The sequence below is a fragment of the Equus quagga genome, chromosome 15 (assembly GCF_021613505.1).
Source record: "Equus quagga isolate Etosha38 chromosome 15, UCLA_HA_Equagga_1.0, whole genome shotgun sequence".
NCBI classification, from domain to species: domain Eukaryota; kingdom Metazoa; phylum Chordata; class Mammalia; order Perissodactyla; family Equidae; genus Equus; species Equus quagga.
In genome coordinates, this window is record NC_060281.1 from 27,725,923 (window position 1) to 27,867,895 (window position 141,973).

The 141,973-nt window shown below is 47.7% G+C and overlaps 4 protein-coding genes across 7 annotated transcripts in view; 3 read left to right on the top strand and 1 right to left on the bottom strand.

Moving 5' to 3' along the window:
- The first annotated feature begins 8,463 nt into the window (after positions 1-8,463).
- PXT1 (peroxisomal testis enriched protein 1) lies at positions 8,464-34,226 on the top strand. Its single transcript, XM_046639848.1, has 3 exons — positions 8,464-8,635; positions 23,024-23,154; positions 34,122-34,226. The coding sequence occupies exons 1-3, from the start codon at positions 8,464-8,466 to the stop codon at positions 34,224-34,226; spliced, it is 408 nt and encodes a 135-aa protein (XP_046495804.1).
- A 2,611-nt stretch (positions 34,227-36,837) lies between these two features.
- On the top strand, positions 36,838-72,139 carry ETV7 (ETS variant transcription factor 7). 4 transcript variants are annotated; one of them, XR_006885201.1, is made up of 9 exons: positions 36,838-37,386; positions 39,173-39,308; positions 50,028-50,192; positions 50,610-50,735; positions 52,627-52,857; positions 54,226-54,368; positions 55,994-56,094; positions 58,330-58,437; positions 72,128-72,139. XR_006885201.1 is itself a non-coding variant. In XM_046638935.1 (8 exons), exons 1-8 carry the CDS (start codon positions 37,381-37,383, stop codon positions 56,325-56,327), a joined length of 1,026 nt encoding a protein of 341 aa, XP_046494891.1. In that variant the 5' UTR covers positions 36,838-37,380; the 3' UTR covers positions 56,328-57,406. The 4 variants fall into 4 exon arrangements, 3 of the variants coding, with proteins under 3 accessions (XP_046494891.1, XP_046494893.1, XP_046494892.1); XM_046638935.1 differs by lacking the exons at positions 58,330-58,437; positions 72,128-72,139 and adding an exon at positions 56,210-57,406; XM_046638937.1 differs by lacking the exons at positions 52,627-52,857; positions 58,330-58,437; positions 72,128-72,139 and adding an exon at positions 56,210-57,406.
- Positions 72,140-88,976: 16,837 nt separating this feature from the next.
- On the top strand, positions 88,977-100,891 carry BNIP5 (BCL2 interacting protein 5). The gene is made up of 11 exons (XM_046639849.1): positions 88,977-89,595; positions 90,560-90,679; positions 92,194-92,258; positions 92,488-92,728; positions 93,775-93,906; positions 94,994-95,055; positions 95,357-95,597; positions 96,474-96,605; positions 97,517-97,581; positions 98,972-99,229; positions 100,856-100,891. The coding sequence occupies exons 1-11, from the start codon at positions 88,977-88,979 to the stop codon at positions 100,889-100,891; spliced, it is 1,971 nt and encodes a 656-aa protein (XP_046495805.1).
- Positions 100,892-106,888: 5,997 nt separating this feature from the next.
- Positions 106,889-141,973, bottom strand: part of PNPLA1 (patatin like phospholipase domain containing 1) — a 41,016-nt gene continuing 5,931 nt past the window's right edge. The window contains 9 exon segments of the mRNA XM_046640362.1: positions 106,889-107,429; positions 107,432-107,478; positions 110,548-110,673; positions 111,820-111,898; positions 114,275-114,844; positions 122,459-122,519; positions 123,464-123,673; positions 124,897-124,962; positions 126,446-126,678. Coding sequence (XP_046496318.1) covers positions 107,149-107,429; positions 107,432-107,478; positions 110,548-110,673; positions 111,820-111,898; positions 114,275-114,844; positions 122,459-122,519; positions 123,464-123,673; positions 124,897-124,962; positions 126,446-126,678 — 1,673 coding nt within the window. The 3' untranslated portion in view covers positions 106,889-107,148.

A 141,973-nucleotide genomic window follows, 5' to 3' on the forward strand; every position in this document is an offset into this window, starting at 1 on the left:
GGACCTACAACTAGAATATACAACTATGTACTGGGGGGCTTTGGAGAGAAGAAGAAGGAAAAGTTACGCTTGGTTATTTGGGTAACAAATGGGAGATCAAAGAAAGTGAATCTACATGAAAGTATTCCACTGTTAAGTAAAAAACAAATGACAAAATATCCCAATTTTGCAACCCCCTGTGAATAGATACAGGCACTATGTATCAACAGCTCCTAAGATCATAAAGAGAGAGAGAACTAGACATTATGTGCCTCCTAAGAGAAGACCACACCACCACCTAAAATGCCGCTAAAGGGATCCAACCGAAGTCTGATCTAGACTCAGGATCCAGCTGCCCAGTGTAGGAAATACAGGGCAAACAGGAGCCTGCTGAACTGCACCATGATCATGCAATCTGCAAAGACCTGCCTTTGGGAGACTTTACAGGTCGAAAGTCCTCTGTTCTTTGAGAGATAAGTTGTAAAGTTAAAAAAAAAAAACTTAACAGATATATCGAATTAAAAAAAAAAATAAGTGTGTTGGGGCCGGCCCGGTGGCATAGTGGTTAAGTTTGTGCACTCTGCTTTGGCAACCTGGGGTTCGCCAGTTTGGATCCTGAGCACAGACCTAGCACCACTGGTCAAGCCGTGCCGAGGCGATGTCGCACATAAGAAGAAGTAGAAGGACAAACAACTAGGGTATTGAACTATGTACTGGGGCTTTGGGGAGGAAAAAAAAAAGGAAGATGTGCAACAGATGTTAGCTCAAGGGCAATCTTCTTCACCCCCCAAAAAAAATTCGAGTAATAAAAAAAGTGTATGTGTGTGGGAGGGAGACTATACTGCCTAGGGGTGAACATTTGGGTGGTAAAACCATTAAAGAAAAAAGGAGGTGAGGGGCCGGCCCCATGGCTGAGTGGTTGAGTTCGTGTGCTCCGGTTTCACCGGTTTGGATCCTGGGCATGGACATGGCACCACTCATCAAGCCATGCTGAGGCGGTGTCCCATATGCCACAACTAGAAGGACCCACAACTAAAAATATACATCTATGTACCGAGGGGCTTTGGGGAGAAAAAGGAAAAATAAAACCTTTAAAAAAAAGAAAAAAGAAACAAGGAGGTGAAAGAGATTTCTAGAAAAGTCAGAATAATGGTTACTTATTAGGTGGGAGTGGGGGTGGGGAAATGGGTGTGATCCAGAGGGACACATGGAAGGTGCTTCTAAGGGTGGGCATCGAAGGTCTGTTTCTTGACCTGGTGGTGGTTATGAGGGTGTTTGCCTTAGAATAATTCGTTAAGGCAAACATTTCCTTTGTGTTGTCTTCTGTTTCTGTTTTATGTCATGATAAAAAAATTTTAAAATAAAAAGTTTGGAAGGAGAGGCCAGTCGTACCCAAGAACAGAATATATTTTCTCCACACTGAGCCGTTTGCAAATGTATCCATTTGGGTTCCTGGGACAATTAAGGTTAAATTACTTTTAAAAGAAAAATAAATGCTTAAAAGAAAAACCACCCTGAAATCCTTTGAAAGATATTCCACATTGCAATACAATTTTAGAATTTTATTTCGATATTCTCTTTTTTTAGAACGTGATGGACAAGTAGGTAGTAGAGTGGATTTTGAGCGTTAGAGAAAAGATAAAATAGAATGATGAAAGATGAGGAGGCTAGAACAATTTCTTGAAGCTTAATGGTCAAATTCCAATAATGGCCAGAAAAGCTATCTGTAAACATTTCCCATGGGGCTGGCCCATTGGCGTAGTGATTAAGTTTGCATGCTCCACTTCGGTGGCCCAGGGTTCACCAGTTTGGATGCCTGGCACAGACCTACACACCACTCATCAAGCCGTGCTGTGACAGCATCCCACATACAAAATAGAGGAAGATTGGCACAGATGTTAGCTCAGGGACAATCTTCCTTACCAAAAACAAACAAACAAACAAACAAAACCCAACATTTCCCACTGGGATTTTGATGAGGGCATGAGCTCCCTCCATTTCCCACCCACATGCCAGATCAATTCATCTCAGAACTGTAGGACTTTTTAAAAGTACATAGAATGCTCAGCTTGAGATTCAAGAATCAGAGAAACCTCTTTAAAGAGAAGTCCCGTGGGGGGTCAGCATGGGTGAGCCAGAAAATGCAGAAGTGTTACCTCGGGCTTTGGCAGAGGCTGGGTGCAAACTGATATTATGTTTATCTCTCATTACTCCTGTGACTCCTGTTTACAAACAGCCTCTGACCTCCCAATTCCATGTCCCAGCTCTGAAGCTCACACTGCCTGTTTGTGAACACCCAAGCCTCATTGTGAACCCAAGACTGAGAATGCTGCGAAGATTTATTTTTTAACTTTATATGAGTTTAAAATAAACTGCATCTGAAAAAGAAAACAAATAAATAAGCCCCAAAATATACATTCTTCAAACTAGGATTTGAACCAATGAACTTTAGGCTTACAAAATAGTCTCCAGTCACCCCCTGAGCCACCACAGAAGAAAGCATGAGGTTCCTTTACCTTGCTCACATCACACCTCCTCTCTCTCTCTCTCTCTTTTTTTTTTTTTGGTGAAGAAGATTGTCCCTGAGCTAACATCTGTGCCAATCTTCCTCTATTTTGTATGTGGGATGCCATGACAGCATGACTTGATGAGTGGTGTGTAGGTCCATGCCTGGAATCCAAACCTGTGAACCCCGGGCCACCAAAGCAGAGTGTGTGAATTTTACCACGATGCCACCAGGCCAGCCTCCACTCCTCTTTCCCCCAACTTTCAATAACTGAAAAAAGGCAAAATCTTTTTACCAAAGCATGTGTCCTGGCCCCTTACCTCCACTTTCTGAGAAACTTTATAATGAAAAACATCCAGATAAACAATAAGATAAACAATGGGAACTAGGCAAATTCCGCAAGCCTTCTGCTTGTTAACCAGAAGCCCAAACAGTGTTCTCCTTGCTTATTTGGACTTGTGACACCTACTTGGAAATGTCAGTGTCGTGAACATACAAAGTACGTCAAAAAGGAAGTGTAAGAGCTTGAAGTGATGTCAGATTCAGAAAGCAGTATGATGTGGTGAAAAAACATTGGAAAAAGAGGCAGATGACCTCCGTCTGAGGCCATCCCACCACTTACTGACCCAGCAAGTCATGCATAAGCTTCGGTTTCCTAATCTGTAAGATGATAACTGAACTGCCTTTTACCATGAAGTTGTTAGGAGGAAGAAAACATAATCAAAATATATGATAAAGTTTTATTTTTTTAAAGATTTTATTTTTCCTTTTTCTCCCCACAGCCCCCCAGTACATAGCTGTGTATTTTTAGTTGTGGGTCCTTCTAGTTGTGGCATGTAGGACGCCGCCTCAGCATGGCTTGATGAGTGGTGCCATGTCCGCGACCAGGAACCAAACCAGCGAAACCCTGGGCCACCAAAGCGGAGCTCGCCAACTTAACCACTCGGCCACAGGGTGGGCCTCTGCAAAAGTATTTTATAACCTCAAAACACTAGAGAAATTTAAGGTAGCATTAGGATTAATGTTATACATACACTCCATCCAAACTGGTATTATCTTTGAAAGGAACACCCAAAGACTCTCTTGTGGGATAAAATTGCCCTCCTTAATGTCAACCGTAAACTGTTTGTATATCAAAATATACTGGTTTCCTTAACATTTATTATGCAATTTTAATGAAAATAAAAACATGTTACAGTGACAAAATATTTTCAATATTTTCTCCTTTTATCCACAATCATTGATAACAATGGAGTTACTATTTTGAAGAGAATTTAATATCTTTTCTTTTTTTTCCCAAAGGTTGGCACCTGAGCTAACATCTGTTTCCAATCTTTTTTTTTCTTCTTCTCCCCAAAGTCCCCCGCTATATAGTTGAATATCCTAGTTGTGGGTCCTTCTGGTTGTACTATTTGGGGCGCCCCTCAGCATGGCCTGATGAGTGATGACATGTCCGCGCCCAGGATCCCAACTGGCGAAACCCTGGGCTGCCCACGCAGAGCACGCTAACTTAACCACTCAGCCATGGGGCCGGTCCCCCTCTTTAGCTTCTTTTTTATCTCCCTATAATACTGATTTTTAAAACAGATCAGCTAGTTATCTTATAGAATGTTCTCATTACTTTTTCTGACTTGTAGCAATTTTCAGGGTCATTCTACTTTGGAGGATCTCTTTGTCTTTATCTTTCAATATATAATTTTTTACTCGATTTTAATTAGTTATAGTATTTGTAATTTCCAACTGTTCTTTTTGCTCTTAGATTGTTTCTTTTAGCATCCTGTTCTTGTTTCATGGATACAATATTTTTCTGATGATACTATAATTTCTTTGAAATATTTTTATGCTCTCTGCATTGTCTGTTTCCTGTGATTCCTTTTTTCCCCCTGATTCTTACATGTTGGAGATTTTTAATTTTTTCCTGTTGAAGGTTTTCCTCTGGTATCTGGTGATTTTTGTCTATTCATATTTTAAGAGTGAAGTTCTAAAAGCTGATTGGAGGCCCCGCGTGTATGTTTGAGTCTCGTCAATTGAAGGAATTCACTGTAGGCTTTTCCTATGGAGGCCCCCCAAATGTCAGTATCGGTGGCTCTTTTTTCTGGCATGCTTCATTTTTTCCTGAGAAGTCCTTTATTTTCTGCTAGAGAGTAGAACTTGGCTGTGAAGTTCTGTATCTGAGCAGAAGCCTGGGTGTCTCATTTTCAGTTTCAGACTTAATTCCTCTCTTTTCAGTAAGATGTCTCACTCCCACTCTGATCTGTACCTGGGGTCCCCACATCTACAATTTCTTTGGTTTACTTTCTCCAGAGGTGACATTTCTTGTTTGCTACAGAGGTAGAAGTAGTAGCCTGATTATATGAGGTGGAGTGGGGACCTGAGGATCTGACCACACATTTAACAGATTTTCAAACAAATCTCGCTTTTCAGCACTACACTCCTTCCATCTCTACTCCTCTTCCTGCTTCCATTTCCTGAGTCTTCCCAGAGTTCCTCTGGGTGAGCGGTCTTGCATCTGCTTGGTTTCTCCTTCTCCAACTGCTTAGGCTTGACCTTCCTTGGGACTGCTAAGTCCTTTACCATTCTCCATCCATTTTCTATTTTCATGCATTGTGGTTTGGGGTGACCACCAGTTCAATAAGATGAAATTTGTGTTTGTGGGGTTTTTATTTCCTCCTTGTTATCTTTGAGAGAAGTGCTGCAGAAAAGATCTCAGCTATTTTGAATTGGAAAGCGTTCACTGTTTTTATATTTAGTTTTTCAAATGCCTTGAGTTCTTTACTGCCTTTGGGCTTTTGCATTTGGTGTTCCAGCTCTCTGAGACATTTTCTTTTCCCTCCCTCATCTTCCATCCTGGCCAATTCCAAGTCATCTTTTAGGTCCCAGCTTAAACATTATTCCTAGATGAGTCTTTCCTGACCACCCAGACTAGGTTAGGTCCACTCCCGATGAAATGTTCTCCTAACACCTGCCTTGACTCTAATTCAGTATGTACTGTCTGTCTTCCCCGCTAGCCTATCACCCTATGAGGGAAGAGACCATTTCTGTCCTGTTGACTGCTATATCCCCAGTGTCTAGCGCAATGTCTGCATTCTGTAAGGGACTAATACATATTTTTTAATGTTGATCAACATGTATTGCTCACTATAAAGATTTGTAGCTTAATTTACAGTTGCCACCACCAATAAGTAGTCATTTAGAGTTCAACAATCCTAGTTATTATGATTGTCTAGTTATTGTTATGGAAACGCTGTACTATAATATGGACTGTTGTCCATCTTCAAGTTTATTTTACAATGAACACTTTAAAAATTTTAATGTACCGACGATAATATAATATGCCCTCAGATCAATATAGTATATAAGTTTTCTATTCCTGCTGTTACAAATTATCACAGACTGAGTGGCCTAAAACAACATAAATTTATTATCATATAATTCTGGAGGTCAGAAGTCTAAAATGGGCTGGCAGGGCTGCATTCCTTCCCGAGGTTCTAGGAGAGAGTGAGTTTCCTTGCCTTTTTTAGCTTCCAAAGGCTGCCTGTATTCCTTGGCTCACAGACCCTTTCTCACATCACTCTGACCTCTGCTTCCATTGTCATACCTCCTTCTCTGACTGATTCTCCTGCCTCCCTCTTACGAGAACCCATATGATTAGGTTGGGCCCAGATAATCCAGGATAATCTCCACTTCCCAACAGCCTTAATTTAACCACATCTACAAAGTCCACTTGCCACATAAGATAAAATATTCATGGGTTCTGGGGATCAGCATGTGGAGATCTTTGGGGGACCCTTATTCAGCCTACCATACATATACGGCAAAATGTGAACCCAAAGATGAATTAGCTGCTGCAAGAAATGATAAAAACTTCACACATATATATTTAAAATTTTATATCAGAACAACCTTCAAAGTAGATAAAATAACTTTAAGTGAAAAATATCATAAATATATATTGAAGTAATGAGACAAGACACCTAACATAAACCAATGATTATTAAATAGACAACATATATCAGCTCAATGGTTGCCTAGGCTTCCATGTGCAAGTCCATTATCATGCTTTTGTAAATCCTGGGATTTCTTGGTGTTTTCAGGTAGGCACACCATTTCCTAAAGGCAATTATCTAGTTATACAAACAACAAAGTGTTTTCCTTACATATAATTAAAAATAAACTTTAGATGAAAAATATAATTAGCATTGATTATTTTTCAATAAATACCTCTTAACATCCTGCAGAATTGTTTGGGAAAAATTTGTATTATAATAAAACCTTATTTGGAGAAAATCAAGTCCAACATTCTTGATCATTTAATTTAAAAGACCATGGTTAGATATTTTATCCTCAGCTATCCAGCAACGTCATGTGAATAACTGGTACAAAATGACAGTTTCACAGCGGGCTGATGGGTAAGGCCGTCAGCTGGCTTTTTCAGATAAGAACCTCATCCTAGAACTGCATCTTGACTCTCAAGTTTACCCGTTTAGTAATTTAATAATTTTATTCAGGGCTGATCTGGCTCTGATGCATTAGCTGGAGAGCATGTCTTTTTCCCAATGGAAAGTTTACCTGAAAAATCAAATTAGGGTCAGAAGGTTGCCTGATGAATATAGTTCAAACGTCAGGCTTCCCAAGGCACCAAAAATGTCCAGGCACTCACAACCCTTCATCCCATAGCTCCCTCTCCCCTAATCTGGCCCAAATGACAATAATCAAAATACTGAAGTAGCATTCTACACAGGAAAATGTGGTACATTTGAAAATGATGAGTCAGAATTCTACTTGATGATTTTCCCCCCTTGATTTATGTAGCTGAGATAGCTGCTTATTGCCTTTCTCTCAAAGTTATTTCTTTTCACTTCTGGCTTCTTCCTCTAAAGGTGCAATATAGCTTTATTGTATTTACTGTCCAGTATAGTAGCCACTAGCCACATGTAGCTACTGAGCACCCGAAATGTGGCTAGTCTGAATTGAGATGTATTGTAAGTATAAAATACATACCAGGTTTTGAAGACTTATATTAGTGAAGATGTAAAATATTTCATTAATTTTTTTTATATTGATTACTGTTGAAATGATAGCATTGGATTTATTTTGGGATATATTTGGTTAAATAAAATATATCATCAAAATTAACTTTACCTGTTTCTTTTTACTTTTTTTATGTAGCTGCTAGAAAAATTAACATTACATATGTGGTTCATATATTCTTATTGGATAGCACTGATCTAAGGCTCCTGAAGGCTTCCCCGTTTCCTTCTTTAGTCATTCTTTATGGTTTGACCTTCTTATCCATTCCTTCCCTTTCCAGTAACTGCTTAGATTTAGAAGGTACAAATAGAAAGTCAAACTCTGTGGCCAAGTCAAGAGAATTAAGTACACTGGTAGGCAATGAAAGTCTTCATTCAATTTTTCAACTTACTGCATTGGTGCAAAATATTATGAAAAAAGGGAAGGGACTGGAGAATAGCCTTAATTAGTCTCTGTAGAGGTGGACTGTGTGTTTGTCTATATGGAGGATCAAAGAGGATACAAGAATCATTCTGGGGAGGAAACACACACACACACAGAAGACAAAGAATGTATTCTAGTTCCAACCCTCCTCACTTCTCTAGATTTTTGATCTGTTTTTCTTTCGGCTACACTACAAATTACTCTCTTTTTTCTGTGTGTACTTATTTAGACCGTTCCCTTGAAGGAATGTGGCTATTGAAAAGGCAAAGAAAAACTGCTAGGAGATGAGGATGTGGGTGGTGCAGCAGATCTAAAGACCAAGCAACATAGAAAGATGTTTATCTAAGTTGCAAAAGACCTTAGAGATCACCCTGTTCCATCTTCCACCCAAATCCATAACCCTTTTATGGATGGAATAAAGGCTGCTTGTATTGTTAGAACATCGATATTCATCTAACATACCAAATATATACTGAGAATTGAGGAAAGTCCTCTGAAAATAAATTTTTCAACAGGGAAAAAACATGAAGAAGAAAAAACATGATGCCACTGTTTGTGAACCTGAAGAACTCCTGAATCCCTCTCCCAAAGTAACAAATTGTTGCAAATCACCGTGGGTGAAGTACAGTTTTCAGAAGGCATACATGACCCGACTTGTCAGCTCCCAGCAAGTTTCAGCCATGTCAAGGAACCCAGGTAAGATATTATTCGTATTAAACTAAGATAAATATTCTGCTTAGCATGTATTTTTTTTGGTACTGAGGACATAAAATTGGGTATTAAATAGATTATTTAAACATTAACTGCAAGAAGATAGTGGTAAATCTATTCATCAAAGTTCTTAGGTGGTAAAATCTAAAACTGACTGCTTCTTGGTATTGAGTCTCTTAGTTTCTATTAATTCTGAATCACGGATGTGACAACGAATTAAGATGATCCCAAATCAACTAAAACAGATCAAATTTATCTTTTAATAAAAATTTGTCTTTAAACTTGAGCTGACAATGTCTGCATGGTTAAGGTGGGGAAAACTCAGTTTCAGTTCCTTCTTGATTTTGCCAGTATAGAAAGAACATGAAGGAAAGATAAACTTGGAATTTTGTTTTGCAAAAATGTATGATTCCCAAACGTCCCAGAATGTTGTAAAGTTAAAGGTTTATGTTTTGAAAAGCATTAAAGAGTGATGGGATTAAATTTATGGGGTATTAGAGTTTCAGATTAAAAACATGCTAGAAACCTGAAAGTAACTATTAAAACTAATCTCAAACTATTCCCAATTTAAAAAGAATTACATGCCACTGATAAAGTGGAAATTTCAAGCATCCTGATCGTCTCTTGCCACCCTATCAAACGTGGTATCCATTTTCTAGAAAGAACTCAATTGACTAAAATTTTGAATTTTCATCTGTGCAAGTGTCAACAATTATTTCTCAAAGCCTGAGACTGTCACCTGTGAATACCCTCTAGAACACAGATTTTGTTTTTTAATTGAGATGTGATTCATACACCATAAAGTTCAACTATTTAAGGCACACAATCCAGTGGTTTTTAGTATATTCACAAAGTTGTGCAATTGTCACCAATCTTCTAGAACTTCTGTTTTATTGTAAACGTTTCCCAACATGTTTTCTCACTCACTGTACCACTTGACCCTCACACACTCCTCGTGAAGCTGATGGGGACCTTCTGAGGTACCCTGTGGGCGGTTGCCACATTTACCCAAAATGATTTCCTAATTTCAGTTTCACCTCAAAAGCAGAAGCAGGGTGAAGAATTAATAATGCTAGCACTTTTGATTATAAATTAGAGAGTAACAGCTAACAAGCTTATCTACGTTTGTTCTCATCCCCAGAACTCTCGTTTTACTATGTACGTCAAATCTTATTTGTGATTTTATTTTAGTCCGGGGGTCCACCAGGGTGCATTCAACGACTGCCAATTAGAAACAAGGACCCCCGCCCCCGCACTGGAGGTGGTAGCAGACACTAGCCTCCTTTCCCTCCCCACGCTTTTCCTGGCCCGGGAGGCAGCAGCGCGCTTCTCCCTTTGCATTTTATGAGGTCGCTGAAGAAACAGGGGAACGTGCAGACTGAGGGAGGCGGGGTGAGAGGGACGTGGAGCTACTACTGCAGCGTCGAGAACGCCCAAGGCGGGCTGATGGGAGGCGCACGCCGGGTCCTCGGGCACCGGGGCTCTGCGCCGCCAGCTCAGGTTACCGTCTGGAAGCGAGCCCGGCGCCCCATCCCGCCTCTGCCCGCGCGCGCGCCGTGCGCACTCCCCATTGGCCAGGGTTGTCCACGTGACCCCCACCGCCGGCCCCGCCCCGCGGAGCGCGCGCTTTTCGCGCCAGAGAGCTGGCCTGGGCGGCGCGGCGGTGGCGGGACCTGCAGGGGCGCAGGGTCGGGTGCTCGGAGGACCGCCCAAGCTCTCCCGCTGGGAACTCTAAAAAAACAGCCCTAGATACTGCCCAGACTACAACTCTTAGTGAGGAAGCTGGTTATGGAGAAGGTCCCGTTACTCGCTCCGTCGCTTTTGTCCCGGGCTGCCATACAGACTGAAAATGGAAATCACAAGCCAGATTGGCTGGAAAGTGACCCTCTGAGGCCGAATTTTATCTCTGTTACTTTGGGGAAACCTACACGTATGAACATAACTCTTCGGGAAAAAAACATAATTTTTGAATGGGGAACTTAAAGCCAGTTTTTCTTAGAAAAGTTGAGGGGGTGGATAGGAACTTGGGATGCCTAGACAACCATCCTGATACGTCATTTAAGAGAAATTAGAAATTCTTGGGAAAACGAAAATGAGTAAAAGCAACAAAAGGCCCTGCCCACGTCTAAAAATGTAATAATTATTAATAGGGAAGGGCAGAATTGAAAACGCATACGTGTATATCTGTGTGTTTAGGTAGTATGAATGGATTTATTAATTGTAGAAGTCGGTAGGGTCCAGTTATTCAGCTTCTTTCTCCCTTTGAGAATGCGTGGATGTTCGTTTTTGCCTCTTTTTATTTTCTTGCTTCTAAGGCTCAGCAGCTCTCCCCCTCCTCCTCTAGGTGGACACATTTTCTTTTTTTATTCATTCAAAAAAGTACTAGGGCCTACTGTATTCCAGGTACTGGGGTGACAATGGTGAACAAAAACAGTGACAGCCCCTTCCTGGAGTGTACAGTCTGGTAGAGGAGGCAGATGGAGGAAAATTACACACACCGATGTTAAACATAATGTGCTAAGTGCTGAGAAGAGGTTCAGATGCTAGAATGGGGCTCTGACCTAGCAGGGAGGTTGGAGAAGCCTTCCCTCTGGGTGTAACCCTGGGCTGAGACCTGAAGGGGTTAAGGGAGGTGGGAGTTTCAGGCCGAGGGAGCAGCTTGTGCAAGGGGAGCTGGTAGCCTGTCCCCTGCCTGTGACTACACATTTCACCCTTTTCCACTATACATGCATTAATATTGCCTCTTAGTTCTCAGAAGAGACTTTTTTCTTTCAATTCCAACTTTGGGAGTAACTCGTAGCCTGTAATTATTGTTGTAGACAATGTGTATCCAATAGATAAGTATACTAATATGCACATCTGATATGCATTATCGTCTCTGTTTTACATAATAAAAACATGCAGTGATTATAACAAAATATAGAACATGATATATCTCCATAGAACTGAAAGTGCTATAGATATTCAAAATGGTGAGAGATCATATGATTTTGGAAGACAAAAAAGGCATCTTAGAGAAAGTAACTTTTAGGTGTACTTCAAAGGTAAGGTTTGGTCAAATGGAGTTATAGTTTAGTTAGAGCACAAGGTTCAAGAAGAAGAGTAAGGATGCTGGACAGATAAGTGGAGGTATATTCTAAAGGCCTTGAAAACCAGTCCAAAGAGTTTGTAGAAACTAAATAGAAATGTTTTATTTAAGTTTTGAGGACTTTTCTGAGATACTTTTTTCCCCTCCAATGTTTACTTTGGAAAATTTAAAATCTACAAAAAAGTTTCACAAATAAGTCTATGGTTACTCATATACCCTTTGAGTGGATTTACCTCTTTTTTGGGCCACATTTGGTTTATCTTTTTCTCTCTCTCTCTGTCTACACACACACACACACACACACACACTCACAAATGTGTGCACACATGTTTTTCTTTGCTAAACCATTTGAGATAAAGTTGCAAACGTACTAACTTCATCTCTAAATAATTCCACATATTGTCTCCTAAGAACAAAAGTATTTTTCTGCCTAACCACAGTATAATTATACTTCTGGGATACTTTTAAAATTAAATTTTGAATAACTATTCATGTGAATAAATAATAATAAATGAGTTACTAATTTAAATGGCTTGCAACAGTGCCTGACACATTTTTAGTGCTATATAAGTGTTTGCTTAAAAAAAATACATTTTCATGGTTGGACAACTAAAGAACATGAAAAGTCAGATAGTGAAAAGTCTCTCCTGCATTCTTGTCCTCCGTCAGCTGAGTTCCCACTCTCATCACTGCCTATCATAGGCAACCATTGCACTTAGATTCTTGGGTATCCTTCTAGAAGTTCTTTATGCAAATATGAACAGTGGTGAATATAGAGTTTTATACCCTCTCCCTTTTTACACAAAAGGTAGCATATTAAGCACACTCTTCTTCCTTGCTGCCTCACTTAACAATATTATTTGGAGATCTTTCTGCATTAATACTTAAAGAGCTTCCTCCTTCTTATTTACAATGGCGTATTTTTTCATTGTCTGGATACATCACGATTTATTTAAATAGTTTCCTGTTGATGTACATTTGGGTTGTTTCCACTCACTTAATGTTGAAACCAATGCTACAACAAATAACCTTGAACATTTGTGTGTTCAAAGGTTTTTGTAAAATATGATGAATAGATACATCCCCCCCCCAGGGGTTGTACCAATTTACATTCCCACCAGCTGTGAGAGTATCTCCAGGCTTTTGAGAAGGTTCCATCAAGAGTTTAAAATATGTGAATTTGCGTTATTGTTGCTATTTTACAACGTTAAATGAAAGGAGAGCTGACTTCAAGACAAACTAAGAGGGAGAGTTTTCCTTAGATAAACTTGCAGAGTAGCCAACATTTTTCATCCAAACCTAACCTTCTTTTCTGTTTCATTCTCTCCACTCCATTAGGCAGCTACATCTTTATAATAATAATCAACAATATCTGTTAAGTGCCTTCTATGTGTTGGACACAGAGCTGGGTCTCAGAGATATGAAATAGATTCATGCCCTTCAGGGTTTCAGCATTTAGTTGGTCAGATATGCACAGACTATAAATAGTTATCATGTTGAGTTCCAGAACACAAAACATACCTCTTGCTTTTGGCACAGTCAGTCCTTTGTTGCACCCTGTCTCCAAGTCCTTCCTTCTCTGCCCCTTTGCCTACCCAGTTGAGCTCGTTGGCTTCCTTGTACCTCCTTCGTTTTTCCCAAGGTCCATTACTGAAACATCCAATTTGTATTCCATTTGTCTAATGCAGATACTAGATTTTGTATTTCCCAGGTGACATTTAGTTAATTATTTAAATTAATCATTGCAAATCATTATGCTTTTGATTGGCACAGGCAGGGCTGGCCCTAAACCCATTTGGAAGTAGGTGACATTCATTTGGAGGATCTCCCCACTCGGTTACCCTTTCTACACTTTGGGCACCTTCTCTTCTGGGTGAGCTCTCAGCCCTCACTGGTACCCTCACTTTTTCTCAGTTAATTGTCAAGTAATCCTTGCTAGGATGTCAACTAATTCTTAGGGTGTTATTTCAAAATGGCTTGAGGTGAGAATCTCATTAATGAGTGTATGTTTCAGGATACTCTTGAAAATAGCAATAGAAACTGAAATGACAGGCAGTACAGGTGCAATTTTGATTAAAGGGCCATGTAGTTCACCTACTATTTAAGTATTTAAACCACATGCTTAGGGGCTTACCTGGGCTGGGGTGAATTAATGCTCTGAGACCCTGGTGCTCCCTGCCCCCTTCCCCATCTTCTCCCTCCCACCCTTTACTCCGTTGTAGGATCCTGGAGCTCTGAGGACAGTTGCCCTCAGAACTCTCTATTTTCGAACCCAGCTGTGCGGCCCTGGCTCAGTGGCATCTGGCAGAAGGAGAGGGGGGCCCTGTGAAGTGGGGTGGGGACGCTGCAGTGCCCTCAGGCACTCTTCCCTTTATCTTCTCCCAGTCAGCTTGCAGCCTGGCTGCCCTTTGTGAAAGGTGGTTTCTTCCATCCCTATCACCCTACGTGGGCGATACACTTTCTACTCAGGCAGAAGTGGTTCCCCCAGCTGCCCAATGTATTTAAAAGTATGGATTCAGGTAATCATGCTCTGTTTTTGTTGCATTAAGTTTTCTTTTTATCCGAGTACTCATGTCCATGAAAACAAACCAACCAGTACTGGAGCTTTTATAGTGAGAAAGGGCCGGAAGCAGTGCCTGGCACATAGAAGGCCTTCTGCAAAACTTGTTGACTGAATGAATGAATGAAGGCAAAGTCAGTACCCAGCCTCTCCTTCTCATCTCTACTCCATCCCGCTGTCCCATTCCCAGAAGGGAAACTCTTTAGCGGCCTGTGTCTTCCAGTTTTCTAGATCAGTGATTCTCAACCTTGGCTGCATGTAAGAATCCCATGGGGAGCTTTAAAATGTGTAGTTTTATTCACAGACCACCAAAAAAATTTTTTTTTAAGTTTCCAGGCTGATAGTCATGTGCAGCCAGAGTTGAGAACCACTATTCTAAATAATGTTTATTCCTCTCTCTCTTGATTTATCAAACTGATGTCATCTATTGAATCGTTGACATGACAGATGAGGTTTAGCTCAAACTATATCCTCTCTTTTCATGTTTGATAGTTAAATTATTGTTTTAATACTTCTATTTGTTGTCTTTGTAAACTTAAAAAATTTAAACTCATTTCTTATTTCATATATTTTCAGCAATATCACATGACTCCCCATTTTATAAGATAGAGATACTAACATCCCTGCCCTCTTCTTGCTCAGCCTTCCACGGGCTGATATTTGTCCCCTATACTTTTTTTTTTATATAGCCAGAGTTGTTAACATTTACATTCTGACCTCCAGCAACAACCAACTCTTCGGTGCTTCGTCCATCAGTTGATTCTAAAGTTAAAAACTAATAACCGCAGTTTACATTATTGTGTCTATGTGGAAAGTGTCTAACACCAAGTCCTGTGGTAGTAGCTAAGACATATAATATAGGGCTTATTGTGTACCAAGCACTTTATGAACATCGTTGTTTAATGTTCATAATAATCTTAAAGTCTCTTTTAACAAATGAGGAAACTGAGGCACAGAGGAGCTAAGTAAGTTGCCTGAGAATAAGAAATTAGAAAGTCACTGAGCCAAGACTTGAGCCTTCCCCTATGGGAGAATAGGATAAAATTTTCTTTAGATACAAGCTTAGGACCCTTGCCAGCTGGAAAGAGAATGCACAGCAAGGCCATCTACATGTTTTTTCTTTCTCTTTTTTGGGGGGTGATGGTGGTCTTCAGCTCCTGTTGTACTCGCTTGGTTTTCTTTTTTTCCATTTCTGTTAGTGACTAATTTTAGCCACTTGGGGATCCCCATCTCTCTCAGCAGATGGGTTATTCTTCTGCTTCATGTGCGAAATTGATGTCTCCAGAGGTAAACACTTGAATCTCCTTCCCTTTGCTCCAGACTTCCTTACGTGAGCATCACGCCTTATCTCTTTCCATCCTATCTCAAAGGAAGGGGGGGATCCCCGTCTTGTTCAAAGCTAATCCTTCCATGTGTTTTCATTCTCATTGCTCCTAAACCTCCGGGACTTTGCCTCAACAATTTGCCCTACTCTGTCTTCCATTTTCCATCATTCCCACTCTGGTTCCTCTCCTCAACCTACAAACCTCCTCAGGACTCTCAACTTAGAAAATTCCTTCAACATGCGTCTTCCTCTTGCCTGTTCTCTCTCGTTCCTTCATCAGGTCGCCTCTTGGAAGAGTAGTCTGCAAGTGTTGATGCCAAGTCTAGTCTGGTAGCTCAGATTCACACCTCACTGTTGGGCAATCTTCCTTTTATCCTTAGTGCATCAGCAGTTCCCTTTTGCTATCCTTCAAACCTGGGTGATACCAGCGATCTGTTTTTAAAGGAGCAGTTTGTCCTTGGTAAGAGACTTTGAGTTTTTCTGAGATTGATTAGTTGTCCTGCTAAATTTAAGCAAGTTATTTTAAGTTCTGGTGAGGTGGTTTGTCTCTGAAAAAGGGAGGTGTGTGTTTTCCAAGCTGGAAGCAGAAGGTCCAGCATGAGGAGAGGCCGAGATTCCAGTACCCTCATCCTCGTTTTTGTCCACCTGTTGTGTCAGCATTCCAAAGGTAAAAGGTTGTGCAAACACCCTCTTCAAGGCATTTAGGGGTGGTGGCTACCAGCGGTAAAGTCTGTATGTACTGCAGTGATTTTCCCTGAGAATAATCACTTCCCAGTAACAAAACAAGGGGCTAAAGCTGCAATTACTTAAATTATGCATAGTTGTATAGGTAAAGTATTGCAAAGTTTAACACAGAAGAATATCCTTTTGGAAGGAGCTATAACAAAATTTCTTCAGTTTAAACAAGCCGTATTTTAATTTGCTTCACATTTGCACCATAAACTTCCTATTTGACGTTTTACTGTTTTCTGGACTTTCTCATTGCCTTTCTTCCCCTCCCCGAAATGATTTGTAGTTACGATATCCTTAAGTTTCCCCCAATTTTTAAATACTATCTCTTCTATCAAATCTCCCTTCCCCGGGGACTTCCCTTCCAGAGCCGACCTCTTGCTCTCTCCTGTAGTTACTCCAGAGGCCTATTGTGCCATTGTCATCTAGGGACTTCCCTTCACGTGGGTTGGATCCACCTTTTCTAAATCTTCTGTCCTCTTCTCTCTTGGTTTATTCATACTCTGTTTACGCTGCCGTACTGGAATACTTCCTCAAGAGGCTTCCTAAGAAATTGTGTATGGGAGAAAAACTTCCTGTTTTTCTATCCACGTTCCATTTGCACGTCTGCAAATGTCTTTATTCACCTCTCACATATTACTGAGAGTTTAGCGAGGCATAGAATTCTAGGGTGAAAGTCATTTTCAGTGAAATCTTTGAGGGCAGGAATTGTTCCATTATAGTCTAGGCTCCATTGTCGATGGGAAGTCAGTCGCCAAACTAATGTTTCTCTTTGGAGATGTTTAGCACTTCCTTGTGCTTGGTGTTTTGAAATCTCACTGTGTTCCAGAGGTGAGGTTTTTATTTCCTCATTTGTTGTCTGGGAACTTGGTGGGGCTTTTTTTTTTTTTTTGGTGGGACTTTCTAATCTGGTTTGGCATCCTTCAGCTCTGGGAAGCTGTCTTGTACTCTTTGTTTTGATAATGTCCCTCCTATCTCTCTTCCTGGGATTCCTGTTAATCAGATTCTGTTCTTTCCTTATTGGCCCTCAATATCACCTATTTTTCCTCTCATATTTTTCAATTTCTGATGTTTTTCTGAGTGATTTTCTTGACTTTACTTTTTCAGACCATCAATTGTATTTTTAAGTTTGGCAATCATATTTTAAAATCTGCAAGATTTTGTTCTAGGGTTATTCTTTTTTCATAGCTTTCTCTTTTGTTTCCCTAATGTAATATTTTCTTAAATCTCTCCAAACATATACATTAGAATTTGTGAACATTCTCCTCGTTCTCCTGAATTATATGTGTTTTCTTCAGATTATGGTTTTGTTTGTTTTCTGGTATTTTTCTTTCTGTGGTTCTCAGTTGCTTGGTGACCTTTGTTATTTTAAAGAAATATGGACTGGGTAACTTGTATGGGTTTTGTCTCTGTTATGTGAGTGGGGCTGTTTTCTCAGGTGGTAGCAGTAGCTAATATTTACATTGTGTTTATCTGTGTTCCAGGCACTGGTCTGTGCAGGTTAAATATATTAACTCATTTAATCATCTCAACAACCCCTCTATGAGGTAGTCACTGTGGTATTTCATTAAGTTTAATATTCTATCAATTGTAAGGTGTATCATTATTTTGTTTACTTACTGAGAAGGTAAACAATGCTGTTGAAATATGACGTGCCATAGATTATCAAACACATTTTGACTTTGGAGGCATTAAAGAAATCTTAGAATTGATGAAATAATACATGCATTACTATTCCCATCTTACAGTTGAAGAAACTGAGGCATAGAGAGGTTAAATAACTTGCCCCAGGTTACATAGTTGCATATGAGAAAAAATTCTGTAGCAGATTTTACATTTGACTCCAAGTTTTCTGGCTTCAGAATTGTACCGTTACGCCTGACTGCCTCTCCAGGGCTCCCCTCTGAGTGAGGACTCAAATGGGGCACGAGAGGGCTCTGAGTTGGGGAGGCTGTAGGGAGGTGAATTAGGGAGCTGGCTTTCTGGCCCCAGGTCCCCCAAATGCCAGAACAAGGAGACGTTTAATCTGAGGCACCAATATTCATAAAGAAGCTTTAGCTTTCTCCACAAGATTTGTTCTCTTCCATTAGAAAAGAGCGGTCTGGGTTCTTTTGCCTGAAATCTATGCTGGGTACAGTGGGCTGAAGGTGTCAAGGGACCAAGTGGCGCAGTCGATCTCCAGCAGACTTCCTGTCAGTAGTGTCTCCCTCTCCCAGCCTCAAGGTCTTGGAGTAAATGGGTTTCCAAGCCGCAGGGCCCCTGTGGTAGGTTCTTGACGCTTTCTCTGCCTGGCTCGTTGGTCCATATCTTGTCTCACCTCCTTTCTGCCTTCCAGAAACATGTACAGATCTCTCATCTGCTGCTGACCTTGCCTCCCATTCTCCTCACTGTTGTGATTTTATTCTTCTTTATACTTTGATTTTGATGAGGTCTTGGGAGGAATTAGGAGAAGTGGAGAGGCCAATGCTTGTGCTCAGTCTTGAACCAGAGGACCTTTGTTTTTAGTGAACACAGTCAAGATTATAAAAGGATGACCACCAAATGAGAAAATAAAATATTTGCATTATAGCTGGCAGTGGACAAGCACTCACAAAACCTTAAGAGTGTGTTTGCCTAAAAGTTTTCTAAATGTAACTGAAGAAACAGCTGGACAAGTTTCTCATATTGGATTCTCAACATACAACGTTTTTAGAAGTTCCAATGCATTGAGGCGTATTATTTGCTTTATGAAGGAGTTATTCTTGCAAAAAGATTAACCACGAGATTTTTCCAAATTCCTTACTAGGTCATTTAGACTATGATTTTATTTTCACAATTCAGTGTGGATATATACATATTCACACAGCTTTTCAGCATGAAGTGAGATACTTTTTTTCCTCTGGATATTACAAATTCAATACTTGGAAAATAATACCGAGTTTTACTTTTTTATTTCATTCATTTCGATGATCTTGTTGCAAGACTTCTCACTTCTCCAATATATGATCACTTTAGAGCTTTGATTTAGTGATGTCTTTCCTGTTATGTTATTTATCTTATAATGTTGCTTATACTACAGTAGTATAGCTATTTTATTTTATAAATTTCTTTTATAAAGAGAGTTATACCAACTCTCTTTAGCCAGCAAATAATGCCATACATAGGTTGAGTACAGCAGAGCTCTCAAACCATTTTGCTTTCAACATTTATGAGGAATGAGTAAATGGCCAGAACCAAAAATATAAGCCACTAATATCAGCAACTTAACTTTTAAATTTCACTTTCAGAGTTTGTCCTGAAGCTGATTTATAGCCAACACAATCTCCTACACAGTTTTTTCTACATCAGACATCTCTGGACAATGGTAATTGATGTAGATATTTATGATTATTTGTTTGGTTGCAGGGAAGAGAAACCTACTGCGGTCACCTCCAGAAAGCTGTGGTTTCTGGCGAGGATGCTTATGAAAAAACCCTGAACTTAGAGGGTTTGGGTTCTGAGGCAGTTCTCGGGGCCAGTCTGGTTTTTTTTTTTTTTGGAGTCTTGGTTTCTTTCTGAGTGTCTGCTCAGTTCTTCTCTATCAGCCAACTTTCCCCCACCCCACCCCAACTCCTTAAATGTTTTCTTCCTCTTCTTAATTTTTACTTGCAAATGGCTTTGACTTATCCTGGGCCCAACATAATCCTGTGACATTCCTCATCCCGCTGCCAACTTTTTCCTTAGTCTCCTGAGTCTACATTGAACAGAGAAGAAGCTGACATTGAGCAGAGAGGAAGGGACCTTGTTGTCTTTTGGAACTGGGTTCTGAGTACCTGGCCAGCCAATGGATTATTTGTTGTTAGGTCAGGTGTCCATCTCTGATCCAATCAGCTGTGGCCTGGGGTTGGGGTGTGGTCATGTAGGAAAGAACCTGATTGGTTAGGCAACAGGACAGATTCTCTTGGAAGAGGGTGTGGGCAAGTAAGACAACGATTAACATCTTTAATACAACGACCCTATGGGGTGTTTCAGGATTCTGAATCATCATCATCATCATCAACACAGACACACAGATACACAGACACACACACACTGTTATATTCTGTATACCGTAGTCAAACAAGTAATAATGCCCACTAGTACATTTCAGAAGGAAATTTTCAACAAGAGTTGACAGATGGTTCAGAAACACCATTTTTCCTGATTCCCCTTTTCCCTCTCTGACTCTTCGTTCTCAGTCCTTTTTGTTCTGAGGAAAGGACTTCTGTTCCTTTGCCTACCTTGTTAACTGCTAGTGTTATCTGTTATCTATCTAGCTGATGACAGGGTCTGTCATCAGCTATACAAACTCGGAAATCTCTCATCTGCTCTCCTGCATTTTTATTGAATAAATGAATGAATGCTGATTCTTAAATCTTTAGCTTAATTTCTGACATCCCCTGAGCTTCAGATATTATCCAGATGCCTGCTAAGATGTCCTACAGGTACCTTAAATTTATAAATGAACTCGAATTTTCTTCTTTCTCTTTCTACCCGCCTCCTCCACCTGCTGTACCTGTCCTCCTCCGACCCCCATTCTCTGTACAAGCTGCTCATACCACCACCTTTCTAGTCTCCTGAGCCGGAAAAGTAGGGATTTCCCTTTCTCTCAATTTTCTCATCTAATCTGTTACAGAATTCCAGCCTATTCTGCTTCCTAAATACTTATAGAATCTGTTCTGACCACTCCACTTCTGTTAGTACTGCTTCAGTTCAGGCTCTGATGCTGAGGTTAAGAGCATTCGCTTTGCAGCCAGACAGACCTGGGTTTACGTGGTGGCTCTCACGCTCACTGGCTTTCATACCCTAGGCAGGTTACTCAGTCCCTCCAAACCACCAGTCCTCAAACTTAGTTGCACATGGGGACCAGCTGGGGAGCTTCAAAAAAAACCAATGCTTGGTCCAACTCCCAGCATTCTGATTTCATTGCAATGGAGCGAGGCCTGAGCCTTGGGAATTTTAAAAGCCTCCCCAAGGGATTCCAAGGTGGAGCCAAGTTTGCAAAAGCACTGCTCTAAACCACAGCTCTCTCACCTGTGATATGGGGTAATGACCTCATGGGGATCATGGTGAGGGAGTAGTCAGTAAAATGATGCATGTATGATCTGGCCTGTGGTAAGCATGCTGGTTATTGTTAGGCAACGCCTGCCATCTCTCCCCAGGACTTTGGCAGTAGCCTCTAAATGCATTCCCTGCTTTAAGACCTACCAGTCTCCACTCTGATCCCAGAGGGAAGTGGCTAGCAGGCAAATCCGATCATGTCATTTCTTTCTTAAAACCCTTCAGTGGGTCCCCTACTCTACTGGATAAAGCCCAAGCTGCTTACCGTGCCTTCAAGATTTTGCTCTTGCTGACCCTGTTAGCTGTCTCCTGTCACTCCCTGCCTTTCAACAATAGCACTACCTAGAGTTTATGCACAAAACCTCACTGTCTGTCACCTTTGCTCATGTGATCCTTCTGCCCAGAATGTCCTGTTTGCCACTCCCTCCCAGCTGGCCCCCGCCCCCGTCTCTCTCTTCTGTCTAATTCTTATTCATCCTTCATCCTTCAAGACTGAACTCCGATATCGTCTTCTTTGGGACGTCTTCCCTGACTCCTCTGTGCAGACCCTGCTCGTACTGTAACATGTTGAATTGTAGTTTGTGTCTCTCTCCCACTAGACTCTTTGAGGACACAGCTTATTCTTTCAGTACAAAGCCTGAAAAATCAAAGTCCTCAAATTTTTTTGAAATGAAATGGGTTCAGTGCAAAACTTGCTCTGTCTATGAAGCCATGCTTATATCTACTTTAGCCCAAGTTTATTTCCTCCTCCTCTGTATTCCTAAGGCACTTGGGAATTGTTTCATCCTTAACCAGTAGGTTGTAAGGACAGAAACCTTGTCTTTATTCTTTATAAGTTCTGCAAAGCCCAAGCATAGTAGTTTACTCATAGTCTTGCCTAAAAACACTCATCGGTTGCTGGAAGCAAATAAGGTTTGGAGGAACTCATTCAAGGATCTTGGGAAAAAACATTAAATGGAAAAAATCTATTTTAAAAAACTGTAAAGATCTAGACCTGTGCTGCCCAGTACAGTAACTACTAACCACACTTGGTTATTAAAAACTCGAAATGTGGCCAGTGTAATTGAGGAACTCAATTTTAAGTTTTATTTAATTTTAATTAATTTCAGTTTAAAAACTGATACTTAATTGCTGGAAAAATTTAAGTATGTTTGGAACAACTTAGATATATGAATCTACTTTTTTAACACTAAACTTCAAGAAATCTAAATACAGATCAAAGTTTTCCAATGAAAAGTTAGTACCTGAATCGGGATGTGCTGTAAGTATAAAATAAACACTGGATTTCGAAGACTTACATATAATAAAAAGAATGCAAAACATGTTAATACTTTTGTATTGATTAATGCTGTAATGATAATATTTTGGATATATTGGCTTAAAAATTAACTTTACCTGATTTTACTACTAGAAAATTTAAAATTAATATCTTGCAGCTTGAATTATCTTTCTATTGGACAGAGCTGATCCATTCCAACACAGGTCTTTGCTTTTTGATAACCGTTAGGATGATGAGATTTCATCCCTCTCATTGTCTAAGACAGTTTTTAGTGACTAGTGGTGGGTGATTTGGTAATGGAATTATCTCTTTTGAACTCTTTTCTGTCAATGCAGATCACAATCCACCTTCTCAGCCCAAGGAGAATAGCATTAGCCAGAACCATCACCAGGAGGAAGTAATCCACAAGATGGCCATGCAGCTGAGAAACGTTGGAGACAGCATTGATCATAGGATGGTTCAAGAGGTGAGGCTTCAGTTTCCCCAGCAAGGGCCTGTTGGGTAGGAGGAAAGAACAAACAGAACAATGGCTACCAAGTGCCTGGGATGCCCAGGAATGAACAGAAGACATGGATTAATAGTGTCTGGATCACCAAACATTAGAACTGAAAATTGTGAACCTGAGTCAAAGCCAGTGTTTCATCTCACACTTGCTTCTCAAACTGTGGTCCATGGACTAGCCACATCAGCATCACATGGCAGCTGGTCAGATGTGCGATAGCTCAGGCTCCAGCCCACAACACTGGAATCAGAATCTGCCTTTCTACACACACCGCAGGGGATTTATGTGCACACTAAACTGTGAGAAACTTTGCTCCACACCCTCAAACTAGGATGCACATTGGAATCACCTGTGGAGTTTAAGAACTACAGGTGCCTGGGCGCCACCTCAAGAGATTCTGATTCAATTGGCATGAGGTGTTGGCTGCGCATCAGGCATTTTAAAAGCTTCCCAGGTGAATCTAATGCTCAATGAGGGAAGAGAAACTCTGCCTTAGATTGTGGTTATCCCCCTGAACTGACCCAGAGGTTACAATCTAAGCCCCACTCTGCTGATTTCGTAGTTTCTCCTGATTATCCTAAGAGGTAAGAAGGGAAAACAGGAAAGAATAATGATTACTGTTTGAAATCTTAGGGGTGATGAAAGCCAATGCCTGTAGTTGGCAGCAGAGAGAGATTGATCCCCTGGGGCTCTGTGTTGGGCAGGTGGCTGCCCCTCAGGGCCTAACTTCTTGCCCTTAAATTCCCCTGTCCTCAGATGATTTCTTGTTCATCACTGCTGCTGCCAGCATGCTGGCTTCAGGAGTGTCATGTCCTCTTTCACGTTTTGGTCCCAATGTGGACCATCCGTGGCCTTTCCCTCAAACAAAACATCCCCTGAGACAAAACGTGAATGGAAGGTCCCAACAACAATGCTCCCGAAAGCAAGAAGGAAACAGAGTATATAAACACAAGTAAAATGTTTGATATACCAATTTCATTCGAATAAATATTTATTGAGTGCCTACTATATGCCAGACTCAGTTCCAGGCACTGGTAGCTAGAGCAGAGAGCAGGACAGAGATGAGCCTGTTCTCGTAGAACTCATAATCCACGAGGGAGACAGAGGAACCAATGAACAGTCTAGTCAGACAGGGATGTGGGCTCTGAGGAGGATTAGAGGGCACTGAGTGACGGAGAGTGACTTGGATGGGCGATCAGGGGAGGCCTCTCTGGGGAGGTAATATTCAAGCAGATACTGGAAGTGAGGGAGTGAGCCATGGGAACACCTATGGGAAAGTGTTCCAGGCAGAGGGAACAGCAAGTGCAAGGCCCCTGTGACAGGAACAGGCTTAAGGAACAGCAAAGAGGCCAGAATGGCTGGAGTGGAGTGAGGTGAGGTCTGCGAGTTGGCCTCGGTCTTAGAGGTGGTGGAAGGTGTTTGGGTTTTACCCTAAATACCAGGGAAGCTTCTGGAGAGGGAGAGCAGGAGAGTGCTGTGAGCTGATTTGCATTTAGAATGGAGACTGGGTGCATGCAGAGAGTAGGCTGTTGTGAAAATTAAATGACAGAATCTGTGTAAATCACTTAGAACAGAGCCTGACTCACAGAAAATAATCAATGAATGTTATCTAAATCAAATAATTAGTTTTTTGTCTTTGCTCTTTCAGTCTTTGGGGTTGCACGCCTCTTTGCCGAGTATCATTATTACAGCATCCTCGTGGTGTTCACCACGTCCCTTCTGTGCTATGGTTTCTTCCGAAAGTTCTCACTGATGACTGTACTTGAAGAATTCTAGGAAAGTCCTTAGTTCAGCTTTCCTGCTTCTTTATCAGCTAGTTCTCTGAATACGTGTGGTTTCTTCTAATTTTTTTCTCTAAAGAAGAGAGAACAAAGTATGACAAATCACAACGGTCTATTTTCTGCATTTGCCTGAACCCAGTCAAGAGGTCACTGCTCTGCATAACCTCCTTTTCCATTTTTCTCTTTCTTACTTTCCCTTACCTTTTAAGCTGTAATTTACTGTCTTAAATTTACCTCTGCAGCTCAATAAATTGACACTAAACTGCCCCAGCTTTTCTTTCTTTCTTAAAAATAACTTTATTGAGAAATAAAATTCACATACCATTGAGAAATAAAATTCACATACCATACAAATAAAATTCACAACCCATTTAAACTGTATGATTACTTTTTAGTATATTCACAGAATTGTACAACCATCATCATGATCAATTTTAGAACGTTTTCATCACCCTAGAAAGACACCCCAAACCCAATAGTCACTTCTTATTTCCTCCCAGCCCCACCAATCTACTTTCGATCTCTATGGATTTGCCTATTCTGGACATTTCATGTAAATGGACTAGTATGGTATGTGGCCTTTTGTGTCTGGCTTCCTTCACTTAGCATAATGTTTTTTTCAAGGTTCATTCACATCATATATCATTTATTAGTACTTCATTTCTTTTTATGGCTGAATAATATTCCATTGTATGTATATATTACATTTTGTTTATCCATTCATCAGTTGGACATTTGGGTTGTTTCCACTTTCTTACTATTATGAATAATGATATGATGAACATTTGTGTAGAAGTTTTTGTGTAGGTATATGTTTTTAAATCTTTTGCATGCGTACCTCAGCGTGGAATTGCTGGGTCATATGACAACTCTATATTTAACTTTTTAAGGAACTTCCAGACTGTTTTCCAAAGGGGCTGCACCACTTTACATTGTGGCCCGTCAGCAGTGTGTGAGGGTTCCAGTTTCTTACATCCTTGTCAACATTTGTTATTAACTGTCTTTTTGATTATACTAGCCTAATGGATGTGAGGTGGTCTCTCATTGTGGTTTTGATTTGCATATCCCTGATGGCTAATGTTGTACGTCTTTTCATGTGCTTATTGGTCATGTGTATATCTCTTCAGAGATATGTCTATTCGGGTCCTTTGCCCATTTTAAAATTGGGTTATCTTTTTATTATTGAGTTGTAAATATTCTTCATATATTCTAGATGTAAGTTCCTTTTCAGATATGTTATTTGCAAATATTTTCTCCCATTCTGTAGGTTGTCTTTTCACTTTCTTGATGATCTTTGAAGCACAAAAGTTTTAAATTCTGATGAAGTTCAATTCATCTACAGTCATGTGTCACTTAGCAATGGGGATATATTCTGAGAAATGCACTGTAGGGGGTTTCATCATTGTGGGAACATCAGAGAGTGCACTTACACAAACCTAGATGGTATAGCCTACTACACACCTAGGCTGTATGGTATAGCCTTTTGTTTCTAGGCTACAAACCTGTACAGCATGTTACCGTACTGAATACTGTAGGCAATTGTAGCACAATGCTAAGTATTTGTGGCCATAGACATATCTAAACAGAGAAGGTACGGTAAAAATATGTCATAAAAGATAGAAAATGGTACACCTGTATAGGGCACTTACCATGAATGGAGCTTGGAGGCCTGGAAGCTGCTCTGGGTGAGTCAGTGAGTGAGTGATGAGTGAATGAAGGCCTAGGACATTACACTACTGTAGACTTCGCAAACAATGTACACTTAGGCTACACTAAATTTATAAAAAATATTTCTCTTTGTTCAATAACAAATTAATTTTAGCTCACTGTAACTTTTTTACTTTATAAACTTTAAATTTTTCTTAAACTTTTTGCCTCTTTTGTAATAACCCTTAGTTTAAAACCAAACACATTGTACAGCTGTACAAAAATATTTTCTTAATCCTTATTCTATAAGCTTTTTCCTATTTTTAAAATTTAAAAATTGTTTTTGCTTTTTAACCTTTTTTGTTAAAAACCAAGACACAAACACATACGTTATCCTAGGCCTACATAGGATCAAGATCATCAATTTCCCTGTCTTCTACCTCCACATCTTGTCCCACTGGAGGGTCTTCAGGGGCAATAACATTCATGGAGCTGTCGTCTCCTATGATAACAATGCCTTCTTCTGGAATACCTCCTAAAGGTCCTGTCTGAGGCTCTTCTTGAGGTAGCGTCACTCTTCTCAGAAATGTGTCCATGGTGGTTTGCTTGGTTTGTTTGTTTTTTTCATCATAGATTTGTTTGTAAGCAGATAACACACCATGGACATTCCTCTCTGTTAATGAAAACCTTTTGGTGTCAGGGTCCATGTTCTCAAACTTTTTAAGGAGCCTGTTGAGAACTGCAACATCTTCTGCTAACCCCTTCACTGTGAATTTTCTTGGGGGTTCTTCTTTTTTCTTCTTCTGCAGTTTCCATTTCTCTGGCCTCTTCTTCAGCTATTTGTTTCTGTTCCAGTTCCAACAAGTCCTCGTTAGTCAATTCCTCAGGAACCGCCTCTAGGAGCTCCTCCATGTCATCCTCATCCACACCTAGGTTAAGGTTGTTTGCCATCTCAACGACAGCCTTGTTGATTTTTGCAACCTCTTCATCCTTGGCAAATCCTTTGAAATCACAGATGAACCTCTTGAGTATCTTCTTCTAGATGCACTAGGTGATAGGAATTTTTCAGCTCAATTATAATCTTGTGGAACCACTGTCGTACATGCGGTCTGTTGTTGAATGAAAGGTTGTTATGTGGTGCGCGACTGTATTTTTTCTTTTGTTACTAGTGCTTTTGGTGTCATGTCTAAGAAACCATTGCTGAATCCAAAGTCATGAAGATTTATACCTGTTTCCTTCTAAAAGACTTATAATTTTAGCTCTTAAATTTTGGTCTCTGATCCATTTGGAGTTAATTTATATCTATGGTGTGAGTTTAAAGTCCATCTTCATTCTTTTGCATATGGATATCCACTTGTCACAGCACCATTTGTTGAAAAGATTACTCTTTCCCTATTGAAATTGTCTTGTTACCTTTGTGGAAAATCAATTGACTGTAAATGTAAGGATTTATTTCTGGACACAGTTCTATTCCATTGATCTGTGTGTCTATCCTCACGCCTGCCCTAGCTTTTCTGGCAGCGTTTTACAAAGCTGGCTTTGACCTAGACTTTTAAAGCTATCTTGTCCTGTGCCAAAGAACTGCACTTTAGAATACTTTTAAATAGACCACAGCACACTTTAGAAATAATTTTAAAAATTCCTCCTAAGTTTGGCTCTAAGATGCTAAAAGCTTTATTCCACAGCTTCAAGTCTTAAATCAAGCAACTTTAACAGAATTTCAAATCTGTCAAGGTGCATTTCTTTCATGTATAGTCGTCATCGGTTCACCTTTCATGCTCTGTTTAATTAAGTGTTCACATTGATTCCCCAGATGCCTTCCTGCTGTTGATGGTTTTCAGACTTGGTCTTGGAACGCCCCAGCAAGGAGCTCACCAAGTTATATTTTTGTCTGCTGAGTTGATTGTTCCTGAGCTGCCACGTAGCTTGTTTTATTGTTCTTTTCACTTAAGCAAGTGTTCTGCGTTTTCAAATGGGCCTTGATTCTTAAAATAACATCTTCTATTTTGCTTTTTTAGTTATAAGGGGTTTTGATTCAAGGATCTGGTCTTTTTAATTTAAATCTAGAGCATAGAATTTTCCTAGATAAAAAGCGTGTTCGAAAATAGTCTTCCCATCGCTTTTAGGATCTTAAATGTGTCTTTGAAATTTTTCTCCACAAGACTCTCCTTTTGGGTTCTAGAAACTGCCCCCTCCCCGTCCCTACAGGCCTAGGAGTGGCAACAACACTGATGTTATTAGTGCCGGTTTGCACCCCCCTCTGTCGTCGCCCCAATCTTTGTAGATTGTCTCTTCATTTAACCCTCCCTGAATTATCCTAATTTGAGTGTGCCGTTTGTTTTCTCTGGGACCCTGACTGATGCAGTAATGTATAGGGAATTTCTTAGTTTGTTAGAAAGAGGGACGAGAATCTAACGTTTATTAAACAGTTTCTTCCAGGTACTCTTTGAGACAATTTTACGTGTTTCATTTAATTTTCCCAATTACCCTATGAATTATTATCACAGATATTTCCATGGAACCAGTTGTGGTTCAGAGAGGTTAGGTAACCTATCTTAGGTCACTCAGCAACTAAGTAGCAAAACTGGAATTTAAATATATGAGCATCTGACTCAGTGCTGTATACATTTTCTCATCTGCCTTGCTGGAAGGAAATTCATTCAATTTCCTAACTGATATCAACTATAAAAGGGAAGAAATCCTTTAATGGTTCCCAGTTACTGGTAGGACAAAGTCTAAATTCCTTAGCCTGCTGCTAATGGTTTATCATTCATTCATTTATTCAACTAATATTTACTGAGCACCTACTGTGTGTCAGACTCCATTTAAGTATGGGAGATATAGCAGTGATCAAAAGAGACAAAACTCCCTAATCTCATGGAGTTTATATTCTATAAGGGAGACAAAAAATAAACAAAGTATATAGCTTATCAAATAGTGACAAATGTTTTGGAGAAAAATAAAGCAAGGAAAGGGATGAGGAGTATTAGGGGGTTTACAGTTTTAAGTAGAGGAGTTATGGGAAGGCTTCGCTGAGGAGCCTAGTTCTGAGCACGGCCTTTACAGAGGTAGGAGAGGGAGCCCTGACATCTGGGGGAGAGCAGTGGAGGCAGCTGGAGGACAAGATTGAGGCAGGAGAATGCCTGGCATGTTTGAAGAATAGAGCAAGGAGGCCAGTATGGCTGAAGTTGAGCAAGGGCGAAAGTAGTAAAAGATATCGTCAGACAGGTGGTGGGGGGCCGGTCAGGCAGGGCCTGGAGGTCAAGTAAGGACTTTTCTTCTGACTGAGGCTGAACCATAAGGGAGCACTGAGCGGAGGAGCCACATTTCAACAGTCAACCGAAGCTGCTGGGTTGCGAATAGACTGCAGGAGGGGCAGGGACAAGCGTTTGTCGCCGACCCTTGGCCTCCCTCTCCTGATGTTCCCCTTTAACTGTAGAAACAGTGGCATTTGCTGTGCTCTTTGTCACCTCCAACTTTGCTCACATTTACTCCCCTCTTCACCCATCTAAGTCTATCCATTCTTCCAACCCCAAAGCAAACCTCCTTGCTTCTTTGAAAGGACTAAGAAAGTGCTCTGGGAAGCTAGAGGAAGAGGTTATGAGCCCTGAGAAGAATGCCCCCATTTGCTGATGGTTAAGATAGGAAAACACGGGGAGAGGAAAACTTCCCGGGGCGGCATGGAGGGTCTGGACGTTGTAGAAGAGACCGAGACGGACTCCTCCGCTCATACAGTTCGTAAAGCAGCCCCAGAAGCCGCTGTGCAGCGTTGATTGAATTAGTATTAACATTGCATCTCTAGCTTTGACTTATTCTATTGCTTTTTGTTAAACCTCTCTCTTTTTAAATTTTTTTTATTTTATTGAGGTCATAATAGTTTATAACATTGTGAAATTTCAGTTGTACATTATTATTTGTCAGTCACCATGTAAATGTGCCCCTTTACCCCTTGTGCCCATCCCCCGACCCCCTTCCCCTCTGGTAACCACTAATCTGTTCTCTTTGTCCATGTGTTTGTTTATCTTCCACATGTGAGTGAAATCATGCCATGTTTGCTTTTCTCTGGTTGGCTTACTTCACTTAACATAATACGCTCAAGATCCATCCATGTGGTTGCGAATGGGATGATTTTGTCTTTTTTTATGGCTGAGTAGTATTCCTTTATGTATATACATATATGTATATATACAGCATCTGCTTTATCCATTCATCAGTCAGTGGGTACTTGGGTTGCTTCCACATCTTGCCAATTGTGAATAATACTGCAGTGAACATAGACCCCTATGTGCATAAGTCTCTATGAATTGTTGATTTCAAGTTCTTTGGATAAATACCCAGTAGTGGGATAGCTGGGTCATATGGTATTTCTATTTTTAATTTTTCGAGAAATCTCCATACTGTTTCCCATAGTGGCTGCACCAGTTTGCATTCCCACCAGCAGTGGATGAGGGTTCCCTTTTCTCCACATCCTCTCCAACACTTATTATCTCTAACCTTGTTAATTATAGCCATTCTGATGGGTGCAGGGTGATATCTCAGTGTAGTTTTGATTTGCATTTCCCTGATGATTAGAGATGTTGAACATCTTTTCATGTGCCTCTTGCTCATCTGTATATCTTCTTTGCAAAAATGTCTGTTCATATCCTCTGCCCATTCTTTGATCAGGTTGTTTGTTTTTTGTTGTTCAGTTGTGTGAGTTTTTTATATATTTTGGAAATTAACCCCTTGTCAGATATATGATTTGCAAATATTTTCTCCCAGTTGGTGGGTTGACTTTTTGTTTTGAGCCTAGTTTCTTTTGCTTTGCAGCAGCTCTTTAGTCTGATGAAGTCCTCCTTGTTTGTTTTTTCTTTTGTTTCCCTTGTCTGAGTAGACATGGTATTCAAAAAGATCCTTCTAAGACCGATGTCAAAGAGTGTACTGCCTATATTTTCTTCTAGGACTTTTATGGTTTCAGGTCTTACTTTCAAGTCTTTGATCCATTTTGAGTTAATTTTTGTGTATGGTGAAAGATCATGGTCTTACTTTCATTCTTTTGCATATGGCTGTCCAGTTTTCCAAACACCATTTGTTGAAGAGACTTTCCTTTCTCCATTGTTTGTTCTTAGCTCCTTTGTCAAGGATCAGCTGTCCGTAGATGTGTGGTTTTATTCTTGGGCTTTCAATTTTGTTCTGTTCATCTGTGTGTCTGTTTTTGTACTAGTACCATGCTGTTTTGGTTACTATAACTTTGTAGTATCTTTTGAAGTCAGGGATTGTGATGCCTCCGGCTTTGTTCTTTTGTCTTGGGATTGTTTTACCTATTCGTGGTCTTTTGTTGCCCCATGTGAATTTTAGGATTCTTTGTTCTATTTTGGTGAAGAATGTCATTGGGATTCTGATTGGGATTGTATTGAATCTGTAGATTGCTTTAGGTAGTATGAACATTTTAACTATATTTATTCTTCCAACCCATGTGTATGGAATATCTTTCCATTTCTTTATGTCATCATCGATTTCTTTCAATAATGTCTTGTAGTTTTCATCATATAGGTCTTTCGCCTTCTTGGTTAAATTTATTCCTAGATATTTTATTCTTTTTGTTGGGATTGTAAATGGGATCATATTCTTGAGTTCTCTTTCTGTTGGTTTGTTATTAGAGTATAGAAGTGCAACTGATTTTTGTAAGTTGATTTCGTACCCTGTGACTTTGATGTAGTTGATGATTATTTCTAATAGCTTTCTGGTGGATTCTTTAGGGTTTTCTATATATAAAATCATGTTGTCTGCAAACAGTGAGAATTTCACTTATTCACTGCCTATTTGGATTCATTTTATTTCTTTTTCTTGCCTAATTTCTCTGTCCAAAACCTCCAGTCCTATGTTGAGTAAGAGTGGGCACCCTTGTCTTGTTCCTGTTCTCAGAGGGATGGCTTTCAGTTTGTCCCCATTGAGTATGATGTTGGCTGTGGGTTTGTCATATATGGCTTTTATTATGTTGAGGTACTGTCCTTCTATACCCATGTTACTGAGAGTTTTTTTATTATAAATGGATGTTGGATCTTGTCAAATGATTTCTCTGCATCTATTGAGATGATCATGTGGTTTTTATTCCTCATTTTGTTAATGTGGTGTATCACATTGATTGATTTGCGGATGTTGAGCCATCCCTGTGTCCCTGGTATAAATCCCACTTGATCATGGTGTATGATCTTTTTAATGTATTGCTGTATTCAGTTTGCCAATATTCTATTGAGGATTTTTGCATCTGTTTTCATCAGCGATATTGGCCTATAATTGTCCTTCTTTGTGTTGTCCTTGTCTGGCTTTGGTATTAGGGTGATGTTGGGCTTGTAGAATGTGTTATGAAGTAGTCTACCTTCCTCAGTTTTTTGGAATAGTTTGAGAAGGGTAAGTATCAAATCTTCTTTGAATGTTTAGTAGAATTCTCCAGAGAAGCTATCTGGTCCTGGACTTTTATTTTTTGGGAGGTTTTTGACTACTGTTTCAAACTCTTTACTTGTCTGTTGGTCTATTCAGATTCTCTATTTCTTCTTGGTTCAGTTTTGGGAGGTTGTATGAGTCTAAGAATTTGTCCATTTCTTCTAGATTGTCCAATTTGTTGGCATACAGTTTTTCATAGTACTCTCTTATCATCCCTTGTATTTTCTGTGGTAGCTGTTGTAATTTCTCCTCTTTCATTTCTAATTTTATTTATTTGAGCCTTCTCTCTTTTTTTCTTAGTGAGTCTGGCTAAGTGTTTGTCAATTTTGTTTATCTTCTCAAAGAACCAGCTCTTAATTTAGTTTCATTTATCATTTCTACTCTTTTTTTGGTTTCAATTTCACTTATTTCTTTTCTAATTTTTATTATTTCCCTTCTTCTGCTGACTTTGGGCATTATTTGTTCTTCTTTTTATAGTTCTGTTAGGTTTAGTTTAAGATTGCTTATTTGAGACTTTTCTTGTTTGTTAAGGTGAGCCTGTATTGTTATGAATTTCCCTCTTAGGACCACTTTTGCTGCATCCCATATGAGTTGGTATGGTGTATTTTCATTTGTCTACAGATATTTTTTGATTTATCCTTTAATTTCTTCAATGCTCCATTGGTTTTTCAGTAGCATGTTGTTTAGTCTCCACATATTTGTCACTTTCCCAGCTTTTTCTTGTAGTTGATTTCTAGTTTCATAGCATTATGGTCAGAAAAGATGCTTGATATGATTTCAATCTTCTTAAATTTATTGAGGCTTGCCTTGTTTCCCAACATATGATCTATCCTTGAGAATGTTCCATGTGCACTTGAGGAGAATGTGTATTCTGCTGTTTTTGGATGGAGTGTTCTATATATATCTGTTAAGTCTATCTGGTCTAGTTTTTTGTTTAATTCCACTATTTCCTTGTTGACTTTCTGTCTGGATCTATCCATTGATGTGAGTGAGGTATTAAGGCCCCCTACTATTATTGTGTTGTTGTTAATATCTCCTTTTAGGTTTGTTAATAGTTGCTTTCTCTCTCTTTTTAAACAGGATCTTCAGCAGGACGGCAGAGACGCACTGGCTCATTTTGTCTTAGTTTTCTTTGGAGGAGTTCACACGTTGCTGTGCTTTCTCTGGAATAACCATTTGATGTAGAAGGAACGTAAATGTCAAGTTCTTCTTTCCTTCTACTGTCTGAGAAAATGTGAATCCCCCCAGGACAGATGGGAAGAAGACCCTTCTCCCTCCCCCTCTCATTTTTACCCATCACTGTTGGTTTATTCCTGATTTGTTGGAGAACTGTGGACTCACTGGCAATTTGTCCGTTCAGAACTACCAACTCTGAGATGTCTGTGACTGCCTCACGGTAGAGCCCAGGGAATACTTAGGAACCCAGGAGGCCTTGCCATGTAGGAAACACCAGCACTGTGGGTGGTCCCAGTGCTCCTTGTAAGGAAACTTTGCACATCTCCTTCCATGAGAGAAATTGAACCTCATCCTCAAACAGGAGGTCACAGAAATGGGCGCTTGCTCCTGGGCCCCTCCCTGAGGACCAGGCTCTCCAGTGACCTGTTGGCCCCGTCTTGTTGCCCAGGTCCAGATCTGCAGTGCCTGGTCTTCCCCTTCACCTTTCTGGCTACCTCGAAGTCCCTTTTGCCCCTTTTAGAAGTATTACAATTATTAAGAAAGTTTATTGTTATAAATTATAAGTTTTATATATGCGTTTTGAGTTCTTTGTAGGAAAAGTGTTATTTAAAAAATGAAATAAATTTTGTTATTTTATTGAGCATGAAACACCTGTGCATATTTCTTCTGCGAGGGAGGGATTTCATTTATTCCTGCTCATATGGGTTCATAATTCTGTAGACTTTGATCATATGTAACATCATCTTTGTCCTTCCAAAGGGAAATGTCTATTTTTTCAGTCTGTCTCAGGCAATGCCTTTGTTTCCATCATCACCTAGGTTTTGGGTTGCTGGCATGGAACAGGTCCTAAAACTTCCTTCTTATTTGTTTATTTTATTTTTTTGAATAGGTATTTATTCACATAGTTCAAAAATCAAAACACTATAAAAAGGTTTATAATGAAAACCCTTGCTCTTATTTTCTATCCTGAATCCTAATTATGTTTATTAGTTTGTTATATATCCTTCCAGAGTTTGTACAAATACCAGTTAAAAAAATATATATATATTTACACACAAAAGGTAGCATGTAATACACACTGTTCTGTACCTTGATTTTTTTTGGTTGGCATGGTGGTCAGGCACTGTTCTAGGTATCTTAGTAAATGTTAATTCATTTACTCTTCATAACTACCTTATGACTCAGGTATTATTATTAGCTCTGTTTTATTGTTAAGGAAACTGAGGTAATAGTAGAGAGAGGCAGCGTAGAGCTTAACTAACTTGCTCAAGGGCACACAGCCAGTAAGTGGCATAGCTGAGATTCCAAGCCAGACAGGGTCTGCAGAGTCCCAGTCCCTCAGTGCTGTGCTGGACTGCCCCTTGGAGAGCTTGCCATGGTCCACAGAGAGCTCTGTCAGACGCGGCACCGTATTCTGCTAAATGGATGTACCATACTTTATTTCATCAGCCCCTTTTGTAATGGATGCCTGGGTTGTTTCCAATCATTTGGCATTATGAGCTGTGCTGAAACAAATAGCCATGGGCATTTTGAATACGTGCAGGTATATCTGTTGAATACATTTCCAATAGTGGGATTGCTGGGGGAAGGGTGAATGTCATCTGTGACTTTGCTACATCCTGATGTACTGCCCGCCATGAGTTGGACCACTTTACACATCCAGTGAAGGGCCCGTTACTTGCAGCCTCTCCAGCAGATTATGTTATTAAACTTATGAATTTTTGCCAAATTAATGGGTAAAAAATGATATCTCAGAATAATTAATTTGCACATCTTTTATAATGAGTCTGTCTGAGCATCCTTTTCTATGTTCAAGGACCATTCGTCATTTTGTTTTATGTGGACTGTCTATACATATCCTTTGTCCATTTTTCTCTTGGGTTTCTGGCCTTGTTCTTACTGGTTTCTAGGAGCTCATGGTATATCACTGCTAAATCTTCTTTTTTCTTTCTTGGCATGGCTTTTTCTGTCTCCTGCCTCTAATTTTTTTTTTTTTTTTAAAGATTGGCACCTGAGCTAATATCTGTTGCCAATCTTCTCTCTTTTTTTTTTCTCCCCAAAGCCTCCATGTACATAGTTGTATATTCTAGTTGTAGGGCCTTCTGGCTCTGCTATGTGGACGCTGCCTCAGCGTGGCTTGATGAGCGGTGCCACATCTGCGCCCAGGATGGGAACTGGCGGAACCCTGGGCCGCTGAAGCGGAGGGCGTGAACGTAACCGCTCCACCATGGCAGGTCCTAAGCCTTCTTTATAACAGCATCTACACCGCTAGATTTTTGGCAGGTTATTAAGGTTTCTTCCCTCCTTTTCTCTGGCAGTGTGTCTACTTTAGTGCTTACAAGCTCTCTTGGCTTCCCCTCAAGGCAGCGGAAGTTGAGGCAGGTGCACACGGGTGATGGGTGGATGGGCGCCACACCTGGAGCAGCCAGAGGCCTGGGGACAGGTGCCAGTGGGGATCCACTGAGTACTTGGTTTTCGGTCAGGAGCACCACAGGCGCTCTGATGGTGGCGCTGGGCCCAGGGCAGTGGAGCCAAACGGCAGGCGGAAGCTGGTTGAGCTAGGAAGCTCACTCGTGCCTAAAGGGGCGAGGCACCTGGTCCAGGCAGACAGCTTGGGAAGCCCCCTCTCATCCATCTGCAGAGACGCACAGGGTGACATGAAGTTGGTCTGTCGCTGTCCGGAGCGCAGGACCAGGGGTTCCCTCGGCTCCCCAGATCCCGCAGAATCCCATCTGCGTCACCCTAGGAGCCGGGGTCAGGCTGCCCGAGGGGCTGTCCACCGGCAAGAGGATGCGAGCAGGACTGGCGCCTCCCTGCCCGCGAGCGGACAGCGCCCTGGGGCTCCGCTCCCGCCGGGGCCAGCCTCTGCCCTCCCCCGAGCCCGCCGGGGCTGGAGTGGAAGCCGGATCCCGCTCTTTCGTTTTCGTTTCCCGGAAGGATAGCAATTACCGGAGAGCCCTCGGCGCCTGCTCGCCCTGGCAACCCAAGCGCACGCCAGCCGGCGCTTCTTGAAAGAGATTCCTCCCACGCCACCTTCCAGTTTTCGGGGCCAAGTGAGGGTTTGGGGAAGGAACGCCTGAGAGCGCCGGCCTAGGGCCCAGCAGCCGCAGCCAGTGGAGCTCTCGCGACGAACAGCCGGGTGGCTCCCTCACCTCCACCTGTAATGCAGGTAAGAGCCTGACGGCTGAACCACGCAGCGCGCCCGCGGAGCCACCTGCCCCCTATCCCTTCTCCACCACCTCAATTTCCGTACCCATTTTTTCAGATCTTTTTTCTGGCTGGAATCTTACTTTCCAACGCGTTCCCAAACTTCACCATCCACCCTTCACCGCCCCTGACTCACCTCCAGCCCTTCGCGCTCTCTTTGAAATCCTCTGCGTTTTATACTGCTCCTCCTACCCCCTCCTTACCCCTACATCAACCAGATGTGAAGTCCCTGGAAGTTCCTACACAAGCCAGACCTTCACAGCTGACAATCGCAGCCCCGCAGGGGCCTCCCTCCTTAGCTGTCCCTCTCCATTTGCCCTCCATTTGCCGTATTTCCCTAGGAGCCTCAGAACCACCCCCAGATCCGGGCCCACTTCCCACCTCCAAGGCCTTTCTCCTCTCCCTCCCCATCTCTAAGATCCATATTCACATCCAAATTTTATCAGACCTCTCCCTGACCTTCATGCTGAAGCACGGAGCTCGAACCCTCAGCAGCTCCCCAGCTGGCCTCTTCCAGGCAGTCACAGCCCGGAATTCCCCATTCCTCATGCCTGGAAGAGGGTGGAGGAGCAGACAAGGAGCTTCCTGCAGGTCCTAGCTCTCCAGCTTGGCAAGCCCCAGTGGCCAGGTGGCAGCCTCTGAGGCTGGATTACCTGGGAAACAGCATCCACTGGGGCAGCAGGACTGGGAGCCGACCAGCAGTGCGGCGAGAGCTACCCGAAAGGTGTTGAATCCTCTTCTGCATTGGCCAAGGCTTCTGGAGTTTGCTTCACTGGCTCCAGATCCACAGTCTTTCTGCAGATGGCTCTCCTCAGACACCGAGAGATGAATGTAATGCTCTTGAGGATCCTAGAATGAGAAAATGACCCTTGCTGGGACTGGTTTCACTTTTACTTTTCATGATGTGGCCTCCTTTGGCTGAGCATGAGCCCCCAGGATCCTCCTGTTTCTACAAAGTTCTGTCACTCTTTTCATCCCTTCATCCTGATGGATGGTCCACCTCACCTCTGGGGGCTGGGCAGCTTGTAAAGCTGTAAAGATACAGACTTTACTTGATGGGACCTTGGGATTCAGAGATTTATCCTTTCTTTTTCTCTTTTGAAAATAACATTTACTTGTTTATTTATTTCTGATTTAAGGTCTTTGTATCCTGGCCCCTCAGGTTCCCTGTGTCTTCTCCCCAAGGTTCCAGTGAGTCCTAGGTCCTCAGATTTCTAGCTTACAAGTCAAGTCTTGGCAGGGGAGCCCTCTGCTGGGATTAGGCACATGCATGAAAAGCTTGAATGGGAAAGATGTAATTTATCAAGTGTCCAGTCTGCACAAGATGTTGACAAGCTGAAGACATCCATGATTCCTACCTTTTTTGTGTGTGTGTGAGGAAGATTTACCCTAAGCTAACATCCTTTGCCAGTCTTCCTCTTTTTTTAAATTTTGCTTGAGGAAGATTAGCCCTGAGCTAACATCTATGCCAATCTTCCTCTACTTTGTACGTAGAATGCCTCCACAGCATGGCTGATGATGGACTAGGTTTGTGCCTAGGATCCGAACCCGCGAAACCCGGGCCGCCAAAGCAGAGCGTGTAGAACCTTAACCACTCAGCCGTGGGGCCGGCCCCTGGTTCCCACCTTTAAAGTAGATGCAGAGATAGATGCTCTTTCCCTTTGAAAAAAATTATTGATACATTTAAGGATGACTGACCCTTCACCAACGTGCTCGACTTTCATGGCCCTGGTTTTTCCTCTCTCTAGGAGGGAGCACTGGCCAGTTCTCCTGTGAGCCCTGAGGCAGCCACACCTTCCCCAGGCACCCAGACCCAAGCCCGAGGTGCCTCTCGAGTGAACCTGCTGGGCGAGGGGGCAATCTGCAAGCTGCCAGGAAGACTCCGTGAGTACAGGGGAGGAGGAAGGCCGATGTGTTTAAAGGACGTAAATGTGATGCATAAACTTCTTGATCTAAGGAACTGCCTTTCCTCCATTTGCTAGTTCTCTGCTGGGTTATCTTTGCCTTTTCCTTGGTGAGGAGGTCAGAGGAGGTAAATGTGAGTTCTCCCTGCGGGGAGTACAGCTGACACGGCCACACGTGAGGGCGGGCGGTCTCCTCATTGGTCAGATGAGGGTTAGGATGCATGAGCTGCTGGGTCCCTTCCAGCCTAAAGGCAAAGAGGTGGGGACGTTGCCGGTGAGGAAGCCAGATGGGGCTGAACAGTGAACAACTGTATGTGTGTAGAGCCCTGTTTTAAATGATTATGTTTAACTTTTATTGTTACAAAAGTAGCATGTGCTTGTAATCAAAAATTGGGAAATGGCAGAGAAGCATGAGAAGAATATATAGAACAATCAAATCCACCCAAAGATGACCACGGGAAATGTATTGGTGGTATCGTTTCATTTCATTTTCCTAAGTAATGCTCTTGCCCCAGGAAACTCATGGCCATGGAGCAGGCTTAGATTAACATATTTGTGCCTGTGTTTCAAACGGCAAAGCTGAGAGGTGGAAAAGCTAAGTGACATGCTCAGGATCACACAGGCTCTCCGTGCTAAGGCGAAACCTCCGTCCTGCTGATGATCTTCTAAGAGATTCTTAAATGTTCTTCCCAAGCCGTGGAAATCATGGGATAGGCGGCTGGCTGACTGCCGGTGGGATCTTTATTCTGGGAGGGAGTCTTAGGGCAGTCACATCTAACCTGGATTGGAAAGCGTCCTGGCCCCTTCCTGCTCAGCTGGCCTGGAGGCTGGAACACTGCTTTATTGATTTCACATCTTTCCAATTTTCTGGCCACAACCTGCTTTTTGAACCACTGACAGAACTGAGCAGAATGTGGGGTATTTTTTTTCACAGGCCTTGGGAAGAGCTTGTTGCCCCCAATTACCTCTGCCGTCCGCTGCCTGGCATTCTTTTAACGGGAGCAGAGCCTGTCTTTTCAGCGTTAGAAGGAAGATGGGGACTCCCGGACGTGAGAGAACCCCAGTGGCAGTGCGATTTGGGGATGGGGTGGGGAGCTCTGTAAGGAACCTGTGTTGCTTCATTTGGTCCAAATGCCAGCCCTGGCCGGTAGCTTGGGGGCTCAGGGCTGCTACAAGGAGATGTTTGGCAACAGTTACACAGAGAGTAGGATTTAGGCTCCATTCCCAGGCCAAGCCGTGGTGACAAGGAAAACAGGACTTTGGGGCCAGTCCTGAAGACCCTGACTGTTGCTGCTGAGAAGGCTCTTAGAGGTCATCTAACCCAGTCCCCTCATGGCTGCTGAGGACACGGAGCCTCAGACAGGGAGGGGCTTCTGTGCAGGGCACTCTGGATTGTCCCCTCTCGTCTCCCCCGATAGTCAAAGACCGCTCCCACAACCAGCTTGCCAAGTCCTAGAACTTCGACCCTGGGAGAGACCCTGGATGTTGCCTCAGGTAACTCCCTCGTATTCCAAGTGAGGAGTCTGAGGCCCAGGAGGTTGTGCGCTGCCCGAGGTTGTGTAAGCTTCCCTCCTCTCCCTTCCCCCAGCATCAGCTCAAGGTCCCTGGGTGAGAGGGCACGGGAAGAGCAGTGGGGATTTAGAAAGTTTAATCACCACCTCAGTAAATACAATTATACAAGCCTTTTAATTTTTTGAAGCCTGGTGGGGCCCCTCTAAGATGGTCACCCGGTCTTCCTGCACCTTTCTAGTGACAGGAATGTCTTCCCTCTTGTAAGCCAGCCTGTTCCCTGATTACTCAACTCGGGATGCAGGGCCGTTATGACCTATTAAGAGCTCCTGAGGTACAGTCCTATTGCCTTGGGTTAGATTTCTCCAGAAGCAGACCCTGAAATTCTTCCCCACAGAGGAGAGAAGGAAGTCTGAGAACGTTCTGTTGGGCCAGGTGGCACTGTGGGCACCTGGAGCTCAGTCCCACTGGGGACCTCGGGGGACAGTGAGAGCCTACCCTGAATTATCCCAACGCTGGGGTAAGGCAGCTGGTCTATATCCACCCGCTTCCCAAGCATGATGGGATGAGGGCTGCTGCCAGGGGTGCTGACTCCCAGCTTTCTCAGGTGCAGAGTCAGAGGCCGGCATTCGGCATTTGCCGCCCCCAGAGTGTAGAGGTGAGAGCAAGGGCCATGGGCGGGGCACCAACAGCACCTCCCATACTTCTCGTCTTAGATTCCATGACTCATATTTACTTCTGAAAATATTCAGACAACACAGTTCTGGCCCTTAGTAAATATCTAACAGTTTTAAAAGATAGGGTATGCTAAATGAGTCATTTTCCTGTAAACAATATCCCCAGTGAGCAAACTGCTGACACCAAATGAGGGTTTGACCTTTCACATGGCTGGGGTGATGTCAGCCCGTTTCTCACATTTCTGGAAATTAGGTTTCCATCGCTGGGCATCTCTCTGACATTTATTCCAAGTCGTCCACCCCATTCCCTCCTCCACCTCCAGCTTTCATTCTAATCCTCAGGGCTGATTTGCCTCCACGGGAAGGTGAACAGACAAAACGCATCTTGCTCGGCTTTGGGAGTCCGCCCAAGTGGAGCCCACCAGGCATTTCCCTGTGGAGCGCACTCGCCCGTGTTTGTTTGCCTGAAATAAACAAAGATGTGCAGTCGAGCATGGAAAGTCCACTCCGAGGATGACTGTGATGTCTAGAGACAGGAGGTGGGCTGGGATGGAGGGGTGGGGTCCAGGGGGGCTCTAGCAGGGTGTCCCCCACTCACAAAAGGAGATTCACAACTATACTTCCCTCTGTGCAAGTGGACAATGAGAGAGGATTCGCTCCTCCCCCGCCCGGGGGGGGGGGGCGGGGGGAATGGAGGAGGTGATGCCACCTCAAGGGACAACTCAGGGGATTTTGAGAGGAGGCAGTTTAGAGATGGTCACCAGTACAGCCTCATTCAATGACAGAGAGAGAACAAAAGTTATCTGTGATGCTAATGGCCTCATGGGGCCTCACACCCAGGTCCGGAGTCTCTTCATTTTCTAGGATTTTATTCCTGGAAAAAAGCTCTATGAAGTTCCCGCTGTTGGATGCAGAGGGATTGAGACATCCTGGTGTTTTGAAGTGGACTTTCAGAGCTCCTGGCTGTGACTAAGCCACAGGCGATGTACAGCGCCACCTCTGATTTTCAGATGTCACTTAGGGCAAAGGGCTGGCACCTCTCCTCAGCTCCCTGGCAGCATACAACAAGGGAAAAGGGCCCTTGGCGAGTGTCAGCATATTTTTCGTGCCCTTGCTCAGGTTCACATCCTTCACTTATGAGAGAGTCCCCAGCACTGATTTTAGTGCTTGATACAATTCTGCCAGTGTGGCTTCCTGGAATCCCAGACCAGGGTACCTGAAATTTTCACGTGCACGTGGGTCTCCTGGAGCCTTTGGAAATGCAGATTCCGATTCTGCAGGTCTGCATGGGGCCTGAGATCTGCATCTCTATTAAACTCCTAGGCCGGGCTGTTGCTGCTGGAAGTGCTTTCAAGGGCCTCATTTTATGCAGCTGAGTCCTAACAGTGATTTTCAGTGTTGGTCAAGGCTCACTAAGGAGGGAAAATCAATTTAGTAGGTCAACTTTTAAAAAATGAAATAGAACATTTCAGAGTACATCATAGATGGTAGTGGTAGCTATGATTTCATGAATACTTTGATTTGGCTCTTTACATATACGTGTGTGTGGGTCATGATATAAAAATGTATTTTTTACTGTGAGTTGAGGTCAGAATGGTTTGAGGTGAATATGATACAGTCTACACAGAAATTAAAATATAATGATGTACATCTGAAATTTATATAATGGTATAAACCAACGTTACATCAATAAGAAAAAGAAAAAAAAAAGGATGGTTTGAGAAATGCTGCCCTGGATCGTGGCATATTAGAAGCAGGAAATTAGATGGATGCAGGTGTAAAAGAGGGAGATGGGATGGAGCGGGGAGCATGGAGACTAGAAACTTAGAATGTTCTGGAAGCTGTGCGTATTGACAGTGGTGCTGTCACCTGACAATGAAAGGGAATATGGCAACAACAAACAGATCAAAGATTCCCCAAACCAACAATTTGAGGACAAAAAGCCTCCCCACCCCTAAGCTGACTCCTTCTTTGGGAAGAAGCCAAGCCAAACCCAGCCTGGCTTGACCACATCCCCACTCTCCCATTTCCCCATCAGACAGTGCCTTTGTGCAGTACACAACACAACTGTAAGTGCTGGTCCTGCCCCCACAGTCTGGTGACAACCAGAAAGCCACGTATGATTACCAAGAAAAGCAGTATCAGCCAAGACAACCAGGACAAGCAATGGGGGGATGGATCTGAGGGGACTCTGGACAGACAGTGACATGCAGTCAACTAAGGACAATGGTAATTGCTAAACCACAGTCGTCATGGGAGAGAAACAAGATAGTTCCTTTGTTTGAGGCAAGCTCCACCAGTGAAGACGCTGATAATCATACTAAAGGCCATTTGTTGGGTTTTTATTCTTGACCAGGCATTGTGCTGGGCGTTCTGTATACCTGTCTGATTTAATACACTCAAATAGGCCTGGGAAGTAGATTCTTGTATTATCCCCACCCTTACAGATGTGAAAACTGGCTGTAGAGTGAGGGGAAATATCTTGTCCATGGTCACCCACAGTAAAATACTGGAGCTGCCATTCGAGCCTGTGTACCTCAGACCCCACAGCTGTCACTCACTCTGAGCGACAGCCTTCAGCATCAGATGATGACAACTCCCATTTTTAGGAGACTAGCCAAGCATTTTACATCGTCTCCTGCGTTCCTCCTGGGGACCCTGTCCGTAGGTCAAAGCCAGCTGCTAGTTCTATTTGGTTGCTACAGGTTGGTCCAGCTCTGTTGTTTCTGGAGGTCACTGACCTAGTAAACTGCAGGGGTGTGGTAAGGAGTAGGGGGACACAGCTTTCACCAGGTGGGGAGGGGCGGCTCGAGTGGGTGTTGAAATCTGGACAGAGGGGTTTTGACTTGGTGGGGTTGATAGTCGGGAGCCATGTTAGTTTCTTGAGCAAGAGAGTGAAAGAGATGCTGTAGGAAGGGAGACCTGGCTGGGGTGGGGCCGGGGGGCAGGAGAGGGCGTTGGTCAGCATGCCTATAAGTCTCTCAGGCCCCTCACTGCTTGCTCAGCTCACTCATTTAGATCGTTTGTGTTTATGGAGCGTCTACTATGTGCCAGGCATTGCTCTAGGTGCTGGAGATGCCGCAGGGACTGAGACCGGCAGTGTGTGCCTTGTGGAGCTGACATTCTGGGCGCGGGGCGGGGGGACTACCTAGGAAGCCCTAAGCCCAGTGGTAAGGGCAGTGGAGGACAATACAACTGAGGAGGAGGAGGAGAGTCCCCATAACCCTGCTCTGGGGTGAGGAGGATGGAGTGCTGACTCTTCAGGGAGACATCCCAGCCCTCCAGCTGTGTCTTGGGCAGAGAGTTCCTCAGACTGCGCCAGCTGGGGGCTCTTCCTGGATCTGTCCCAGAAGCTGGGAGCCGGCCAAGCTGGAAATCCCCAGTGAGCGAGTCACTGGGGCAGAGAGAGTAAGATGATAGCAGGCTAGAGTCCTGAGAGACGATGATGGTAGATGTGGAGGAGCTGAAAATATGATGGATCATTGCCGGGAGAGGGAGCAGCCACGGTCTGGTCTGCAGGTGAGGCTCCTGGGGTGGGGTTAGACCGGGAAGGGGAGACCCAGCGAGGCTCACCCCAGTAACTGGGAGGGAGACCTCTGGGGGGGCAGTGAGCACCTTAGGTAACACTCGCCAGCGTGTGTTGAGCTCTCAGGTGTGCTGGGTCCCTGCCAAGCATTTTACACGTGTTACCTCATCGAACAGCAGGCGCTCCGTCTGCCTTGGAAAGGACATCCCACGTGCTGGACACTGGTCTTAAAGTGATTATCTCTTAGAATCCTCGTGACAGCCCTGTGTGGCTAGTACTATTTTTGTCATCGTCCTCATGACAATAAGGAAACTGAGACACAGTCATTTAGTTCCTGGCATTTACAGCTGACCTGGCAGCATCATCGGTACTTTTTGTTGCTGTTGTATGTTTTTACTTTTACTTTTCATTTTTTTAGGTATAATTTGCATACAGTCCAGCGTGCAAGTCTTAAGTGTACAGCTCCGTGAATTTTTATGGACGTACATGTGCATGTAGCTGAGGGCATCTAGATCAAGATCCAGCCGTTTCCACGGCCCGGGACGTTCCCTCCTCTCTCCTCCCAGTCAGTTCCCCTCCACAGGGCGACCCCTATTCTGCTTTCTCTCCCTAGATTAGCACTGTTTATTAGCACTGAACTATTGACTGTAGTTTTGTGTCTGGCCTCTTTCCTTCAATGTAATATCTTTGAGGTTTATCCACGCGTTGCGTGTAGCCGTCATTTGTACTTTCTGTTTTGTTGGCAAGCAGCATTCTGTTGCGTGAAAACATGGCAATTTGATTGTCCATTTTCTAGATGATGGCTATTTGGGATGTTTCCAGTTATTTTCTACTGTGAACAGAGCCACTGTGGACATTCGCATACATGTCTTTCTGTGGACGTGTCCACCATGGTCTTTCCTTTGGAGTGGAAATGCTGAGCTCCTAACCACTGCACCGCACTGCCCCGCAAACAGCACAGCAGCCCAGAGAGGCAATGTTATTACCCCACTTCACAGAGCAGGAAACTAAGGCTGAGAGAGGTTGAGTGGCTGATGAGGTGACTTGGCTAGCAAGGGGCTCAGCTGGAACCCAGACCCTGAGCTTGGGGATTTGGCCCAGAGCCAGGTGGCTGATCCAGTGAGTGGCATTTCCACTGGTGTGAGGGGCTTTGACCCATTGCTGGTTTGATTGAGGCCTTGGTGGCTGACCCACTCTTGGAACTTGGTCCTTTCCTGGGGATCAAGTCCTATTGGAAAAGCCGTTTGGTGAGGAAGATTGGCCCTGAGCTAACATCTGTTGCCAATCTTCCTCTTCTTTTTTTTTTTTCTCCCCAAAGCCCCAGTGCATAGTTGTACATCCTAGTTGTAGGTCATTTAGTTCTCCTACCTGGGATGCTGCCACAGCACGGCCTGATGAGCAGTGTGTAGGTCTGCACCCAGGATCCGAACCAGCAAACCCTGGGCTGCTGAAGTGGAGCATGCAAACTTAACCACTCGGCCCCTGGGCCAGCCCCCTGGAAAAGCCTTTTGACATTAACATCTTTGAAGACATGAGGAACAAGAAGGTTCCCTCTCTTTATTTATTGGACTGGAAGTGCTGGCAGCAATGGGCTGAAAGGTGAGGGTAGAAGAGAGCAGGAGGCAGTGAAAGAAAAACCAAATTCCACTCCAGGAAGATGACAGGCATCATCTCCAGGGGCTCCTGTGGGCTGTGTGGGGCCTCAGGGTCCCTCAGACGCAGCTTGGGAAGTCCCCTGCCTGTCTCTCTGGGCCTGGGAGCAGGACCACATCTGCTGTGGATAATGTCTGCCAAGTTCAGGGTTTTCCCCTCTTAGTGTAATTTTAGTGTTTTCATGGAGGCAGAACGGCCAGAAGGCTGTGGAATCCGTCCCCACCCTCTGGCCAAACACAGGAAAATGTACCTCTGACGCAGGAATCAGAGACAGCCTCAAACATCATGAAATAGGCGACCCCATAAAAATGCAATTGCCAGTTGGCCCCCGGGGCCCTGGCAGCCGCCCCTGACACCTGAATGTCACCATCGTATGGTCTCTGAGTTTTACACCATTCAGCTTTTTGTGACTCACTTCTGTAACCGCCAGACTGATCTCCCACAGAGGCTCTGTGTTTCTCTTTCCACCAGCAAGGCAGCCTTTTCCCTGCGTTCCTGCCGGGTGCGGGGTCTTCATTAAAATGACGCCTCCTTCTTCTCTGACTGTGCGTGTCCCTGACTGTTGAGGTGACCTGTCTCACCATAGGTTTTTTTAGTGGATCTGCTCTCCTGCAGAGGTTCTTATCTGGCGGGGAGTTTGCTCCCCTCCCCTTGGGGACATGTGGTGATGTCTGCAGACGTTTTTGGTTGTCACAACTCGTGGTGGGGATGTGCTGCTGACATCTAGTGGGTAGAGGCCAGGGATGCTGTCCCACTGCAAGGGATTCTCAGGCCTGAAGTGTCAGTAGTGCTGAAGCTGGGAAACCCTGCTCCACTGCGACCTGTTGGTAAGATTTTTTGTCCTTTTTAAAAAAAATCAATTTAGAGATGCTCTTGACCTATGATAGGCATTTGCCCTTTATCTACCATCCGCATTCCAAATATTTCCCCCAAATCTCTCCTCTTTTAGTTTTGTTTATGATATCTTTTGCCACACATACAAAAATTAAGGTAGCTAAATGTGTCCTTCATTTTGTGTGTGTGTGTGTGTGAGGAGGATTGGCCCTGAGCTAACGTCTGTTGCCAATCTTCCACTTTTTTTTTTCTCCCCAAAGCCCCAGTACATAGTTGTATATCCTAGTTGTAGGTCATTCTGTTTCTTCTGTGTGGGACGCTGCCACAGCATGGCTTGATGAGTGGTGCCATGTCTGCACCCGGGATCCAAACCGGCAAACCCTGGCCTGCCGAAGTGAAGTGTGCGAAATCAACCACTCAGCCACGGGGCCGGCCCCTCATTTTTTCTTATAGCTTCCAAGTTTGTTTCATGGTTGAGGTCTCCCCTACCCTTGTTTAGGGCATGTGGCTTCCTATTTCTACTTCTTTTGAGGTTTCTATTGTTCTATTCATTAGGCCTTAATTCATCTGAATTGATTTTTGTGAATGGTGGGAGGTGAGGGTCCATATATATTTTTGTCCAGGTGGAGACGCAGTTGTGGTTTTTACCATATCTTAAATTAACTATCCTTTCCCACTGAATTAAAATCTCACCTCCGTCATGTATTAACTTTCCACACACACACACAGAATTCTGGGCTCCCTCGTCATTTCCAATGATACCTGTCAATCTTAGGTTAATGCGATCAGATGTTGATTACATCATGGCTTTGTGGTAGCTAGTACCGCACAGGCCAGTTGTCATCTCTATTTTTTTTTTCCCCTTAAATAATTTTTCGGTGGATTTCAGACATTTATTCTTTCCTTTTATGCATTCTTGGGTCCCACAATAAAGCAAGGGGAGGGTCCCCTTCCTCCCAGGGCGGGCCACGTTGCTCTCCTTTCTGTGCGCCTTCTCTTAGTGCCGCTGACGAGGACTGTCATTGGCGAGTCCTGGGTTGCTGGGGTCCCTCCCTCCTGCCAGCCTCGCTCTGTGCCATGTCCCCAGCAGTGGCACCTTGTGTGACACATGGCTGTTGCTTGTTAGGTATTGGCTGACTGAATGAATGAGTAGATGACGCACATCTTTCTTTCTTCAGACATGAACACCAGTGTTGTCTTGGGAACAAGGCAGTCAGAGTTTGGGTTAGTCTTTGTCACTGCCATGGTGTGGCCTTGGGCAGTCGCTGCTCCCCTCTGCCTCAGTTTCCCTACCTGTCAGACTGGACCCGATGAGCCCTGAGCTCCTCCACTCTCACACGGCTGGGGGTTCTGAGAGGGACGAGGAGCTCTTGGGGAGGAGACGTCCCCCACACAGCGAACCACCGGGCCGGCCCACCACAGTGGGCACAGTGCCGGGGGCCCGACCCTGTGAGGGGCCCAGGAAAATGTTCCAATTCTTTTAAAATTGGAAGAAAAAAATGAACTTTTAGGCAGAAGAAAATGTTTTAATATATAACAGTATCCTCCTCTTTATACCAATGCAGTCATAAAAGATAATTTTTTTAGTGGAGGTAGGGCCCATGAAGGAAGAGTGCTGAGGGCCCAAGCGAGTCAGAACGAGCCTCTGCAGAGGTGACCCTGATGGTGGGCTGAGGATTGGTTTTAGGAGCGTCACAGGCCCAGGTGAATAGAGGTGTCGGGGAATAAAGGGAAGCAGCCACCTGGCTGAGTGTTGCTGGAGATGAGAGCACATGATCCGAGTCTGGGAGTAGGAGACCCCCTTGTCCCCTGGGCCGTTCCCCAAGGGAACCCACATCTGAGTTGGCACAACAGAGCAAAGAATACAGCAACCAGACACCCAGGTTGCAAGCCTGGCTGTACCGCATGCACCTGTGTGACCTCAGGTGAGCCTTCACCTCTGGGAGCCTCAGTTTCCTCATTTGGAAAACAGTAATATTAACACCTTCTTCATAGGACTGTTGGGTCGTTCTTGCAGTCACTCAACACTCTCAAGCACCTACTGTGTTTCAGGCACTGTCCTAGGTGCTGAATGCATACAGCAGTGTGCCCAGCACGCTCAGCCCAGTGCCTGGCACATAGTAGTTCCTCATTAATCATTTGTTGAGTGGATAATTGGTAAACAGGCCCGGGGGGAGGGGTACCAAAAATAAATAAGTGATTACTTATATAATGTGTAGATAATAGTAAACATAAACACATGATTTTATCAAATGTAAAATGTAATTACAAAGAGAGTAAGGTGCCAGGAAGGAAAAGGACAAGACACAGTGACAGAGAAAGTGTCGGGGCGTGGGGGGCAGGACAGGAGAGCATCTGCTCAGACGGCATGTTCAGAGGGGGCTTCTCCCAGGAGGCGACATTCAAGTGAGGGCTGAGATAGGAGGCTGAGTGATTGACGGGGGAGAGCTCCCGCCCCCCGCCCCGTGCCCGCCCCCCAGCCCGTGTCCTCGCGTTGCAGGCATCCAGCCGGCGCTTTGGAGCAGGGAGGACGTGCTGCACTGGCTGCGCTGGGCCGAGGGCGAGTACGCGCTGCAGCCCACCCGGGAGCACGGGTTCGACATGAACGGCCGCGCCCTCTGCATCCTCACCAAGGATGACTTCCGGCTTCGCGCACCAGGCTCAGGTCAGGGGAACTCCCTGGTTTCCCTCTGGAGCGTTCTGATGGACACCCGGCTAGGTCCAAGGGGAGAGGTGGGGCGTCAGTTGGGGAGGATCGTGCTCACCTCCCAGCACTGCAGACGCCCTTCTTTGCACAGATGTTTGCCCGGTGGTTCCCAGCTAGAGCCTGCAGCAAAGGAGTCCACTTGGGGCTTATTTTCAGAGCCCCAGGGGCCTGTCCCACCCTCTCACTTTCCCCTCCCTGTCGCCCCGGCCCTGGTCTCCCCACCCGTTTCCACACTAGGACCTCTCATCTCCATCAGCGCTAAGCTTGAGACGGGACATGCTAGTCCTCCTCCGAGAGGCAGGTGATGGCAGGGTAACACGGCCAGCCCTCCCCGCCAGCCTGGTCAGCAGCCTGCCCTCCCGCCCCCACCCCCAGGTGACGTCCTGTATGAGCTGCTCCAGTACATCAAGACCCAGCGGCGGGCTCTGGTGTGTGGGCCCTTTTTTGGAGGAGACTTCAGGCAGAAGATACCCCCCCAGCACTGCCCTTGCCTCCAGGAAGGTGAGGCGGCTCTGCGCGGAGACCCTCCCCGAAATGGGCCTCACTGGGAGGTGGAGGCGGGGCTTCCTCCAGGCAAAGCAGTGACAGAGGCCGGGTGTGGGCCAGCTCCCCCCTCCTCCCTGTCCCGCCTCCTCACCTGACCTCTGCCCTGTGGACCCTCCTGGCGGCCCTTGGTGCTGTGGCCGTCTGAGAAGCTGTGCCTCTCCTCTCGTTTCTTCACTCCTCTCCAGCAAAGAGTTGTGTGGCGACTAGTTTCCTCTCCTCCTCATCTCTCCATGGAGACCCCTCTGCCCAGGGTCTCCAGGGCCCTGAGCATGGGGCTGTCCATGTCCCCTCTCAGTCCTTATCATACACTATGACTTCTCACAGCCTTCGACCCAGGGGCCATCTGCCCCCACAAACTCTGCCCTTGGCTTCCTGGACACATCACCGGTTGCCCCTTCTCAGTCTCCTGGTTTCTCCTCTTCTCCCCTACTTCTAGATGTTGGGGTGCCCCGGGGCGCAGGGGGCCTCTTCTCTTCTCTGTCTGCACTCAGACCTGGGTAATCTCATTTGGTCTCGGGTGTCAAATACCATCTAGTGCTGATGATTCCGTGTATACCCGGATCTCTCTGAATCCCAGACTTGCTCACCCCACGCTGTCTGCTGCACACCTCCCCTGGGTCTCTAACAGGCATCTGAGCCCTAACAGCTCCTCAGACTCCTCACTCCTCTCCAGCCCGGCTCCTCTCCCAGGCGTCCCTGTCTCAGCAAACCCAGCTCCATACTTCCGACTGCTTGGGCCAAAACATTGCATGTCATCTTTGCTTGCTTTCTCTCCCACCCTCATCCCATTGTAAACACATCTTGTTGGCTCTGCCTTCTAAATCTACCCAGAATCCAGCTGCTTCACGCCCCTCCACTGCTGCCGTGGTCCAGCCCCCATCACCTCTGGAGACACCCCTCACTGGTCTTCTTGCTTCCTCTCTTCACCTCCTATGATCTGTTCTCAACAGAGCAGCCAGAGAGCTTCATAAGTCGGGTCTTGCCACTTCTCTGCTCAAAAGCTTCCAGTGGCTCCCATCTTACCCAGAGTCAAAGCAACAGTCCTAACAATAACCTCCCTGCCCTCTGCCATCCTCTCCCACCCCTTTCCCCCTTGGTCATGCTGCTCCAGCCACACTGGCCTCCTTGTTCATTGAACAAGCCAGAGACACGCCTGCCTCAGGGCCTTGGCACTTGCTCTTCCCTCTACTTGGCATTCTCTTCTCTAGACACCCACAGAGCTCACTCCTCTACCTCCTCAGGTGTCTATTCAAGTGTTAGCATGTCACTGAGGCCTTCTCTGATCAGTGGGCAACTGTGCCTTTCCCAGGATTCTCTATCTGCCTTATAGTGCTTTCGTTCCCCGCCTCCCCTCCCTGCCCCCACCCCAGCCGCATTGTATACTGTTTCTATTTTTTTTTTAATCCTCTCTCTCCTCCTAGCCCAGCCCCACCCTAACTAGAATACAAGCTCCATGGAGGCAGGGCTCTTTTGAGTTCAGTGATGTGTTCCCAAGATTCTTAGAATGATGCTTGGCTCATGGAAGGTTCTCAACAGATGTTCATTGGGTGGATGGAGAATCAGGGCCCCTGGGCTCTGGGCCTGGCTCTGTCACCCCTGGGCCTTGTGAGAGATTGTACGGATGAGGGAACAGGTTTGAGAGATTAAGATACCTGTGTGGGAACCGGGGTTAGTACCTGGGCTGTCTGGCCCCCACCCGAGGCCTCCACTGCCTCCACTGACCAGGGGCAGGATGGAGGAAGAGCATTAGGGGTGCTCCCCACGGGCTCCCAGGAAGGACGTGGAGGGGGGTCTGGGCTGGGGGTGCTCAGGGACCACAGAATCAATAGTGCTCATCTGCTTACAGAGGGGACCGGGCCCTTTCAGGTGGCCCCCCAAAGGGGCCTCCTGCAGCTGCCACCCAACCTGGGGCTTGCCAGCTCCTTGAGCCACTCAGATGCCCCCGGCCTGGCCAGGTGGCCCCTCGGCAGGGAGGAGTCCCTCACCTTGCCTCACTGTGCGGAGCTCGGCTGCAGGGCTGAGGGGGTCTGCCCCCGCCCCCCGATGCCGCGGGCCCCCATCGACGGCAGGATCGCCGGTGAGTAGGAGGGTGTGTCCCCGGCCTGGAGGGATGTGTGCTGAGGCCGAGTCCCAGAGGTGACAAGGAAGAGGGTTGTTTAGATCTGGGGGTAAGAGGGTCTGTCCTGGGTGGTGGGGGCGTGGGGTGACCATCCTGTGTTCTGGCCGCAATCTGGATCACCAAGCCCACCCTGTCTCCAGGACACGGACAGTTAGCCAGTCACAGCCAGTCAGATTGACATGGAGTATCCCCCCCTTAAAACTTTATTTGTTTTTAAATAGTTGAGTATTTACTATGTGCCAGGTATGGTTCTAAAGCCTTTATTTAATCCCACAATAGCCCTTTGAGGTTGGTAGTATTGTTATCCCCATTTTACAGGTAAGGAAAATGAGGCACAGAGGGGTTAAGTGACATCCCCATGACCACACAGCAGTAAGTCGTGGAGTTGGGTTGTGAACCTAGGTGGTCTGGCTACAGAGCCTGAGCTCTAACCAGGTGATACACTCCCACTCCACATTCATTGTTAAAAGATTGACCAACAGACAGGCAGCCAGACAGACTGACAGATAAGCTGCCCGCCTTTCCAAAGGGTGTTTTCTAGTCATGGCAGGGCTCCGACATTTATTCTAAGACAGCACAGAGGGGGCAGAAGCCTGGTTCTGAAATGGCTGGGAACCACTAAAACGCAATGATTTGGTCTTTTTAATAATAATGCTTAACATTCTTAGAGCACTTCCTCTTTCCCAGGCACCGTGCTGAGGGTGCCTTGGTCTCTTGTGTTCCTTAATCCTCACGTCACCCCGTGAGAGGACACTGGCTTGGAAGAGGTTGGGTGACCGGCTGAAATGACCCCGCAGGCAGCCTGGGGTGGGACGTCAGGTCTTGCTCCCAGGCGCCCTCTGCCGCTTGCCTCCACTACGGCACATTTGATTTTCCCTAACCTCCCGTCGGGGGCTCAAGGGGATGGATGTTACGAACCTTATTTAACAGAGATCCAGGGGGCTGAGTGACTGGGCCAGGGGCAGGGACGGACTGGGAGGCTGCGGCCACTGCCTGCCCCACCACCTGCCCGCAGATGAAGGGGCCTTTGGTGTCTGCAGAACTGGGTTAGAACTCCCCCTCTGCCTGCTGCTTAGGAGCTGGGCGACTTAGGACCCGTCTGTGCTCCTCTGAGCCAGCTTCCTCTCCTCTTCCGGGGATAACCTGGGGTTGGGGTGATTGAATGAGATGCTGAGTAATGAGCCCCCGAGTGGCCGTTCCTGTTACCGCTGTCACCTTCACTGTCCTGCCGCACGTCTGGGCCCAGCCTCTGGAGCCCCAGAGCCCCCGTGCTGCCTCACAGCTCCAGGCGAGTGCCCTGTCTGCAACCCCTGTGCTCGATTACAGACTGCCGGCTGCTGTGGGACTACGTGTACCAGCTGCTCTCTGACACCAGGTACGAGCCCTACATCAGGTGGGAAGACAAGAATGCCAAGATCTTCCGAGTTGTGGATCCAAATGGGCTCGCCAGACTCTGGGGAAACCACAAGGTAAACCTCAGCCAGCAGGCGGGATGGTGTCAACACATCCAGCAGAGGAGAGGGCAGGGGGTCAGAGTGGACCCCTCAGCACTAGGGGACAGTCCTCAACTGACAGAATGTTTCACCAGCAGCCCCAGAAGTGTTGGCATCATTTTATATTGGGAAATCCTGAGGGAAAGGCTGTTGCTTCCTGAGGATGGGGACTGACCCCATAACTCAGGAATCTTGCTTTCTGATCACTCAGTCCCACGTTTGCTCAGCATCTGAGCCTTTCGAAGCTCGTTTGCATGAACTGAGCATCGGATGCTGTGGGGCCGTTGGGCCGGATGAGGAAGCTGTTCCCTGGAGGAAGCTGAGACAGGAACCCAGGTCTCAGTCCCCACAGGGGCATTGGGTGTCAGGGCTGGAAGGGCCTGGGGACGACTGAGGCCAGCATTCCCAACATGGGGAACACCCACACCCAAAATGGGTGTCTGCCAGGGGATTTGGGGTGGTTTGCTCCAAATTCTAATAATTAAATATTTATTTTAGTAAGAATTAGAATTTAAAAATTTGACTGCTATGTTAATGTCATGACTTACCGTGGTGATATAAAGCAAGTGTCCTTGTCTATGAATAAATTCATTTAAGTTAAAAAAATGAATCTTTTAAAGAAAACTATCACCAATGTTGATAATCTGCAGTCTGAGCATTTCCTAAGGTGGTACAGCATTTATTGCCCCGCACGCTCCGAGGGCTTCACCTGTATTAACGCATTTAATCCTCGCCACGACCTCGTGAGGCAGGTATTATCAGATGGGGAAACTGAGGCACACAGCGGCTCATCAACCTGTCCAAGAGTTTGCAGCCAGTAGGTGGCAGAGCAGGGACTTGAAACCAGACCCCGTGGCTCTATGCTCTGTTCTATTTGTTGCTTCTCAGCAGTGCTGGTGGCAGATAGGATGACGGAAGTTTGGGCATCCTTATCTGGTCCAATCCCCGTATAGTACAGGGAGGGAAACTGAGGCCCAGAGAGCAGCAGTTCCGTTTAGTGAGCACATACGACATGCCCAGCGCCATGCTGAGTGCTCTCATGCATTCACTAATTTAATCCTCACAACAAATCTGTGAGACAGATGTTTTTATCCTCATTTTATAGCCGGGAAAACCGCAGAGAGGTGAAGAAACTTATCCAAGGTCACACAGCTGCCAAATGGTGGAGCTGGGGCTTCACTGACACCAAAGCCCAGCCTCATTGCCCCTACTCTGCGCTGCCCACTCCCCAAGAGAGGAAACAATGATTTGGCCAAAGTCACGCTGCTGGTGGCAAGGCCTTCATGCCAGCCGCCACGCTGTCCCTCTGACTAAGCATATAGTTACTTGTTACTCCATGGGACACTGCCATGTAAAAGCAGCATGTGATTCACCCCCGCCCTGTGGTTCTCAGCGGGGTAGGTGAGAGAACCATTCCGTTATTTCTCCCCTGACTTCCCCCTGCCTTTCTCCTTCCAAACTCAAGAGAACTCTCATCGCCCTCACAGAACCCTGGGCTGTGAAACCATCCAGTCTAACCTGTTCCTTCCAGATGTGGAAACCGAGGCCTGGAAGGAGCAGGGTGGGCATAGGGGGTGATGTGGGGCTGCTTTGCCTTCCAGAACCGGGTGAACATGACCTACGAGAAGATGTCGCGTGCCCTGCGCCACTACTATAAGCTGAACATCATCAAGAAGGAGCCCGGGCAGAAACTCCTGTTCAGGTGAGCAGACTAGGGGCCAAGGTGCGAAGGGGAAGAGGGGCTGCGGTCGAGTGGGCTGGAAGCCCCCTGCAGCTGGAGGGTGGGGGCTGACTTGCTGCTGGGGCCTCAATTGTAGATTTCTGAAGACACCCGGGAAGATCACCCGGGACAAGGGCAGCCGCCTGGAGCAGCTGGAGAGCCAGGAACAGGACAGGCCGGATTTTAAGGAGGAGATTCGGGCAGTCTCTCCATGAGGGGCACGTGGACTCCGGGCACCCGGCACCGATGGGCAGAGCCTGAGTCTCCCATGGAGGCAGCTGGCTGCAGGGTGGCCCCTCCCTCCTCCCAGGGCAAGTGGGCACTCCCAGCTGAGTTTTGCACTCACGGGATCACAGCTGTTGGCTCGGACCTCGAGGCTGCCTGGGGACCCGGGAGGGCCGAGAACTGGGAGGCCCCACATCCGGGACGTTGGTGGGGGGCATCATTCTTCGGATAGGGCAGCCCTGGGGCTAAGCGGGGCACAGGAAATGAACTGTCTCCCTGCCTTGCCCCTTGGTACCTGCCCAGCTTGGGAGAGGAAGACAGATGCTGAGAGAGCATCCCACCCAACTCCTTCGGTTTACAGAAGGGAGCACTGAGCCTCAGCTTTCCTCATCTGTGAACGGGGCCTGCTCCTGAAAACCCGCCCTCAGGGGGCTGATGCGTGAGATGGAAAAAAGAATTACTGCTTTTCAGCCTCAGTAATAAAAGCAATAATGACTCCTGACACTGAAGGGCTTGCTAGGTGCCAGGCCTTGTGCGAAGGGTCCTACCTAGACTGTCTCTCATTCAGTTCACACACCAGCGCCCGAGGTTTGAAGACAGGGACGCGGGGCAGGGGCTTGCAGAGCCGGACACCTGTCCAGAGCCCAGTGCTGTCGCCTGTTTTCTTTCGGGGCCTCTGAATGTATTGGGCGCTTCTCAACAGAAGCCAGCGCCCCACCCCTCTGTCTTCAGCATCTTTGCTGAAGAGTTCATTTCCCTTGGCCCAACCCACTTGTCCTCAGTGTTCGGTCCTTTGGTGACTCTGTGACTGGGACCCAGTGAAGCTTGCCCCCTGTGCTTCTATACCCGTGTCTGCCATGTGACCTGGGCAGTCGTTCCACCTCTGGAGCCTCAGGTTTCTCATCTGTAAGATGAGGACGCTACTCCTGACCTGACCTCACAGGATTGCCAGGAAATTTCTCTGAGAGGATCTTTGTGAAGTGCTCTGTGAGGAGCACTGAATCCGGGTTAGCTAAGACGACGCTGCAAAGCCAAAGCTGCTCTAAGGCATGACAGTGCCTCTGTCCTATGGGTTCAGCTTCTCCTCTCTGCTCCCCAACCCCCAGTACTGGCTGGGGCCTCTGAGCAGGGGTGGGGAGTGGGAGTGGGGGCGGGTGGGGCATGGGGAGCGAGCTTCTTGGATTTGCATCTTCTTTCTTGGAAGGAGGAAACCACCTTGACCTCTTGCATCCATCCAGCCAGGAAAGCCCCTGTCCTGTGAGCCTGAGCCGGCCCTGAGTCACTCTACAGGAGAAGCTGATAAGGGTCTCGGGCTTTGGGACTCAAAGCTGTGACAGCTCATGAGCTGGGAGACTCCTGGCTTAGTCTTGCCTGAGCTCTCGACACTTCCACCCCAGAAGGGGCCAGGCAGGTGGCCTGGGCAAAAAGCGTCGGTAGGAAAACCCTCGGCCCCTTTCTGCTTCCCAGGGACTGTTCCATCCTTGACTTCACTCGAGGATGAACCCACACCCCATATCTTTTCTCATCATCCCCAACCCAGAACTACAGAATTGGACTGGGAGGGACCATCAAAATCAACTTGTCCAGCCTCTCCTTTTGTAGGTAAGGCAACTGAGGCCAGAGAGGGGGAATGACTTGCCCAGGATCACAAAGCCCAGCTCAGTGTGCTGGCCTCTGACATTGCCATATTTTCTCTCATCTCATATCTTGCTCGTGGGTCCAAGATGTAGAGGTTTAAACAAGAGGATGGAGTTGTAAGTCACTTCTTTCGGTTATGATGTTGGCATTTGCCTGCTGGTGTGTTAATGTTGTCAACTGCTGTGTATCCCAGGGACTGTGTCTTCACCCAGGGCAATGAGTCTCACTCAATGCCGGGACCACTGGAGCCAGGAGTGGGCTGTGGGCTTGGGCAGAGTCCGCCGCCCCAGGTCCCAGACCCTCGGACTCTCCGCTCGGCCTGGGCTGAGGTTTACTCTTTCCCCACCTCCCCAGGCCCATTAGGTGCTGGCTGGGCTGGACACCTGGGTGCCGGGAATGAGGGATTCGCTCAGCCCTTCTTCCACAAGCATTAGTCAGCACCTGCCGTGTTCCTGGCGCCAGGTGAGTCTCTGGGTTTGTATCCATTTTTACACAAGCAGATTCCTGAAAACTGATGGGCCACTGAAAACTACACATGTCAAGGTGAATTTCCTCATAAATAATTTAAAAAGCAGGAAATATATTCTCATGACTTAAAAAAGTAGCCAGCCATGTCTGTCTGTCTTTTTTTTTTTTTTTTTACCAGGTTACATCAAAGTCAACAGTAAATAATTTATGAAAAAATTGAGTCTATTAAGAAATTCATTAATGAACAAATGATCCAAGTCACTGTTTTCATCCAGTCAAGTCATTTACAACATTAAGCCAGGAGCACGGGCTCTCATCTTCTCCATTAGATGGATTCTTGCCAAGAAAATCTTTTTCCTTCACAAGAATGCTCCAGATCTAGCCCTTTCCCCTGGCTTTATTGACACACGATTGACATATAACATTGTGTAAGTTTAAGGTGCACAACGCATAGCATCTTCTTTAATCCTGGTGGCCCTGCCACATTCGGGCTCTTACTGCAGGAAGCCTGGGCTGATGCTGTGATCCATCCTCTTTCTCTTGCAGGGTCCCAGTGGTGACAACTTTTCTTGGCTTCTTCCTCTGGTCCCTCCCAATGATGTTAATTCACATTTTCTCCTCAAGTGTTCTCTCAACTGTTTTATAGGGACAACAGAAAACATATACTTTTATAGAGCGAGGTCTCCATACTCCCAGCTATCCGGCATCTGGTGGTAAAAGCCAAGATGGTGCTGGCTCCGCCTTGTTGAAGGCTGGTGTCAGGTCCCCTCCTCCATGCTGGCTTGGCCACTCATGTGGGACCTGTGAACTGAGCTGCCACTGGGACAGCCCCAAGATTTGGGTGGGGGAGTTTAAAGTGGGTTGCTCTGAAACCAGAATCTGCATATTTCAAAAATATTTTAGGTATGATCTTAATTTTTTAAATTCCAAGGATCCTTGTAGGTTAACTGCTCAGATGGGGTGCGGCACACAAAGGAGTGCAGGGCCCCGCCCTTGAGAAGTCCACACATCTGTGGGGGAAGCAGAAGCAGCTGATGGGCAGACATTGTCGAAGTCCCCAGGGAGAGGTGCAGTGACAGCATGCCCCCTGGGTCAGCTGGGGACAAACTAGCACTGGTGGATTCTGCTTGGGAGTCACCAGAGGGAGTGTCCCTAAGGAGGATCATATTGGCTTCTGCTGTTTCCCCCCTTCCCTTTTGCAGGGGTGCAGTCTGGAGGCACGGCGGGCTGTGGGCCTTCTGCTCTCGAGGGGTCAGGGACAGTGCGGGCTCCGGGGGAGCCAGGAGTGTGGCTGACTGCAGAGGCCAGTGCCCAAGGGAGGACAAAGGTCCCTGAGGTTGGTGCTTGGGACGGCCAGGCTCACTAAGACAGGCAAGGGGCCCAGACCCTCACGAGGGTGAGGAGGGAGCCTTTTGGGAGTCGGAGGGACTGTCTGACCGGCAGAACAGCAGGAGGAAACTCCTAACAGCATCCTCTGCGCACGACCCACTTCTGGGGCAACTGATGCTGTGAGGAGAAGAACGCTATCTGAAGCCGGTCCACGGGGCACCTTCCGTTGTTCACCCACAGACTTTATGGAGCAGCGTGGTCTCAGGCTCTGCGCAGGGGGCTTCACTCACTTCACAGGAGCCTGGCTGGCCTCTGACGCCCAGGTCTGGGCTTGAGATGGACTGTTGATTGAAACGATGCCCTTTGCTCAGAAATGCAGTGAGACCGGAAGGAGAAATGATGAGAGGAGCAGCTGGCTTGGGACGGGGGCTCAGCAGAGGGCAGGCAGCACGGTCCCCTCGGGGCAGCCGAGCCGGGAGCAGAAGTCTGGACTGGGCACCGGAGCCCGTCCCAGTGTCTTAGAAGGAAGCTCAGGCGGGCTGTGCTGGTGTGCTGAGCCCTCAAATGGCTTCAGTTTTTGCTCAAATGAAATGATCTTTAGTTTGGTATTTAAAGTGCGGTAATGCTAATGGATCAAGCTCATCCTGGCTTCTACTGGGGGTTACAAAGGCCTCTGAACGAATAATAAATGACACAATAAGATAAACATAAATGCTAGTATAACAAATGTAATGAAAATATGCACTTTGGTAGACAAAATCTTTCAGAATCTGATGTCCACGGGGCAAAACCTTACAGAGGTTTTTTTTGGTGAGGTGGTGGTTTTTGTTTTTGTGCTTTGGTGGTTTCACGGGGGCTCACTGAAGAACTGAGCAGAATCGGGAAATTTTACCCCTGGGCAAAGACAATGCAAGGTCACTGGTGAATACAAAGAGGAGCAGAATGGACAAAGGCGCCTCCTCCTGCCCTTCCCCAGGCGGCTTCCCAGTTTGTCAGCTCAGGAATCTGGAGTAAAGTTTGGGAGGGATGCGGCCCCTTCCATCCCAGCGACAGGCCTCGGCAACCCCTCGGCCCGTCATAAATCCTCCCTGTAACGGTGGCCTCTCTGAAGCCTGCGGGTGGCCGGCCCAGCGCAGGGGCCCGGCTGAGCTCTCGCAAACTGATGCGCGTCCTGTGCAACGGTTACAGCCTGTGTTCTGGCTTCACTGCCCAGGATTCCGGGGACGCGCGGTTGAGCGCTTCTCTCCACGGAGAGGCCTGCAGTTTAAAGCCGTGTCCACCAGGTGGCGCAAAAGCCCCTTCGTGTTGGTGTTGGGGACGGGCGGCGGCCGACAGGGCCTGTTCTGCGACGCAGCACGCCTGCCTTCTCCCGCTAGGATGTCAGTACAGCTCTCCAACTCAGGCACACTCCGTAAGTAGACACCCAGCCCCTACTTGGACACCTCCAGGGATGGGGAGCTCACCACCTCTGGGGGCAGAGTAAGCAGTAGGAAAGGCAGTAGAGTTGAGGGTACCAAAAAGCCACCTGCCTAGTGATAATGTCACCCTTCCTCTCCCAACCTGCAGGCCACCGGTTTCTGAAATTCCTATGTTCCCAACCTTTTTCTTGGGAAGAACTTACTATCTCCTTTTCTTATCACCTTATCCCTGACTGGTTTATCAAATTTCTGAGCAGAGGCCTGGAAGAGACCTTCCACAGGTCTGGGACACAGGCCAGGGTGTGTCAATAGCCTCTCTACACACCGCCGCCCCCCCCCCCCCCCCCAGCCCCTGATTAGGAACCAAAAGGACTGAAGCTCCTGCAGTTCCCAGTGGCTTTAGCAGAGCCTGTCTTCTGGGCCTGTTTCCACGTCTGTAAATTGAATAACAGCATCCTCTGCCCTGTTTGCCACATTAAGTTGTTGAGAAACTTCAAATGAAATAATGTATTCATTTGTTTAACAAATATTTATTGAGTGCCTACTGTATGCCAGGCACTGTTCTAGACACTGGGGAATACAGCGTAGCCAAGACAGATAGGTAAGCAACAAATACAGCACATGATGTCCAGCGGTGATAAGCGCCATGAAGGAAAATGAAACAGAGTCAAGGGAAGGGCCGACTTTAAAGTGAGCTGCAGAGATGTGAAAAGCACGTGAAAGGAGGAGCAGGTCATCTTTGCCTCCATTGATTGTCCGCCTGTCGTCCGTCTGTCCTCCTTCTGTTTGGCCTGTGGTTCCCACCATGAAAGTCGCACCCAAGATAGACTCTGTTGATAGTGTCTGTCATGTGCAGTCAGATGCCATCTTAATGGGTATGAATAATGTAAACAGGAAGGCTGGGAGGAGAAGACCACCTTGGCCCAGAGCCGTCCCTCTCTATCCTCCTCCTTTGCCCGTGGGCGAGCCACAAGCTAAGACCAATGAGATCGTAAAGTCTCCTGAACAGCCCTCAGGCCCATCTAAACATCCCAGCTCAAGGAACCTCTGTGTATTGTTGAAAGTGCTCTGGCTGGAAAGCCCCGGAGTTCTAAATACGGCTCTTGAAATCCCAGCAATTGGGCAGGAAAGGATTTCCCCTTGGTCATATGTCCACACACGCCAGCCCGTGACGTGCACAGGCTCTCAACTTGTGGCGTGGGACGGGGCTGCACGTCTGATTCTCAGGGAGCAGATGACTGCCGGTGGCTGGACATGGCATGTGGCTTTCCAGAGAGATTCTGAAGCGCCAGACAAAGGCACTTTTCTCCCTACCAGCCCTCACAAGCATCATGATCTGAGCCAGTTTTAGGGATGGGAGAACTGAAGATCTGAGATGTCAAGGGGACCCCAAGGGTCTGGGGTCCTGGCTTTCATCTAGAGCTCCTTCCAAGCTGTGGATCAGACCATGCCAACTCTAGCCCTCCGCCAACTCTAAAGGGATTTGCAATAAAGAATGTTATGTTCTCCTGGCTGAATAGTGGATAATTCACCAACTTGGGTCTTGATGGGCCACAAAAGGAGAAAAGGGCCTTTGACAGCGCAGGAGGTCTGCACTAGAGCTAACCGCAGAAGGTCCTCAAAGAAATGACAGAAACGAAAACTTGGCTCAACCACATCTTTATTTTGAGCAAGATGAAGTGCCTTTCTGATAATACCACTTCATTCATCCGAGTTTACAGTGAGGTAGACATGCCCAGATCAAAATCCAGCTCCTCTTCTAAGGAAGCCAGTCCCGATGATTCTGCTTCCACTGTATTAGTTAAGGAAACTACGGCATTAGTCACAGCTGTAGCGTATACACTGAGCTCTCAGTGGCTTCGCATGGCAGACCTTTGTTTCTCCGTCGCGCAAAGTTTGGTTGGTGGCACGGGGAGGGGATCCTCTCCAGGAAGACGTTTGGGGACCCAGGCTGATGCAGGAGCTGCTGTCTCTTCATGGAGTTTCCTGGAGGGAGTGGACTTCTAGCCCGCAGGTGGGAAAGAGAGGGCATAGAGGATGCGGAGGGTGTTTACGAGCCACACCAAGCGGGAAGGCATCCATGATTTCTGCCCAGAATCCATTGCCAGACTCAGGTATGAGGCATCCCATATATGCCCCTTGTTCCTTCTGAATGACTTTCCACCCTCGTTCACACCACTCTCCACGCTTCTTCATCCTGCTCTGTGGCCATGAGGCTGACCCGGATGGATTGCACCAACAGGCTTCCTTGTCCTCTTCTTCTAGTTGGGTTTGTCAGGGAAGCCACTGGCAAGAGATTGGAGGAGAGTGTGGCTAAGGTATGTATTCCCCCAGTCCCTCCTTTCCAGGTCCCAGAGGTTGGCTATGTTCCTCTACTAAGGGCCACAGTTTCTGTCACTGCCCCCTCCACACAGTCACTCCCTCCAAGTTGTGTCACCGCTCCCCCCACTCGCCCTTTTAGGCTTGAGGTGGTGATAACGCCTCGTGTTGCTGACCCCAGGAAACGGCATCGCCATGGGTGCATTCCTTACATCCAACACCTACCCTTGTAAATGGTCTCGTTATTAAACTCTCCACAATCGTCCGGCATGAGTGTACCCCCTGTCACCTGTCGTGACCCTGAGTGCTATGCACGGGCGCACATAGATGCAGGGGGCTGAGGAGTGGAGTCGCAGCCTGGGCAGCCTGTCCCCACAGAATGGAAGGGACTCTGGCGGACGGCTAGCCCTCTGCCCCATCCACTCTGACGTACGTGCTGTTTGGCCTGTCAGCCTGTGACCTTGCGCAACATCTCTGGACTCCAGTTTCCTCTTCTGTAAAATAAGTGGCTGGGCAAGGAAATCTATTCAACACATGTTCAGCACCCCCTCCAGCTGCAAATAGTGTCTTGGTCGCCCTGACATATTGGGCTCTTTACCTGTGAACTCAAATGCATGTTTCTCTTTCTGCCTCCAAAAAGGAGGTAAGCCTATAATCCATCACCTGCCATCTATCTTCTCCTAATTTCCCCTTATGGGCTGAACTGTGTCCCCCCAGATTCCTGTGTTGAAACCCTAACCCCCAGTACCTCAGAATGTGACTGTATTTGGACACAGGGCCTTAAAGAGGTAAATAAGTTAAAACAAGGCCATCAGAGTGGGCCAATCTGACCGGTGTTTTATAAAAAGAGGAGATCAGGACACAGAGAGACCCCAGGGATGCGTACACACACAGAGGAAAGACCCTGGTAAGGACACAGCGAGAAGCAGTTGCCTGCCAGCCAAGGCGAGAGGCCCCGGGAGAAGCTCGCCCCTGCTGGCGTCTGGGACTTCCAGCCTCCAGAACTGCGCGAAAGTAAATTTCTGCTGTTTAAGCCCCTCAGTGTGTGGTCCTTTGTTACGGCAACCCTAGAAAACGAATGCATGTCCCGTCCTGGGCTCCAGCCCTTGAAGGCTCCTCTGGGTTACGGCTCAGTACTTTGATAAGTTAACCTCTGAGGATGTTTAATGGAGGTGAAGGAGTCCCTTGAATTTCCTGCAGTAACACCTCTATGCGTGAAACATGAACCTTCACAGGACCCGGCCTAACCCCCGGAGAGGCTGGCAGTGGGGGAATGCAGACACCAGCGCAGCACCTCTTGCCATCCTCCTGGTAATAATTGGTTTTGCCTCCGGGAGTGGCTCCCCTCTTACTCCATCGCAGTCTCCTGCTCCTGGCAGTGGGGAGGGCCCTGTAACCCAGGCTGGGCCATTGAGAGAAGCTCATTCCCCTGATTCCAGAGACTGGTCCAGAGATGGCACGTGACACGGGACAGGCCAATCAGAGTCTTTCCCTGGGATTTCTCTAACTTGAGCTGGCAGGGAAGTTATCCCCAGGCTGGTAGTGCCGTGTCCTCTGCTTCAAGGGAACACTAGAGAAGGAGAAAGGTGAGGTGAGGTCCCGCAGGGTCTGGTCTCCGCTTCCAATCCTCAGGATCCCTGAGCTGTCCCCATCCCTGTGGATCTTCCTTCAATTCTTTGATAACCCCAATAACTTTCTAACAAATTTACTTAAGTTGGTACGAATTGGGGTTTCTGTCTTAAGCAATTAACAAAGCTCTGACTGTATTTTGAGGAGAAAGTACAATTTTTAGTCAAAAGATTGTTTGGCACTCTTCAAGTTAGCCCCCAAGCCTGCCATTTCTCTCTATCCCAGGAGGTGAGTTCCCTCTCACTTGTGGTTTTCAAGCAGAGAGGGATGTCTTTTGTCTGGGGTGATTCAGAGGGAATCCCTCAGTGGGGCTCAGGAGGTTTAGTGGGGTGGATTAAATATTCTCAGTAATAATCATAGTCCTTTTGTGTACAATCTCCTCCCGCTAAGGATTAGAGGCCTAGTGCTTGAATATGGTTCTAGTTTTCTCTCAAACCCATAGATCAAGAGTTTGTGAGCCTCAATGTAATATACTCTACGAATTTAATGAAAGACAAGACCCACATGGTCATCTCAATAGACACAGAAAAAGTATTTGGCAAAATCCAAATGCTTTCATGATAAAAATACTCAACAAACTAAGACTGGAAGAGAATTTCCTCAACCTGACAAAGGCCGTCTATGAAAACTCCACTGCTACCATCATACTTCATAGTGAAAGACTAGCTGCCTTCCCCTGATATCAGGAGGTTCTACCCAGGGCAACTGGGCGAGAAAAAAAATAAAAGGCATCCATATTGGAAAAGAAGAAGTAAAACTATCTTTGTTCACAGATGATATGATAATATATATATATAAATAAATCCTTGGGAATCAACAAAAATCTATTAGAACTAATAAATGAGTCCAGCAAGGTTGCAGGATATAAGATCAATCTACAAAAGTCAATTGTATTTCTATACACTGAAAAGGAACAATTTGAAAATGAAATTTAAAAACAATTCTATTTACAATAACATCAAAAAGAATAAAATACTTAGAAATAAACTTAAAGTGCAAGACATATACTCTGAAAACTACAAAGCATTGATGAGAGAATGAAAGACCTAAATAAATGGGCAGACGCCCCTGTTAGTGTGCTAGAAGACTTACCCATCCAAACCGATCTCAGAACCAGTGCAATCCCTATAAAAATTCCAACCACTTTTTTTTTTTTTTGCAGAAATGGACAAAGAGATCCTAAAACTCATATGGAATTGCAAGCACCCTTGAATACCCAAAACAATACCGAAAAAAAAGTAAAGTTGGAAAACCCACAATTCCCACTTTCAAAACTTACTACAAAGGTACAGTAATCAAAACAGTGCGTTACTGGCATAAGGATAGATGTATAGATCAATGAAAGAGAGTTTAGAGTCTTGATATAAACCCATATACTTATGGCATTTGATTTTCAACAAGGGTGCCAAGACTGTTCAATGGGAAAAGGATAGTTTCTTCAACAAACGGTGTTGGCAACTGGGTATCCGCATGCAAAAGAATGAAATTATATCCTTACCTCACACTGTATACAAAATTAACTCAAAATGTATCAAAGATATAAATGCAGGGACTAAACTATAAAACTCTTAGAAGAAAACACAAGAATAAATCTTCATGACCTTGGGTTAGGCAATAGTTTCTTAAACATGAACAGTCAAAGCATAAGCAATAAAAGCAAAAATAGAGAAACCGGACTTCACCAAAATTAAAATGCTTCAAAGGACACCATCAGGAAACTGAAAACACAACCTATAGAATTGGAGAAAATGTCTCCAAACCATGTATCTGACAAGGGATTTGTATCCAGCTTATATAAAGAACTCTTACAATCCAACAATAAAAGATGAATAATCCAATTAAAAAATGGGCAAAGGACTTGAATAGACATTTCTCCAAAAAAGATATACAAATGGCCAATAAGCACGTAAAAAGATGTTCAACATCATTAGTCATTAGGGGAATGCGGAGCACACTCTTTTTTTGTTTGTTTGTTTGAGGAAGTTTAGCCCTGAGCTAACATCTGCTGCCAATCCTCCTCTTTTTGCTGAGGAAGACTGGCCCTGAGCTAACAGCTGTTTCCATCTTTCTCTGCTTTATGTGTGAGATGCCTACCACAGCATGGTTTGCCGAGCAGTGCCATGTCCACACCTGAGATCCGAACGGGCGAACCCTGGGCTGCTGAATCGGAATGCACGAACTTAACTGCTGTGCCACCCGGGCCAGCCCCAGGAATGCAGATCAAACCACAATGAGGTACTACTTCACACCTACTAGGATGGCTTTAATAAAAAAGATAGACAATAGCAAGTGCTGAAGAGGCTGTGGAGAAGTTGGAACCCTCATATGTTGCTGGCATGAATGTAAAATGGTGCAGCTGCTGTGGAAAACAGTTGAGCAATTTCTCAAAAAGCTAAAATAGATTTACCATATAACCCAGCAATCCCGTCCCTAAGTATATACCCAAGAAAGTTGAAAATGTATGTCCACACAAAAATTTGTACACAAATATTCATAGCAGCGTTATTCATAATAGCCAAAGGTAAAACAACCCAATTGTCCATCAACTGATGAATGGATAAACAAAATGTGATATATCCATACAATGGAATATTATATGGCCATAAGAAGGAATAAAGTTTTGATACATGCTATAACATGGATTGAACCTTGAAAACATTATGCTAAGTGAAAGAAGCCAAACACAAAGCCCACATATTTATGATTCCGTTTATATGAAATTCCCAGAATAGGAAAATTCTTAGAAACAGATAGTAGGTTAGTGGTCGCCAGGGGCTGGAGGGAGAAGAGAATGGGGAGTGACCACTCATGGGTATGGGATTTCTTTTCAGAGTGACGAAAATGTTCTGGAATTAGGTAGTGGTGATGCACAACTCTGTGAATATACTAAAACCCATTGAATTGTACACTTTAAAAGAGTGAACTTTATGGCATGTGAATTAGATCTCAGTAAAGGTGTAAATAAAGATAAAAGCAGTTTATGAGCCAACAGAGCCTCTGAGTGGAGTGGCAGCTTCCCCAAAGAAGGCAGCAGGTCGGGGGTTCTTTGCTAGGCTGGGAAGACTGGGACGCAGCGTAAGGGGTAAAATCCAGCCTTTGATCCTGACGGTTGTGGGTTTGAATCCCGCTTCCACCTCTTCTGAGCTGTGGAATGTTGGGAAATTGACTCTGAGCCTCTCATCTAGAAAACGAAAATAATCCCTACTTTTAGTGTTCTTATGAGAACTAACTGCTTGGTAGCCCAGCGTATTCAATAAATGATACCTATTTTTATTATTGTTTTCTCTTGGACACAGAGGAAAGAGGTCTCTGGGAGGAAACCCTAGCCTTGGGTGAAAGGTGGGAAGAGGACGCCCAGCTTAAGAAGTAGACAAATAGGTTCTAGGTTCTAGTTTGGGTCAGAGGGACATGGAGGACCCTCTCTAGGCATGGGGGAGATGGTTAGTGTGGGTCCTGGGAGGGTGACTGGAGAAAGAATACAGTTACTCAGCCTCCCACCGGTGTCGCCAGGTCTGTGGGTTAGAACTAGGAGACAAAACAGGAAAGTTATTATTATCACATTCTGTCCCACGACTCTCCTCCCTGCCTCTTGGGAAGGGGCTGGGGATGCTGTGCAGTCTCACGTCAGAAATTCAGTGTGAGCACAAGATCAGCCCAGGCTCCCTCGGCAGAGCCGGGAATTCTGCATTCAAATGACCGGCAGCCGCTGGCCGAGTAGGACCAACATCTCAGTGGGGCTGAATATTTTCTTCTCGTCAACATTTGATTCTTGTGGAGTAACAGAGGATCTTTATTCCATTCTTTGTGCCATTTTTGTACTTTTCAAATTTTCTACAGGGACGAGGTATCTGACTAATGTGCTATTAGGAAAATCGTAATGAGTGTGATTCACGACTGCGTTGCCCTTTGTCTGGGCTTCTCTTCCTCGTGTCTCGAATGGCTCAGCCAAGATAAGTGTTTGTGAGCTGTACCAGGCAGGGTCCGGTTGGAATAAACAGAAACTTAGCCAGCTAATTTTAACAGGAAAAGAATCAGGGCTGACAAAGTTGTTGGAAGGATTGGAGGAGTGGGTCTCAGGTGGGACCTCCAGAAATGTTTGGGAACACCAGCACCACTGTGATCCTGACAGCAGGGGGCCACCCTTGGCCCCTAAAGGGGTGCCCGCATGCTTAAACACTGCTGAAACATACATAGCCTCTCTTGACCTTGCTTGTCCCAGTGGAAACTGGATCCACAGAACCAGATGCCCCCATCTCACGTACTCTTCCCAAATCTTGGGCCAGGGCATCTAAGTGTCAGATCCAAATTCAAATCTGAGGCTCTAGTCGCAAAGGAGCCTGGGAAGTGTGCTTCTCAGTTTTTCAGCCTGTGAGGTGTAAGAAGGAATCCTCTGGTTGGGATGGACGTGAATGGGGTCAATCCCTCAGGACCAGCCTGCTTCTATCAAGATTTTAACATTTGATTTGGCTCAGTACTTACTCGAGGTAAACAATGGATGATCCTTTTTGTGTGTGTCTGTATAAAATTTATATTTGCAGAGTGATATAACTTTTTTCCCATCTATGGAGTCTATAAATTTCCTCCGAGCCCCGTCTGTGAACACAAGCCCTGGAAACCTGGTGCAGTGGTTTTCTTGGAGGAGCCCTCAAATCTGACTCCAAGCGCTTTGCATCCGGGTGATGCTAAAATGAATAATCGCTTTCTCTGCAGGATGTGAGAAACTCCTCTGCGTTATAGGAAACTGGAGCTCCCAAGTATTCTCTTGAGCGTAATGAGCACTTCCTGGAGGAAACAATATAACTTGATAAGTTGAGTGTTTTTTCAACAAACAACCAGCTGCTCATGAAGAAACTCGGAGGCCAAGAAGCGTTCGAGAAGATGCATCACTTCACTATTAAATGAAGGCAAATTAAAACGAGAGTGGCTCATCTGATCCAGCAACGCACAGGCTCAGTAGTGTCCACGGTGGTGTGAGCTGGAAGAAGCTGCCACACTCAGAGACCACCACTGGAGGTGGAAGGAGGTGTAAAGTTTTGAAGGGGATTTGTCAGGGCCTACCAAAAAATGTAAATGTGTCTCCCTTGTGACCCAGCCATTCTACTGCTGAGAACGCACCTTTCAGGAATGTTCTCACGGACACACAAAAATATATTTATAGAGGTATTCTCTGAAGCACTGGGTTATCAAAATAAAAACTTGGGAAAATTCCAAATGACCAGCAATGGGGTTTGGATAAAGAAATCCAAGGGAATACTGTGCAGCTAACATCAGTACTGAAAAGTAGTTCTGAAGGTACTGACGTGGAGCAGACACGTGGGCACTCCTGCGGGTAAAGGGCTGGGGGCTCTTGGCCATTTGCCGGATGGTGATGCTACCCTTGTCTGTGCACACTTGGAACTGGTAAACCGTGACTCAGAGAGCATGGCACGGCAAGGTCTGCTTTGTTCTATAAGGTAGTTTATAAAATTATATCATGGAATTAGACTGAAAGCATGGAATATTCTCTCATCTTCGTGTCTTCCATTAAATCATGAGAATTTTACTTGCCTCTCAGTGCCCCGAGTGAGAAAGGAAAAGTTGAACTTGGATGTCCTAATTGTCAACCATATTGGGTTTGAGAGGGTTACCTCGGGGAGGAAGGCAGTGACCTAGCCGTGGACAAGCTGATTTGGGTCTATCTCCTTGCCCCCCCCACCCCCACTCCTGCCTAAGTTGAGGTGGGAGCGGGGGCTGCCAGTTCTACTCCAACTTTGGAAGCTCCCAAGGAGAAAGGTCATCAGCAGGAGGCTGCAAAGCCAGTAAAATGCAACTTTCTTAATGTCACTTTGGGGGGAAATACAGGGACATTACTGAGCACCTCTCTTGCTTATTGACTGTCTCTTGGAGTTCTAAACCCTCTCACTCACTAAGTCAAAAAAAGAAACTAGTAGGGGCCGGCCCTGTGGTGCAGTAGTTAAGTTCACACACTCTGCTTCGGCAGCCTGGGGTTCACCGGTTTGGATCCCTGGTGCAGACCTACGCACCACTTGGCAAGCCATGCTGTGGCAGGCGTCTCACATATAAAGTAGAGGAAGATGGGCACGGAAGGTAGATCAGGGCCAGTCTTCCTCAGCAAAAAGAGGAGGATTGGCGGCAGATGTTAGCTCAGGGCTAATCGTTCCCCCCCCTCCCCCCGAAAAAAAAGAAAAGAAAAGAAACTTTTTGAGGCTTGCAAGGGAGAAGGGAGTCTTGCTTACTCTTTGGCCAAAAACTCCCTGAAGACCGTGTTTATAGTGGAACCACCACGACAGGAACGTAAACCAAAAAGAAGGAAAAAGAGCGAGCTGTGGAACAGTGTGTATTGAATGCGCCCATCCGTGGAAAAGAAAAAAAATGATGCAATGTTATTTTCTATAAAAAGGATCCCAGAAGAGCTTATTCAAAACAGTGGCTATCTCCACGGTGTGGGGTGTTGTGAAGTCTCTGGTGTCTTAAGTTACACACAGACATCATTGTTGCAGGGTACCAGCTCTGCTGCCAGCAAAGTTGGCCAGCAGGCTTGCCTGCCCGTCAATAGGCTCTTGTTTGGATAAGATAAGCCCTTCAGAGTCCGCCTGGACAGCGCCTGTGGAGTGATCTTACTTATCTTCTCAGAGGACAGTCACTCACTCCTGCGAAGGCCTGCCTTTTCCCTGAAACACGGCTCCTTCCAGCTCGGGCCTTGTGCCAGCTGATCACATTCCCCGGGGAATTTCTGAACGGTCCGAAGAGCCTGGCCCTCCAATGTCACCTTGTGGGCAGTGTCTGCAGGCGGAAACCCGGTCTTCCCCTGGACTTACAGGGAAGCTTGAGGCTGACGAAGCATGAAAGGGACTAAGGGCAGAAAAAGCTGAGTCAGGCTGTGGGGATCAACCCCAGCCTGACTTCAGTTTCCTCGATACTGGTTTTCAGTTTTTTATTTCAAGATTAATTATGTTCTCTTTTATTCATTTTATTTGCTTATTTTTTAGGGCCATGCAGGGAACACTTTGGAAGTGACAGGACAGCCCTGTCATCTGCGTGGCTTGCACCCTTTTGCTGGACAATCCGATGGATCAAAGAAGAGTGCTCCTGAGTGCTCCCTCCACAGGAAGGGGACTATTCCAGGGGGTTCCTGACTCAGAGGAAATGGGCAGCCGAGCCATGAGCCTGGATTAGGGTCAGCTGGGTCGGGGCACCAGGACCTGGAGAGTGACCAAGTGTGAAAGACAGCGTGTGAGTTTCCCGTAGCTACCGTAACAAATTACCGCAAACCTGAGGGGTGGAAACAACAGAAATTTATTCTTTCCCAGGAGACCAGAGGTCCAAAATCAAGGTTTCAGCAGGGTTGATTCTCTCTGGAAGCCTGAGGGAGAGTCCACTCCGTGCCCATCTCCCAGATCCTCTGCATTCCTTGGTCTGCAGATGCATCGCTCCAGTCTCTGCCTCCATCTTTACATGGCCGTCTTCCCTCCGTGTGCCTCTGTGAGTCTCAAGTCTCCCTCTGCCTTTCTCTTTTAAGGATTTCTGTCGTTGGATTTAGGGCCCACTCTAAATCCAGGATGATCTCATCTTGAGGTCCTTAACTCAGTTACAGCTGCAAAGACTTTTTCCGAAGAAGGTCACATTGACAGGTTCTGGGGGTTGGACTCAGACACATCCTTCGGGGGGTCATTATTCAATCCTCTATAGTTAGGGATCCAGAGGGACAGTCGCTGCTCTCTTTGCCCTTGAGGCTGCTGCAATTTGTCATGGCATGTTGCAAATCTTTCTTTGCCTAATAATTTGAGTAACCTCATATCTGTAATAGAGGTCCCAGCTCCCGGAGCCTAAATTGCATCCTTCTGGCTCAGACCTGGCTGGAAAGGGGGCATAATGGGGCCCATTCAATGGAGGGAGAAATAGACGGGGACTTTGGGGCAGGTGCTCAGGTCCTGAGGAGGAAGGGCCTTCTAGATGCCTACCTCCTCCCCTCTGCTTGTGGTCACTCCCAGGCCTTGTGCTGGTGGGGACCTCCCCCAACCCTCCAGGTAAGATGGCTTGATTTCGGTTTGTTCTGTGTCTGGAGAGCTGGAGCCACTGCTGGGCATTCTCTTTGGGAGAGAGGTCATGATGGAGCAGGCCTGGCAGCTTGAGTTTCTCTGTGAAACTGAGACCCAGGGCGTGTTCGAGTGAACAGGAAGGAAGCTTTCCACGGGGCACAGCGAACTGGGAGCTGTCGCTGGGGGAGATACTCCAGGAATCCTCCCCTCAAGCGCCCTTTGCCAAAAAAGGGGCTAGCCATTTCTATAATTCACCTGGTGAATAAGGGAAATACTCAACCAATTTTCAAAAATGGAGTATCTAAACAATACATACATATATATATATATATATATATATATGTATTTTTTTTTCTTTTGGTAGGGAAAGATTCACCCTGAGCTAACATCTGTTGCCAATCTTCCTTTTTTTTTTGTTCCCCTCCGCAAAGCCCCAGTGCATGGTTGTCTATCCCAGTTCTAAGTGGTTCTAGTTCTTCTATGTGGGCCGCCAACACAGCATGGCAGCTGACAGACGGGTGGTGTGGTTCTGTGACCAGGAAGCTAACCCTGGCCACCAAAGCGGTGAGAGTGCCAAACTTTAACCACAGGGCTACCAGGGCTGGCTCTAAACAATACATATTTACTATAGAAAAGTTGGAACATTTGGCAAAGAATAAAAAAGCAAAATAAATAAAAATCACCTATGATGCCACTCCAAATGAAATTCATTTAAAATATTTAGGTGATTATATTTCCACTTTTAAAAATGTGTATGTTTTAATGTCATTTGGATTATTCTGCATATGTAATTTTATGTCCTGACTTTTCTACTTAATGTTATGTCGTAACGTATATGCCAGATTACATTACATGAGATGTACATGAGATGTGGTTGTCCATTAACAATGAAGTTAAACATTTCTTGTGTTTATGGGTTACTTTAAAATTTGTACTTATGGGGCTGGCCCCGTGGCCGAGTGGTTAAGTTCGCGCGCTCCGCTGCAGGCGGCCTAGTGTTTCGTTGGTTTGAATCCTGGGTGCGGACATGGCATTGCTCATCAGACCACGCTGAGGCAGCGTCCCACACGCCACAACCAGAAGGACCCACAACGAAGAATATACAACTATGTACTGGGGGGCTTTGGGGAGAAAAAGGAAAAAATAAAATCTTTAAAAAAAAAAAATTGTACTTACTTTTGCTTTTATTTATTTTGTATCCTTTATAAAATAAAAAGAGTAATCCTTTGACTATGTTATTTGTTGCAAATGATTTTTCTTAGTTTGATTGTTCGCCTTTTAATCCTTTAGGATGTTTTTGATACGCAGAAGTGTATCATTTTGGCTTAGTCCAGTCGATCATTCTTTTCTTATGTGACTATTCTCATTATTGTTGTTTGTACAAAGTCCTTCACCCAAATTTAGTTCTCTATTTTTTCAGTTTTTTAAGATGGCATTATTTTTACATGTAATGCTTTTAATCCATCTGGAAAGAATTTTTGGGTAAAGTGTAAAGTGCAGATCTAAATGGATCCTTTTTGACCTTCCTGTCAATTTCTCAAACCTCGTTTGTTGCATCATCCACCTCTTCTTGTTGGTTGGTGAATTTCTTGTCCATGAAATTCCTATTTTACTTGGAATGGTTTCAGAGCTATCTATTTTTTCCCCATTAATTTGCCCACTAACTATTGTTGTTTTACTTTTTTAGCTTTATAATACGTTTAATACCTGGCAGAGAAAATGTCCTTTCCTCATGCCAATTATTTATCTTTCCCCAAAATTTTACAGTAATCTTACCCGTTAATTTTCCAGGTGAAATATAGCCGGGGAAATTTTGTCAGTTTCTAAACTCTAATTCTGTCAAACATTCTTTAGAATTTTAATTCAAAGTGTGGCGAACTGTGAATTCACCTGCAGAGAACTGAAATTTTTTTTCTATAACTTTGCTGAGATCATAATGGTTTATAACATTGTGTAATTTTGGATGTACATTATTATTTATCAATTTCTGAATAGACCTCATCGTGCTCACCGCCAGTAGTCTAATTTTTGTCTGTCACCGTACATATGTGCCCCTTTACCCCTTTTGCCCATCCCCCAGCCCCTTTCCCTTCTGGTAACCACTACTCTGTTCTCTTTATCCATGTATTTGTTATCTTCCACATATGAGTGAAATCATGCAGTATTTGTCTTTCTCTGTCTGGCTTCCTTTGCTTAACATCATACCCTCAAGGACCATCCATATTATCGCAAGTGGGATAATTTTGTCTTTTTTTATGGCTGAGTAGCATTCCATTGTATGTATATACCACATCTTCTTTATCCATTTATCCATGGAGGGCACTTGGGCTGCTTCTAGTGGTTGCTTTCATTAATCTAAATAATATTTTGTATATTATTTAAGATAAATAATTTTTATCATGAAAAAGAAATATTTGCCTATGCCTAGTTAAAAAACTTTCCATCAGGATTGCATCTAGAAATCATCAGACAGTTTTGTTTAAATCTACTCACAATCTTAAATCATCGTTGGTTTCCTAAAATGCAGTCTATTTTGGATGTGATTGATGGCTAAGTTGTTTAGGGTACTTCCAAGTTTAATTTACTGCTTGATATTAAGAAATGCTGTTGTATTACTGCTGTAAGCGATCCCGCTGTGTCCCCAAGAGCACCCCAAGAGCAATCTGGAAAACCCAAAGCGTGTGACTCTCAGTGTTAATCAAGGCCAGCGGTCAACGGCTTGTCACCCATTTTTCTACGGCCTGAGAACCTTTGAGAATGGTTTTTACATTTTTTGACGGTTGAAAAAATTTTTTTGAAGAATAGTATTTCATGACATGTGAAAATTATATGAAATTCAAATTCCAGTGCCCACAAATAAAGTTTTATCAGAACACGGCCACGCTCATTTGTTTACGAATTACTCATGGCTGCTTTCTCTCTCTGAAGGCAGAGCTGAATAGCTGCAACAGAGGTCACATGTCCCACAAAGCTGAAAATATTTACCATCTGTCCCTTTACAAGATAGCTTTGCAAGCTCTGGTATCAATGATTCCATCGACAAAAGTTTAAAGAGAACCTGCCAGTGAAGGCCGTGCTATTCTGCTCCCTGTGGGTTTCCTATCCTGCTAGGGAGACAGTCACAACCCAGGATGACAAGTGCTAGGATGGGGCTGCATGAGGGGCTCAGGGGGGGTCTAGCAGAGGCCTCTGAGCCACACTGAGGAGGTCAGGCTAAGCTTCTCTGAGGCAGTAACAGCTAAACAGAGACCTAGAAAGTGAGAGGGAGGTGGCCACGTGAAGAGAGGTGAGGGGAGGTTGGAGGTGGCAGGAAGAACGTTCTGGGTAAAGAGAACAGCATGTCCAATGGCTGAGGGATCATGGCTTGTTGAAGGAACTGGGAGATGTTTGCATTATCATTTGCATTATAGGCTATTTCTCGTTAAGCCAAGTTTAGTTTGCATATGAATAAATAATTGCCTATACAAGGAGCTTGGTGATATAAGCAAGGAAAAGGAAAGGTCAAGTCATTGACTGATTGATTCACTCACCCATCCATTCGTTCATTCATTCATTCATTCAGCAAGCATTGATTGAGCATCTTCCTAGTGCTGAGCACCGGGCTGAGTCCTGAGGGTACAGAGGAAAACAGGACAAGGTTTCTGTCCTAACCTAAAGGTCTAGTGAGGAAAGGAGATAGAAAAATAATTTCCACAGCTGTGAGGAGTGCCCGCACTGCCATGTCAGAGAGACATGTTATTCAGAGGTCATGTCATTTCCAAACCCCTTCTCTCTGGCCACCTAGTCATTTTCCCAGCCTCCCTTGCAGTGGGGGTGGACATACAACCTGTTTTGGCCAATAAGACATAGGAGAGACCTGCTGAGAAGTGTCTGGGAAAACTCATCAGATTAAAGATGAAGCCACAAATGGCACCATCCCTTTGCCCCTCTTGCCTGCCTTTGAATAGGATTGTGATGGTGGCACAATGGATCTGTGGCAGCCATCTTGTGATCATGAGGTGGTGAGTCTCAGGACAAAGCTGGTCCTTGTTGGCATCATCGAGCTGCTGCACCAAACCTGGAACTGCCTACCTGCGGGGACTCCTAGTTGGAGGAGATCGTTACACGTCACCACTGCGTTAGCCAGTGCTTCTCAGCTGGGGGGCTTTTGGCCTTGAGGGGACATTTGGACTGTGTGGAGACATTTTTGGTTTTTACTACTGAAAGGGGGGTACTACTGGCACCTATTGGGTAGAGGCCAGAGATGCTGCTAAACATCCTACAATACACAGGACAGCTCACACAACAAATAATTACCTGGTCCAAATGTCAATATAGCCAAGGTGAGTAACCTCAGCTTAAGCCATTGTTGACCAAGTGTTTCCTTTACTGATACTGAGAGGGTGAGAGCCCGGCCAGAGACACAGGCAGGTGGGCAGACCAATGTCCACCTTAGGGCACCGGAAAGGGAGTGCAGGGAATTATTCCAGCTGGCTTCACTCACGCCACACTGTTAGTCCTGGAGCCAGTTCTGTGAGGGCACTGTGGGCCGCCGTCCCTCGGGTGAGACCTCCTTGTGGGCTCCTCCAGACCCAACTCTGCCACTGTCCCAGTGGCTGGGCTCATGGGAATCACCTCCTTGAAGTTTCCCAGCAATCCTGCAGGGTCGGTGTCATTCCCATCCCACATCTGTGAAAAGTGGGGATCAGAAGAACAGCGGACTGTGTGGCTAATGACGTGCTTTGCAGACTGACCGACACGTTTTAACCTGCCGTTTACTAGCAGTGTCTCTTAAGCATTTTATTTTACCTTTTTGAGCCTCACTTTCCAGATCTGTAAAATAGCAATACCTACTTTGTAAACATTATTATGGGGGTAAAAATAAATAATGTATGTAAAAACTCTTAGTACAGGGTCTGAAGTTAAGTAAACATTTCCTGAACGGCTGCTGTTATTACTGTTACTAATAAGCCCATGGGGATGAGGAGCTGGGGTGGCAGAGCATCTCTGTCCAATTCAAAGCCATGCCATCCTGATGGTCACCTGAGTTGCCCACTTGCAGTGGTGATGCAGGAATGACTGAGAGAGGGGAGATTTTTGGGAGACACTGGGGGGACAGGAAAAGTCCCTGAGGCAGGGGAGCGTGAATGGGAATTGAGATTCATTGAGCCATTTAGGCACAAGACCTAAATTCAGTCACTTTGCACAGCAACCAAAAGAATATTCTGAGACTATCTTTTGGCCAAGGGACTCCGGTCCTGGGTCCTGACCTGGCTTGGGAAAAGGTGAGGTCACAGCCTTTCAGGTATCCCTCACTGAGGAGAGGGGAGAAGACATCGCTCCAGGAAGCTCGGTGGGTGGGAGGCCCAAACCCAGGGTGGGGGCTGGACCTGGAACGGGCGCAGTGGAGGCAGAGAGCGTGGCCCGGGGAGGGAGGGTGTGTTCACGCGCTGGCTCCTTGCTGCTGGGAATCACCGAAAGCACAGGCTTCATTTCCATCATGCAAATATTCTTGCTGGGATGGGATGAGATTTCTGGGAATCGGGGTTCGAAACTCAGGCAGGTTTGAGTGTCCCTTGAGAAAACTGTTCCCTTTACTGTGTCACTCAGAGCTCCCCACTCCCCTACCCCGACATGGCTCCCAAGACCAGGGGGCTCTCTTCTACCTTCCTCTCTTAATTTGATGCCTTCATTCTCTCTCAAGACCAATGTTATCTTCTGTGTCCCTGTGTTGCAGACCTAGGCCACACAAGAGGGTAAACAGTCTTTCTAAACAAATAAACATACAGATTCTTGGGGAAAAAAATTCTCTCTCTGTTTTGTGAATATACCACTATTTCTTCATTTTACTGTTAGGGCATTTGAGTAGGTTCCACCGTTTGAGGTTTTGGCTGTGACAAATAGTGCTGACACGAGCACTCTTCCAGGTGTTGTCTGTGGGGAGCACGGCCATGCGTTCCCACTGTGTGTGTACTAGGAGCGGAATTGCTGGGTCACAGCCGGGGCGACTATTCAGCTCTAGCAGATATCGCCACTCAAATTTCCGAAGTAGTCGTACCACTTTTTACTCCCACCGGCGGCATATGAAAGTTCTGGTCGCCCCACATCGTCTCTGACATGTGGCATTGTCAGTCTGAGAATTTACAACTGCAGTGACACACAGCAGTGCGGCTGAACCTCACAAACATGAAATAGAGTGAAAAAAGCCAGACGTAAGAGAAAACACGCAGTCTGATTCCTATTCCTATGAAGCCCCCAAGCAGGCTAAACAACCGAAGCTGTTGGAAGCCAGGATGGAGGTTCCCGTGAGAAGCATGAAGGGGTGCTTCTGGGGCGCTGGTAACACTCTGTTTCTTAACCTGGGTGCTGGTTACGTGGATGTATTCCTTTGTGAAAATTCATCAAGCTGTATACTTAAGATTTGTGCACTTTTCTGTATGTTATACTTCAATAAAAATTTCAAAAAATAATCTCTCTCAATCTTCTTTTCCCTCCTCTGTCATCTGTCTTCACAGCACTTGGTTGAGAACTGTCCCCATCAAAGTCCTCTTCATGGTCGTGTGACCGGTACAGTTGCACAGGGCCCGCACTCAGAAGAGCCTGAAATTGGTTTCATGCTCTGCTGTCTCTGTCCTGACACTCTTAATACTTTTTGAACAAAGGGCCTTTCATTTTCAGTCTGCTCTGGGCCTCACTCTTTACATAGCTGGCCCTGGCCACAGGCAGCTGCCAGTGTCTGTCCACAGATCCCCACCAAGGCTTGGTCTTTGACGGGCACTGAGGACAGGGCTGGGTTGCCCTTCTGCCTGATTAGAGAAGGTGCCAAATGCCCACAAGGGCCCCAGGATGGTTGTCCCTCGGGTGATCATGTATACCTGCAGCCGGAGTTACTGGGTCACAGAGTACCTTCCGGCACCGTGCCCCGCACGGCTCGCTGCCTCTTCCAGCTGTTTTTGTGTTTAATCTCTTTTATTGTGGTTAAATATACATAACCTAAAATGTGCCATTTTAATCATTCTTAAGTCTACAGCCCAGTGGCATTAAGGACATTCACATTGCTGTGCAGCCGCCTCCACCATTCATCTCTAGAACTTTTTCATCTTCCCAAACTGATACTCTGCACTCGTGAAACAGCAACTCCCCAATCCCTTCCGCGGGCTTCTGTGACTTCCTGTACGTGGATCTCTCCCCCAACCACACTGTGACCTCCACGAGGGCCGGGCCAGGCCAGGCTTATCCACCTCTGAGCAAGAAGGAGCACGAGTGATGTGCACGGGGCCCGAGGAGGTGGGTAAGAAGACATGGATTCGTTAACAGATGAAAAAGGTGGGATATAATTTAACCCTTGTTTGAAGCCTGGGTCGGCTCTCAGGCTAATCCGTTCTCTAAATTCAGTGTCGAGACAGTGCCTGGCACACAGCTGGATCCAAAACCTGTTTGCCAACACAATGAATGAAGCGTTAATAACTCTGCTACCAACAGTGTAATATTGGCTCTTTATGGAGCACTTGCCAGGTACTGGACGCCCTTAATACACAGAAAGAACTTAGAAAAGTGCCTGGCACTCCACAAATGATCTTGTCTTCTTTATAAGCATTATCACATTTGGACCTGCAATCAACCCTCTGAGGTGTCCACTCGTTTTTTTTTTTTTCCCCACTCGTTTTTTGAGTGAGAAACAAGCTCAGAGACATGGCCCCAGCTGGAGGTCACACAGCTGGCAGATGGTTCCAGTCTGGGTGACTTTGAAACTCAGTGATTTCAACATTTACTTTTGAAATATCTTATAAATAAATAAATATTTACACTCTGGAAATTGTAATTTGTAATGCCTCCCCATGGCAACTAACCAAAACAAGATTTCTGACATTTTTCCCTTTTGTCTAAATAAAACTAGTTTTTCTTTTCTGATTATAACCATGTATGTACTCTCTCTAAAAAAAAAAAAAGAAAAAAAATTCAGGCACTACAAAAAGTGAAAATGTGAGTTTTTAAGACTTTTTACAATGTTTTGTCAAGATTCGTGGTGACCCTATCCAGGGGTAGCAGGATTTGGAAAACACGCTCCTTACCAACTGCTCTTTCCAAATTTTGTCTCCAGATCAAGAAATACATGGGTCGTGTTCAATGACCTCGCTTTCTAGATCCCTCCCTCTTCGGAGTCCTTCAGAAAGAAGTGAGGGAGGGTGTGGAGGTGGTAAAACCGTCCCCTCCATTTCCCTCACCTGCGTTTCCCATAAGGGCTTGTTTTTCGTTCCGTGGACTGGCCTATCTCCAGCTAGACCTTAGGTTGTTTACTGAGCATTGGTTTCTCATTGGGGTTTGGGTGTCATAAGGAAGTTGTCAAGTGAAACTCTTTTTTTCCCAGGTAGCTGAGGTGAGCGAGCCTCCTATTGCTGGAGGAGCGGGAAGCAGCCTGGGGATTGGACGGGACGGGGCTGTAGAGGGTGGGCCCTGGATTGGCTGCCCATGAGCTCAGCTCCTCGCAGATAATGATTATATATACTATGACCAAAGCATCTTCTGAGACGTTCTGGACATTGGCAGCAGCAACAGCAGCATCTTCTCTCTGGGATTGCTGGGCCTGCTGCTCCTCATCAGACACAACTTCCAGCTGACAGGGAGTGGTACCCAGCCGCTGCGGGGGTACCTGACGCAGAGCTCCCTGGTCTGGAGGTTCACCCAAGAGCGTCCTGGAACTCGAGTGACTTTCGTGGTCCGAGGTTGGTTGAATGATACTCTTTCCTTAGGGGGCTGGAGCAGTGGGTAGGGGTATCTTCGGGTCCTGAGACGAGGGTAGACTTAGGAGTCAGACGCTTGGGTCCAGCCCCAATTCTGCTTCTACCTGGGCCCTCGCTGGGCCTCAGTTTCTTCATCTCTAGAAAGACAGAGCAGATCCCAATGGGGTGTCACGCAAACAGCTCTGAAGTAACTTGGACTTACAAGCTCTGAACTCAGGTCCCAGCCCTGCTGCTTACTAGCCCAGAACCCTGAGCAAGGAACTGCACTCCCTTGGGCCTCAGTTTCCTCATCTGCAGAATGGGGGCAGCGTTACATACCTCTTCTGCTCGTTCTTCTATTAGATGCTGTAGAGGGCAAGTCATAGACTTTATGTGAAGGGACGTAGAAAAGGGAAGCTTCATACGAACAAGTTTTATGTTTACGTCTGGCTGGAGTAAAGTTCTATTGCTTTAGGGTTCTTGGAAGCTAGTCCGAGGACAGGGAGATCTTATGAAAAGAGCTCTGGTGGCTCGCTGCTCTGACGGGATTTGAGGGGGACTGTAGCATTGCATTGCCTGTGGTCTTGGATGGAGGACAGATGGGGTGGGGATGGGGTGGGGTGCGGTGGGGGCACCCTCGGAGCACAGACTCTAGTGTTGGATGGAGGGGAGTGGTGGGCGTGTTGGAGTTCTCCAGCCTTGTAAATGACGTCCCCACTGCCCCACCCCAAGTCTGCCCCACTGCTGTCACAGGGCCTGAGGTCCCCCATTAGGAAGTTCATTCTTTTGGGTTGTGCAAGATCCTCAAAACATGCAAATCCCTGACCTTTTGGAAAATAGGCACGAGGGGATAAGTGTGTGTGGTGACAGTAAGGAACAGGCAGATGGTTAAAGTCAGCCCGTTACACGGAGCTGTGGGTCGGCCCAGGCAGAGCTGACACCTCCGATGGTGCCATGTGGCTGCTCAAATGCCGCTGTGGGCTGAGGCTTTGTGCAAAGACGCCACTGGGTGCAGCTGTGGTCAGGCCCTGGCTGGAGTGTCTGGGCCTGGGCCTTGTGTCTTTAAGTGAACAAGGATCAGCTGGGGAATACCCAGGGGCGGTGTCCTGGCAGGGGACGGGTCTAGAAGCAATGCGATCTGAGGAACTACCAAGAGACTTGAGTCTTTAGGGTGATGGACTGAGACAGAGGACTCCAGGGGTACTGGGACCTCTCCTCAGGGGTGTGACGGGTTGCCGCCAGCAGAGTCAGCTCAGTCTGAAGGGGACTTTCCTTAAAATCCGGGCTGGCCGGCAGAGGAACGTTCTCCCTCAAAGGGTGGTGAGTTCCCATTGTGGGAAGTATTCCAACAGGGATTGCAAGTCTGCCTGTCAGTAGTGGGGCATAAAGGAGTCTTGTCCTCCAGGAGGAGGGGCTAGATCTTTCTCGCATCCCTCCAGCTCTGGGAACCTGTTAGGACCCCACCACGAAGAAGGAATACTTGAATTGTTACCATCTAACACCTGGGAGGTGGGCATGGGAGCAGGACGGGTCCAGTGTTGAGGAGGAGAGAGGACCACCTTGTCCTTGACTCGAGTGCTGCCAGTGGAGGTTGGGGTCCCCCCAGGCCCCCCCTCATTACACTGCACATGGGGAAGTGTGAGCTGCATCACCCCAGGAGCCCCAGTGGAAGGCTTTGAGCTCCAACAGGCTCAGCTCTCACCCTGGGGGTGCGGAGTGCCTGTGGGCCCACCTGTGCCGAGGAGAAGCAACGTGAGTTCAGGGCGCAGACTTGACCCGCCAGCCCCCGACTGGCTTCCAGCCAAGGGGTCCATGTGCCCCGCATCGTGTTTGCAATCTGCCTCTGAGGTGCAGGTGTCTATACCTGGGCACACGTAAACACATGACTCCGAGTGTACAGGTCACGGTGGGTATGGGTGTGGCTGTGGTTATCTCTCTCAGTGTGAAATAGCAGATTCGCTCACCTGGAAGTCCTTGCATGTGTGTGTCTATATTTACGGGAGGCCACTTGGTGTAGGAGAGAGAAGAAATAATTCAGAATCCAGAGGAGTGGATTCAAGTCCCAACTCTCTCCTCTTCTCGGCTGTGGGCAAGTCTCTTAACCGTCAGAGCCTCAATTCCCCACTGTCGGCCCCTCTGACTCACAGGGTGTGGCCGAGATGAAGTGAGATAATGTGGATGGAAGGGCATTCTGACCGCCATGTGGCAGTTTATGGGTGAGCTAGCTGTGTTTGCACGTATCTGTGTATTGTTTATTCATTCCACAAACACCAAAAGCCTCCCAGGCAGTGTGGACATGGAAGGGGACCACGCAGGCTCGGGTCCTCTCTTTGGAGCTTGGAATTAGACTGGGAAGGCAGACGGTAAATAGATAAATAATTATTCCCTTACCCTTGGGGTGGGAAAAATACAGGACGTTCTGGGTCCACATAGGTTTATAGTGTACATGTGTGTATTTCTGTGACACATCAGTGTCAGCTCGTTTGGGCTGCTATAACACACTCCCGCAGACTGGTGGCTTATAAACAACAGAATGTTGTTTCTCACTCTTGTGGAGGCTGGAAGTCTGGGACTGAGGCGCTGGCAGAGTTGGTGTCTGGTGAGGGCTTCCTGGTTCGTAGACCAGGTCTTCTCTCTGTGTCCTCATAAGGTGGAAGGGGTGAGGGAGCTCCCTGGGGCCCCTTTTGTAAGGGCACTAATCTCATTCATGAGGGCTCTGCTCTCATGACCTCCCGAAGGCCCCATCTCCTAATAGCATCACGCTGGGCGTTAGGTTTCAACACATGAATTTGGGGTGGGGGGAGACACAAACATTCAGTTTACAGCAATGAGTGTCTGTAGGTTGACTCTGGGTCCACACATGCGTGCCACACACACTCCTCCTTGGAGTGACCAGCTTTTTGTTAAATATTGATTGTGTGAACCACAGGCGTGGAGAAGGGAGTGGCAAGGTCTCTCTGTGAAATGGCGCCAGAGAGGTTACAGAGTAATACGGCCGGGGGAAGAAATCAGAGAATAAGTATATAGATGAGGTCAGTGTACACTTTAGAAAATAAACTAAAAACAGCAGCATGCTTGGGAAAAACTGGCAAACTTCCTGCTCCACGGTAACTCAAGGTCAGCTCTGTGCGCTTCCCCTGGCACCTTGTTGGTGTTTTTAAGCATGTCACCAGGGAATGTCACTTCTTACCAGAGGTTCTGTGAGCTGCCGATCACTAGGGTATTTCCGAGCAGACTCGGACTTTGCTCTGAAATCCACCTTCTGCCAAGGCAATAAAGAAGTTTATGAGGGCAGCCAGGCTTCTATCCAGTGAAAGTCAGCTGCTGTCCCAGGGTGACAGGTCTGGAAGCAAGCAGGTCCTGGACAGCGTGGGACTCCCTGTGGGTCAGGTGGAACGTGGGTGAACCCCCAGGCAAAGTAGGGGCCCAGAATAAGATAAACAAGAGAGGAAAAAGAAAGTCTTGTTTTGATGAATTCTGAATAAGCAAAACTTTGCAACCAGAAAATCTGGAAGGATTTAATTTCAGCACACATAGAATTTAGTGTGCACGTGTGTGTGTTGGGGGATAATATTAAAACTCAATCTTCCTAGAGTGTAGAGACTTTAGAAGTCTGAGAACACATCCGCCTCAGAGAGGACCTTCCAGGGTGACTCCCTGGGGGCGGCTGGGTTTGCCCTCCTTGGCCAGCCACACTCTCTCAACCCCGGGGCCTAGCATTGGAAGACAGAATCTTCGAGACATTACAGAGGAGGAGTGGTCAGAGGTAGGAGGAGAGCCAGGCCAAGCTGGGTCACAGTTGCCCAGAGAGGAGAGAGTTTTCAGAAGAAGGAAGTGGGCGTGGTATTAGAGGCTGCAGCATCTCGAGAGACGATGAGGAACAGGAAGAGGTCACTGGGTTTGGGATTAGGAGGGCTCGGCAGGTCCTGGAATCTCTCTTCACGGGGGAAACCTCTTGGATGGCTGAGGCCACACGTTGCTCGTCCCGCCTCTCCCTCGCTGGGGCTGGAGCAGCTGCTGCATTTGGCTCTTTTTCTTAGCCTCCCTCACTACCCTCTGGGCTCAAGGCACTGTTGCTCCAGGGAGGCAGTGCCCAAATCAAGGCAGTTTTCTTGAAAAAACATCAAGATGGAAAAATATTGCCTGGCAGAATTATACTGATGCTCTGATTAGAAGTAACAGAGTGTCCTTTGAATGCGGTAGGAGGACGCTGCAACCATCGGCAGTGGCGAAAACCGTTTCCATAGCAATGACGGGTTTGTATAAGATTACTGCGCCTCTCTTCCCATTAGCTGGGGAAGGATGCTCCGGCTCTCTGTGCGATGGGCCCCCTTGAGCCAAGTTAGCATAAGAAGACGAGGGGCTGAGCCGAACAAGGGTGTCCTGTGTGTTCGGCTGGTTTGGCGGTTTTGTTATTTGAACAGCTTCTCTTCCAACCCCATCCACTTTGCCCTGCCCACAGGAACATACGGAAAAAGCAAGGAACTCTGACACCATTCAGTAAATATTTCTGGCTCAGCTGACTTGGAGCTTAACATCAAATAGACCTCCCACCTAAATTTGTCTTCTCTTAAGACTGTGCTACTGAAGAGAGAGCAGATGTCAGGGGAGTAGAGCATTACTGTCACCACCGCTGACTCACGTCCCCACTCCTGCCCATTGGAAGACCAGCGCATTCTCTTTGAGGGCACACCCTGCATCTTGTTCATTGTTAATTCCCTAGCACCGAGCATAATTCCTGGTGCACAGTGAATGCTTACTAAATGTTTGTTGAAAGAAATAAATGAGAAGAAAGAAAAACATTTTCTCCTATGATTTCTTCTCTTTATCCCACCCCACACTGTATTTCAGAAGCACAAACGCAAGCAGCCTCTGAGGCTTTCGAGAACATCGACTGATTCCCATGTAAGGCACAGACGAGTGTTGCTAGAAGTTCGCGTGTAACCCAGATGTCCCTTTTAAGGAACATTAAACAACCTATAAAGCTTTCCGAATTGCCTGCCTCCTCCCCGGCCCGTTTTGTGCTTTCCCGCAAGATTGTCCACGTGTCGGTGTCAGCCGATGACCTCTCTCCTTTCTTCCTAGAACCGTGCTTGAAAGAGGGAAGGCATCCTGAATGTCACTGTCACCTTCAAATCTCTCCATGTTTCCCCAGGCCCTTTCTTCTCTCTCTTTATGTATCTTCCTCACATTCACAAGGATCCTCCACATCTGAAATCACAACTATAGATTCTTATTTTTGCCTCTAAGCTGGACATAGTAATACAGTGCATTTTAAAGTAAAAGAATCAGTTGGTAAATGCAGGAGATGTGATGTAAATACATAATACATGCATAATTCATACATAAATACATAACGCATTCCTTAATACTTAGTAAATGCCTGGTGAGTCTGTAATTACAGATTAGAGTAGGCAATCCACAAATCTGAACTCCACAGGAATCTCTGGGAGCTCAGGTTTGGGATTCAAAACCATGGTTTATTTTTATTTTAACTTCCACCAAAGGGCAAAGGGTTTCTGAACGACTTTGGAAAAGTTGGAAAGCCCCAAGAATTTCAGATTAAAGGCACACAGATGAACTGCCCACACTGCAGCCCACTTCAAACGCTGCCCAGGACTTGGGGGGGAGGGGGCAGTTCATCTGTCATTTCCATGGGCAGCTGCTTCATCCTGGATGCAGACCGGAAGGGTCCCTGCTGCTCTAAGATGGGACTGGTCCAGATACGTTTATTGTATGTTAACTATACGTCCAGAGACACCTTCTGTATTGGACCATTGACTGTGTGTGTAATACACTATTCATTTGTTTCGTAAGAACTTACTGATGTCAGTGATGTGCCGCCATTGTTCTGGGCACTCAGGATTCGAGAACTAGCAAGACAGGCAAAGGGGAGGGAGAGAGACTCAGACAATGAACAAACATGGTGTGGTAAGTTAAGAGAGGAGGGGATGCTGATGTGGGTGCATAGGGAGGGCCTCTATGGGAAGGTGACAGTTGAGCAGAGCCCTGAGGCAAGTAAGGGAACACACCATAAGGCTGTCTAGGGGAAGAATGTTCTAGAAAGAGGGAACAGCTGGCGTGAAGGCCCTGAGGCTGAGTGGGCCTGAGGGACAGCAAGCAGGGCTGTGTGAATGGAGTGGAGTGAGTGAGTGAGAGGTGACTGGACAGGTAATGGAGCCAGGTCGTGTGGGGCCTTGCCGGCCATCGTAAGGACTTTGACTTTGACTCTGAGTGAAAAGGGAGCCGTGGAGGCAGGAAAGCGCCATGCTCTACCTCATGTTGTAGAGGCCCTGTGGCTGCTGAGGGGAGAAATCACAGGAAGGAGGACAAGGGTGGAGCAGGGAGAGCAGCTGGGAGCTCCCGCAACGGTGCAGGTGAGCAGGGACAGGCCTGGACCAGGCGGCAGTGGAGGAGGCGGGAGGCCTGGCGAGCTCGGGACAGGGACGTGAGGCAGCCAGCCTTGGTGAGGACCAGACGAGGAGTGAGAGAAAGAGGGGAGTCGGGACCACTTCACAGTTCTGGCCTGAGCAACTGGAGAAAGAGAGTGCCCTTGACTGAGCTGTCACCTTCTTAAGAGCCTGGGAGATGGGCAGGCAGGTGTTCGGCCTGTCTTAGAGGGGGACACTGGGCCAGAAAAGCTACCTGAAGTCCCGAGGGGCGGGACTGGGCCTCCTGCTCCAGCTGCATTCATTTCCTGTCGCTTCTGTAACAAATGCACAAGCTCAGTGGCCTGGGAACAGCCCGACTTCGTTACTGCAGTTCTGGAGGTCAGGGGTCCCTGCAGTCAGGCTCGGGGACTGATGTCAAGGTGTCGGCGGGGCTGGAGGCCCCGGGGAGCCGCGGCCCGGCTGTGGATCTGGGGGTGTGACCTCCTGCAGTTCCGTTTCTTCCTCTGGAAAATGGGGACAAGGGACACCCCCTCCCAGGTTGTCGAGGACTTGAAGGGAGACGGCAGCGCTGAGTGGCTTTCGCTCACCCTGACGGACAGGGTGGACGGGGGGGGGGGGGGCCGGGGGGGGGGGCGGGGGGGTGGCAGCCCGCCCGGGTGGCGCCTGGTGGCCTGTCCTAAGGGAGCTGTTTGTTTTGCTTGCAGCACGATGGAGCCTCCGCAGGGCCCGAGGAGGAGAGCAGGGTCTCTGGACAGGACACGGGACCCCAGGAGGGACTCGGACACGTGGGACTGCCGGTGCCTGTCCCTGCCCACCACCCCCTCCAAGAGGGCACTTCGCCGGACGGCCAGCGAAGGGGCCAGACGCCCCGAGAGCCCAGCCCCGGCTGAGGAGGCTCAGGGCGCCACAGCTACAGCCCTCAGCCCGGAGGAGAGCAAGGAGTTCCTCCCCAGGGAGCAGAGGTCTCCGCAGGACGCCAAGAAGGACAAGGCCCAGAGGTGGGCCCCGCAGGGGTGGCTGAAGACCCTGCTGAACATCTTCCTGAGGACAGGCCTCGAGGAGCCCAAAGAAAAGGCCAGCAGGAGGGCGAAGGGGAAAGATGGGCCCCCGCAGCCCGCGGAAACCCCTGAAGCACCCGGGGAGCTGGCTTCCAGGAAGAAAGCCCACGACAGGAAGGCCAGCCGCAAGAAACACGGTCACAAGAAACGCTCTACCGAGGAAGCCAGGGGCGCCCCAGAGCAGGAGGTGGGAGGCTGGGAGGCAGGACTGCCCACGATGGCTGCTGCCGTGTGCCCCGAGGAGGCTGACCTGGGCCCAGCTCGTGGGGGTGAGCAGACCGTGCCCGTTTCTATAGTAATCCCACCACTCCACCCCCAAGGGCTAGGGTGCTATAAGCTGGCTCTTGAGACCTCTCAACAGAGGGGACTGTCAGGGACAACACCACTGGGAAGTTCCTTTGAGGCAGAATGGCACAGTGGCTGAGAGCTTGAGGTCAAACCGCCCATGCACTAGCTGTGTGACCTGGGGCTGGTGACTTTCCTCTCTGAGCCTCATTTTTTTTCATGGATAACATGGAGATAATAACAGTTGCCGCCTCATGGGGTGGCCGTGGCCCGGAGCAGGCACAGGGAAAGCGCTCCATAAAGGACAGCTGTTATTGTTAAGTACTCTATTTCCAGGACGATGGACCAGGGAGAAATGGGAAGGCCGGGAGGGAGGAGAGGAGGGAAGCCCTACCCCCCGACTAGTCCATATGTGAGGACTGGGGGTGGATGCTGGGAAGTAAAAAGAGCCCGTGGCTGGGGTCTTGGTTCTAGATCTTCGTTCTAGAATTGGCTCTGTCAGGAACAAACTTGCTGTGTGACCTTGAGCAAGTTGCTTCCTCTCTCGGGAACCTTTGATTCCTCATTTGCAAAATGAGGGAGCTGGTCACCAAGGTGCCTTCCTATTCTGACTCTAGGGTCCTGGAGTTGGGTGCCCCACAGGCACCTGGAAAAGGATGGAGCTTTGCCCTGTAGCACTCAAAACTCAGCATGTTTTTAATGGGGAGAAGAGACCCAAGGAAGATCCAGGATATTTTGGGGGTTGGGAGAAGGATGTCTGGGTTGAGGCAGCCTCTTCAAACTGAAATCTCGGCGGGTCTCTGATGCTCTGGTTGAGGCTAGAGCTGGCTGCAGCAGTGCCAGTCCTGCTGTGGCTCAGGCGCTGTTTTATTGTGTCGATTAACAAGGTCAGAAGAATGGCACTGACACCCACACACCCACACACATTTGCTTTCATCTTTGTTCCAGGCAGGGTGGAATCTGATCTCCACTGGTCCTTGTGCATCGAAGGCGAGGGTGCTGGAGTCTCCGAGGTTTCTTCCCAGGACGCAGGTCGCCAGCGGGAAGAGGATCTCGCACAGCCTGACCGTGAGTCAGAATCTACTTAGTGTCCTTGTTGCCTGCAGCTGGGGTGGCTGTTACAATGAGGCAGATGGCTCTGCTTGACCGCTAAGACCTTGCGTGGTCGCTCTCAAAATGCGTGTACTGATCTCGCTCCTTCTGCTGATTCTCGTCACATTTCCTTATTTTGGAGTTTTATTGAAGGGATTCTCAGGAATCAGAAAGGCTGCTGGCAAATGCTCCTGCCTTATGTGTTCGTGAGAATGGGACTTTTTAGAAGTCTTTTTAAATTTATAGAATAGAGGAATATGGAATTTATATTTATATTTTTAAATATATAGAAGAGTGCAAAGAATAGTTCAAGGCATACTCATATACTCACAATTATTAACAGTTGGCCATATTTGCTTTGTGTATGTGTGTATAATTTTGTTACTGAACCATTTTTAAGTAAAATGACGCTTCATCCCTAAATACTTAAGCATGCATCCCCAAGAAATAAAGACAGTCTCATACACAACCACCATACTGTTATTGCTCCTAATAAAATGAGTAATGTTCTATTAATCTAATTCCAATAAAGAATGGGCATATTATAAAAGATACAAAATGGAGGAGCTATGTGTCTGTCAAGGAATAGCTAAAAGGCGTTTAATTGGTTATTCTGCAGGGTGTTTATTTTACATGCTAATTCTGTTCTCAAGGAATAGAAGCGAAACAGGATTTTTAAATGAGAGAGAAGTGATGGAGGGGAGTGAGGGGTGAAAAAACCCCTGCAGACAGCTTGGGAACAGGGAAGCAAGTGTGTTTGCTCCTAAACTGATCAGCGGGCAACCAGCAGAGGCCACTCTAGGCTCATCGTCTTTGGATAGGTTGACCGGGGTGTCGAAGAAAACCATTTCTGTTGTTCGTGGCTTCTCTGTAAAGATTTGATATGTGGTGGAGGCGCCATCGCGGCAGGCTGGCTATGTCCTGCCTGTTGGGGTCCCTCCGTCTTCCACCTTAGGCCAGGTCTCCACCATTTCCCCCACTGGAATTAACCAGGTTGCAAGATCAGCATGAGATTTGCAAAGTATTTCCAGGCACAGTCCCTCATTCGATGGCCTGTCAGCTTCAGAGGGAAGCAAGACAGGGATTATGATCCGCATTTCACAGGGCAAGAGAAGAGGGCCCGAAGAGGTTAAGAGACTTACCCAAGATCACACAGCTTGCCCGACCCAAAGCAGATATTCGTCGATCTGTAAAGTTCAAAAGAACAGTGGGGCCCAAGTGGAATGCTTGAAGGGCTGACCTGAAATTTCCTGCATAAAATTTCATGCTTTGGCCCAGTACCCTTCCCTGTGGACCTTTCTAATCCTCTCTCAAAAGGACCAGCCCCAGGATGTGGTGCTTTCCCCCCTTCCTTGGCCTAAGGAGCTGTTTTAAGTGGACCCTTACTCAATACAGAAGGCCCAAGTTGGTCTCAGAAGTCCAAGACAGTGACTAGAAAGAGTTCTCTGTGCATCTAGAAGGATTAACTGGGGGCATTTGCTTTCTTCCAGAGGATGCTTGCATCCAGATGATAGTGGAATTTCTCAAGAAAGTGGGAGACCAGTGGGAAGAAGAGGTGAGGAGCAAACCGTCTGCGTAGACCCCCAGGGGCTCGCCGCCTTCCCCCCCTCCTTGCTCAAGCCCACCTGTCCTCCTGGGCCTCAGAGCTCCCCTGCTCTAGGCTCTGTCGCCTCTCTCGTCTGGGCCCCTCTGAACCACTTGGTCGCTCTTCACTTGCTTCTTGGGGAGCTGTCCCCTCTCCTCAAGGTCGGGGCCTGACTCAGTTTCTCTCATCTCCCACACAGCAACTTCAAGGCCCTAAGCTAGAGGCGGCTCCACAAAATCCATCACCGGCCCTCAGGAGGAAATCTCAAAGGAAGAAGTCTGGTCTCAAGAGAGCCTTTTCTCTTAAGAAGCACGGCTCCGAGGAGGCCAAGAGAGCCGGGGCTGCAGACGTTTTCAGTGCAGAGTCCCGGCCGCCCAGGAGGCCCACCTTTCTGCCCCTGTGTGTTGGGGGCCAACGGCCCTCCACCTCCGGCAGCTTTGGTGAGCAGACTGCTGTTACCATAGCAACACTGCGGCTGCTTCCAGCTCCAGAACCTTCCCCAGGGCTGGAATTGGCCATTTTAAGAGCTGCCTTCCCTGTTCTGACTTTTGCTCTACCCTGAGCGCTGTGGGGAGGGCTGTGGGGAGGCAGGATGGGCTGCCAGCATGTCACCTCCACACTCGACAGCTCACTAAGGTCGAGGCAACCCAGCTAAGCCCCCTATGGAAATTGTGTTTGGGAATTCCCCCACCGCAGCCTCAGCTTCCACGCCCTGGCGGGGGGTAGCAAGTGCAGGAAGGAACTGGAGCCTGGGAGGCAGGAGACGTGGGTGGTGAGCTGTACTTTCTATGTCCTTCCCCATCTCTGCGCCTCATTCTCCTCACCTGTAAAATAAGACACTTCCCGGGTGCCTATCTATATCTCCATCAGTCCCCACAGCCATTTTATGGTATTATTATCCCCATTTCACAGATGAAGGAACTGAGGCTCAGGGAGGTGAAACAGTGTGTTCAAGGTCACATGGCTCGTCAATGAGGGAGCCAGACAGAGCTAGAGGGAGAAAGGATCATCCTGGCTGTCCAGGAGGAAGAACCTGGCAGGCCCACCTGGCCAGGGCAACTTACATTTTAAAAAGGAGGGGGCAAGAACGAGTGGTGGACTTTCAGGCCACAAGGGGAAATGTTTTCACGCAGCGGGATTTTGGACGTGATGTGTTAATTCGTACCGTGGGATCAGGCATTCACTCTCCCACTCGAGGATCAAGCCAAGATGGTAGAGGGACGAGGTTGCCAGGGGAGGGAGGTGTGGGGAGCAAAACCTAGGAAAGCCAGTTGAGTGGAAGTGCAAAGGGATAACGGAGCTTGGTCTGGGCCAGTAAGCCCGAGCCCCAGCCCCGCCCGCCCCCCCCCCTCCAGCTCCCCTCCACCCTACCAGGCCTTGGCGCGCTCTAGCCTCGAAGGCACTTTAGAGGCTCTGCTAACTTCTGTGCAGGAGGTAACACCCTTGGCCTGATGAAACACACCCCCCATTTCATCTTGCTTCTCAGGCATGGAAGAACCTGAAGTCCAAGAGGCCTTGTCTACAGATGTCGGTGGTCCAAGTCCCTTCGAGCTTTCCACGCCCGCAGGAAGCTGGGGACCAGAAGGGGACTCGCAGGTGGACGGAGACACGGAATCCCGTCAGTACGCCCCCTTCCCCTGAGGTCCCTTGGAACCTGTCTGGCCTGACCCCTCCACCTGCAGAAGGGAAACTGAACCAGAGATTGGCAGTGGCCTGTCCTGACGTGCCTCTGAATGCAGCCGGTTGTGGGGGGCAGCTAGGGCCCCAGAGCACAGGCTCCGAGCTGGCCTGTGTTCCTTCGCCTGTCTGAGCCTCGGCTGTAAAACCACCATAGTGGTGGCGCCCTCCATGGTGGGGCCAGCGTAGGGCGATGGAGGGCAACATTGGCCCGTGGCAAGGGCTCAGAGAGGGTGTGACTTTAGGGCCTGGGCTCCGACCTCTCCCAGCTGTGTGAGCTTGGACACAGTACTTCATCTCTGGTCTCAGTTTCTTCATCTGCAAAATGGGGAGAATAATAATAGTCCCTACTTCCTAGAGCATTTAGAGCAGTGCCCATTCGCAGCTGATAAATGTTAGCTGCCAGTGATGGTTATTATTACTGTTGTTAGGCAGCCCAGCTTGAGAAGAGAGCCTCAGGAGAAGGGGGCAGGGGCCGTAGGGGAGAAGCTCCAGAAATGGTCGCTGCCATCGCTATTGTTATTATTTCGTCACCGGCAGAGCCAAATCTAGGATCACGGAATCACTCTCAGTTCTGTGTGCGAAGATACTTTTAAAAGTCTGCTTCCTCCACGTCCATGCTGCCTGGTTCGCTTTTCACAGAAAACGTGCCTTGAAGGGAATTAGAAGGGCTCTTGCTGTACCTAGAGGAGAAGGAAGGTTTGGGAACTTGTGGGGACCAGGCCTTTCCAGGTGGCCTTGAGACACCTTCTCCTGGAGGCAGGGGCCTGTCTGTGCTCCTCCTGCCTAGCAGGGCCCATCTAAGCTGGTGAGAGGATGAGTGACTATGTTCCCATGAAACCAGCTCTGCCCTCAGGCCTCCTCTGCGGGTCCGTGGGGGTCCGATGTACGGGGACAACCGCAAATGCAACCTCCTTAGCGCCTGTGAGAATGACCCAGGGAGACACCGGGCCTTAGGAAATGAAACCTGACTGTGGAAAAGCTTTTCTCAGCACGAAAGTGTAAGCGGCCCCTTTGATCTTTTTCAGGAGAATTCACCCAGAAGATCACTGCCCTACTCCAAGACCCGGAGGAGCAGGAGGGAGAGAAGGTGAGGAGGATGTGCCCCATGTGGCCCCTGACCCTCACTTTGGACACCCCCACCCCTGCCTGGCACAGTAATTTCCCTGCCCCTCCCCCAATTCTGCATCTTCCCGGAAGCCTGCCCTGACCCCTGTGGGCTGCACTTGTCTCCTCGGCTCAGAGCATCCATTGCTCTTCTCCCTGGGCCGCACCCTCAGCCCACAGGGGGCCTCCGTTTGTTTCAGAGGATGTTGGTCTCTTTCCCCAGCTCACTTGCCTTCTCCTCAAAGTCAGGGGCCCTGACTCAGTTTCTCTCATCTCCCCCACAGCAACTTCAAGTCCAGCAGCCAGAGGTGGCTGTAGAAAACCTGGGCCTAGCCTGCAGAAAGAAATCCCAAGAGAAAAAGTCCAACTTCAGAAGAGCCTTTTCTCAGAAGAAATATGGCTTCAAGGAGCCCAAGAGAGCAGGGGCTGCAGATGCTGCCAGCCCGGAGTCCCGACCACCCAAGAGGCCCAGCTTTCTGCCCCTGTGTGTTGGGGGCCAACGGCCCTCCAGCTCCAGCAGCCTCGGTGAGCAGGCCTGGTGTTGCCATGGTAACAGAGGCTGCCTCTGGCCCCGAGGATTCCTCCAGGGCCAGCTGTGCAGTGTCGAGTTCAGTCTTGACTTTTGCTCTCTGCTCTGAGCAGAGACGGGAGATGTTGGGGGGGGGGGGGGGGCGCTGTGGAGAGGACAGAAGGGCTGGTTGTGAGCAGGAGCCACCACTCACAGTACACGCCCTCACCCCCATACATGCACACATAAACACTTGAAAACAAAGGCAGTACGAGAGCGGTGCATCTGTTCATCAGATAAGTGCCTCAGAATCGCCTGGAAAGCTGATAGAAAAACAGACACCCAGGTTTGATGAAGGAGGGTATGGCCTGGACCTCTGCTTTTTCACTCCTCCGAAGTGTGAGGACCACGGGTGTGCAATGATTCCCCTGACATTTACGGAGTGCCTACTACACGCCGGTTTCCCTCATGTTATCTCATTGAACCTGCTCGCAACCCTGGGAGGTCAGTCTCATACTCCCATTTGACAGATGGAGAAAGTGAGGTTCAGACAGGCTAAGTGACTCGGCAAAGCCTCGCAGAGTTAAACGGGAAGTGGGTCCACTCGGTGGGACCTGTTGGCAGGCCTGCTTGTTTTCCTCCCAGACTGTGAGGAGGCAGAGAGGGTTGGTGAAGAAAGAAGAATGAGATTTCTGGAGGGGGCAAAGAGCACTGTGAACTCCTCTGAGGCGGCTCCAGGGGGGCTGGGGGTTTACCCAGGAGCCTGGGAAGCCAGGACCCCTCTGGTGCCAGTGCCTTTGAACAGCTTCTCATCAGAACCTGGATTCAGCGATGTGCTTGCGGATTCAAGACAGGTGCAAAACACACCCACGCCAACTCCTTTTTGCCCTCAGATTTGGAGGACCTCGAGTTCCAGGAGTCTTCGCCTGCAGAAGGGGATCCAGCTCGGTCCTCAGAAGCACCCTCCCAGGCCAGAAGCCACAAGCCAGAAGAGGGACCGCAGCCGGATGGAGCGTCTGAATCTAGTTAGTACCACCCTGCTCTCACCTGCGACAATGGCTGCCTGGGGCTGCCCTTTGGCAGGGATTTCACAGGCTGAGTCCCAGCAGGGAACTGGGAGGGCAGCTGACAAATATTCCAGGAGGTTCTAGAGGGACAGCAAGGAGACAGGACTGGCCTTTCAGCAGGGGCTGGGGGGGGGGGGGGCAGGGTTGCAGCGAGAGCCTTCTTCAGGTGGAGACACCTGTCTATCCTGTGGGATGTGACTTCACCCCACCCCCTCCCCATCGGTTTGCTTGAATGTTTCATGCAAAATCCTTAGCTTGCTTTGGGTCTCAGAACCCCAGAGGTGCACTGGCAAACAGGCTGGTGTGGGGTGGGGGAGCCCTGATTTGTAGTATTTGCAGATTTCTGTGGTATAAATATTCTCACCATGGCCAATTTCAAGCTGCCAACAGTTTACAACAATGGGTCCACAAATTTCCTGAATATTTGCAATTGACTCTTGGTATGAACAGCCACTTGCGCATGGCTGTTTATAGCCCAGGTCGATGGGCACATTCCCCCAGCATCAGCAGCCACAGTGTTTCCCCTCCCTGCGTCCTGATTAGCTGCTCCTGGTCCAAGCTCCCATCCCTGACCACACTCCTCTGTAGTCTGGATAAGGGACATTGGGAGGTCTCAGTTCCCCCATCCGTCAAACAGAGCTGTGGTGAGGTTTAGCAGGTGAGGCTCAGCAGGCCAAAGCCCCTTTCTTTCCATAAAGCAAACCCCAATGCAGCTCTCATGCTCCAGCCCTGGTTTAGGGGAAGATTTTTCTTTGCCTTTCATAACTAATCTGTGTGCTGTGTTTTAGAGACAAAATACATCTGTCATCAATGGATGTGTTGTTGCAGAACTTGTCAACAGTCCCTCAATCCTTCTTTATTTTCCTTAGAGGAGCTGATCATGCAGAAGCTGGTGGCCCTTCTCCAGGAAGCTGGTGGCCAGTTGGGGGAGGAGGTGAGGACTGCTTGGTCTCCCCAAGGTCAACCCTGGGGGGGCCTCATCAACCCACGACTGATACCGGAGTTCAATCCCCATCTTTGCATCTGGACAACCTTGGGCGTGTCCTTCAACCTCTCTGAGTCTCGGTTTCCTCTTTTGTGAAATGGGGGATTAATATCTACTTGACAAAGTTTAGTGCCTGTATGGAAAATGCCAGACATGTAGCAGATGAGATAAATGTTAGTTTAAAACAATATAAAGCTCATGTGGCTCCCCTAGTGCGAATCCGCCTTGCATGGCCCACCTCCCTGGAAACCTCCTTCCCCTGGTCCGGCCTCCCGGTCCTGCTCATCTCGTCCTCTGCCAACTCTCTATTCTCCCTGTCTCAGCACATGCTTCAGCATTTATGTGGGCTCCAATTCTTTCGAGCTTTTAGATTTTCCTCTCCTGCTAGATAGCCTATAAAGGAAGGTCCCCTGCCCTTGAAAACCTCACAGTCTGCTTGGAGAGACAGACGCAGACCACATGTGAGGAGGTGTCAGTGGGAGCACAGTCATGGATGAGTAATCAGTGTTGGGGACACTGTTGGTGCCTCCCTTACCACCAGCGTGCACACCGGCCCAACTCCCAGCGCCGGCATCCTTTTGCCTGAGTCCACATGGCAGGCCAGCATGAACACTGTCCACCTCCCCGGGTGCTGCCCTCAACCACTGCCTGATGGGAGCTGGTATACACACACCCCAGCTCCCTCACCCTTGGGGGCATAACTCCGAGGAGTGTGTTCTACCCGTGAAGGGATTAGGCTCCAGCTGCCTGCCTGCAGGGCTGCCTTCCATCTTTGTCCCGGGTCTCCATTCCCCCATCACTGGTTCCCAGGATCTCTTACCACATACTCGAGCTGCACCTGAGTCCTTGTCGCTGGGTCTGCCTCTGGGGGAAAGCTGACCTAAAACATTTAGGTATGAAGAGGAGGTGTGTAGGTCAGGAACCAAAATTCATCGAACATCTACTCTGCAGGAAACATTTTACATAAAGTACCTCACTTAATCCCCCTCCCCACAACAACAATGGGGGAGGGAAGGGATATTATTATTCCCACTTGACACACGACCAAACAAAGGCTCAGAGAGGTCACACAGCTACTAAATGCAATTGAAGCATCACCTATCTGAGTCCAAAGACCTGCACTTTTTTTCCTCTTTGTCCTGCTGCACGGAGCTGGACCTTGCAGAACAGATTCTGAGAGGTGGGGAGGGGGTGGAGGAATGGAACAGGGGGAGCTCATCACCCATCCCCGGGCCACTGAGGCGCCCAGCCTGGCTGTGTGCAGTTGGGGGAGGGTCAGCTCGGGAGAGGGGACTAGCTGCCAGCAACACTGATGACCCACCTTCGTTTCTGCTTCCAGATCGGGCGACACCCCAGCTTGAAGAGGTATTCTTGCAAGCTCTCAGACTCCTCCCTTAGAAAGCTGGCGGCTGCCCTGGGCAGCCGGGAGGCCCAGTCCACTGCGCCCCACAGGAACCTGGCCGAGGGATCCTACCAGTTTGCCTTCGGCTTGGCTAACACGTTTGCTGGCAACAACAGCCACACCGTCCTCAGCCTCAGGGGCCTACACTTCAGCTGCCACAGTTACACCCACTTCCCACACGGGGAGGCTCCGCAGGTGAGAAAGGGCAGTATGGCACAAGTGAAAACAGGCTTGTGGGCATGACAGGACCTCCTTCCTGTCCTCTCCCCTCCCCTCCTTAGTTCAGGAGTTGGGATCCAGCTCAGACACCACCTCCTTGCTGAGGCCTTCTGAGATGATTCTACACCACAGGGACCTTTTCTTTTCCAAAACCCTCACAGGCTCTACTCGCTAATCAGCATCTTCTTCGTTTGGCTCTGGTCTCTAGCTGTATGTGCATTTTCATACTGTTGATAGCAGTGTGGAACATGGACTGGCCACTACCCTAGCTTGCCTCCTTCTTATTTCTTGGGTTCTGCTGCTTGGCTTCCCAATTCTAGACTGTCATAGAGTTTGAATAGCAAAAGAGAGGAAGATTCCACATCAAATAAAGGATGGTGGAGATAGATGAGAAGGACGTGTGGGCTGTTTGGTTGAAGGCTCCCAGCAGGCATCCTTCCCCACCTTTCCTTGGTAGATTGACTAAGGGTAGGGCCTCCCCTGGTGTCCCCGTCACTCTTCTGATTGCTGCAGGCTTTTCCTAGTAACCCCCACCGCACCGAAGGCTCTGCGTTGTTTCCTTTAGAGAGAATACTCATCACTGATTTTTTTAAAGATCTGAGTTTTCATGTTTTCTGGTGGACGCTGAAAAGTAATTTTCTCCACCCTTTTCAAATTCCCTTAAGATAACCTGCTTACAGACGTTTGACCCAGATCTATAGCGTAGATGCTACTGAACGAAGGTGTGACTTTAAAGAATGAAATTTCTGTTTGTTGGTGTTGGACAAACAGGATCAGAGCTTCTACATCTAGATGGTCCCCCGGAAACCAGACCTTTACTGCGATGATGTCACCATCACAAACATTCTGTCTCCTTGTCCCGGAATTACTTTCAGAAGCCACGTGATGAGTTTCTTGAGAAAGCTGGTCTTATTTTATGATGCTTGTACCTTGTCATTCGAGTGTGCTATGCTGTGCTATGTTGGCTCGTGTCCCTGCTGGGAGCTCCTCGTGACCTTAGACCTCCCTTTTCTCAGCCTCACTGTCTTCTCCCGGAGAATGGGGATGTTACAGATAGTTTGCCCTCTAGGATGGGCTAGGTAATAGCTTATGGAGTGACCTGAGTTCTTTACGAAGGATATTATAGAAACAGTTCTGACATGCTCAGTAGCCCTAACTCCATCTTCTGATTTTACTAACCATTCATTCATTCACTTCACTCATCCATTCAACCAAGAAATATTGAGAGCCTGCTGTGTGCCTAACTGTGCAAGGTGCTATGAGGGCCTGGGGGAGCTTCTGCTAGTGGAAAAGACAGAATGTTTACTGATGACAAAATTAAATGTCAGTTAAATGCCAAATTAGTGGTAACGGAGGTCAATGAAGCAAGTTGGTTCTGGGAGCCTTCAGGAGGTGGCAAGCGTCGATTCTGAGGATGGGGAGGCTGTAGATGGGAAGAAGGTCAGGAGAACACTGTAGGCAGGAGGTACTGTGTGAGCGAAGACCCAGAGGTGGGAGCTAGTGTGGTGTGTCAACGGGTGAATGAGAAGTCTGTTGTTATCAGGATGGGATCCACAAAGAATTGGGCTATGGCTAAAACCTATGTATTTTTTTTCCTCCCAGAACATTGCAAGTCCTGAGACCCAAAGTCCAGATTGAAAGCTGTGCTTGCACCCAAGTTCCGTTGAACTAGCCAAGCAATTGGTGGCTTTAGCCAGGAGACCCTGAAGATGCTTCATGATGTCCTAATCCATGCTTCACAGACACAACAGAAGAGGGGACAGCCATCCTGTGCCCAGGCTGCGCTGGGCTTGTTAAGACAGAATCCACAGAGCGTTCTTCCGTGAAGCTGGAGGCAGAGGCCGTGCTGGGAGAAATAAGCCTTGGACTGGGAGTAAGGAGGCCAGGGCTCCGCTCACTGAGCTGCCTTAGACTTGCTGCTGGAACCTGCACATGCCTCCTGTCCTCTCCAGACCTTGGATCCTGGGCTGGATTAGTCACCCTCGGATCCCTTCTGGCTCTATCATGCTGAAATCTCTCCAAGGAGAGGAAGTGATTGCTTTTACTCTGGGGCTAAATACACCCACCCCTCTGAGCTGGAGGCAATCTTTAAGTCCTCACTGAATGAATGAATGAATGAATGAATGAATGAATAATGGGGAGAACTCCTGAGATCCCGGCAATTCTACCAGGCATTCCCTGGGAGGCCTTAGTCTCAACCGGAATTGCACAACCACTGATTCTGTCTCTAATTTGAGGGTTAGGGAGGAAATGAGGGAGTTACCTCAAAAGGCATTATTAGTCCAGGAGTCAAGGCTCTTGCAATCTCAGGCCACCCTTGTGCTGACTTATGTGCCCTTGGGTGAGTCTCCTGGTTTTTACTTTCATTTAAAAGACTTACTAGGGGCCAGCCTGGGACGTAGTGGTTAAGTTCACACGCTCTGCTTCGGTGGTCTGGGGTTCGCAGGTTCGGATCCCAGGCACAGACCTAGCACTGCTCAACAAGTTGTGCTGTGGCAGGTGTCCCACATAAACTAGAGGAAGACTGGCACAGATGTTAGCTCAGGGCCAATCTTCCTCATACGCACAAAAATAAAATATTTATTAAATCCTTTATTTTATTTATTTTTTTATCATTGTGTATTTTCTTGATGCCCAGGGGCTAAAAATGTGCCCACTATCACATGGAAGGCCTGCTGACGTGTTTTCAGATGTTAGTTTTAAAAATAAATTTTTGTTGAATCTCTCACCAGCATGCACATGCATTTAAACAAATGTACATCTGCGTGCGATGCAGAATTCATTCAGTCAACCAACAGTGTTTAATGCCCATGTGGGTCTGCAGATGCCTCCAGGACTCTGTAGGCCTCAGGTGCGGAAGCCCTATGGATTGGGTGTCCCTGGTCTCTCACAATACTTCCTTCTGTCCTATAATTCTATGACCAGCAAAATGAAGGTGGTACCTGGTACCTCTTTGACCTCATGGGGTTTTGCCAAGAGTCAATGAGAAAATGAATGTGAAGAGTTCTGAAAATTACAAGGTGTCATATCTGTGTATGTTGTTATTCTTATTAGAGCTACAATCTGGGTAGTTTTCAGGAACTGGGGGAGGGCTTCAAGCTGGATCACCATGGGTGGTTGCACCAGCGTGCACTGCTCAAGAGCACCATGCCTCAGGAAGTGCTATTCCCTTCCTAGACATTGTGGATTTATAGATTTATGATGACGGTATTCCAACTGATGGCAGTAAAGTGTCTTGAGAAAGGGGCTCCTTTTTGATTTTGCACAAAGGTGAGATGTGGGCTGCTAGAAGCTCTGCCTTCTGCACAGCTGAACAGTTTCAATGACTTGATTCAGGTGGACAATTTGCCCTGTGCCTACTGTCTATATACACGTCTGACAGGGCTATGAACATAGCCCTTGAACATTGCCTGGAAGACATGGCCATAGGGGAGAGGGTGTTAAAACCTGGATGGCAAACTCGATCTTGTTACCCCCGGTGGACATTGTATTGCTGTGTTGAACCTGTGGCGGGCACCGGAGGACGGGACTGGGAGGGGAGAAGCCAAGGGCAGAGAGGCCCTGTCTAAGGATGGGATTGGCTTCAAACTGGAAGCAAAGTTTTAGGAAGTGCAACTCAGCATGTTTAAAAAGCCATTTAGGGTTATTGCTGCTTCTAAGAAGTGGAGGAGAGGTGAGCTATTTATGGATTTATTTTAGGTGGTGGTCAGGAGCGCAGTACCAAACGTGAAGGATCAGAATCAGTTTTGAAATGAGGGTCAGGAAACTTCTGTTTGTATTTTCTTATTTGGAATGATGTTCTTTAAGCTGTATGAGTGTTTGGTATGAGTTCCCGATGCTGGCGTCTGTCTCATTTTTGTACTGTGTTATTTAAGCAAATAAAGAAACCGACTAGCACAATGGTCTGACCTGGATTATTCACAACGGAAGCAACAAGGGGGCCCACCTGCCACATCCAGGCCAGCCTGGTGTCTGCAAGGCTGTGAGGTCAGCCTCGTTGTTCCTGCCGGGAGGAGTGTGGGGGGGTCTTCTCCGGATGATCTCCAGGTGTGCCTTCCGTGGGGAGCCAACTTGATGAGGCAGTAAAAAAAATGCCCTGCTCTGGGCACCGCGGGACCTGGGTTTTAGTCCCGCTGCCCACAGGCTGATGACCTTGGAGACAAGACACTTGCCCTCTTAGACCTGACGTTCTACAACTCTGTGATTTTCAAGGGGACAGTTAATTGTATGTCCAGGAAAATCTGGGCCAATCGTGATTCTATATCATCTGTCTTATTAGTCCCTCAACTCTGGTGCCCAAACTCCGTCACTCTGACCCAGGATAAAAATGGACAAAACACAGAGCCTGGTTTTGGTCCAGAAATTGTGGTCTCCACTGAGAGGCATCTAAGGCCTTCCTTTCCCTCTCTCAGACAACACATGAGTCCCTCCAGTGACTCCCTGGGGAAGGCAACCCTTTTGAGTGCACAGCTTGCCTTCTTTTCAAACCATGCTTCTACTCCCCAGCCCTGGAAGGCTCCGGTAATGCTCTGAGGAGGGCAGGAGAGGGCGGCAGCATTATCCTCATCTCACAGACCAGGAAGCTGAGGCTCAGAGTAGGGAGGTGCCTCGTTCAAGGTCACACAGCCAGCTACAGGCAGAACCAGGCCAGGACCCAGCTCTGAGAACCTCTTCTTTTGTGGCCCCCAGACATTGTCTAATCCATTAGTTCATTTATTCAACCAATATTTATTGAGCACTTACGATATGCTAGGTCTGATGCTGCGTCTATGGCATACACAGATGCAAAGCCACAGTCCCTGCCCCTGGGTTGCTCACGGACCTCACTGGTTATGGGAATTTTGTGCCAGTGGGAATATAGGATGGTGGGACAGCGTGCAAGGGGGGGGGCCTCCCTCAACTCACACCACGGAGGTCTTCAAGAGCACTGAGATGCCTGGGAGGCCCTGCTGCTTTGAAAGGCTTTTAAAAGACAGGCAAGCAGGGGGCTGGCCCCATGGCCCTGTGGTTGAAGTTCCATGAGCTCTGCTTCGGTGGCCCAGGGTTCACGGGTTTGGATCCCGAGTGTGGACCTACTCCACTCGTCAGCCATGCTGTGGAGGCATCCCATATACAAAGCAGGGGAAGACTGGCACAGATGTTAGCTCAGGGCGAATCTTCCTCAAGTGAAAAAAAAAAAAAAGGAGGATTGGCACAGATGTGAGCTCACAGCTAATCCTCAAGTGAAAAAAGAAAAAAGGAGTTGGCAATGGATGTTAGCTCAGGGAGAATCTTCCTCACACACACACACACACACAAAGGCAGGCAAGTGACGTCAGGACATAATTAACCTAATTTTTCACCCTGAGAAGTCAGGGGCTAAGTGGGTGAGTCAGAGATAATGGGGTCAGCCGGGAACCGGTTGAGTTTGGGGTGTTAGCTGGGTTGCAGGACGACCAGAGAGCGTTCTGGCCTTGGCACCAGTGCGACCTCCCATTTCAAAGCACAGTGACTGACACAACGAAAAACAATCCATTAGTGTTGGTTTAAAAAAAAAAAACGGCATAAAAAAGAGACAGGAACTAATTAGGGTTGCAAAATTTAGCAGATAAAAATATGGGTGGCCCAGTTAAATTTGAATTTTAGATAGACAACAAATAATTGCAATGCTGGGGACATACTTATACTAAATAATTATTGGTTGTTTATCTGCAATTCAGATTTGACAAGGTGTCCTGTACTTTATCTGGCAACTCTGGGACTAATGCAAGAACAATTCTCTTGATTACCTCAAAATGGGGAAAAGGGAAATTAAGCAAAATGAAGGAAAATATTCCAGGGGATTTACTGATACTTAGAGCATAACTTGTAACATAAGAGCATCTGGGCTGTAAATACAGGCTGTGAGTTAAAACAACTGTTATTATAATGTTCAGTTTTCCCTTGCACATCAGGACACAAGCATTCCCGAGTTGTGCAAGACTGACACCCTCCTTCGCTAGTTCCTGAGTCTCAGAGGCCCCCCCCCAGGCACACAGCCTCCTGCAAACAGCAAGGCCACTCCTAGAAAGAAGGCCAGACACAGCAGGCAGGCGAGCCCCTCCAGGGACCTGGCTCCTCCTACCACCCAACCCCCAGGGCGCTTCCCTTAACTGGTCTGGACCACGGAATCCAAGGGGGCAGAGGGCGCAAGGACACCTGAGACTTGATTCTTCCTGGGCCTCTCAAGGGTCCAGTTAGGCTCTTCCACGAGGCACCTTCTAAAGGGGCTCGTGTGGAGGCATGCTCCCTGACGTGGGCCTGTTGAATGCAGCCTCCACCCGGGCCTTCTCACCATAGACCCCCACCCTCCCGTGCCTTAAATTTGCCTGCATCCTCCTCAGGCTCCCGGGGCGGCACCCCCCCCCCCCCCCCCCCCCCCCCCCCCCTCAGGGCTGTCTTCCCCCCCGTCCTCCGGGGTTTGTGTTCCAGGATTTGTTAAGCAAATGCATCTGAGACCTCTGGGCAGCCCAAGCTTCCTTTCTGGGCCCGGCTGGGGCTGGAGGTTATTCACATTCTGGGGAGCGGTGGACCTAATTTTTTTCTGGACAGGCTGGAAAAACTGAGGCTGAAGGTGTCTTTCTCAGGGAGCATTTTCACGGAGGTGTGACCAGCAGACAGAGGCTGCCCTCATCTGGGCTGGGGGATGGAAGGGGAAGGGACGGCTGGCCTCCTGTCTCCTCGGCAACCACACCAGGACTCAGGGAAGTCCAGAGTGGCCTGCTCCACACGGCCACAGCCCATCACCCCTGCGTGCTTTTAAAGACCTTGTGCCCGTCAACGCCATCAGCTGATTCCAGCGAGCCGCTGAGGCGGAGTCCGGTGGTTCCAAGTCAAGCCTTTGGTGCACCGTGAGAACTCAAAACAAAACAAAAGAAGGAGAACTTGGTCTCTTGACAGCACAGGAAAAAGGAAGTGCCTCCACGGCTCAGTCCTGCCTGACCCCCGAGAGTTTGCTCCGTGGACTGGATCCTGGGCGCTGGGAGTGGTCTGGCCCGCCTCAAAGAAGCACATTCAGGCCAGGGTGGGGAGGAAGGCCCCGAGCCCCGCTGGCCAGGAGGAGGCTGTGCTGGGTGCTCTGCAGCGCCCGTCCGGTCCCTGTTGACGTCCGTCCCTCTGTCCGTCCAGAGCTGGGCGGTGCAAGGGCTGGAAGGGCCGCAGGGAAGCTGAGAGGATGTTTAGACAAGGAGGGGCTCGCCCAGGGAGTGGGGGTCACCCTGGTCCCTGAGGGGCCCCGGGGGAGGGGAGTGCGTCTGGGAGCAGGTGGGGGGAGTCTCCGCTTCAGGGTCGTCAGATTCTCCCCCGTCCCAGCTCAGCTTTTCCCTCTCAGCTCACAGCTTCCTGGAGAAAGGACACAGGTTCATCATTTCTAAGGCCCTCCTCTGGGGTTTCCCTCCCCTCACCTCCACCGAGAACATCCCTCACAGCTTCCCACGCCTTGGGCAGTCCCAAGCAAGGAGACAGGCCCCATTCTGGCCAACCTGATGCGTGGAAATTGGAAATTTCAGTTTAGACCAAAAAGCCAGTTGGAGGGTTGGTTTATTACATAAGGGTCTTTTGCAAATGGAGACGTCCATTTGCAGAGCAGGAGTTGACAAAAGAGTCTTCGAAACATTATTCAGTTTACAAAAGTCCAGTTAATATTTGGTTTTTCAGGAAGGGGGAAGAGGTGATGTGGCCTCCAGGGTGCTCAGTACAGCAGTGCAGAATGCACACTGTACAAGGATATCCCGCCACTGCAAAGAGGCAGGCACTTCCTAGACACACTTATGTGGTATGTTATTTGTACAGTTTTGTGTGTATTATTCATGTAGTTCTGCAGCTTAGTATGTCACTCAAAGATTTCCAGTAGTTGGCAGTCAATTGTCCTAACAAAATCATATACTGTGACAATCTTCTAGCAGCTGGCAGTCAAGTTCCCAAGGAAGGGGTGCTGTTTTCTCAGGGGACAAGGCATTAGATGGAGTGCTGGCCCTGACTGTGCCCAGCGAACAGCAGGTGGGGGTGGATAGGAAGCTGGGTTTACGGGGCTCAGGAGTCACCACAGCATCCCAGGGCAGGGCAGGCAGTGCCTGGCCTGCAGGGAGACCCTGGGGAGTTCCACCCTCAAGGCAGCTGTAGTCCTGGATCCGGCTGGGAGGAGGCCGGTGGGTGACACTGTCTCAGAAGTGGAGAGCAGAGAGACGTCGAAGGGGCAGGGAGCAGACCTGGGTGTGAGAAGCTGGGGAAGCACATGTGAGGAGAAAGGAGGCAAAAAGGAGTGGGAAGACCTGAGTTCCCAGCCCTCCTCCACCTGCTGTGTGACCTTGGGCAAGTCACTTGCCCTCTCTGAGAAACTGTGGGAAGACACCTGCAGAGGCCACCTCGGAGAAATGCTGGAATGTGGACTTGCACATTCTTGGATAATTTCCCAATCTGATGGTGTCACTCTGTTGTTTAACCCCTGAGTGACTCCCCAGCACCGCGGCAATGTCCACCCTCATTAGCATGGCACCCAAGCCAGCTGGAGTGCCCCTGCCACATCTCCACGTGCCCCTCTGAGTGCACCTCCAGACCTCTCCCTGCCCACATGGAGAAAGTAGGACTAGACCCCGTGACTCTCGACTCTCCCTCCAGCGCTCCGTGCATCCTGGGAGGCTGTATCACTTAGGCGTCAACACCAATATGCTGGTGACAGACACCCTGCATTCAGATCCTGGCTCTGCCACCTACCAACTGTGTGACTTTGGACATGTTACTTAACCTCTCTGTGCCATGGTGCCTGGAACATAATAACTACTGTATAAGTTATAGCTATTATTACTACATTCACATCAGAATAGGGGAGATTCCACAGTAAGTCAAAGGAAGGGCTCTGTAATGGGGGAAATTTGGGGAGCCTGACAGACTCGGTAACAATTAGGAGGATCTGGCCAGCAATTAGCAAGCTGGATGTCCCCCTTTTCCATCTGTAGCCTGTAGACTGTCTCTCCTTTTCTCAAACTGTCTTTCCACTTTGAGGTCAGTTATACAACTTGAGTCAGACGACCACTGACCACTGGAGGAGAGGCGAGGCCAGCAGAGGAAAGCTGGGCTGCTCCATCCATCTGGCTACGCTCCCGGAGAAGGGGATAGCTGGCATTACTGCTGGCCCTGGAATGAAAGGGACAGGGAGCAGATTTGGCCCCACCCTGTAGCCTATGCAGAGCCATCCCAGCCAGACACAGACCTGTGGGAGAGAAAAGCAAAAGCTCGTTTCGTTTCGTAAGCCACTGAGATCTTGGGGCGGGGAGGGGGTTGTTCCCCCTCTTTGTTGGGAGGGATGTCAGCTGGGGACCAGGAGTTTGCAGAAGGCGAGCCCATGGATGTGATGGTGTCTCTCGTGACTGTAGTTTGGGAGGAAAGGAGCCTATTTCCCGTCTTCCTGGATCCCCCCTCCTCCTCTAAGCCTATCGTTTTTGAGCTTCTCTTTTCTACCCCCTCCCTAGTCTTTGAAGCTCAAAGCAGTCAATCTGCATGGGATTGCTTAAGGTCATCAGTTGGTAACTTGCCCCCAGGCGTTTCCTAACCCGTTCTATAAAGGAGGGCCGCAGACACCACCTGCCAGAGCAGGCTGTGTGACCCACTGACAACAGCGTTTCCCATGGCTTCCGAAGGTTGTTTTGTTTTTGTCACATCCTGCTTCTTTATAAAGCACCTTGATTCCTAAAAGTTTATCAACCAAGTAGCCCCAGCTGAAATGCGTAGTTCCCGCTGCTCAACGTATGGGGAGAGGCCTGGCCCTGGAACGAAGGGACCCGAGTCTGTGCCCAGCCCCGGGATGGCACGCCCAGCCCCACGGAGGCTTCCTCACACCCGTGGCAGACCGGCCTACATTCTCTTCATCAGACTCGACCCTGAGCTCCTAGGGCAGAGAGACGAACACTCAGAGGTCAGGGAAGTCTTGAGGTTGGAGGCAAGGAACAGAGTGAGACTAGTCCCAGGCTGCACTGATCCCCTGACCCCCAGGGACCGCCAACTGCCTCCTGGGTCCTGCACCCTCCCTGCCCATCCTTTAATCCAGCAAATCACATGTGGGTCTGTCCCATTTCCTGTAGCAGCTCTGGGAATCTCCTCTCCCCCATGTTGCTTCATACCACCCACCAAAGACCTACTTGTCCAGCCTTTGAAGTGGCCCTGTGGCTGCCAGGGTGACCCTGGTCTACCTGACACATCCCTGTGCTACCCAGGGGCCCCCACCTGGAACAGAGGTAACCCGGAAGGATGTTGCTTAGAATGATTTAGGGATTTTTCTGACCAAGAAAGGCTTAAAGGAACTTAAATAGCAGTGTGAGTCTGTTCCATTTAGAGAATAGTTTGATAGTCCAGTGAAATAATGGTAGATAACACCTGGCTTGGTTTGTGTCTGAGGCTGGCATTTTTAATTTGCAAGTGGGTGTATACATACACATATACACATGTGTATATGTGTATATACACACATATGTGCACACACATATATATATACATATATATACAGATACCTTTAAAAACTATGTTGTGGTTTAGTAAAAAAATTAAGACTTGGTTTATCTGGGGCTCACAGATCAGCAAATTCGTAGGTTTTACTCCTATCTTTGGTCTGAAGTTCAATTTGGGTTTGAAACTCGGGATGAAATTGGGATTGAAAGTTGGCGATGGAGTTTAATTTATCCTTGAAATCCCCAGAACCAAGAAGAGGGCTTGGCACTTAGCAGGTGCTCGATGAAGCTGGGCTCATTAAGTCAGCGACAATATAATAGAGTCCAAAAGCTCCAAGAAGCAGGCCTATATTGTTAGGGCTTTTCGCTGTAGGTTGGCAACAGTTTGAGCTCTCCGTGTTGAGGGTTATGTGGGCATCCACCTTTCTAGTTTGGGTTTTAAGTACAGTTCTATTCGGAGGCTGAGAGGTATTGAGGTGAGCCCTGTGAGTGATATAACCATAATGTCTACGAATTATTGAGTGCTAGTACACACCTTGCACTCTGTGACGCCATTTCCATATGACCTCACTAAACCCTCACAACAACCTGATGAGTTGCTATTGTCCCTATCTTACAGGTCAGGAAATAGAGGCTCAGAGAGAGCACGTGTCCTACGCATGGCCACTGAGTGAGATGGAGGCAGGGCGGGGATTTGACCTTGCGTGTGTCCGACCCCAAGGCCCAGCTCCTAGTCCCATCCTCACTGATGCCCCCTCTACCCCTTGTAATCCTCCTGCGGACTGCTCCTGGAGCTGCTCCTCCCCGTGCAATTTAAGAAACGTTAGTCGTGCTCACTGCGCTTTGCTGCCTGCTTTCTCGGATCGGGGATGTCTTGGGAAGCCCTTTCTGGTGCCACTCGTCTTTTGTTTGTTCTTCTTGAATATCTTGCTCACCCAATTGAAGTCTTCAGCAGGACTCTCCCTGGGCAAAGAGATGAACTGAGTGGTTTGTTAAAGGCCTGTCCTGTGTCCTCCACTGTCAGGGCCCTGGTCCCTCAGCAGGTATTCGGACGCACCGAGGCTGCGGTTCTCAGCCCTGGCCGAGCATCGGAGTTCCCCAGCGAACTTTTATTTTGTAATCAATGAATATTTACCTAAGTAACGCCATGCCAACTAGCCAACTGAAACTCAATTAAACTTTTATACAGTGTATGTCAATACAATAAAGCTTAAATCACATGAACAAAATGTGTAATACCCAAGCACAAAATGATTAAATTTATGCAAACTCTTTAAAAAAGTTTTATAATTAAGATTATACTTAATGTGAGAAGCAGGTATATTTTAAATATATTTGATATGATATGGAGTGGGAATGTCAAAAGCAAGAGTGCCTCAGGCCCTGCTCTCCATTAGCTGCAACTGTGGCTGGAGAGAAGCCCGGTCATCGCCTGGGCTGATCCAAGGAAGGAGGGATGAGGTCGGTGGCGGGAGATACCCTGACCCAGCCTCTGATCTCCCGCTGGGGCCTTCCACTGGCATCGAGCCAGCAAGGGAGCCTGGGTACTGTGGTCCCCATGGAACTTAAAAATATACAGATCCCCAGGCCCTCTGACAATGACTGCAAAGATAATAATGGAATACATGTTACACAGCCCAGACAAGCGATGTGCATTACAAAAAAAGATTTTCTGGGGACACTGTACAACACAGCAATATTAGTCCCCTTATCACGCTGACAGAAAATAATTTGGATTAAGGGAGGTCTTTGGTGGAGTCCCTCAATTCATACTGTGCAGGGGCTACCTGAGGCTAGGTTGTCCCATGCCTGCTGGCTCTCTGGAACTGGGACATCATCAGAGAGTAAGACCTGAGGGGGCACATTCTCCCACTGCACTCAGAGAAGATGCCTTCCCTTGGGTGCACAGCAGGGAGCTGACAGTCTCATTTTCCCCAGATTGTCGAGCGGAAGGGGTAGGGGGGTTGGTTTGTGAACTGTAAAGGGGTGGACTGTGATCACGCAAACCAGAAAAGGATCTCAGTTTCCTCAGGCAGCTGCAGAGATGGAAAGTACCGCTTCGCTGGGCCGCCCTCCCCCGCCCATGTTCCCAGTTCAGGAGAAACTTACACTGCATAAGGCTCGCTGGTGGTTTCCTTCGCATTGACCAGAGGCACGGTGCTGTCTGGATTTGAAGAAGCAGGGAGAGCTACAGTCCAAAGTAAAGATACAGGAGACATGAGTGAGATGGGGAAGGGGGTACTTCGCCATTTTGGAAATAACAATAGGAAGAAAGTGAGGGTGTTTAGGAGCAGTAAAGAACTCTCTCACTCCCAAACTCTCATATTTAGGACCAGAATCGTGTCGTCGGATTTGCCTGAGACCCAGGGCAGTGACAGCTGTGGAAGCACTGATGCTGACGCCTGAGGTAAGATTATCAACAATTCCTTCACAAAAAGTAGCCGTGTGAGGGCAAGTTTTCAGGAAAATCCCCCAGAGGGGCCTGAACCTCCCCTCACAGCTTTATGTCATGCTTTCTTCTTTTTCATTAGAATAGAAAATATTAATAGTTTTATGACCATTATTCTTAAGTAAGCTCTTTGCAGATTTCTGATGAGTTTGAGGATATATAATATATGAAGATGAACATGTGACTATGTAATACATGTAAATAAAAATAGTATAGAATCCAGTTAAATTCCTCTACCTGAAGGTCTTTCATTTGGGGCCTTGGTGCTCCCAAATCTATTTGCAGTTCCTTCGTTTATGGATTTTCCAAGGACTTTGTGCTACCGCCCCACCCCCCACAACTCCGTGGCCATCAGTGATTGATAACACCACCGCCTGAGGAGGCTCGCTCTGCCCATCCCTGTGATGGCCAAGGATGTCGCAACTGGGGCTCAGCTGGAGGCTGTAACAGAGTGTCTCAGCCTCGGTGCTCCTGTCATCAAGGGCCAGATAATTCTTTGTCGTGGGGGTCATGCACTGGAGGACAGTTAGCAGCATCCCTGGCCTGTACCCACTAGATGTCACCCACTAGGTGACAACCAAATGTGTCTCCACATATTGCCAAATGTCTCCTGGGGGTAAAATTGCCCCCAGTTGAGAACCACTGGGCTATTTGTACCTCTGTCCGCCCCCAGTCTGAGTGAAGAATGCCGACTCAGGGCCCAGGACTGCTCAGACACATGAAGACAGATACCTTCAGGCATGAGTGTGATAACAAAAAATAAACACATTCCATCTAACAGGAAATAAGAGAGCACGTAAAACACTTTGACCAGTTTTCTAATTCTTAATGTCCTGATATTTTTGTCTCATTGTGATTAAAAGAATCAAAGGAAACCTATTCCAGAGAAAAAACCACCCCTGACTTGGGGCAGATTCTCAAAGGACAGCTTGCTAATCTGTGCCGCTGTTTACCATAATAACTATGAAAATTTGGCTGATGGACCAGGAGGACCCTACAACCCGGCTTCAGTCCATCATTTGGGCTCCTGTCCCCTTGCCCCTACCCCGACCATCCATGGTGGCCGAACAGGTATCCTCTTTATCCTCAATGTAACCTGAGCTTTCCTTCTCTGCACCTGAGCTTCTAGAATAAACGAAACCCAAAATGTTCTTTCTGCTCCATCCAATCCCATCCCACAAACCACGATTGTCAAAATCCTGACCATTTCAACTTGCCTGTCACCTCCAAGATGCCTTCTTTATTCCCCCACAGAGAAGAGATCTTATTCTCCATAAATACCCCCAACACTGTTTTCGTTAATTACGTAACACTTAATAATTCAGCGTGTATTTTTGAGGTTGGTATCCATGTCATTCCCTCTGCTGGAGGGGAGATTTCCTGAGAGTGAGGAATTGAGAACTGTTCATCTTTGCAACCCCTACAGCACCGCTTCTCAAACTACCCGCAGTGAAGAACCAGTTTTTAAGAATCTTATTTACAATCCGTAATGGACTAGTACTTTTGTGAAATACAGTACGAATGAATTAGTAGGAAAACGACCAAGCTCTTGGATGTCATGGTGACATCTTTTTGCTATAAACATTTCTAAATGCTTACTCTCAGTTTCTATGCTCATTTCACTGTGAACTATTAACAAATAGTTCAGGGATGAGCATTGGTCCACAGACCACTCTCTGAGTAGCACTGCCCGGGCACGGTGACTTTCACCATAAAAATCTACTAGTACAGCAGTTCTCAAACGTTAACGGGCAAAAGAATCGCCTGGAGGGCTTGTCAAAAAGACAGACAGCTGAGTCCCACCCCAGAGTTTGTGATTTAGCAGGTCTGTGGTCGGGCCTGGGAATTCTCATTTCTAACGAGTTCTCAGGTGATGCTATTGCTGCTGGTCGAGGGCCACACTTTGAGAATCACAGGATGAAAGAAATGAACAAATGTCAAGTCCACAGCCCTCTAGTGGTGGTCTGTCCTCATAACAGGGAGAGCCGCTAAAGCTAACTGCTAACTTCTCCAGCGCGCCCCTCTAAAGCAACGGTTATCGGCCACCACGTTGTTACACACTTGCTGATGCACTCCAGACATGAGAAAGCCATGAGAAGCCAGAAGGGTCCATACCTTGGGGCTGTTCTGGGCCCAGTTCCTCCACAGGTAGCTGTGCAGGTGATGCCGAAGGAGAACATGGGGGCAATGTTTGAGGCGCCCCCACCCCTGAAGGCCCCAGGGATGGCCTGGGTGACACAGATGACTGGGAGGGTGGGGATCTGGGTGGTGATCCCGACGGTTGTATCTGCTGCTGTGGTGATACGGGTGACGGCCCAGGTGTTGAGCTGGGTGGCGAGTGCACAGCTGGGAGGGATATAGGTGGCACGTCAGTTGGAGGACGTGATGGTGAAGAGGGAAGTGGCGATACAGGTGACTGCTCAAATGAAGAGACAGGTGGAGAATCAGGTGACTCAGGTGTCTGCACAGATGGGGACACAGGTGGACCGTGGTGACCCCTTCTCTCCTCTTTGGGAGCCCCTGGTGTGTGAAGTTGTACAGATTCTTCCAGACTGGCCTGCTCTGTTTGAAGGCTTGGTTGACTGTGTTCAGGGCACTCATTGCCCAGGGCGAGCTCTATCTGGCAGTAGACTTCAACCCGGGGGAAAATCACTCTCTTGGAGGGAGAATTAAGGTGAGCAGCGTCTAGGAAAAACAACGGCACTGAGTCACGGGGGCATGACTAACCCCCGGCATCAGCACGGCGTTTGCAAAAGATGGTTTCCCCAATGATTTTCCTGAACAGGATTAGTGCTTTTCAATGGCCTTTCCTTACTTACTTGAATTTATATTGAGTATTTGACTGTGTATTAATTCATTTATTCAGTGGATATTTATTGAACTTCTGTATGTGCCTGGCATTACAGCAGGCACTGAGCAGGGAAAGGAGACAAAAACAGGTGAGATGGTTCCTGGCCTCCTGGTGCTTATAGTCTAGTGTGGGGGCAGGCATTGACCACCCAAATAACCTCAAGTTTTAGCCAAGACAAGTGCTAGACAAGAGGGGAACAGGGTGCTAAGACAGAGGGGAGCAGAGAGGAATTAATCGGGAGGCTTCCCTGACGGAGGGACATTTGGGCTGAGATCTGAAGGGCGAGTGGTCCAGGGGGTGGTCGTGGTGGGAAGAGGAGGAGCATCTCAGACAGACAGAACAGCGCACAAAGGCCACAGGTTTGAGGGAGCACGAGGAGGCTGAGGGCCTGAAAGTTCAGTGTGGGTGGAGCAGGGGAGGGGGCACTGTGGCGGGAGACGAACGAGGCTGAGGAGGCGGCAGGGGCCAGACCCCACAAGGGCTTAGAGGCCCTCGCACTGAGGACACTTGGTTTTCATGGCAACCATGAAGCATTCCAGGCAGGAAGGTGCTGACCTGCCTCTGGTTTTGGCAAGATAACTGTGGCTGCCATGTGAGGACTCAGTGAAAAGGGCACAGGTGACCCAGGGAAACCCCTCAGGGTGCTGTGGGAGATGTTTGGGGCTTGCACCTGGAAGGAGATAGAAAGAAGTAGAAGATTCTGTTTAGGAGGTAAAATAAATGAGAATTGGTGATGGATGGATTGGGGCATGAGGGAAGGTATGTGGCTCACACAATCAGACAGATGCTCAGATGCGTGTGCCATTTGCTGAGAATGTGACCATGGAGGGGATGGGTCTGGAGAGGGGTGGGGAGAGCGCAGGTTACAAGTTTGTTCTGGGACATGTTGAGTTTAGCGGCCTTCGAGATGTCCAAGGAGAGATGAAGGTGAGCAGTTGGATGTGTGGGTTTGGATCTCAGAGAAGAGATGAGGGTTAGAGATGTATATTTGGGAGCCCCACCTATGGGTGGGACTGAAGCCCTGATGCTGGCTGTGGCGGAGATTCCCTAGGAAAGAAAAGCAGAGTGAGAAGAAAGACGAGCCAAGATTGAGTCAGGAGACAGGGAGAGGAGAACCCAGGGAAGATTTTCTTAAATAGGCAAGACTGGGGTAGATTTAAAAGTTGCTAGTGAGGATCCAGTTGAGAAGTGGAGGTTGGATATATAAGAGAGAGAAGGAATCATAGATAATCGGAGAGTCCAGAGATGGAGAAGGGGTCTGAGCATGGGTGGAGGGGTGGCTTTGGGCCGGAAAAGAGGTGCTTCTTTCAATGTGCTGGGAAGGAGGGGGAACAGGGAGAAGGGAGTCTGCATATTTGGGAGCACAAAGTTGACAGAACACCTCTGTGATGGCTTTGGTCTTCTCCGTGAAGTAGGAGGCAAGGTCCTCTGCTGGGGATCAGGGAGGGTGGCAGATTTGAGGTGGTAATTGCAGGCGATGAGAGAATAGGTTGACAAGAGAAATAGAGAATGATTGCTTCCTGTGTAGAAATTCACAAGCTGATTCCAAAATTCGCATGGAAAGACAAAGGGCCCAGAACGGCCAAAACAGCTTTGAAAATGAAGAAAGTTGGAGTCTAAGACTACCCGGTTTCAAGATTTCTTATAAAGCTACAGAGATCAGGACGGGATGGTATTGATGTAAAGACAAACAAGTCTATCAATGGCACAAAATAGAATGTCCAGAAACAGACCCAGGACACACAGAGACAATTGATTTTAGTCAAAGGTACAGAGCCATTTCAATAGAGAAAGCACAGTCTTTTCAGCAAATGGTGCTGGAACAACTGGATGTCCATGTGAACAAGAAAGTACTTTGATTTATGCTTCGTCCCCCGTCTAGTACAGTGCTGCTGAAGAGAGCACACTTTGCACCTTATCTAAAAATTAATTCAAAATGGATCATGGACATAAGTGAGAAACCAAAAAACTATAAAACTTTTAGAAGAAAACATAGGAGAAAAACTCTTTGTGGTCTTGAGTAAGGCAAAGATTTCCTAGATAAGACACCAAAAGCATGCTCCATAAAGGAAAAAAATGAATAATATGGATCCCATCAAAATTAAAGACTCTTTTTCAGAAGATGTTATTAAGGAGTTGAAAAGAGAAATCACAGACTAGGAGAAAACATTTGCAAATCATATTTCTGATAAAGCGCACTTATTTAGAATATATAAAAGCTCTTAAATAAGAAAATAAACGATTCCATTTTTAAAATGGGCAAAAGATCCAACCAAGAGAGCTCCCAGTGGCCAAAACTGGAACAATTTGAGTAACAAAATAAATAAAGTAGGACTGAATAATAACCTAAAGAATAAAATAAGTATCCATGAGTCCACACTGAATAAACAAATGATTGAATAAGTGAGTAAATGGAGGAGAAGAGACAAATCTCCGGGGCAGAAGAATTCCAACTAACTTATGTAGACACTCAGCCCTTAAGGAAGTGGAGCATAGCTCCCCACTCCTTAAGTGTGGGCTGTGCATAGTGACTTCCTGCCAAAAAGCATAGTATGGGAAGGGAGAGAAAGAGTAACTTTATGGTGGAGAACCTGACAAACACCCCCGCAGCCAGGTGATCAAGGTCAACAGCATCAGTAAACGTCATGTAATAGCAGGTACCTGTGATACGATGTGACGAGAATGGCACTTTGCCTCTGTGCTCTTCCTCCCTCGAACCAATAACCCTAGTATGGTCGTGAGGAAAACATCAGACCAACCCCAATGGAGGGACATCCTACAAAATATCTGGCCAGTACTCAGATCTGCCAAGGTCATTAAAAATGAGGAGAGTCTGAGAAACCATCACAGACAGAGGAGCCTAGGGAGACTCATGAGTAAACCTGGGGTGGTGTCCTGGATGGGATCCCGGGTCAGAAAAAGACATTAGGTAAAAACTAAGGAAATGTGAATAAAGTACGGACTTCAGTTAATAATAATTTATCCATATTGGTTCATTAATTGTAAACAATATACCATACTGTGTACCAAATTGTATGTGTACCACACTATAACATCTAACCAATGTGAGACATCATCATAGGGAAATTTGGATGTGGAGTATGTGGAAACTCTCTGTACTATTTTCATCTTTTTTCTGTAAATCTAAAACTGTTCTAAAAAATAAAGTTTATTAAAGGTCTAGGGAGAAATGGGCAAAAGAGTTGAACAGATATTTCACCAGAGAAGATATTTGGACAAATAATAAGCAAATAAAAAGATGCTCAACGTCATTAGTCATCACGGAAATGCGAATTAAAATCACAATGAGATACCACCACACACCTATTAAAATGGCTAAAATGAAAAAGACTGACCATGCCAAGTGTTGGTGAGAATTTGGGGAAACTGGAACTCTGATATACTGCTGGTGAGAATGTAACATGGTACAACCACTGTGAAAAACCATTTGGCAGTTTCTTAAAAAGTTGAACATACATTCTGGATATATGTCTTGGTCCATATATATCCAAAAGAATTGAAAATAGAATCTCGAAGAGATATTTGCATGGCCATATTCATCGCATCCGAGTTCACAATAGCCAAGAGGTGGAAGCAACCCAAATATCCATTGATGAACAAACGGATAAAGAAAATGTGGTATACACACGTAACGGAATATTATTCAGCCTTAAAAAGGAAGGAAATCCTGTCATATGCTACAACATGGATGAAACTTGAGGACATCATTAGTGAAATAAACCAGTCACAAAAAGACAAATACTGTAGGATTCTACTTATTTGAGGTGTCTAAAGTATTCAAACTCATAGAAATAGAAAGTAGAATGGTGGTTGTCAGGGACCAGGAGAGGGGGAAATGGGGAGCTGTCGGCCAATGGATGCAGAGTTCCAGTTTTGCAATGAAAAAGTTATGGAGATTGGCAGTGCAACAACGTGAATATACTTAACACTTCTGAACTGTATGCTTAAAAATGGCTAAGATGGTAAATTTTATATGTGTTTTTACCACAATTTTATATATATAAATATATATTTATATGATAAATGTATAAATATATAATTACCTATTTTTTACTTATATGTATAACATACATCTACCATATGATCTAATCATTCCACTCCTAGGTATACACCTGAGAGTAGTGAAGGCATGTGTCCACACAAAGACCACGCATGAGATGCATTCATGGCACCTGTATTCATAACAGGCTCAAAGTGGATACAACCCAAATCTCCATTAATAGGTGAGTGGATAAATGAACAGCGGTATATTCATATAATGGAATGTAAAAAGGAACGAACTATTTATCCCATGCAAGAACATGGATGAATCTCAGAATAATTATGTTGAGTGAAAGAATGCAGACCAAAAAAAGAGTTCATACTATAAGATTCTGTTTATCAAAAACTCTAGAAAATGTAATTTATCTATAATGACAGAAAGTAGATCAGGACCTGTGTGGGGATTGGTGTGGGGTGGGGGGGGCGTGAGGGAGGGTGGGAGGAACCACCTTGATTGTGGTGCTGGTTTCACAGGAATGTGTGTGTGGTGTGTGGTGTGTGTGTGCCAGAAAACATTAAATTGTGAGAGGGAGGTGGGAGGGAGAGAAGGAAGAACGGCAGGAAGGCAGGAAGGCAGGGAAGGAGGGAGGGAGGGAGGTCTGGCCGGGCATGCCTGGATGCTGGATGGATATTTTACACATGGCATCCTCTGAGCCCCAACCTCCCTCAGCGCCCACATCCATGCGTCCACGCGTCTATGTGGGGAATGTGGATGTTCGAGCACACCAGCAATCATGCCCTTCCCTTTGGCAGAAGGCTGCTGCCAGGAGAGGCCAAGGTGGAGAGGGAAGCTCGCCTGGCAGCAGAAGTAATTAGATGGATGTGAAGCGGGGGAGGAGAAAGAGGAGGCCAGGATGTTGAGGGTGACACCTGGCAGGTGTGGCTTCCTGCTGAGTTGACCCACATCCAGAGAGCACTCGGGGCAGGAGGCTGGAGCCGACTCCTGTTTTCTATTCCCAGATGGCAGGCGGGGACCGGAGTGTGACTCTGGGCATCGAGTGCGATTTCTCAGGATGTGTCAGTACTTCCTGCTCACATCTGGTGCCGGTAGGAAAATCCAGCCCCACCAAACCGGATAGGATTTCGATGGTGGAGCTGAAACCTGCCCTGAGGAAGCCACACACACACTGGCAATTTGAAAGAGGAAGCAAAAATAGCCGGTCGCCAGCATGAGACATTTTCTTCCTTAGAAGTTGTGTGTATTCCTACTTGGAGGGGTTCCAGGGCCACGGGGAAGACCCACCATCCTTGGTATACTGCCCCAATTCTTTAGTGGATGCCCCAATTGCTACTATGAGAGTTTCATTCCTGGTTTCAGATAGCCATTCATACCTGTGAAAATGTCCCCACCAGCTGAGGGTGGAAGGGCTGGGGAGGGAGGGAGGGTGGAAGGGGGACTACTGAGAAATGGGGCAGACTAGAGATGCTTAGCAACTCACCTCGTCACTCTGCCCAGGGCTGCCCCCAAGGGGAAGAGAAAGGAAATGTTCTAGGGGAGGGGCAGGTGTGGAGGCGGCCAGGCTGTCACCTGAGCTGTGGAGGGGTCTCCTGGGGCAGGGAATTGGTGTCTGTTCCAAGATCCCAGTCCCAAATCAGGGGACCTCCCCCAACCCAAGTCCCCATTGTACACCATCACTGAGGACAGAGTGGAGGGGCTCCCCAGCTCGTGGTGGAAAGGAGCCCAGGCCCTAGCCAGCCCCTCCTATTCCCGAGGCTCTGCAGGTGAGGCCCCCTTCTCCACCAACACCCTACCCCTCAGGTGGTCCTCCTTTTGGATTCGTGGGGCTCAGTTTTCATAGCTGTCACCTGTGTTAGTGTGGAGGATGGGAGAGTTGTCAGAGGAGAGTCAGGGTTAGGAGGAGTCTGTCCTGCAGAGAGGGGAGAGGGGGGCCTGTCTCCGAGGTCAGAGTGGGCAGTGGGCTGCGTTGACCATGGCTAGGAATAAAACTCTGAGGGAGGTTCCACGATCAGCCCCCTTGTACAGAGGAAACTGAGGCCCCAGGAGATTAATTACCTGCTCAAGATCACACAGCTGGTAGGTGTCAGGAACCAGGATCCAAACCCTTTTCACAGATTAGGAGCCAAGACTCAGAGAGGGGGAGTTTCCTGAGCTCACACAGCCAGGGGGATGAGGATCCTAGCCCAGGGCTACTTGCCCCCAGAACCCACCTTCTCTCCATCCTGCTCTCTTGCTCCCCACCCTGCTTGTTGAATGGACCCAAGAGAAAGCAAAGATTAGGACGAGGGGAGCTTGGGAAAACAGGAAGTTTTTTGTTGTTGTTGTTTTGTTTTGTTTTTTTGCTGAGGAAGATTAGCCCTGTGCTAACACCTGGCTGATGAGTGGTGTAGGTCCATGCCTGGGATCCAAACCCATGAACCTGGGCAGCTGAAGCAAAGCACACTGAACTCAACCATTACACCACTGGGCCAGCCCCAGGAGGCAATTTTAAAGAAAAAAAAGTAAACATATACTAGGAAAAAACCCTCAATTCAACCTTTTCATTTCACTGCTAAAATATTTTTTAAACTATGTACACAAAAATTTCCCCCCAGCATTGTTCATAATCGTGAACATTTGGAAACTCAAAGGAATGATCACAGTTTTCTGTGCAACTGTGATGGAATATTATACAACTGCCAAAAAGATAGTTACAAAGACCAAATGGCAACATGGAAAAAAATTTACATATAACATTGGGGAAGCACACTTTGACCCAGGAATCCCTTTTCCTGGAAATATATTCCACGGAATTAATTCTAAATATGGTAAAGCTTTCTTCCCTTCTTTTTAACAAAGATATTTGCCATGGTCTTCAAGGAGTTAGAGCATGTCATACGTGTCATTGGAATCTTCCTCCCACCGGATGATGCCCAGAGGACAGACCGGTGTGGGGACCATGCTTTCTAGATCAACATAAGGCAAGGGCTCTTCCCTCTCGTTTGTTGATCAATATGTCACTCAAAGTCTTACACAAATATAAACTAATCACATCCAGTTCTACATTAACAATACAGTTTTATTGGAAAAAGAATAAAAATGGAAGAGAATGAAACGAGATGAAAACGCAATTCTCCAGGGAGATATGAGCTACGTATTTCCTAAATACAGTTTTTAAATCCAGAAATATATTTGTACAAAAGCCCTAGACACTGTCCCATCAGTTAACCTCAATGCCTTTCCACGGAGATCCTAACCTCTGGCCACAGTGGCTGGTCCTGGACAATGCAGGCTGCCAGGTCCCCACACCCATTTCCAGTTCTCCTGGATGAAGCGCATTTCCAGTCCACAAATTTGGGGGGAATGCTCCCTTGCTCAGCCCTCCTGCTTCCTGCCTTTGCCTCGCCCTCCAAACCTCCCCTTCCTCGGGGCCCCTCGTGGTACTTACTCAGCCGCCTCAGGTATAAAACGACATCTTCGTACCCTCGGTAGTAGTAATCATGCAGGATCTGCAAGGTGGGGACACCAGGGATAGAACTCAGGCTGCAGCAACAGAGAGAGCCACAGTCCCCTCACCCAGAGCAGCTGCTTTCATTGCTCTTGAGCTTTATTTGATGAGCTTTTCAAAATGTATCCATCCAGTGCCCATCGCTCACTATCTGCTAAGAAGCTGGGCGTAACTCCTGACCACATGTCTGTAGCGATGCTGCGTTAACATGTTAAACCTCTCACAGCTGATCATCAGCGTCCCCTGGACGGGAGAGGCTGGGATCTTTGTAGCAGAACCAGAGAAAGTGCATTTGGGCCATATGATGAGCAGAGTTTGGAGACTGGGTTCAAATCCCAGTGCTGCCACTTATTGGCTGTGTGGCTATGTAGCTGTAACCGCTCACAGCCTCAGTGTCTTCATCTGTAAAAAGGGAGTAATAACTATCTATCACAGAGGATGCTGGAGGATTACATGAGCTATCGGCCACAAAGCCTTTCTGTAAAGGACCACATAATAAATATTTGGGCTTTGCAGGCCACACACAATCTCTGTGACATCTTTTCTTTTTTTTTTTACAACCCTTTAAGAAGGGAAAGCCCATTCGTAGCTCACAGGCTGTACGACACTAGCCCAGGCTGGATTGGGCCTGTGAACCACAGCTCGCTGACCCCCACCCTGCATGTCAGAGTGGGAGAGTTCCGCTAACATTCCTATTAGTGGTTCTGGCATCACCTCGTTTTACAGGGGAGAAAACCGAGGCTGGGAGCACTCTGGGGACTTGTTCAAGGTCACACAGTGGTTAGCGTCAAGGCCAGGACACGGGTCTAGGAGGAAGTTTAAGGGACCATTTGAGGGAGGAGACGTAGATGGAGCTGAGAGGGCCCCACTGGCTCCTCCGTCCCACCCCCAGCCCTGTAGCCCTCCCCCATTCCTCTTCCCCCTCCAGGACCTCCTGTCTCTCACCACCAGGTCCGGAGGGAACAGGGCATGCGTCATCCTGGTGATGTTTTCCAGGGAGAACTGGAAGGAGCAATTGAACATGCGGAAGTCTTGGAAGATGGCTGGGCAGTCCCGGGGGCAGATGTCCTGCTGGCCGCTGAAGGTGGAGATGGTGATGGAGTCGGTCCAGAAGGAGCAGGGCTGCATGCCCGTGAAGCCCCCGTCGATGTACCGCTGTCGGGGGAGGCAGAGGGAGAAACGCTCTTCAGGGGTCAGAGGTCTTCTCCGCCACTCAGGGAGTCCACCAAGGAAATGGGTCCCTCGGGACAAACCTTGAGACCGAGGTCTGGGTGGGTGAGTGGTGCGTCCAAGGTCACTTGGAGAGTTCACAGTGGCCTTTGGACTCCCAGCCCAGTGCTCTGTCCCTGCACCGTCTCCCCTCAGCCTTCTTAGTAGGGCCAAGACTGGGGCTCCCAGGCCTCTGTGGGGAGGGGGCACTCACAGTCTGGATAAAGCAGGAGGGCATTCTCCCCATCACAGCTGCTCCTCCCACACTACCCCTCTAGAGCCACTCTACTGTTGCAGGCGGGCTGGGGAGCGGAGTGGGTCTGAGCAGGTTGTGAAATATCCCCTCCCCAGATGGCCACGGTCCACAGTGCCCCCCTCTGTTGAGGTCAGGCACCCCGGACACTCTCCAGAGTGCCCCTGACCATGGCCTCACCACTGGCCGAGCTTCCACCTCAGGTCCCTTCCCCTCTGGGGCCTCTATTTCCTCAACCATGAACGAAGGACAACAAATACCAAGGCTCCAGCTCTCTGGGGGCCTGAGTACAGCTGACGCACAACGGGCTCCATCTGCCAGCTGAATCCTAATCTCTGGATCTCATTATCTCTACATATAAAACGAGGAGGGGGCGTGGGGGAAACCTCCGGCTCAGAGTGTGGCCTGGGGACCAGCAGCACCGGCGTCAGCTGAAGCCGGTTGGTGGTGCAGACTCTCAGGCCTCGCCCCAGACCCACTGGATCAGAATTCACATTATTTCACAAGACTCCCCCGAGGGATTCCTGGGCACCTTAAAGTTTGGGAGGAGCTAGCCTAGATGACCTCAAAGGGTCCCATTTATCAAGGTTCTGGGTCCCAACGTCCCAGGGTCCGTAGTCTATGCTCTCTGTCAAGTCTGAGGAAATCTGGCAAGACTGCGGAGTCTCGATATTCCAGGCTCAGTAATGGGTTACTGGGTCCAGAGAGAAGCCCAACCCAGTTGGGGAAGTTCATCTCAAAGACCCAGAAATCCATCTGTTTGAAAATTCTGAGTAGAAAAACACAAGGAACTTTCTAACTCGTGGCTCTTCCACAGAATGCCAAGACCACCCCTCTGCTCTCCCAGATGCAGGTCACAGGGACCCCAGCCGCCTCTGGATCCCGGCTGGCTCCCCTCTCTCACGAGAGCACTCACCACACCACGGTAAGTTGGGGGGATGAGGCCACAGTACACAGGGACAAAGCAGCTGCAGTACAGGGCCTGTGGGAGGAGAAGAGAGCTGAGATGCCCGAAGCCCTGGGGCTGGGTGGGGACGGTCACTGGGCCACCACCAGCCTGGCCGTCCTTAAACCCATGGTGAGGTACTGCCCTGGGAAGTGGAGCCCCAAGTTCAAGTCCTGGCCTGGCCCTAGCTAGCTGGGTCCTTGGTGACTACTTGGTAACCACTTGGTCAGTCTGGGCCTGATGTTCCAGCTTTAAGGAGAGGTGGCCTCAATGATCTGCAGGGTCCCTTCTAGCACCAAATTTCCATGAATCCAATGGATTCAACAACCATTTATGTGTATGTGTCTGGGCCCAGGCCCTGGAATGAGAGGACGGTGAGATACCCACCCTTGGTTCTGCTCAAAGAGGGGGAATAGGCATGTACATGAGGTGACAGGTGCTGTGATGGAGGTGAGCATGGGCATTGTGGTCCCAAAGAAGGGGCACCCAACCCAGGGGGGTGCAGGGCAGGCGGTGATGAAGGAAACTTCCCTGGCAGGAGTGACTGGAGTCTTGTCAAGCAGGTGAAATGGAGTGGGAATAAGGGAAGGCACCCCAGGCAGAGGGCACAGCCTGTGCAAAGGCACAGAGGCCTGCTTTGTGTCTGGGTTGCTAGGGTTGGCCTGGGCAGGAGTGGGAGGTGGTGGGACAGGGATGGGGAAATAAGAGTCTCGAAGAGCTGGGTGCTGACAAACCCAAGGGACATGAGGTGGGTGGAGGAGGTATCCATGCCCACTGTCTACTCATCGTCACCCGAGGATCACAGCCAGGCCAGTGTGGGGATATGCGGATGGGGTGGTAGGAGCCCTGTATTTGGGGGATGGGAGGGGAGTGGAATATCAGATGGAGGGTCATGCAGCCTAACCCCTTTGTCCTGAAAGAAAATTGGGCATATCCACAGTGCTCTCCAGCAATAATAATTCATAACTAAAATTCACATTAAGGAGTTTCGTGCAGCGCACTGTCAGAGTACTCTTTCCTATGTGATAACCCATTTACTGATAATCCCATATTTTCAACAAGGGCCACTAGAAGAGGGAGACAGAAACGGGTGCTGTTCCCACCAACTGGGAGTAATTCAGGGGGGGACACACTGCAACCCAGGCTGGGAGGCGCTAAAGAAGACATGGGACCTCTGTTGGTCACACTCGGGCCTCTGAGAAACTGCAGGATCGGCACTGAGGGCAGGGCAGAGGCAAAAGGAGGGGCTGAGCCCCTGGGGACTCTGGGTGTTGAAGTCTCGGGGATGGTGACCAAGTCTGATTCATTGAGGGCTTCCCTGTGTCCGTCTCCTCTCACAGTGTGCCTCATGCAGACAGATGCCAGGAGGGTGAAGGGAGGGAAGTACCAGGGAAGCGGAAGATAGAAGGAAGGAAGTGAGGCAGACTGATGGACCAGTCCAGGAGCCTGTCAAGAGAAGCAGGACCAGCCCTCCAACTTCTTCCTCGGCCCCACTCCCTGGCCCCGCCTCCCTCCTTGCCTCGATGAGTTCTTCTTTAGACGTGAACTCTGAAACCACGACACTCTCCCCATCTGTGAGGCGGGTGAGGGTCACGTGGAGCTTCCCTGTGGTGGCCTTGTAGGAGTCCTCAGGCAGGACCTGGTACAGAAACTGCCTCATCATCGGCACCATCTTGCAGGATGGGGACAGGGGCCCCAGGAAGGATTTCTTCACCTCGGCCACACCTACATTGAGGACTCGGAGGTACTCATCTGTGGAGGAAGCAGAGTGGAGCCAGTGGTGAGTGGCTCATGACCAACAGAGGTCCACGGCGATTTTGCCATCTCATCCTGCATCCGACGAATGGGAAAACCCGGAATTCTGAAGCAGGACTGGTCTCTCTCAGGAATAAACCTGTCATTTCGCACATGAGGAAAGCAAGGCACGGAAGGATTAAGCCACTGGCTCCAGAGAGCCCACAGCGAGTCAGTGGTAGAACTAGACCAGGTGTCCCGACTCCTTTCGTATTGAGGGCAAAGGAGCACTTTCCTACCCCAAAATAGCTTTCCCCAACTTCCTGTCCCCGAGCCTGGAAGTCCACCGCCAGACTACATTATTGGGGGTCTAGAGGCTTTTTGCCCTGTGTGAGAGTCCTATTGAAGTGCCGGTACAGTTGAGGGCCCTCCCCAAGTGACACCCTGGGCCACTTGCTTGGTGCCCACTGAATCTGTGGGCAGGGAGGGGTGCTGGCCTTGAAGCAGGTGACTTACAGGGAGGGGTGAACTTTGTCTTGAAACCATTGCATTGCCTTCCCTTTATGGCCCCCGCTACGGGCCTGAGAGGGAGAGGGCCCTGAAATATGGACCCCAGGCTGGGCTGGGGGTGTCCCCAGGTGGCGGAGATGGCTTCCTCCCTCCTTCTGAGAGGAGCACAGCCATGCCATGTAAGGGCTTACAGTGCCGGATGGGGCTCGGAGAGAGGATGTGTTGTCCCGGGTGGCAGAGCAAGGTGTAACCCCCTCCCCAGAACTCAGAGTCCCCCCGGGGAAGTTAGGGTTGTAAGCTGAATGAGAAGCGCCATCATGCTGGGTTCTCATAGCAACACTATGACGTAGGTATTTCTGTCCTAATTTTACCGATCAGGAACCTGAGGCTCAGAGAGGTAGCATAACTTGCCCCAGATCAACCATCTAGTAAGCGGAGGAAGTGGGATTTTAACCTAGAGTCTGTGACCCCTATGCTCCTTCCACCAAACTAAACCACAAACTTCCTGATCTGGGCCTGTACCTGCTTCTTGCTGATGGCTGCTCATTTCTGCCCAGTGCAAGCCTTCTGGGAAAATCAGGAGCAGAAATAGCTCTGAAAAGGATTACTAATATTTTGAAACACATATTTAATTGTAAGACATCCTATACAGAAGAATTTTCTTATAATTAGTGTCACATAGCAATGGCTACTTGAAGTTGTGCAGTCCTGAGCTCTCTGCCACTGGAGGTAATCAAGCAGAGGGGGGAACAAGGACCTCAGAGAATTTATTAAAGAGATTCCTGCATGGTGGTAAGGGCTAAGATTTCTTCCAACTATGAGATTCTGGGATTCTCACAGGCGCCTGACAATACACCTGGGAAGTTATCACAGGGGACATTACTTTCTTATTTATAAACAGAGCAGCTGAGGCACAGAGGTTAAGGGATGTGCCCAAAGAGACATACAGAAATTTGGGGACAAACCAAAGCTAGGGACACCCTACTCCTCTTGTGTTTTACGGTTCACAGATTATTCCTCTTTAATCCTGGAGGTTGACAGGATAAGGAGACTCAGCATCATTTTACAGATGTAGAAACTGAGGCAGAGAAAAGCTAAATGTCTTGCCTGAGGTCAGACAGCCAGCCAGTGTTTGTTCTGACTTCAAACCCCACCTTCTCTCCCTGGGTGTTGGACCGATCCCAGAGGCTGAGTGAGCCTGGGTTGCCATGGTGACAGCCTTTTCTCGCCAACATTCAGCATCGCAGCTGCATGTGTATGGTAGGGACTGACCTGAGCCACAGAGTCTCTTAGCTGTCACCCCCTTACAGGGGAGGACGCTCCTGGGAGGTTGGCAGGCCCTGCAGTTTGGCCGAGGTTAGCTTTACCATGTGCCGACTTGTACAAACAGTGCTTTCCCTCGAGGGAGGGTGGTGGCCAACCCACCAGTAGGTTATACAGCAACTGAGCATTTGGATACCAAGGTGTTGGGTCACTGAGTTCTCGCCCACAAGACCAGTCGGGATGGAGAGTCGAACCAGGGCGGGGACACGCTGTTTTTGGAATTCTTAATGAGCAGCTTGAAGTGGCCTTGCAAGGGTTGGTGGCCTTTCCCACAATGCCTCAGAGTCAGGGGCACCTGGTTCAGCTGGCCCATCCACTCCTGGATTCCCAGCAGGGGGCGCTGGCTGGGACCCATGGAAAGAAATCTGTTCTCGTTGTACAAGAAATACATGCTCATTGTGGAAAAAATCATTTAAAAAAATACAGATAAGCAAAAAAAATAAATAAATAAAATAAAATGTCCTGAAATCCCTCCACCCAGAAATTAACATTTGGTTTATGTTGTCCTAGACCAGATCTTTCGTTTTTATTCTTACTTATAAGAGTACTTACATGGGGTCATACTATATACACTATTTTGTAACTTGCATTTTTCACCTGATAAATCACGTCTTTCTACATCGATATGTATCTGTGTGTAACCCAATTTACAAGCAGCATGGAAAGCTATTGTAAGGTTGGACCAATATTTCTTGAGCAGGTCCCCAGTAGGGGTTGGCTATTTAGTTTGTTTCCTTCCTTTTCTAAATAACACTGCAATGAATAAACGCCTGATAAATTCTTTGCCTGTCTCCTTAATTATTTTCCTTAGAATAAATTCCTAGAGGTGAGAATGCTGGGTCAAAGACATGCACGTTTAGTCCTGTAATGTTCATTTTAATCATAGCTTTTGTATTTATCCATTTACAGTCAACTCTCAGCTAATCAGGGGTGGTGGTGGGTGACAGGGACCTAGTGGCCAAGCAGTGGCCAAGATAATAGAAATAATATAGACATCTCCAATATACTTACATCTGAAAATGGTCCTATCTGGAAATTAGCGATGTTCTGGCCAGAATCATGTAGGCAGGGAGGGAGCAGGCATGAGATTGTCTGATTTCTCCTACTCAGGAGCCCATTTAATGTTCTTGCCTGCTGCTCACTGGGGCTGCATCCCAAAGGATGCCTTTCTCTCTGCCTCCCCTTGCTTCTCTTCAGGTCTCTGTGTGTGTGTCTCTGTCTTCAGAGTCTCTAACTGTCTCTCTCTCTCTCTGTCTCCCTCTTTTCCCAGCTGAGGGAGAAGCAACTGATCCGTTTAAACAAGTCTCCATTGGTAGAAACTCAAGTGTTCAGCATAGCGGTTGCTGAATGCTGCGAGGAGGGATAAATTTAGCTTGCTTCTTTATGCATCTCTATACTTTCCAGCACCTTCTCCTGTTTAAAAGCCTCCTTCCAAGCTGCTGGCTGTGGGGCTCTGAGACACAGTGTCCCCCACAGACCACAGCAAGAGGGGATTTAAAAGCAGCACCCCAGGAAACTCAAGGTTGGCTGCTCCCACCCCTGCCCACACTTGCCACATCCACTTCTGCTCCCTCCTACTTCCTTTCACACCTTTGTATTTTCTAAGTGCTGTCTGTCTCCCCAGCCCAGCAGGAGGTTCTCTGAAGGCAGGTCTTTGTGGTCCTCCCCTCTCTATGGCCTACCGCTGGGCTTTGCCCATAGAAGGCCCTTCAGAAACCTTTGGTATAGGCTGGGAACTCCTCAAGGGCAGGGATGGGCCATACTCACCTACGCCCACAAAGCCTTGCGCTGACACTTGGTGGGTGCTCAATGTTTGATCAGTGTATGAACAAAGGAAAATAAAAACCTGACAGGGAGGAAAAGCAAGCGAGGGAGATGTTCACAGGGAAGAGATGCTTAACTTAATTACCCAATAATAGCTCGAAGGCAAGATCATTCCAGAAGGATAGATAACAGAATTAACTATATCTTAAGTGTGGCCAATTCACCAGGTTTTATGAGTCTGTTTTGCTAAGAACTTCAGTAGGAAAATGAATAACTAAGATCCTGGGACAGGGAGATTTTGAAGGGCATTTGGAAGCCACTCCAAATTTCAGCCACTCAGAGACTCTTTTACTCTTTTTTTGTGACAAGATCCATTTTTTGGAAAGAACTCAGGCTTTGAAGCCAGGAGATTTGTTTCAAAACTCAGCTTCACCATATACCATCTGGGTCATCACTGGTAGGTCAAATAACTTCTTCCAGCCTCCATTTTGCCACCTGTAAAATGGGGATGCTAATCTACCTTACTGGGATGTCATGAGGCAGATAGTTTTTAAAGTGCCAGCACATAGTAAGTGCTCAATATCGGTTATGCCAGTAACTCCCCATGTGACCATGGACAAGTCTTCTTGATGTTTGACTCTCAGCTTTCTCATCTGAATAGGGGACAATGGTCCCTGCCCCACATCTTTATTGAGGTGCGCTCAAGCGCCTGTGTGGATGCAAAAGTAAAAGCCCTGTGGAGATGAGAGGGTGTACCCTGGTTTCAGAGCACGGTAAGGGGATGAGTTGGGTGTAATGTTGTCTGGGCACGGTTGGCGGCAGCACTCCCTCCACTGTCAACTTGAGGGACCCGACAGATTTAGTAGGGAAAAAAGGAGACTTAGAAAAATCATTGAAGGGGAAGGAAGAGATAATTAGATTTGTGTTCATCTTAGTTATTTGCTTAAGTGCCTAACGTTTCCCCCCTTCATGAGGGCAAGGATGGCCTCTGTCTTGTTCATCCCTTTGTCCCTAGCACCTGATATAGTGCCTGAGACATGGTAGGCACTTAATAAACATGAATGCATGCATAATGAATACATCAATGAACCCAGAAATCAAAGGAGGTCTGGGGAGAGATGCAGTTACTCAAGGTGACCCAGAGAATAAAAGCAGAAGGCTTCTCTTCCCCTCCTCCACACGACCTCTTGCTAAGCGAAAAATCCTAGAAAGATGGGCACTTGGCAGCTGACAGTTTAAACTGCTGGACACCCCGTTCACAGGGTGCCCGAATTAGGTCTGCTGTTGGGGGTGGATCTGCCGTGGAGGATGGGACTACGCGGCCCCAGTCTCCCGTGGACTGGTAGCCTAGCAACGACCTCGGGCTCAGCCAATCACCGCGAGGCGCTTCCCGCCGCCGGCTCTGCTCCCCCAGCCCCCGGCTCTGTGGGCTCCGAGGAAGCAGCAGCCCCTGGGGAGGCGCCGGCAAGCAGAGCTGCGTTCCCAGGAAAGCCCGGGCAATTCTCGGAGTCCCTGTGTGGAGCACCTGGGAGTCTGCTGCTCCTTCCTGGTCCCTAATTGTAGGCTGAATTATGGGCTGCGTTTCCCTGCGGGTATATCTGACTGCCTGACTCCACTATGATAATAATAATTATTCTTATCTTAACAATAGTCGTTTACCCAAGCAGGTTTTCACACTTATAATCTCAGTTTATCCTCACAGTGACAGCGAGTCCCTGAGGGGCGATGACCCTGGTTTGTTCACCATTTTATTTCTTTACCCGGCACTGCAGGGGCATTACTGCAAGACAACTTGGCTTAAAACTGCAGTGTCGCCACTAGGCTCTCTCCGTAGAGACCCTCTGGGCAGCGAGTTTTCACTCTGGGAGCCTTTGTTCAAGAGAAATCTCAAGTGGAAGCCCAACGTATAAAACAGCTAAGAATAGGTCTGCTCTGGGTTGAAGCCAAGTGTGGTCTCAGGCCTCGTCCAATCTCCCCACCCCACCCTAGGAAGGAAGCCCCCTGAAAGCACTACCCAGAAATTCCTAAGATTCTAGCAGCCTAGGTCAAAAATGCTAAGCCAGAGTAATTCTCTCATTTTACAGGTAAAAAATCCAGCCCAGGATAGAAGTTAAGCTCAGTAAATATGGCTGAAGAGCTGGCTGGCTGGAGAAATGGGTGAAGGATGCATAAGTCACACAGTGTATGATAGCAGAAACCGGAACTAGAATGTATGAGAAAACTCTCATTTCTCTACTCTATTCTGAATGCATTATAAGCTTTAGCCAAAAGCAAAACAGCTCTGACCCAGTAAGCACTTAAGAAAACAAAACCCAAAAACCAATACTTTCTTATGGATAATAACAATCTTCCACACAGACCTTTTTCTAACCCTAAGAGTTTACTGAAGAATTGACTTTAAAAGTTCAGATCGGCTTCTATCAGGTTGCCATGGAAACATCAGCACCTCCCACTGGTAGACCACCTGGATTGCTATCGAGGGTCCGTAAGGCTCTTTCCCAGGGCCTGGGCCCTCGCCCTGCCCCTGGATGTCTCTCCTTCAAAAGCCAGGCACGATCTCGCCAACCTTCCATTAAAGGATCTGCTGATCACCCGAGATGAAACAGGCAGGGCGGGAATGTGTCTAGAAAGTTCTCTGGAACTTCACAATATTCTCAGGGCCATTGCCCCTGCTCTTTTCTCTCTGACTCTTTGCTTTGGTGGACCCAGAAGTCTCTTTGGGATTCTACACCAAGGTAGAAACTAACACTGGCCCTGCTTCCAGGCTGTGGCCTGTCGTACCCCACAGACTCTTCCTGTCCTTCTGAGGGGACACTGGGGTAATGCGAGAGCTGTGAACTAGTCACTTTCTAGTCTTTTTTTTTTTTTTCTCAAAGATTGGCACCTGAGCTAACATCTATTGTCAATATTCCTTTTTTTGTTTTTCCTTCTCCTCCCCAAAGCCCCTCAATACATAGTTGTAGATTCTAGTTGTGAGTGCCTCTGGTTGTGTTATGTGGGACGCCGCCTCAGCGTGGCCTGATGAGCGGTGCCGTGTTCCCTCCCAGGATCTGAACCAGTGAAACCCCAGGCCAGCAAATTGGAGCGTGCGAACTTAACCACTCAGCCATGGGGCCAGCCCCACTTTTGGGTCTTAAGAGTTGTCTTTTGGTGTGCATGTGCATGTGTGTGTGTGTGGTCAGGGGACTTCCAGGTGACCCTCTGCTATGCAGAGAAAAGGCCTTCTCAGAGCATCTCCTCATTTGAGATTTGCCCAAATTAAGGCATCACTGCAGAGGAATGACCATGCCTCCCTCTTGCAAAACCATGATAACTGAAGTTCATTTCTGCCGACTGGAGCTATTCACTGCCCCAGCTGTCTGAGACTTCAGTTGGTTGGGTCTGTTAACCACATCCCTCTCCATCTATGTTACACGAGTTTTGAAGTTCTTATGAAGCCACAGTGTTCTAGTCCCACCCCACTGTTTACCGCTCTTACTTAGGTACCATTTTTTGGTACCTCCTTGGTGCCAGGTACTGTGCCAGACTCTGAGGACTCATTGCCTCAGTGAACCTTCACGACACTTCCTTTTTTTTTTTTTTTTTTGAGGAAGATTAGCCCTGAGCTAACATCTGCTGCCAATCCTCTTGCTTTTGCTGAGGAAGACTGGCCCTGAGCTGGCACCCATGCCTATCTTCCTCCACTTTATATGTGGGACGCCTGCCACAGCATGGCTTGCCAAGTGGTGCCATGGCCACACCCGGGATGCGAACTGGCAAACCCCAGGCCGCTGAAGCCGAACGTGCGAACTTAACCACTGCACCACCGGGCCGGCCCCCATGACACTTCTTTGAGGTAGGTACTATGGTTATCTCTTCTTTACAGGTGAGGAAACGGAGGCTCAACCAGCAGCTTACTTCTTTCTACCACAGCTCGCTGCCCGCTGCAGGGACAGGCCCTTCATCTCTCAGAGCCTCCGTTTCCCACGTGAGGCGAGGGGGTGGTCCCACGGAGGCTCTCGGGATCTGCCTTCCTAGGAGCTAGTTTAGGCACACATCCCAAGGGCTCAGACGTCCCTGGGAGACAGGAAGACTCTCTTTAGAGCAATAGAACCCAAATCACCTCTTCAAGCATGTGCTCCTCTACCCCCACCCCCAAACCCCCTTCTCAGGCCAGCTCAGTCTCTTCTGTCATCGGGAAACACAAAGTGCACAGTCTTACTTTTCTCCCAACTACACACACTTTTCTTTCTTTCTTTCTTTCTTTTTTACCATCTATGCAGACCTCACCCCAAAGCCCAGCTTTAGATCGGGACCTCTTCTGTAAAGCCTTCCCTCATTACCCCTGCTGTTAGCTCCCTGTCCCCCTACTGTCTGCACTGTTTCTCTCAGGCTGTCTTGGGTGGCCTGTCCTGTCTCTCTGGCTAGCTGCATTCCTCGAGCACAGAACCTGTGCCCAGAACACCCTTCTCCCCTGTTATTGCTCAGTGTCGAACACTTAGGGGGTATTCAAGAATGAATAAATGCACAATTTAATGTTCCATCAGCAGGGACTACTTCTGTTTTGTTCCCCATTATACCCCCAGTACTTAATTCAGTACCTGACATGCTGTAGGGATTTAATAAATGTTTGCTGAATGGGTTAATAATGAATGGTAATAAATGAATGAATGAATGAACTGAAGGAGATCAAAGTATCTTCTCTAATGGGTGGGTAGGAATCTTTCCAACTGATGGGCAGGAAGGTGGAATTCTTCAGTGACTCAGCCAGACCTGGGGTTGTGATGGGGCAAACCACGGAGCCATTCTCTCTGTCAGGCCTGCCCCTAATTCTTGCCCCTACATCGGTGGACACGAGCCCCTGAGCTGGGGCTGAGGAGGAGATTCTGTCATGAGGACAGAGTTGGGTTACCCTCAGGACTGACGGGTCAACGCCTAACTCAAATGGGAGTCAAACCAGTCTGGAGGGCAGTTGATCGTTTGCTCGCCTGTTTTCCCTGTAGCACTGGAAATGCGGCTCCACTGTCTGTACTGAACTTCATCCCAAAGAGAAGCAAAGAAAACAACACTATTTTAACACTCTCTAAGTGAGCTGGTTTACAAACGATGGGAGATCCTGGATTGGATCCCGGGACAGAAAAAGGACATGAGTAGAAAAACTGGTGATATCTATAGTTAATAATAATATACCAACGTTGATGTCTTCATGTTGACAAATGTACCGTGGTTATGTAAGATGATAACATTAGGGGAAACTGGGTGAGGGATGTATGGAACTATCTGGACGGTCTCAGCAACTTTTCTGTAAATCTAACGATATTCCAGAATAACAAGTTTATTATTATTAAAATAAAAGAAACACAGATGGACCAAGGCTGTCAGACACACAGTGCCTGCCGCTCAGCAGGGGCTCAGTGAACACCTGGGGGGGATGGATCCAGGTGTGTCACCTGCGTGAGCTGCTTTCCAAAGAACCAGATGTTCCTACTGTGTGACCAACACATTCAGAGTTTAACCCAATTTTCCGCTCAGTTCTGCTCTCCTTAAGAGTCCAAAGGGTTGTTTGGAGAAAATAAATCTTTATCCCTTTAGTCGGAGAGGTTAAAACACATAAAACACAAGTTACTTTGAGTAACTCAAGACACTGGTTCCAACATGGTAGTGGGAGCTACAACCACCGCCACACAGTGATGTCATTTCTGTAGCATTTTATAAAACGTCCTTTTTGTGTATATCATGTCATTTGGTCTCACTTTCTTAACCAACGTGCAAATGATTGCCTGGCCCATGGAGTTTGGCAGAAAAGTTGCCGTGTTGCTTGTAAAATAACTTCTGAAACCATGATTAGAGAGGATGTCGAACACAGAAATTAAGAGAGATCCCAGGCTTGGCTCTGCTGTGTAAGCTTGGGCAAGTCATCTAATCACTCTAAAGACCTGCTCCCCTGTTGGGTATCAATGGGAATAAATACAGTATCTACTTGACAGGGTTGCGAGAGGAGTAAAGCAAGTGATTTGTGCAAAGCCTTGAGCACAGTTCCTGGCACATTCTACGTGCTTGATAAACAACCATTGTTAGCGTGCCGCTAAAATGTGAAGCAGGGCAGAGTGCCTTTTTACAGAAAACACTGCCATCTCAGGCAGATAAATAACTCTGGGAAGGATTTTTGATGAAGACATTTTAATTCTGAAAGTTCCCAGGAGCCAGGACTGAATTCTAGGTTACGTCTGGGCAACACACACACACACACGCACATACACACACAGAACACCTGCCACAGGAAAAAATAGAGGTTCTTATTCATGTCTTAAAGAACTCTGGAGAGACTTCCAGCTCCAGCAGTATAATGGACTGAGCTAAAAAGGAACTTCTCCGGCTTCAGGAACAACAGTAACAACAAAAAGCCTGATATAAAATAAAACTAAATTGTGAGACATGGTTGAACTCACAAGAAAGAAATGAAGAAGGAACTGAAAGTCAGCGCCGTGAGAGAGAAAGCTGACGATGTGGTTATCACACCAGAAACTGGCAGGGACAGGGCCTGTGGTCCTGGGCTGTGTGAGGGGCAGAGACCCCTGCTTACAGCGAGGACCCTCCAACAACTGCTGGACCGTGAGAGGTGCCAGTGGCTTGTCCCTGTCCAGGGCTCTGGGCGAAAAGACACAAAGTTCTCCCAGAAAAGCTCCACGTCCCACACCTGCCTGCGTTATGTGTGGTTTAGAGCTTGAACTGACACCACTTACAGGGTAATTAGCATGAAAATTGGCCCCCAGCTGTTGAGAACCCTGAGGTGCCTGGCCAGGGCCAAGTCAAACCAGCTCAGACGGGTCCTTCCACTGCCCGGGCCACACAGAATTCCCATAGAAAACCAAGTCTTCATGCAGACGAGCCCAACTGGACCAGGCTGGAGTCCAGTAATCTTTGTTTTAATAAGTTTAATAAGTTCCCTAAGATATTCTTCAGTTAAGTTTGAAAAATATCACTTTACCTATGTTCTTCTATTTCAACATAATTTTCTTTCCACTTATTCATCCATTCATTCAACGTGCATTATCACAGACTCACGCTGTGACTAATGTTTGCCAGGCACCATGCCAGGAACACATCCATGATGCCTTTTGTTCCTCACCATAAAGTCCAAGGGATGTGGTTGTACCCCCAAGTTACAGACGGGACAACCGAGGGCGAGGCGGTCACTGGATGGCCAAGGACCCACAGCTGGGACTCCAGCTCAGTCCTCCTTCCTGGGAACTGTGTCCTCCACCAACCCTGGGGTTACTGGTTCCTCGACTGAGTGACAAAGACAGGCACACGGGTGACCAAGGAAAAGAATGACCAGAGCCAGGGTGCTCACAGAGATAGTCTTGTCCTCCCAGTCCTGGCCCCTGAGGCCCCAGTGGGCCCGCTGCCCGGTACACACATGAGCCACATGCCAATGATAATAACTTCAGCTGCCTTTGGCTCAGGGCCCCAGGAAGTCTTTGGTCACTGGAATGGCAGGAACTGCCCGAGGCAGCAGCGGACCAGGTGTGGGAGGCAGACCAAAACACCTGTAGTGTCCTCTGTCTCCACGGGAGGAGTTGTTCTGGGTCCTGCTGTGCCCATGTTTGTGGGTTGGAAGCCCTCACTGCTCCCTTGCCCTCTCATGCTTTGCAAGGTCCTTTTGAAGCCCCTTTCCTGTCCAGAAGGGCAGCTGCCTTCCTTTCTGAGAACACAAGCCCATTTGTGCCACAGGGCTGTATTTATGTCATTTATGGCTTGGTTTCACCGAAAGGATGTCAACTCCATGCGGGCAGACAGTTATTTTGTTCACTGCTGGATCCCAAGGACCTAGAATGAATGAATGGATGAGTTGTCTAATTCGTTAATGTAATTCAGGCAGAATCTGGTCCTCAACTTCTTTGTCTGCACATTGCGGGGTTAGGCTCAAACCTTGGCTTTCAAACTTAAAAAAAGATCACTGGAACACTTTTTTTAAATGAAATTTTCGAAAGAGCCCCCATGTATAAGACGCACAATAGCAGGGCTGTACTTGTTGAAGCTGGGGGAGGCCCCAGGGCTTCAGTGTGTGTCCTTTCCCTGCTCCCCTGTCTCTACCCCCCAAACCCCAGACATCACTGGGCTTCCTTGGAGCACAGTTTGGAAACCACTGGCCTAAGTGAGGTCCACCTCCCTCCAATTAGTCACCTCCTCTCCCAAAGTCTAAATACAATTATCTGTAAAACAAAGGAGTCGGACGTGCTGACCTTTCTTCTATGACATTCTAGTATTATAAGTCATTACCTGGACTCCAGAAAATTATCTAAGAGCCAGGTAAACCTCAAAATAGAACTTGCAAAGACACGCTGAGTGTCGTGCCTGCCAACGGCCAGCAATCGTCAGGGATTTTCAAGCAGCTTCTATTTGATGAGCAGTTTGTGGGAGCCATTGGAACCCGTAAGATCTCAGATTGCTCAACCAATCTAGTCAATGAAATGAGATACAACGTCTGAAACAATTAAGACAGTCCACCAGCAAGTGCTGGAATGGGCGGACAGATTCTCTGCATAATCGAGAGATCATGGGAAGAGATCGAGTGGTGTGAAACAGGAGGGTGTTGGAAGAGGTGAGATCTCTAGAGCAGAGAATAGAAGGTCATTCTAGGTAGGGGACGCAGTGAGTGCCACGGCGCCCTGCACGGGCCCCTCAGCAGACTGAGGCGCTCACACCCCCAGCTGCGGGGAGGGCAGCCTAAGGAAGGTTCAGAGCTGAGCCCCTCCCTAGCCAACAGATGGACTTGACCTTGTGGTGTGGAGTCATAGTCTTGGTCCCAGGGAGGGCCAGGGCCTCTCCACCATCTCGTATCTCCGATTGTGGTTATCGTGGCAGAGACTGCTAGTTGCCCCCAGTATCCATTCCTTAGTAATTGAACCTCCAATTTTTAGCTGGGTACATGGCTTATCAGAATAAAGTCTACATTTCCCAGCCTGCCTTGCAGTCAGGTGTGTCCACGTGATTAAGTTCTGATCCATGGCATGTAAGGCGGCATGATGTGTGTCACCTCCAAGGCCTGCCCTTAAAGGGAAGAGGCGTGCCCTCCCCCTTCCCCTTTCTGACTAGCTGGAATGCGGTCATAGCGGGGAGCACTCCTGGACTATGAGCCACACGATGGAAGGACCCTGGGTCCTAACTCTGTGGAGCCACGACACCAGCCTTCTGGGGCTGGAGTGCAAAGGCCACATGAGCGAGCAATGCTCTTCTGCCTTGTCGAAGCCTCTGCTACCCCGACCAATGCAACTACAGTACCAATCCAAGTTTGCAAAGCTCGTTCATAGGGACCCCTGTGGTTCCCAGAGCCTGCTGGGGGTGGAGGGAGGAGGCAGGCATTATTCTCTCTCACTGTACAGTAGTTGAGCTGAGGCTTAGGGTGGCTCGTCCAAGGTCACTCACTGCTGAGTGGATTCCCGGGAACAGAGGGAAAGGAAGGGCGGAGAGACTTTGGACATTGGGGTCAGACCAGCTTTGGTTGGAACCGTACCTCCTTCCTTACGAAACCTCATTCAGAAAGACCATGCGAGGATAATGTGTGTGGCAAGGTAGGCTCATAGTCTGACTGTAGGACACTTTTATTCTCAGAATCCAGAGATCCTGCTTGTCAGTCAAGGGTTCTTTCCCCTGAGGATTCTGGTCTCTGAGGCGTGTGCTCTCCCAGAGCCGGCAGCGGGATCACCGAGGATGGAGTGCCTGCTGGGAGTCAGAAGAGACTCTCGAAGGAGGCGATGTCTGAGGTAGGCTTTGGGGGATGGGGAGATGCAACATAGGGAGAGAAAAAAGGGGACAGCATCATGGGGAGAGGGCACGACTTGAGCAAGGGCACAGAGATGTGACACATGAGATGACCGTGGACATGGACGAAGAGCTCCCAATCCCAGCCTAATCCTCATCCCAGCCTTTCGATATTTTATTCAGTGGTTTGGGTGTTTGTGGGGAAGGTTGGGGTTGGCATCGTTGAGAAGGCCACATGACAGCTACTGGAAAATCCTTACTTTTCAAGGACAAAGCAAAGTCACTTGATAAGCTCAACTAAAAGTCAACTCAGTGCCCCCATCCCTCCCTTCGCCCAGCTGGGGAACAGCCCCTGAAGCAGGTGCCTGCCCGCCCCCAGCCTGTGCTATGAGGAGCTCCACCAGCCCTGCTCCCCTGGGCTTCCCCTCAGACTCATGGTCCTTGTCTGTAGGCAGGTACACACTCCGAGACGCTCCGGCAAAACCACAGCCAGGGGAGGCTGCGTGCAACTTCTGTGAGAACTTAAAATTATTTCAAAATAAGAAATATAAAAAACAAAACAAAACAAAGCAGAGTGGGGGGTAGATAGACGAAGCCCAGTTGGCGAATGCTGATAATTGTTGAAGTTAGAGGATGGGTTCTTGGGGGCTCATTGTATTATTCTCTCCAATATGTTTGAAATTTTTCCATTACAAAGTTTTTTCAATGGATGTGAATGTTCATAGCAGGGTTATTCATGATAGCCCAAAGTAAAGACAACCCAAATGTACGTCACCTGATGAATGGATAAATAAAACGTACTATAGCCACACAATGGAATATTACTCAAGAATTAAAAGGAGGGAAGCGCTGATGCACAATACGGCATGGACAAGCTCTGGAAACATCCTGCTGAGTGAAAGAGGCCAGATGCAGAAGACCACATATTATATGATTCTATCTATATTAAATGTCCAGAATGGGCACATCTGCAGACAGAAAGTAGATTAGTGGCTGCCGGGCACTTGGGGAAATGGAAGAATTGAGAGGTGACAGCCAAGGGGAATGGGGTTTCTTTTGGGGACAATTAAAATATTCTGTAATTATGATGTTGGATGTGCAACCTGGTGAATATACTAAAAACCATTGAATTGCACACTTTAAATGGGTGAATTGTATGCTATGTGAATTATATCTCAATAAAGCTATTTTGAAAAGTTAAAAAAAAAAAAGGGAGGGGTGGCGGGAAAAGAGCCAGGAGAGGCTCTGGGCTGTGCGTCTCCACCGGTTTCTCTGTTAAATGGATTGCGTGTGGGGATGGGCTAAGGGGAAGGAAGAGACCAGCCGCTTAACCAAGGTCAGGCTTCCTCATTTGTGGCCCAGCCGGAGGAAACTAACACGGCCTGAAGCCACTGCAGGGAAACTGTTTGTCTTTACCCTGGAAAAAGGCATTCCCCATTCATGATCAGATACAGAATTTTCTTTATTCCAGGACTGTGATGGGCATTTTACAGGTTTCTGTATGAGATGCCTGGCCCACTTCCACTGCCTGTTCAGTCACTCCTAGAATCTTCGGGAGATAATGCATCTCAGTTTTCCTAAGTGCACTGTCTCAACCACGGCTGCACCCCGGGGTCACCTGGGAGTTAAATACACAGGGGCGCTCGAGTCCTGCGCCCAGAGATCCTGATTTAATTCGTTTGGGAGAAGCCTGGGCAGCAGAGGGTTTAAAGCTCCCCAGGGGGTTTGCATGTGCAGCTGAGACTGATTTAGTGAAGAGTCTTTTAATGACTAGAAGAGAAGATCAAAATCATGGCATAGAGTATGGTAAGTGTTCTATCAGGAAACTTTCCTTTTAGATTTGCGTTTACACTGGGTCACAATATAAAAAACACTTCTCACTGTGGGTTTCGGCCCAGGAATCTGGAGACCTCAGGTTTGCAGGTCCTCTCAGTCACCCGAGGGCAGACGCTCCCTTCTTCGGGATCAGCCC

Coding starts and splice junctions, on each gene's coding strand:
- PXT1 (XM_046639848.1), top strand. CDS start 8,464: ATGAAGAAGAAAAAACATGATGCCACTGTTTGTGAACCTGAAGAACTC. Junction 8,636..23,023: donor AGCCATGTCAAGGAACCCAG/GTAAGATATTAT, acceptor CTGTCAATGCAG/ATCACAATCCACCTTCTCAG. Junction 23,155..34,121: donor ATCATAGGATGGTTCAAGAG/GTGAGGCTTCAG, acceptor CTTTTTAAACAG/GATCTTCAGCAGGACGGCAG.
- ETV7 (XM_046638935.1), top strand. Junction 39,309..50,027: donor CAAGCTGCCAGGAAGACTCC/GTGAGTACAGGG, acceptor CTCGCGTTGCAG/GCATCCAGCCGGCGCTTTGG. Junction 56,095..56,209: donor GGGCAGAAACTCCTGTTCAG/GTGAGCAGACTA, acceptor CCTCAATTGTAG/ATTTCTGAAGACACCCGGGA.
- BNIP5 (XM_046639849.1), top strand. CDS start 88,977: ATGGAGCCTCCGCAGGGCCCGAGGAGGAGAGCAGGGTCTCTGGACAGG. Junction 90,680..92,193: donor GGATCTCGCACAGCCTGACC/GTGAGTCAGAAT, acceptor GCTTTCTTCCAG/AGGATGCTTGCATCCAGATG. Junction 92,259..92,487: donor GAGACCAGTGGGAAGAAGAG/GTGAGGAGCAAA, acceptor TCTCCCACACAG/CAACTTCAAGGCCCTAAGCT.